At 42.0% G+C, this 124214-nt stretch overlaps 2 protein-coding genes, 1 long non-coding RNA gene and 1 pseudogene across 5 annotated transcripts; 1 reads left to right on the top strand and 3 right to left on the bottom strand.

The window, feature by feature from the left end:
• Positions 1-25825: 25825 nt before the first annotated feature.
• Positions 25826-34448, bottom strand: LOC128627742 (uncharacterized). The gene is made up of 3 exons (XR_008392042.1): positions 34297-34448; positions 31073-31125; positions 25826-26125 (listed from the first exon to the last, which is right to left on the bottom strand). It is a non-coding gene; the product is annotated as an uncharacterized LOC128627742 (long non-coding RNA).
• A 3-nt stretch (positions 34449-34451) lies between these two features.
• Positions 34452-96906, top strand: APMAP (adipocyte plasma membrane associated protein). Of its 3 annotated transcripts, XM_053667216.1 has the most exons (9): positions 34454-34621; positions 62412-62528; positions 67186-67301; positions 78397-78489; positions 80319-80435; positions 81545-81719; positions 82304-82438; positions 82894-83086; positions 91793-96906. In XM_053667216.1, exons 1-9 carry the CDS (start codon positions 34530-34532, stop codon positions 92000-92002), a joined length of 1248 nt encoding a protein of 415 aa, XP_053523191.1. In that variant the 5' UTR covers positions 34454-34529; the 3' UTR covers positions 92003-96906. The 3 variants fall into 3 exon arrangements, with proteins under 3 accessions (XP_053523202.1, XP_053523193.1, XP_053523191.1); XM_053667218.1 differs by lacking the exon at positions 78397-78489 and having other exon boundaries at positions 34453-34621; XM_053667227.1 differs by lacking the exons at positions 78397-78489; positions 80319-80435 and having other exon boundaries at positions 34452-34621.
• On the bottom strand, positions 61051-62402 carry LOC119065076 (nuclear transport factor 2-like; annotated as a pseudogene).
• A 4282-nt stretch (positions 96907-101188) lies between the features above and the next one.
• Positions 101189-115799, bottom strand: CST7 (cystatin F). The gene is made up of 4 exons (XM_037167003.2): positions 115679-115799; positions 106040-106212; positions 104080-104196; positions 101189-101427 (listed from the first exon to the last, which is right to left on the bottom strand). Exons 1-4 carry the CDS (start codon positions 115749-115751, stop codon positions 101350-101352), a joined length of 441 nt encoding a protein of 146 aa, XP_037022898.2. The 5' UTR covers positions 115752-115799; the 3' UTR covers positions 101189-101349.
• Positions 115800-124214: the final 8415 nt, after the last annotated feature.

The raw sequence follows: 124214 nt of genomic DNA, 5'->3' as shown, positions 1-124214 counted from the left end.
ATGGCATGAAATTATATTCATAATAATCATAAGTCTCCAAGGCAAATTAAATTCATAATCAGAGAAGCAGTAGGCAGTGCCTTTTCAGAATACTTCCCCCCCTTTTTTTTAGAATACTTCCCTTTTAAAGTGGCTAAAAACAAAAGTTGTCATGCTCAAAGGGAAAATTCAGCCTTCAATGTGAGTCATTCCCAAAAGGAAATACAGTCAAATGTTGGTTGGCAAACATCTCCCATCTTGAATAATTCAGTTCTCCACCAAGCTGTTCATGGAAGACAATGTCTTGGTTGTCAAAGAAAACTTTGATGCTCAACCCAACAACCCTTTCATGCTGATACCTGTATAATCAATCACTCGAATGATTCAGTTTTTGAACAAATTGCTTCTTGAACAGCCTTGCGGAGCAAATTCTGAAAGTTTGAGAACCCAGGTTCCATTGTATGTCCCTATTAAATAGGAAAATAGAAAAAAGGAAATCATGGCTAACATTCATGATTTGTACATTTATCTAGAAGTAAATCAAGGTAATTCTAGCACACACTCATCCTTGGTTCTCTGACAGCAGTTGAATTTATGGTGAAGAAAATACAATGAACTTGAAACAGGGCCTCACAGGTTAAACTAATGAGTTTGAGTTAAGCCCTGCCAGAACTATGTCTGTGATTCAGAAGAACCCAAACTCATTGGTAAGAAACATTTCCTCAGTTTGACAGAGGAGTGGAGATTTGGCTGTGCAATCACCATGAGTTGTGCTAGTCCTTGCAGAGCTGACTTACACCCATTATCCTCCTGACACCCAACTTTGGGACTGATGGTAGAAATGCTTACATTACTGAGTGCCACATGCAAGGAGGCTTTAAGCAGGTTCATGATTTCATCCTCACCCTGCCTTTCGGGTAGCTCAGTTGGTTAAGTGTTGTTCTGAAATGCTAAGGTTGCAGATTGCATCCCTGGTGAGAGCACATATAAAAATTAACCAATGAATGCATAAATAAGTGGAAAAACAAATTGATGTTTCTTTTTCTCTCTTCTTTCCTCTCACTCTAAAATCAATAAATATAATTTTGAAAAAAAGGGTCACATTCTAAATCCGACAAGCTCAGTGGAGTTGTGCATAGTGGGTCTTACAAATTCAGAAACCTAAAGTAACCACATAGGATGGTCTAAAATTAAAACTTCCTAACTAAAAGTGAGTCCTGGTGAACTCCACTACAAGAAGACAAACAACCCAATTAAAAAATTGGCAAAGGACTTGAACAGACACTTCTCCAAGGAGAACATACAGAGGGCCCAGGGACATAAGAAACGATGCTCACTAGCCATCAGAGAGATGCAAATTAAAACCACAATAAGATAACACTGCACACCAGTCAGAATGACCATCACAAACAAAGCAACAAACAGTAAGTGTTGGAGAGGATGTGGAGAAAAGGAAACCTAGTACACTGTTGGTGGGAATGCAGACTGGTGCAGCTGCTGTGGAATTTCCTCAGAAAACTAAAAATGGAACTGCCTTTTGTCCCAGCAATTCCACTGCTGGGATTATATCCTAAGAACCATGAAACACCAATGCAAAAGAACCTATGCACCACAATGTTCATAGCAGCACAATTTACAATAGCCAAGTGCTGGAAGCAACCTAAGTGCCCATCAGTAAATGAATGGATCCAAAAACTATGGTACATTTACACAATGGAATTCTATGCAGCAGAAAGAAAGAAGGAGCTACTACCCTTTGCAATAGCATGGATGGAACTGGAAAGCATTATGGTGAGTGAAATAAGCCAGGCGGTGAAAGACACCATATGATTTCACCTATAAGTGGAACCTAATCAACAAAACAAGCAAGTAAAATATAACCAGAGACATTGAAATTAAGAACAAAGTTACAGTAATCAGAGAGGAGGTGGGAAGAGATAATTGGGGAAAAAGGGGGAAGGTTTTTCAGGAACATCTATAAAGGACATGTGAACAAATCCAAAGGAGGGTACGATGGAGGGTGGGAAGTGGGGATGGCTGGGGTGAGGGGGAGTAATGGGGGAAAAATAGAGACGACTATGCTTGAACAACAATTTATTTTAAACTTAAAAAATAAATTTTTAAAAAAGCAAGTCATGGTGAGTAGTCATATTCTATGCAGGTATCTTCCCTGGCAAAGGTCAATCTTTACCTTAACTGAGCCCATCTATTATCTTTTTGCATGTATAACACACCTTTGGACTGTCAGGGTAATTTCCTTTTTCAGACCCCTCAGGGCACAATCTCCCACCACAGCGGGGAGACCACAGAGCCTCTTATTGTTACTGTTATGTTAATTGTTAACTGTTAACTATGTATACCTACCTCTGTAAAAATATTGTCTATTCCTTATCCTTTTTATCCAGTCACAGCAATTTCTCCACTTTGCTTTCTTCCACCTCCCTAATCCATCACTAGTGGATTTTATGTAACCTCTTATACCTCCTCCTTTGACTGTAATGTATAAAATAATGTGCAAAACTGGCATTTTCTGAAGCATTTTCTCAATCTAGATTTTGCTTCTTGGCATTTGTCATCAATTTGGCTGAAATAAACAGTTAAAAATTCTTATGTAAGTTTGGTTCAAATAAACTCATAAAATTTTTTCAGTGATAGCAGATATATCTTTGTACCCACATTTAGAAGATGTGGGAAAAGTAGCGGAGCAACTGTTTGGATAGAGTTTGTCCAATGCCACTCTTGACCCCCATGCTCAAACCAAAGGTGTTGTCTCCTCCTGGGAGAGCTTTGAGGAATTGCACAGCATTTTATTTTTTGTTTATTAATTCATTTTGTTAAGGCACTTTACTGTTGACTTCTGAGTAGCTCTGTGAATTGGTCTCCTCAATAGGGAGGAAGAAGCCTAAATCCAGGCAAAGAGGAAGCCTTCCTGGAGACAGTAATTTTTGGAGGGAGGGTGTGTTAACAGGTATGGAATGAGGTTCAGGACAGGCTGTGGGCTGAGAAGCCCCAAAACAAGGAAGTCCCCATTAACCTGGCTTCGGGGAGGGAGAAGGAGAGGATAGACTTTATTACTTTGCACATTGATAACAGCTGGCTGACTTTATCGTCATGCTAAATAGTTTGTCTGCTCTGAGCCAGGGAGATGGGCATGGCCTTAACCTATGATGTAGCTAGGAAGTGGTTCCCCAGTTATAGCACCTGTGAGAGAAGTAGGAAAGCACTTACCTTATGTCATGGGGCCAAGCCTGCCTAGACTAACAATGGCAGCTGAGAAAGGCAGAAGATATGTCAAGGATGGCAGAGGTTGCTGATTGTTGGAGGAGTCAGAAATGGGGTTATGGAGGAGGAGGGTGAGGATTTAAATTTTAAACTCAAGCGTGGCAGCCATGCAGGGCCTCTCTTGACCATGGGGCTTGGAAGTACCCTTAGCCCCACAATTTAGAAAGAAGGAGAGTTTCTACCATGTAGAATGTAGTTTATAGTGAGGGAGGAAGCCATGCAGCCTGAGGAGCTGCAAAGGTCTACCTTGCAAGATGCTGTCCTGCTACACCTAGATTTTTACCTGGATTATTAAAACTTGTGTTTTTCCTAAGTTTCACTGTGATTCAGAGAAACATGGCACATGCTTTTCTGGACTATTAAATGGAGGCTGACGACATGTATCCCAGATCCTGAAGGAGGAGAGCTGCTGAGTGAGAATGGCGGCTTTGATTCAGAGAGACTTGGAGAACTGTTTGCACTACTGGCTTAAGGACATGGAAAACTTTCCAGGCTTTTGGCTAGTAGCCTTGTGGGGAGCATGGGAAGGGCTAGGTCTTACGGGAAAGGAGAGCTCTGAGCAGAGGTGCTCTGATGCCCCACCCCTGACCAAGGTTGGAATGTTGTAAACAAAGATTCGCACCATCCAGCATTAATTGTTGGGTCTTTCACCAAGGCACTATGTGGATGGTCCCAGGTAGGCTTGCTTACAATTTTAGTGAGCTCTGTAACAGGATAAGGGGTGGTAATGCCAATGTGAATTCTAATGACCTTTGATCTGATTTATATAAATCTTTCCTTCATCATTGGGAATTTTGCTGCGTAACAAAATTAAACCAAGTAAATATATCATATATCATTTCTGCTGTTAATACCAATTGCATTTGGTTTTTGTAGTATTATATTTTGTTGCCTCATTTCATTTGTCCTGTAAGTCTTCTTGGATCTGTGACTTGATAACGGGTCAGAACAGGGTGTAGGCTGAGAAGCCCCAAACCCCACCACAAGTCTGACTTGGGGGCTGGGAAAAGCAGCAGCACAGGGATTGAGAATTATTTTGCATATCAGTAACAGCAGGCTAGCTTCAAAGTCTGCCTGGGCCAGGGAGATGGGTATGACTTTGACTTAATATAGTTCCTCCACCCATTTACAATGCCTATGTAAGATCTTGGAGGTGGTACCACACCATAGGGCCATGTCTGCCTTGACTAATTATGGCACCCAAGAAAGACAGACAATATGGGAGTGCTAGCAGGTGTAGCCAATTGTGGGAGAAGAATCCAGGCTGGGGTTTAAACAAAAAGTCAGGCTGCCATGTGCAATGGGGACAGTGCGGGGCAATGTGGGACAATTGTGGGACCACATGGGTCGATAGTGGGTGAAAGGACTCTTGCCCAGCAGCCATGAGGAGGTGGCACATGGTTTTGGATTATGAACTGGAGATTGCAGCAACACAGCTGATAGTGCTAGGAATTGAGGGAGATCTGCCCAGCTGAACACAGATTACTGGGAAGAACCAGAAGAAGTGAGCTACACACTTCTTTTTACTTCTGGAGGTGGTACTTCTGACTGGCATGCTCTGAGACTAGCCTGACTTGGAAAAGGGGGAGGGGAGGACTGTGTATTTGTGGGTATATCTTTGTTTCCAAAGAGAGTGAGATTTAACAGCAGAATTCTGCCATTATTCTAAACCTATATAACTTTTAATTAAATAGTTTCTTTTCTTTTTACCAAACTCTGGCATTGAGAGCCTCAGTTCTTAATACGTCAGTGAGCATAAAAAACCTAGAGTAACAAAAGACCCCACAGGGGTAGGGGGGTGTTTTCTGTAACAATAATGCCAATTTGAGTTTTAATGACCTTCGATCTGACTTATATAAGTTTTTCTTTCATCATTGGGAATTTTGCTGCATAACAGAATTAAAACAAGTAATTATATATCATTTCTGGGTTTGTTAATACAAGTTGCATTTAGTTTTTGTAGTATTATTTTTGTTGCCTCATTTTATTTGTCCTGCCTGGGCTCTGTGAGGCTTCTTGGATTTATGACTTGATGTTTATCCCAATCAATTTTGAAAATATGTCAATTACTGTATCTTTAAATGCATTTTTTTTTTGCCTCTAGTCAACATAAGAAACTTTCAGACCTGTAGAAAACTCTTTTAGTTTATTTGAGCTAAACTGATGATTTTCAGGAAACAAAATGTCAATGAATTGAGTAAATTCTCCAGAAAAGTGGCAGTTCTCTACCCTACTTTATACATTACAATCAAAATAGAGGATGTAAGTGGGTTACATGAAATCCATTGGTAATAGATCATGGAGGTGGGAGAAAGCAAAGTGGAAAAACCTCTGGTATTGGATAAGGTGTAATATAATAGACACATACCTCTTTTACATAGCTGGGTACAGGATAGTTAAGAGTCAACAATTAACATAATAACAATAACAATGAGGGGATTGTGCTTTGAGGAGTTCAGGGAAAAGGAAAGTACTATCATATTCCAGAGGTATGTTACCATAGCGGCAAAAAGAGAATTAGACAGGCTTAATAAAGATAAAGATTGAGGGATGCTAGGAAGATGGCGAAGGAGTAGGACAAAGCGGATTCCAGCTCCCATACTCGTGGGTGAAAGTCCTGGCAAATCTATAGAGAAACAGCACAATAAACCATTGGTTACCCAGCATTTATGAAATTAAAAGACCAGAGACTGTGACTGACGCTGAAACACCAGACAGTGGAAGAGTCAGCTATGGGAGCTGGGACACATGTGGCCCCTGTGCCACCACCATAGCAATGGGCCTGGGAGCCAGATACTCCAAGCCCCTGTGACAGGCCTGGGCGCCAGAGGAGTCAGCTACGGGAGCAGGACATTCTTGGCCCTTGTGCTGCTGCCATAGCAATGGGACTGGATGCCAGGGAGTCAGGTATGGGAGCCGGGACACTCGAGGCCCCTGTGCTGCTCCCATAGTGACGGGCCTGGGCTTGGGGGTCAGCTACGGGAGCTGGGACACTAGCAGCCCCTGTGCCACTGCCGTAGCAATGGGCCTGGGTGCCAGAGGAGTCGGCTGCAGGAGCCAGGACACTCAGCAGTGGTAAGCGACCAGTGTGGGGACCAGCGTGAGGACCAGCCTGAGAGTAGGGGGAGACGGAGAACGTCAAGATACCTGAAGGAGTCTGTATCACTGAAATTCACAGGTATTATAACACAGAAGTTCACACCATAAACCCAGGGAGTCAGAACAGATCAATTTTAGAAGCTGAGACTAACAAAAAGAGTTTCAAACAATGGGACAGCAAAGAAACAATCCCCAAATCAAAGAAAAAGCAGAAGCTTCAGAAAAAAAATGTTAGATGAAATAGAGGCTAATCAACTATCAGATATTGAATTAAAAGCACTGGTTATTACAAAGTTCAAACAGCTCACAATGAGCTATCAGAAACTACAGGGGAACTATAATGATCGCTCTGCAAACTACATTAACATGAAAAGCAAAATAGAAAATATCAGCAAGGGACAAGAGGAAATGAAGAATACAATTTCTGAATTGAAGAACACAGTAGAAGGTTTCAAAACTAGAATAGTGAGGCAGAGGATCAGATTAGCAAGTTGGAGGACAAAGTGGAAACCATCTCAGAGAAAGAGCAAGAAAATGAAAAGAGGCTCAGAAAGCATGAAGAGGGATTTAGAGAAATGCAAGACAATATGAAACATAATAATATCCAAATAATAGGAATATCAGTAGGAGAAGAAGAACAAGGGATAGAAAATCAATTTGAAAGAGTAATGATGAAAATTTCCCTAATTTGATGAGAGAAAGTCACACAAATACAGGAATCACAAAGAGTCCCAATCAAGAGAAACCCAAGGAGGCCCATTTCAAGAAACATCATCATTAAAATAGCAAATTTCCAAGACAAAGAGAATCTTAAAGGCAGCAAAGGAGAAAAAAGAAGCAACATACATGGGAGCCTCAATAAGGTTAGCTACTGACTTCTCAATGGAAACACTCCAAGAAAGAAGAGAATGGCAAGAAATATTCCAAGTAATGAGAACCAGAGGCCTACAACCAAGGCTACTTTACCCAGCAAGGCTCTCAATCAAGATAGATGGCCAAATAAAGAGCTTCCAAGACAAAAGAAGCCTAAAAGAATACACCTCCACCAAACCAGCTCTACAAGGAATACTAAAAGGACTGCTTTAATGATAGGAAGGAAAAGAGGGAGACAGAGAAGAACACAGGTACAAAAATGGCAATGAATAAGTACCTATCAATAATAATCTTAAATGTAAATGCATTAAATGCTCCAATCAAAACACACAGAATAGCTGAATGGATAAGAAAGCATGACCCACACATATGCTGCCTACAAGAGACCCACCTCAGGACAAAAGGCCATCACAGACTAAAAGTGAAAGGCTGGAAACAAGTTTTCCAAGCAAATGGACAAGAAAAAAAAAGCTGGGGTAGCAATTCTCTTATCGGACAAAATAGACTTCAAAAAAAGGGCCATAAAGAGAGATCCAGAAGGTCACTTCATAATACTCAAGGGAAGAATCCACCAAGAAGACATTAACATCGTAAATATATATGCATAAAACATAGGGGCACCCAAATATATCCAGAAAATCTTAGAGGAATTCAAGAAAGATATTGACAGCAACACAATTAGAGTAGGGGATTTTAACACCCCACTATCAAAAATGGACAGATCTTCCAAACAAAATATCAACAATGATATTGCAGCATTAAACAACACCCTAGAGAAAATGGACTTAACTGATATATATAGAGCCCTTCATCCCAAAGAAGCTAAATACACATTCTTTTCAAATGCACATGGAACATTTTCAAAGATAGTCCACATGATAGGACACAAAACAAGCCTCAAAAAATTCAAGAAAATTGAAATCATACTAAGCATCTTCTCTGACCATAAGGGACTGAAATTGGAAACCAACCCCAAAGGAAAAAAGCCAAAGTCATGGAGACTGAATGGTATGCTATGAAACAACAAATGGGTCAAGAATGTAATTAGGGAAGAAATCAAAACGTTTCTGGAAACAAATGAAAATGATCTCACAACAACCCAAAACTTATGGGACACAGTGAAGGCAGTCCTGAGAGGGAAGTTTATAGCAATACAGGCCTACCTAAAGAAGATAGAAACATTTCAAACAAACATCCTAACCCTATGCCTGCAAGAACTCGAGGAACAACAACAAAGACAGCCCAGAGCAAGCAGAAGGAAGGAAATAACCAAGATCAGAGCAGAATTAAATGGCATAGAAACTAAAACCACGATTCTAATGATCAATGAATCCAGGAGTTGGTTCTTTGAGAAGATAAACAAAATAGACAAGCCTTAAGTAGGCTCATGAAGAAAAGAAGAGAGAGGACTCAAATAAACACAATCAGAAATGAAAGAGGAGAGATTACAACTGATACCACAGAAATAGAAGGGATTGTAAGAAATTACTGTGAAGAACTGTATTCTAAGAAATTGGAAAACCAAGGGGAAATGGACACATTTCTAGAAAAATACAATGTTCCAAAACTCAATGAAAAAGAAGCAGAAAATCTAAACACACCAATAACAGCAAAAGAAATTGAAGCAGTAATCAAAAAACTCCCATCACACAAAAGCCCTGGAACACATGGTTTTACAGGAGAAGTCTACAAAACATTTAAAGAAGAGCTAACCCCTATTCTCCGCAGACTATTCCAAAAAATCCAGAAGGATGGAAAACTCCCAAATTCTTTTTATGAAGCCAGCATCATCCTAGTTCCAAAACCAGATAGAGACACAACAAAGAAAGACAACTTCAGTTGTCTTCAACTTCAATATCGCTGAGGAACATAGCCGCTAAAATCCTCAACAAAATATTGGCAAATCGCATCCAACAATATATCAAAAAGATCATACACCATGACCACGTGGGATTCATCCCAGGGATGCAAGGATGGTTCAATATTCGCAAATCAGTAAATGTAATACATCACATAAACAAAAGCAAAGACAAAAACCACATGATCATATCAATAGATGCGGAAAAAGCTTTTGATAAGGTACAACACCCATTTATGATAAAAACACTCAGCAAAGTGAGAATAGAGGGAGATTTCCTCAATATAATAAAGGCCATATATGAGAGACCTACAGCCAACATCTTACTCAATGGGCAAAATCTAAAAGCTTTTCCATTAAGATGAGGAACAAGATACGGATATCCACTTTCACCACTTGTATTCAATGTAGTATTGGAAGTTTTAGCCATAGCGATCAGGCAAGAAAAGGAAATAAAAGGCATCCAAATCAGAAGGGAGGAAGCAAAACTGTCACTGTTTGCAGATGACATGACAGTGTACATGGAAAATCCTATAGACTCTACCCAAAAACTGCTCAAACTAATTAATGATTGGCAAAACAACTGGTTCCAAAGTCAGTATCCAGACATCAAAGGCATTTTTGTATACCAACAGTGAATCAGCAGAAGCAGAAATCAAGAAAAAAATCTTATTCGATATAGCAAAAACAAAAATAAAATATCTGGGAATAAACCTAAGTAAGGACGTAAAAGACCTGTATGTAGAAAACCACACAGCCCTGAAGAAAGAAATCAAGGAAGACACAAACAAATGGAAACATATACCTTGTTCATGGATTGGAAGAATTAACATCATCAAAATGTCCATAACACCCAAAGCAATATACAGATTCAATGCAATACCTATTAAAGTACCAATGCCATATTTCACAGACATAGAACAAACACTTCAAAAATTTATATGGAAGTATAAATGTGTTTAAATAGCAGCTGCTCTTTTGAGAAAGAAGAACAAAGTAGGAGGGATCACAATACCTGACATCAACCTGTATTACAAGGCCAGTGTAATCAAAACAGCCTGGTACTGGCATAAAAATAGGCACATAGACTGACCAATGGAACAGAATGGAGAGCCCAGAAATCAACCCAACTCTCTACAGTCAAGTAATATTCGACAAAGGGGACAGTAACATAAAATGGAGTAAAAATAGCCTGTTCAACAAATGGTGTTGGGAGAACTGGACAACTACGTGCAAAAAAATGAAACTTGGGCACCAACTTATACTATACACCAAAATAAATTCAAGGTGGATAAAAGACTAAATATAAGCTGTGACACCATTAAAGTCCTAGAGGAGAACATCGGCAAGAAATCTGAGATATTTTATGCAGCAACATTTTTACTGATATGTCCCCTAGAGCAAGGAATATACAGGAAAGAATAAACAAATGGGATCTCATCGAAATAAAAACCTTCTGCATGGCTATAGAAAACAGTATTAAATTAAAAAGACAACCAACTGTATGGGAAATCATATTTGCCAATGATACCTCAGACAAAGTTTTAATCTCCAAAATATACAAAGAACTTACACGACTCGACTCTAAGAAGACATCTAACCCAATTAAAAAATGGGAAAAGGACTTGAACAGACACTTCTCCAAGGAGGACATACAGAACATTCAGAGACACATGAAGAGATGCTCAATATCGTTAGCTATCAGAGAGATGCAAATTAAAACCACAATGAGATACCCCTTTACACCAGTCAGGATGGCTATCATAAACAAAGCAAAAAATAGCAAATGTTGGATAGGTTGTGGGGAAAAGGGGACCTTAGTTCACTGTTGGTGGGATTGCAGACTGGTACAACCATTATGGAAAACAGTGTGGAATTTTCTCAGAAAAATAAAAATCGACCTGCCTTTTGACCCAGCAATTCCACTGCTGGGATTATATCCTAAGAATCCTAAAACATCAATTTCAAAGAACCTATGCACCACAATGTTCATAGCAGCACAATTTACAATAGCCAAGAGTTGGAAGCAACCTAGGTGCCCATCAGTAAATGAATGGATCAAAAAATTGTGGTACATATACACAATGGAATTCTATGCAGCAGAGAGAAAGAAGGAGGTACTACCCTTTGCAACAACATGGATGGAACTGGAAAGCATTATGCTGAGTGAAATAGGCCAGATGTTGAAAGACAAATGCCATATGATCTCACCATTAACAGGAAGCTAAACAACAAAACAAACAAGCATGCAGAATAAAAACAAAGACACTGAAATAGAGAACAAGGGGATAGTGACCAGAGGGGAGAAGGAAGGGAAGTTAAGGGGAAAAAGGGGGAGGGATTTGGAGGAACAAATAGGAAGGACACAGGGATGAGAACTAAGGGGGTGGAAATGGGAGGGAGGTGGGGAGCAAGGGGCGGGGGAGGCTGGGATGGGAAAAATAGACAAAAACTGTACTTGAAAAATAACTAAATAAAATTAGTTATATATATAAAAAAACACTGGTGATCAGGATCCTCACAGAACTGGTTGATTTTAGTCACAAATTAGAGGAACATATGAAGGCTAAACTAATTGAAATGAATGGAAATACACAGGAAACCAATAGTAATGGAAAGGAAACTGGGACTCAAATGAAAGGAGTGGACCAGAAGGAAGAAAAAAAATGACCAAACAGAAAAGGATTAAGAAGCAAGAATTCAAAAAAATGAGGTGAGGCTTAGGAACCTCTAGGACATGTTTAAACACTCCAACATCCGAATTATAGGGGTGCCAGAAGGGGGAAAGGAACAGCCACCAGTGGAAAACTTATTTGAACAAATAATAAAGGAGAACTTCCCCAATCTGGCAAAAGAAATAGACGTCCAGGAAATCCAGGCAGCTCAGAGAGTCCCAAAGAAGTTGGACCTGAGAAGGAACACATCAAGGCACATCATCATTACATTAGCCAAGATTAAAATGAAGGATAGAATCCTAGAAGCAGCAAGAGATAAGGGGACAGTCACCTACAAAGGAGTTCCCATCAGACTGTCAGCTGATTTCTCAAAAGAGACCTTACAGGCAAGAAGGGGCTGGAAAGAGGTATTTCAAGTCATGAAATCCAAAGACCTACAACCAAGATTGCTCTATCCAGCAAAACTTTCATTTAGAATGGAAGGACAGATAAAGTGCTTCTCAGATAAGACCAAATTCAAGGAGTTCATCATCACCAAGCCCTTATTATATGAAATGTTAAAGGGACTTACCTAAGAAAAAGAAGATAAAAAGTATGAACAGTGAAAGTGTAGCAAACTCACAGTTATGAACAACCACACCTAAAACAAAAGCAAACTAAGACAACAGCTAGATCAGGAGCAGAACCATAGAAATGAAGATCACATGGAGGTTTAGCAAGAGGGGAGTGGGAGAAGGAGAAGTGGGGAAAAGGTACAGAAAATAAGTAGTATGGATGGTAGGTTGAAAATAGATAGGGGGGAGGGCAAGAATAGTATGGGAAATATAGAATCTAAAGAACTTGAGACACGTGGTCATAAACTAATGGGGGGGAATGGTGGGGGAGGGGGTGTGCAGGGTGGAGGGGAATGGAGGGGGAATAGAAAAACTGTAATGGCATAATTAATAAAATATATTAAAAAAACAAATAAAGTTTGATTTGGCTAAAAAAAAAAGTCAGGTGAATGGGAGGCAATTAGATCCTATAGGTCCTTGTTAAAAAATATTCTGCATCAGGAAGCTAAACAACAAAACAAACAAGCAAGCAGAATAAAAACAAAGACACTGATATAGAGAATAAGGGTACAGTGACCAGAGGGGAGAAGGAAGGGAATTTAAGGGGAAAAAAGGGTAGGAATTTGGAGGAACAAATAGGAAAAACACAGGGATGAGAACTAAGTGGGGTGGAAATGGGAGGGAGGTGGTGAGCCCGAGGTGGGGGAGGCTGGGCTGGGAGAAATAGACAAAATACTGTACTTGAAATAAAACTAAATAAAATTAAAAAAATATTCTGTATCATTCTAATTTTTGAGCTATCATGATCCAAGTTTTTTTTTTTTGCTGCTTATTTTAAGTTTTGTTCTTCTTCATCTAGTATAACATTTATATACTAGAATCATGAGTAACAGTATTAAACCAGTAACACCAATAAGAAATCGAAAATGTCTAATACTGGACACAGAAGAGTCTGAGGGGAACAAGTATCTCAGCCAGCCAAAAACACTTTGCATTTATTATCAGGTTTTCCTCCATCTACTGTCACTTGTATCTTATGATTTGTTTGGCCAGATGAATTAAGACTATCTACTATTTTATTATCCAGAAGCTCTAATTTTTCCTCTGGCCAGTTAGTTGCCATGGAAATAATTTCATGGGGAGGATTAGGTTTAATTTCTCAATACATTGGGTTTTCAGTATCAAAATTATCATCGGTTTTATTAGCCTCAGGCAAAGTTATTTTGCTTATAATTTTAGTATTACACCATATTCCAATAATATTTAATGTAAACTTGGTGTTATTACAATAAAAATCACATAGTATAACAGAAGCACTTTCTAACCCTTCCAAACAAAAATGCCCCTTTTTCATATATCATAAAATTATTTCTTAGGGTAGATACAATAGGTCAGTAATGAGTGAATTCAGTATTCCATAGATTGTGGGCATAATCATTCATCTTTTCAATTTATACAATCAAATAGTGAGAAGTGTTCCCATAGTTTAGTATTTTAAAATATGGCCCATCTACTTCCCATTGGCAGTATTCTAGTGTTATTGAGGATGGTTCTTATGCCAGCCAGTTGAACTACTGAAAATGTAAGTTTAGGATCTTACTGAGGTGACTGGGCTTTGAAGACAAATGTCATCAATTACATTCTCCATCCAAAATTTTCCAAAATCCAGGGGAACCTTATGAGTACCATAAATGTCTGGCCTGGGCTTCTGCACCCTTTATAGTTGGCTATTGTTTCATAGCTATTTCAAATTCCATTTGGATTAGTATCGACAATAGGTCCTGTTGAGTTAGGGTACAGGTATGTTTTCATTGTTGAGTTTGTGCGTGAGTTTTCATAGTCTGTCAAGTCTGTTCTATCCATTGAGCTAAGGCTTTATTGTTTTTCCATGCTGCTTGCCACCCGTTTTGTTCTTTTCAAAACAGTATTTTTCCATATGACCTATTTTAGATGAAGAGTCTTTTTCTAATAAATGACATTCTTCATTAACTGAAAGTTCAGCTTGTCCCAAAATATTAGGAATGTTGTTGCTATAGCTAGGGAGAAGTTGGGGTATACTGAATGGACCCCAAAATGTTGAGTTTCCCTTGCCATAGTTAAATGGGTAGAGGTAATCCCAAAATGAAGTAGAGTTTGAGTATTCCATAGGGCTTCCAACAAGCATCCAGAGCACAAGGAAGGTGTGGTAGTTACAGACATATCTACCCACCAAGTAATCCCAATAATTTTTGAAATGGGAACCCTTTGATTTTTTTTCTTGTTTCACAGACATCCAGCCATAAGAGCATGATTGGTGAGTCCAAGGATAAGATATGTTATTACAGATAGGGCAGGTCACTGCAAGCCTTTTCCTATCATATCCAGGTATTTTTCTTTTCATCATCCATTCCTACAAAGTCATCTAGATTTTATATATATAATTCTACTAGGGGAATTATCGGGGAGGTGTTCTTGGAGGTATTTGTGTAAGATGGGTCCTTTATAATAGAAATATCCAGAAAAAAATGTACTAAATCTTGTATTGATAATAGGAGAAGACCAATATGTAACCTGAAAAGCACTAGCATCATTATCATAACTGATAATTAGATTATCATTGTTTAGTAGGTGGGAATGACTAGTAAATTCCCAAGTTAAATGTTTCATTTTCATTGGGAAATCATAAAGCGGACAATAACAATATAAAAATCATTTTATGTGCATTCAATCAATAATGATTGGGTGATATAAGAACAAGGTTTGAATCAAGATTTGCTTCAGATTTCCAGGCAAGATGGAGGAGTAGGTAGACATACTGTGCTTCCTCACATAACCAAAAGATGTACAACAACAAATTGAAAAATAAAAACAACCATAACTGATATAAAATTAAACTATATGGAAGTCTGACAACCAAGGAGTTAAAGAGAAATATTCATCCAGACTGGTAGCAGGAGCAGAGATGGGCAGCCGTGGAAGATAGGACTTGCAGCAAGGCAGTGGCTGGGGGACTGGAGTGGGCAAGGTGGTGGCTGGCAGACCTGGTGAGGTGGTGGCTTATGGTTGGCATTCCTACATTTGCATGCAGATAAATCGTGAGGAACAAGTAGGTAGCGAGATAGAACATGAAACCTAGGGTTCCAGTTTGGGGTAATAAAGCCTCAAGGCCTCTGACTGAAAATACCTGTGGGGTTGAGGCAGCAGTGGAGGAAACTCCCAGCCTCACAGGAGAGTTCGTTGGAGAGATCCACAGGGTCCTGTAATGTACACAAACCAACCCACCTGGGAATCAGCACCATGAGGGCCCAATTTGATTGTGGGTAGCAGGGGAAGTGCTGAAAACCAGTAGAGAGTGAAGCAAGTGGCACTATTCCCTCTCAGACTCCTCCCCCACATACAGCATCACAGCTCAGTGACACGGATTGCCCCACCCTGGTGAATATCTAAGGTTCCGCCCCTTACTACGTAACAGCCCCTCAGAGACAAAAAAAAAACCCAAAAAGGCCCAAATGAAAGAATAGATCAAAGCTCCAGAAAAAATACAACTAAGCACTGAAGAGATGCAACCTACCAGATGCACATTTCAAAACACTGGTAATCAGGATGCTCACAGAATTGGTTGAGTATGGTTGCAAAATAGAGGGAAAAGTAAAGGCTATGAAAAGTGAAACAAGGGGAACTGACACTGAACGGAAGGAAACTGGGACTCAAATCAATGGTTTGGAACAGGAGGAAGAAATAAACATTCAACCAGAACAGAATGAAGAAACAACAATTAAAAAAAATGAGGAGAGGCTTAGGAACTTCCAGGACATCTTTGAACATTCCAACACCCAACTTATGGGGGTGCTAGAAGGAGAAGAGGAAAAGCAACAAGTGGAAAAGTTATTTGAAAAAATAATAAAGAAGAACTTCCCCAATCTGGCAAAAGAAACAGACTTTCAGGAAGTCCAGGAAGCTCAGAGAGTCCCAAAGAAGTTGGACCTAAGGAGGAACACACAAAGGCACATAATAATTAAAATGCTGAAGGTTAAAGATAAAGAGAGAATCTTAAAAGCAGCAAGAGAAAAGGAGTGAGTTAACTACAAAGGAGTTCCCATAAGCCTATCAGCTGATTTCTCAAAAGAAACCTTGCAGTCAAGAAGGGGCTGGAAAGAAGTATTCAAAGGCATGAAAGGCAAGGACCTACATCCAAGATTACTCTATGCAGCAAAACTATCATTTAGAATGGAAGGGCAAATAAAGTGCTTCCCAGATAAGGTCAGGTTAAAGGAGTTCATTAACATGGAGCCCTTATTATATGAAATGTTAAAGAGACTTAGAAAAAAAGATAAAAAAATATGAACAGTAAAATGATAACAAACTCACAGCTATTAACAACTGAACCTAAGAAAAAATAAAAACATAAACCAACTAAGTAAACAACTAGAAATGGAATAGAATCACAGACATGGAGATCACATGGAGGGTTATCAGCAGGAGAGAGAGGGGGAAAATGTACAGAGAATAAGTAGTGTAAATTATAGGTAGAAAATAGGCAGGGGAGGCTAAGAATAGTGTAGAAAATGTAGAAGCCACAGAACTTGTATGTACAATGCATGGGCATGAACTAAAGTGGGGGAAGGCAGGTAGGAAGGGGTGTGCAGGGTAGAGGGGAATAAGGGGGGGGCAAAACTGGACAGCTGTAATAGCATAATCAATAAAATATATTTTAAAAATTCTGCTTCTCATATTTAGGTGCTCCTATGTTGGGTGCCTAAATGTTTACTAGGGTTATATACTCTTGTTGAATTGTTTCTTTTTTCATTGTGTAGTGTTCTTCTTTGTCTTTTACTATAGCCTTGGTTTTAAAGTCTATTTTATTGGATATACTGTATTTGGCCATGTATAATGCACACTCATGTTTTTGACCCAAACTTTCAGGAAAATATTTTGCATTTTAATTTTTAAATTTAGTTATTTATTTATATTTAGAAACAAAAATATTATTGTATTCCAGGGTATTATTTTGCTTATGGATATCATTATTGCTTTCTAGAATTACACTATTAATGTATAAGCATAAATAAAAGAATTAAAAACATTTATATAGGTACAAAATTAGTACTACCCATGTATAATGCATGTACTTATTTTACTCTGAAAATTTTGGTCAAAAATTTGGGCTATTTGGACATAGCCTGAGTCACCATGTCCTGTGGGAGAAGTACTTCCTGGCTCTAATCCACTTAGGCCTAAAAACCTGTGATGGAGGAGGCAGTGCAGCCCCTTGCCTGGCTAGAGCGGGATCCAGGGTGATCAGGCATAAGAAAGAGTTCCTAAAAGTCCTGTGAAGCCTGCTTTGCTGAGTGCTTTTATTCATATGATAAGGGTCTGAGCAGGAAATGAGTATGTCTCCCAAAGTTTCTGCAACCCCCTAACCTGACAGACACTGAGACTAAGCCCCCAGACTTCTTTGAAATATTATCTATTGTTTGATCCTTGCTACCTATATTCCTGTGTATTACAAGCCATTAAAAGCCATTGAGGAAGGGGCTCTAGGCCTTTCTCTTCTGAGAGATTGGCCACCTCCCCTCCCCAAGAAGAATGTCTTGGCAGTGTTATTTTCATCCGTGGCAGACGAGGGGACTTGCTGGCAAAGTTGACCCCACAATTGGAGCTGTAAGTTTATAATTTTGGCAGCTTTATTTTTTTCTCTCTTTTGAATAGTTTTAGTTAGTTAATCAGCCAGAATAGCCAGCTCAACAACATATATGGTCTGCCAGTTTATGTAGTTTGATTAAAGTTACAAGGTCTTCATCTAATCCTTGCAAAAATGCCAAATTTAGTAAGGAATAATTCTAATGATCCTTAAGACTATCTGGAGACAGACCTGATTATTGTTTGAAAGTTTTTTCAAAACATTCAAAGAAATCAAGTACTGATTCATCAGGCTTTCTTGCTGGTTCTTGGTCCAGTCCATTTTCTAGGGTAAAATCTCAGGTGTGGTTTGGTAAAGCTGGGGAGTAAATTTTCTGCATTTTCCCCAGTCTGTATCACTGTTTTTAAAAATCCCCTACAGGAATATGCCAGCAAACCTTATTCAGTCAGTCTGTTGCCTTGCTCTCAGAAACCAGCAGGTATATTAATTGAAATAGATCAGAATAGCCAGGGTCATATGTTCTAACAGTTAAATCAAATTTCTTTGCAAATCCATCAGGGTCCTAGAAAGGATCAGGGAAATCTTTAGTTAGATTTCTTAATTCTGTTCTAGTCCAAGGAACATATACAATCACTGGTTTCCCTCTGAGACAAGCTTTTCTCTGAAAGGAACTACTAGAATTCCTGGATTATCTTTCTCTGAATTTCTATCTTCATTTTTCCCTAGGTTAATAGGGAATGGTAGTGGAGAAGATATAGAAGGATAAGGAAGAAGGAAAGGAGAGAACATGCCTTCACAAAGAAGCTCAGAGAGCAAAAGTTATAGTGGAGGAGCTGTAGAACAAGGGAGGAATGGGGTCTTAGCATTTAATGACTTCCAAGCCTTCTTTAATTCAGAGACTGTCTCTACAACTTTTTTATTAACTTCATGTAGGGAATATATTTGATCTGAGCATCTCCTAGAAGCTTCTAATTTCCAATAAGAACTGGAAAAGCTACTGCCCATTTCAGAGTACTTAGGAAGTTGTGAAGCGTGAGTGGAGACCAGCCATTCATTAAAAAAGCTGTTCAGATCAGCCTACAAGTTAGGTGGGGGAAGTCTCTGGGGATCTCCAAGGCAGGTCAAGCAGTGTTAGCCAGGTCGATGGAATCTTAGACACAGCACCAGTCTGCTGGATCTGTGGGGGAAGGGCACAGAAAAGGGACAGTGGGTTCTGCTCACAATGATGACAGACACCTCAGCTTCCCCATGCATGCCACTGGTACCCCTCAAATCACTACCATGGTGCTGGAGCCCAGAGGGAGTGAGTCTGATTAGGTGAGTCTGTGTATGGGTTCTTTAAAAGGAACTGCTTAGGGCTCCAGAACTTTCTTCTCCCGACTCAATCCCTGCTAGTTTTTGCAGCCAGAAGTTGTGGGAACTTATCTCCATGGCACTAGAATCCTGAGCTGGGGGCTTGGTGTGGGGCTGGGACTCCTCACTCCCAAGATATCCCTCCCAAATTTCTATCCACCACATATGGATGTGGGACCAGCCTGTTTTGTGTCTGTATCCCTCCTACCAGTCTGGATGGATATGGTTTCTTTAATTCCATATCCATAGTTGTCAGACTTTCATTCAACTCAATTTCTGTTGGTGTTGGTTGAGTGATGATTGTTCTATATTTTAGTTGTAATTTTGTTATACTTGTGCAAAGAGGCAAGCCATATCTGCCTACACCACCATCTTGACAAGAAATTCTAAGCCACATATTTTGATTCAACACAATCTCTCTCTCTCTCTCTCTCTCACACACACACACACACACACACACAAAGATCAAGCATTATACAATGTTTGAAGTGTGCACTGAGCATTGGAAACAATTGATAAATTCCAATATATGGGTTAAAACACCCACGGTACCACTGCTCAATGTCCCCACAGAGACACCTGTTATTCCTGAGAGATTCCTATTTGAACTTGATTCTGAATCTTTGAAAGTTCCCCCCTGGAGCATTGAAATTTCTAAAATATTTATTTCTGTAGAAATGTATGTATACAAATAAAATAATTATTATTCTGCCCTGGCTGGTGTGGTTCAGTGGATGGAGTTCTGACATATGAGCCAAAAGGTTGCTGGCTTGATTCCCAGTCAAGGCACATGCCTGGGTTACTGGCCAGGTCCCTGATTGGGGGTATGCAAGAGGCAACTGATGGATGTCTTTGATGAATGCATGATGGATGTTTCTCTCACATATTGATGTTTCTCTTCCTCTTTTCCTGCCTTCTCCTCTCTTTAAAAAGTAAGTAAAAAAATCTTAAAAGTTATTATTCTGTTTGGCAAAGCTTCCCAAGTAATTTTGAGCATATTAAATAGGCCTAATTACTTCACAAACTTCTTATGTGATAACAGAACAAATCTTTGAGGTATTCCAGGGGCCCATTGGAATAATTCAAAGTCACTTCTCAGTTTTTAAATTTAAACTTTGAAAAGGTTGTCATTTTTAACCAAAATATTGTAACATAAACTTTTTATAAAACAACACATTTTGGGGAAGTGATAGGCCAAAAAAGGCATTAATTAAACTTAAAACCAGGTTTAATATCAAATATTTTGTCCAGAACATAAGATCCTGTTTAATTTATATAAGTATTTATATAAGTATTATATATAATATCTTTAGGCCAATAAAATACTACAACCTACTTATGTCATCCAGAGGCAGAAAATGCACCAGATGTAATACACAAAGACATATCACATAAAGCCTACATACGTGAAAACAGAACACATAAAGACCATACACATAATTTGAATTACTAATTTTTGTAGAGAAAGCATAAGAATTTCTTATTTGCTTTTGACAACTTTAAGACAACTGGAAAAGGGATGGGAGGTCCTAAATACCAAGCAAGAAGACCTGTTGAGACTCTCAATAAATGCTTTAATGGACTATTAATGAGTGGTAGACATAAAGTCTTGGCTCCAATTCAAGGAACTGAGCAGCAAGAAAAAGCCTGGGCAGGGCTACTTGACTGCCAGAACCATACTAGGTCAGAAACCTGGTAATAGAAGATATATGCTCCAGATTGAGAACTGGGAATTAGTCCACACCAGCAGAGAACTAGAAAGAGATAGATTTGTTTACCCATTTGAAAGAGCCACACTGGCAGAGAAAAAGAAAGCATGTTTGTGAGTGAAAACCCATTTGATCCATGGATGCGTTTACCTCATGCCCTGAGGGTGGCCCTACCAATGAATAAAGCACCAAAGAGGAAGGAATGGGTCCCTTCAGACGTCAGGGGTGATTGGTTCTTGACTTACTGGACCCAGGTGTCACCTGTGGACAGTTGTGTAGGGTGACTACATGATCAGAGGGCAGTCTTACCTTCTATCTTAGCATTGACAAAGTACATCTTGAAGGATTTATTCCACGGCTGACAGGTAGGTTAACCCACAATGATTAGGGGAAAAGTGTAATAAAAACAACTCTAGGTACCATCAGAATCATCAAAGAAGGTTACCAGAGGGAAATTAGGTGGAAAAGAAGTACTAGAGCCTGAGCTTTCTTTTTTCACAAATTAAAAAATTTCACAACCTTTGCAAACCTTTTTGCAATTTTAACACTTTTATATCCCTTTAGAAATAACCATCTTTAGGATATCAATTTTTAATCCCTGTCCTTCAAAATTGCATTTCCATTCCTTATGACTTTTATTACTAAAACCATACAAATTTTTCCAACTTCATATGAATTTTTAAATTTTAGAAATTTTAGTTTCCAATAATGGCTAAAAAGTAAGCAACCAGCATATCCTAGATTAACTTTCACTAGCATATTTAATGACCTTTAGAAACAGGTTCTTCTCCTGGCCAACCCACTCTTACTTTCAAGAAATACACCTCTGGGACTTCTGGCCAAGATGGAAGCATAGGTAGACACAGTGTGCCTCCTTGCACAACCAAAAGAAGGACAACAACAACTTGAAAACAAAAAAGAATCAGAACTGACAGAAAATCAAACTGTATGGAAGTCTGACAACCAAGGAATTAAAGAAGAAATATCATCCAGACTGTTAGGAGAGGTGGAGATGGGCAGCTGGGTGGAGATGGGCTGCTGGGTGGAGAGGACTCACAGGAAGGTGGCAGCTACAGGACCAGAGAAGGCAAGATGGCGGCTGGCTAACCCAGTGAGGTGGCAACTGGTGGAGTGAGTGGTCCCACATTCATGTGCGGATAAAGTGGGAGGAACAACTGGGGAGCAAGACAGAATGAGCAACCCAGGGCTCCAGTACAGGAAAATAAAGCCTCAAACCTCTGAGTGAAAACACTGGTGGGGGTTGAGGAAGCAGCAGAAGAAACTCCCAGCCTCACAAGAGAGTTGGTTGAAGAGATCCACAGGGTCCTAGAATGTACACAAACCCATCCACACAGGAATCAGCACCAGAAGGGCCCAATTTGCTTGTGGGTAGCAGGGAAAGTGACTGTAATTTAGCAGAGAGCAGAGCAAGTGGCACTCTTGTCTCTCGGACCCCTCCCCCACTTACAGCATCACAACACAGCTGGTGAAAATATAAGGCTCCACCTCTTACTATGTAACAGCCCCTCAGAGACCAAAAAAAAAAAAAATGACCAAGAGAAAGAACAGATAAAAGCTCCAGAAAAAAATACAACTAAGCAAGGAAGAGATAGTCAACCTATCAGATGCACAGTTCAAAACACTGGTAATCAGAATACTTACAGAATTGGTTAGGTATGGTCACAAATTAGGGAAAAATGAATTGAAGGCTATGCTAAATGAAATAAAGGAAAATGTACAGGGAACCAATAGTAATAGGAAGGAAACTGGGACTCAAATCAATGATTTGGACCAGAAGGATGAAAGAACATTCAACCAGAAAAGAATAAAGAAACAAGAATTTTAAAAAAATAAGGAGAGGCTTAGGAACTTCCAGGACATCTTTAAATGTTCCAACATCCAAATCATAGGGGTGCCAGAAGGAGAAGAGGCAGAACAACAAATGGAAAACTTATCTGAACAAATAATGAAGAAGAACATCCCCAGTCTGGCAAAGGAAATAGCTAGGAAGTCCAGGAAGCTCAGAGAGTCCCAAAGAAGTTGAACCCAAGGAGGAACACACCAAGGCACATCATAATTATATTAGATAAGATTAAAGATAAGGAGGGAATCCTAAAAGCAGCAAGAGAAAAGGAGACAGTTACCTACAAAGGAGTTCCCATAAGCCTATCAACTGATTTCTTAAAAGAAACCTTTTAGGCAAAAAGGGGCTGGAAAGAAGTATTCCAAGTCATGAAACGCAGGGACCTACAACCAAGAGTACTCTATCCAGCAAAGCTATCATTTAAAATGGAAGGCCAGATAAGGTGTTTCCCAGATAAGGTGAAGTCAAAGAAATTCATCATTACCCAGCCTTTATTATGTGAAATGTTAAAGGGTCTTAGAAACAAAAGATTAAAAATATGAACAGTAAAATGACAAGGAACTCATAGCTATTAACAACCAAACCTAAAAATAAAAACAAAAATAAACTAGGCAAATAACTCAAACAGGAACAGATTCACAGAAACGGAGATCACCTGGAAGGTTATCAGCAGGGAGGGGGGAATGGGGGAAAAGGTACAGAGAATAAGTAGCATAAATGTTAGGTAGAATATAGATGAGGAAGTTAAGAATAGTATAGGAAATGTAGAAGCCAAAGAACTTATATGTATGACCCATGGACATGAACTAAAGTGGTGGGATGCAGGTGGGAGGAGGTGTGCAGGGTGGAAGGGAATGAAAGGGGGGAAATGGGACAACTGTAATAGCATAATCAATAAAATATACTAATAAAATATCTTGAAATTAAAAATAAAATATACATAAGAAAGAGAAAAAAGGTGAGTATTTTCCCATTTTATCCAGTAACTGGTTTATTTAGTCCTAAATACATTCTGGAGAAACATATTTGGGCAACATTGTTTTCAAGAAATTCTCACCTTATTACAGGACAAACTCCATTCTTCTTGCTAATGCAGTAAAGAATTACAGATCAGCAATCCTATTACCATGCAGGCAAAATGTATTAATACTAAATTCTAATGGGAAAACAAAAGCAAGGGTTGTAAGAAGTGTGGGTTCAAAGAACAAGGTTACCAGAGGCTGGGTGACCAGAGAGAAGTGGCTAGAGGCCAGGTGGCCAGGGGTCCCTGTGTGGCAAAAAAAGCCAAGAGAGCGAGTCCTTTTTTCTAAGGATTTATACAGTTGGCAGGTTGTGGGGGAAGGAGTCACATAATTGAAAGGTAAAGATGATGCCAGCTTTCCTGCCTCTGCACAGACATTACTACCAAAGGTAGATATATATGGAGGTCTGTTAGTCCGAATCCCTATCTTGCTCCACACTCCATTTGTTCATTTTGCATACATGATAGAAGGCAGGCAATTAACCAAATTTGTCTTATGGGCTTTTTCTTTGGGCACTATGGAATTCCTTCCAGGCCTTGGGATGAATATATAGTCTTAAGGTTTTCTTTTTTTCTAGTTAGTGGAGATGATGAACACAGACTTTCAAGGGCTCTCCCCTTATGCACTATCATAGTTTTATTTATATTGTTCAGAATGTGTGGCAATCTTATTGAACCAGGCTCAGGACTGCTGAGTTAGGTGGTGAGACATGTCTTCCTTTACTTCCAGCGTCCTGTATTAAGTTCTTTCTTGGATTGTAATGGTGAGGACACTACCTTTATATCCCCTCTGGATGCTCATTCCTAGCTGCTACGTAACAATCCTACCAAGTAAATCAGGACAGATTTGATTGGTAGAAATATATATTGCCCCATAACATTTCCTAGTTGGAAGGGTACAGGTTCGGATTTAAAAACTGACCGGATCATTAGCTCTACCATTTGTATAGAAGCTCACTCTGATGGAGTCGATTGCCAGAGATAAATGGGAGATTAAGTAAGGTGAAAGGATTAAGAAGTACAAGTTGGCAGTCCCCAAACAGTCGAAAGTATGCCATATGAGAGGATGGGATATTCAAACTCGTTTGTAAATTTAGCCAAAAAACTGCTAAGTCTGACCTCAATTTGAGGGAGGTCTGACATTGAAGAGGGAGCCCAGACCCAAATACCTTTTGATCCAGCAACCTCATGTAAAGGGAGTTAGGTCACAGGTTTAGGGGGTTCCTGGAATGGTCAGGAGAACCCGAATCTGAAGGACAGGTGGATAGGTCCATGGAGGACAAGGCCTAGGGGTGGAAAAGTGGCTTGAGTTAAAAAATGGCCACTCTTTTCTCTGCATTGAGAGGCAGTCCCCACCCCCACCACCTCCCCAGGATTTAGTAGCTCCCAGGTCTTTCAGAGAATTCAGAATGCTTTACAGTCTAAATTTTACTGGAAGGGGGGTGGAGTGAGATTTTCTCCCTCTTTGTATCCTTTTGTTTACTTGAGTGGGCAAAGTGGAACCAAACCTAATTCCAAAAGGGAGTTTAATACATGATTGGGGTTAGGCAGGTAAGAAATAGCATCACCCCCTGCTGGGTAATATTGATTAAAAGAGCTTGGCCTTAAGAGATTAGAGTGCTGCTCAGCTGGAAAACAAATACAGCAATTAATTTGTAGGAAGACAGGAATGGGGGTAGAAGGAACAGTAAAGTGAGGCAAATTTGAATGAAGAGGCATAGGTAGGAGAAAAGGGCTTAGAATCTGTGTTCTGGGTGTTGGAATTCTCTTTTTGGAGCACAGTGGCTCAGATACCACCTTGACTGTTTGCAGTTCTCCTGGGGCACAAAGGTGGAATTGTGTGGTTTCCAGGAGTTACGGTGGGTCATAGAGAAACGGGAAAAGACACCAGAGTTTGGGCTGCCTGTCACTACCAAACCAAATAAGCAAAGACAGCGATTGAATCTTTATGAGAACTTTATTTAGATGGTTGCCGATCTGAGAAGATGGCGGGTTTGTACCCTAATAGACCGTCTTAAATTACATTTTAAAATGGTCGTTTTTATAAGGAGAACAAAGTGTAGGTTTGGAATTCAGGGAAACGTTAGTTGGATTAAAAAAACAACTTCAGTGTTCTTGTCCTGAGTGGTGGTCTTAAGCTGTGCCCCAGGCGGTGGTCTTTAGCTGTGTCTTGGGCTGTAGTGGTCTCACCCTGGAGTACAATGGCTCAGATATCATCCTGAATTGCTTGCAGTCCTCCTGAGGAACAAAGGTGGAACTTCTTATGGTCTCCTGGAGTCAGGGTGGGTCATACCTTCATTCCCTGGAACAATAGCTTTTACATGCATTGACTACTAAGTTTATTAGTTATTAAACTAAAATTTTTCCAAGTCTTAAATCCCCTATCAATAGTTTCAGTTCCCGAAACTAAGAAAGGTGGCATGAGCAAGAAGCTAGGAAAATTCCTGGGCAAGTGCAATGGAAAAACTGAGACAAGAAAATTAAACAAACAGTGTGAGCAATTTACAGCCAGCTAGTGAATTTCTAGACCTTATCTCCCCAACCAAGCATAATTTGAAACCAGAAAAGCCAATGTTTATGCTGCCTGTCACCTACCAGACCCAACAAGCAGAGACAGGGATTGAATCTTTATGGGCCCTTTATTCAGAAGACTGGTGATCTGAGAAGATGGTGGGTTTGTACCCTAAAAGACCATCTTAAATTACATTTTAAAATGGCCCATTTTATAATAAGAACAAGTAAAAGTAAGGGGTTTAGAACTCAGGGAAAAGTTACTTGGATTTAAAAAAACTGCAGCATTCTCCCCCTAGGTTGTGGTCGTTAGCTACGTCCTGAGCGGTGGTGGTCTCACTCTGGAGTACAATGGCTCAGATACCATCTTGATTGCTTGCTGTCTTCCTGAGGGACTAAGGTGGAACTGCTTATGGCCTCCTGGAGTCAAAGTGGGTTATATCTTCAGTTCCTGAAACAATAGCTTTTTACATACATTGTTTACTAAGCTTACTAGCTATTACCTGAAACTAAAAACTTCCCAACATTTGAGTCCCCTATCAAATTGAGAGTAAATGTTTTATACCTCCTCTCCCTAACCTGAGAATACATAACTTCCCAGGCCATAAACCTCAGGCCTTTGGAAAGAGAGGAAGAGAAATTCTGAAAAGGGAGCCAGCTTGGGAAGAAGCTGCAGACTTCCCTTTCAACTACCTCTCCCAAGAGAAACAGCATGTTTGTGCTCCTGCTAGGAATTTCCCCCTTCCAATATTTCCCCCTTCCTATATTCCCCCTATATAAACTTGCTTCTCAAAGCTCAAGATAAGGTGGATGTTAGGGTTTTTACCCACCATCTTCTTAGATTTCTAGCCTCTGCTATTAATAGAAGTCTAAGTATAATTCAGTCCTTGTCTCTGCTTTTTGGCTGAGCCATGACAGGCAGCATGAGTCCAGGTACCCAGGCACCCTCTGGTTTCACTACTGCCAAATCACAGCTCCTCAGGGTCCCAGTCCAGAGAAGGATTTTATCATGGTCTTGCCTAAAGTTCCCCTAACTCATTTCAGCCCAGAGCTGCCTCCCAGATGTTTCCTGTTGGCAGACAGTTCTTCAGGTTGGTGGTAGAGGTGATTCTCCCAGTCTCTAACCCTAGGGACACTGGACTCAAGTCCTATCCCTCCTGGGGATATATAACTGGAATGCTATATATACTTCCCTATTTCCTCTTCAAGCAGCTCAACTTTGGCTTTTAAAAGTACCTGGGGGCATTTAAAGCTGTGATGCCTGAGTCATATTCCAAATCAATTACATGGGAATTTCTCGGATGGGACCCAGGCATCAGCGTAGTTTAAAGCTTCCCAGATGATTATAATGTACAAAGTTGAGAACCACTATCATAAAGTTCAGCATTGGGGGTAACATAATTCATGATGATCAGTTGACGTATTTGCCAGTGTTGCATAACATACATTCATTGTTACTTTTATGTAATGCCTGAGTCTAGTCACTGCCACTGTGAAGGTCACAATACTCCTGTTATTATGTCTACCACTGGGATGGTCTTCCTGGAACATTTGACTTAAGAGAAAGCAAACTGGAAAAGCAACCACATGAACCAGCAACGGTAGGAAGAAGTGCTCATCTGCTTAGTGCTGTCTCTAAGGAGGTGAAGAGCCAGAGGGGAAGAATCCTACACTAAATAAACCTAGAAGTAGGAAATGAAAGAAAGTGGGATGTTAGCTATCCTAGTATATAGTATTAACAAACCAGTAAGTACTAAGTTCAGAAAACTGTTGGAATAGTCAGTCTGCCAATTTCTCTTGCAACCCAGTTGGTTTAAGAGCCACCAACTGGGAAACCCTGAGTTGTCTAGTCTCCCTGCTCCTACAGATCCAAATTTCCGCTAAGTAGCCTTCTGAACAGACACAACTAGGGCCAATTCCTTTCCTGAAGAATACCACCTCACTCAACCACACATATCTTTATTTCTGAGAGTCAAGGAAACCTTTAATGGTCACAGGTATGCATATGTTTGTTCAAAAAGGCAGAGCAAAAATAGGCCAAAGGGAAATGATTTGTTGCTTCAAGAAATAGTTTCTGGCTGTAATGAAACATACGATTAGTGAGTGACTTGTGCCAACCACAAAATGTCAGTTTGAGTCCCAAGGGAACAAGAGATAGGTTGTTGGGAACTGCTCTGCCTGGTTTTAGGAGTTGTAACTGCCCCCCATGGCTAAGGCTGAATGAGCGACCTCCGGAATTCGAGCCACAAGGAGACAAAGCTTGTCTCTGCTTCCTCCCCTGCCCCCCACGCATGGTTGGTTAGTCAATGATGGGTACAACTCCTCAGAGGCTGGGGGAAACCTAAGCCAGACCCGATCACTTGGGAGGCCTTCATGGAAGGACTCAGGGAGCTGCAACAAAGAGGGGGTGATGGACCCTTGCCCCCCCCCCCCGGGGCTATTTTGATATAGCCTGAGTCACCATGTCCTGTGGGAGAAGTGCTTCCTGGATCTAATCCACTTAAGCCTGAAAACCTGTGATGGGGAAGGTAGTGCAGCCCCTTGCCTGGCCAGAGTGGGATCCAGGGTGATCAAGCATAAGAAAGAGTTCCTAAGTCCTGTGAAGCTTGCTTTGCTAAGAGTGCTTTCATTCATATGATAAGGGTCTGAGCAGGAAATGAGTGTCTCCCAAAGTCTTTGCAACCCTCTTCCTGACAGACACTGACTCAGATTAAGTCCTCAGATTTTTTTGGAATGGTATCTGTTTGATCCTTGCCACCTGACATTGATCAATGAGCTTTACCTGTATTCCTGTGTATTACAACCTAATAAAAGCCATTGAGGAAGGAGCTCTTGGTCTTTCTCCTCTGAGAGATTGACCACCTCTCCTCCCCAAGCAGATCATGTCTTGGTAGTTTCATTTTCATCCATGGCAGATGGGGGAACTTGTGAGCAAAGTTGCCCCCACAATTGGTTAAGTTCACTTTTCAAGGGAGATAACAATAATGAACATCATACCCATGCAGACATTAAGTGCTGAATGTCTTTCCTACTGAGCGCCTTTTCCTATCGAGTCTCTGTTGACCTTAAGACTATTCCTCTTCAGGGGTATTGAGGACTTTTTCTCTCAATATTTATAATCCTTACCTCTACTCCTGCCTGCTTTTCATTGGGGCTAACATCATTTCATGTGACAGTTCTGTCCTACTGATGCCGACAGTATCTAGTCTGCTGTCCCAGTGCCCATTGAATGCTTAGTGGGCCATGAGATTCTGTCCTCCAACACAGATAATCAACCAGGCATGGGCACCTCACTGAAGTTGGGAACCTCAGATTCTCAGTACAGGAATCAGGACTTTGGACAAAGAAACTGAAGTAGAATACTTGAAATGGGCAGTTGTGGAGAGCTATGCTTGAGGCGATAATTTTATGCCACAGGCATGCTCAACCTGAAAATGTTGGCATATCCAAAAGAAAGTGTTCAGGTACAAGCATCCATTGTTAGCTGACAATGGCCTGGATGCACATGGGACTGTTTTCCTTGTGCAACAAAAAGCCCAGGTGTAGGTGGTTGTTGGCAGTTGGTCAGCAGCTCAATAGTCCCACCAAGGACCTTGGATTTTCTGTGCTCAGCATGTCCTTTAGAACTCAAGTGTCTCCTGCAGTCATGCATAACTGCTGCCATTCTAAGCATAACTTGGAGTTCAGGGCAGGAGAAGAAAGGGCAGGGATAACACCATCTGTCCTTTTCATTAGAAAAGCATGAACTTTTGGACACTTAAAAAGAATTCCTAGATTTCTGATTTTATCTCACAGCCAGAACATTGCTTGTGACCACCTTAGCTTCAAGAGCTGGAAAAGTGACAATGTATCTTTTCTAGCTCAAGAGTGGAGGGTGACAAAAGAGAAAAAGGCCAACCAAACAACAGGGCTTACACAGAATTATGGAGGGGATGCAGAAACAGCACACTATGAGGTGCCAGCAGGTGGAGAAGAACTTTGCTTCTGTTTCTCTAGGTCTTTGTTCCAGTGTCTGTGAGGACTGGTTGTACTTTCTGCACTAAGTTCTATAAGATATCTTCATATCCTTTCTATAGATCCCTTCCACATCTTCAACTTGTTCATGGATTTCTCTTTCTGGCAACTGAGTAATCCCTAAAATCCTTTTTTTACTGTGAACTAACTAGTCTACATCCTCTAACTTTGTACTCTCCATGGTCCTCCTTAGCTGAAACCAGAGCTTCCCATCAGACCACAAACACTTATAAAACCCTAGGCTAACCAGGCCAATGTTCCTCCTGCTCTCCCTAATCTGAATGAAGGCAGGAAAGGCTTGGCCCTTTTCTGATTTTTGCTTCTTTCAGACAAGTCTTCCTTGATTATGCAAAACTTGGTCTACACTGATCATCATTCTCTTGTTGACCAATCCCTGGGTATGCTACACTTTCCTCTTGTTTCTTGTCATTTATCATCCCCTCAACTAGTCCATGATAATCTTACTAATTCAAGGCCTGGTTTACAGGTAACTTCCTGTAAGAAGCCTTCTCTGGCCACTTTCAATTAATGGGACTTGTTCCTTCTGGTCTGCAAGGTACTCTGTAGTTCTTCAGTGGCATTACTTTATATTGGTTGTTATGCTTCTTATTTCCCCTCTCAGACTGAAATATTCCTGCACATTGACTCATATTATTTTACCTTTGTTTTGTTACAGTACTTGGCTAAGCACTTGGAAGGCTTTCAGGAGATATCTGTAGAAGAAATAGAAACAAAATGGGGTTGGGAAAAAGCAATGGACTGAAAAAAGGTGTGTTTCTAGTTTTAGCTGTGAGGCACACTTTTGGTTGCATGCCCAGCATCATTGCTTCTAAGCTGGTAGAACCCTGAGTTTATTGAGATAAATGTCCTCCATGTGGGCCAGTGTTTCAGTGAAAGTGGGCCTCATCCCCAGTTTTAGGGTGTGGCAGGTGGGGGTGCAGCACAGGTTCTGGTTGGTTTAACCTAGTGGTTCTCAACAGGGCTATTTTGGCCCCCAGGGGACACACTTGTCCGCATTATTGATTATCATTACTACGTGGGATGCTATTAGAACCTAGAGGGTGGAGGTCAGTGATACTGCACAGGAAAGCTTCTCCCCTGCAGACCCCCATCAGAAAACTATCTGGCCCCAAATGTCAACAGTGTTGAGGTTGAGAAACCTGGTCTAAATAATTGCAGGGGTTCCACCCTACTGCCAATAATTGGGGGGCAGTTAGGCTAGAGGGTGGGGTGAGGGGACTGAGAACTGAAGCCACAATGAACAAAATGGACCTCATCATGACTCACAAACAGAAAAATGATACTAAACTGTGCCTAAGGATTAGTGATCTCAGCTCAAACCATTTAAGGCATTTAGCTCATTCAGACCACATGTTCTAAGATAAAGACCACTGACTCCTTCCAGAGATTCTCCTAGTTTACAAATCTTGACCTATCCCTGCCAAGATGATCTGTGACTAACTCCAGCCCCCAAATCCCAAGAGGACCCTTCCATAACTCCACTGCTTTGAGGAGCCTCACAGGACCTCTGGTGCATTCCTTTGTTGTAGGAAGTTTAATAAAACTAATTTGTTATTTTTTATTGAGGAATAATTGATATACAACATTGTATTAGTTTTAGTTGTATAATACAATGGTTTGATATTTGTATATATTGTGGACGGATCACAAATTTAGTTAACATCTGTCACCACACATTGTTACAGACTGTTCTTTTGTCATGAGGACTAAGATCTATTCTCTTAGCAACTTTCAAATATGCAGTACAGTATTATTAACCAGTCACTATATTGTCTACTAACATTATCACTATATTTTTTACAAATATATTCCTGGTTGCTTTTTGTTGGAGAGCTTTAACAGTGGGCATAGAATATAAATAATTTTAATGTGGTGTGCTATGTCCTATATATAATTCAGTCATGTTCAAAGTGCCTTAGAAACAAATATTCTGTGGAAGGAATTAAGGGAATAATGATTTTCAGTAATGATACTTGAAGTAGGTCTTGAATAATGAAATATTTTTGGCCAAGTGGAGCTGAAGGGAAGCATTATCACAGGGAGAACAGATAATATGAATAAAGGCAAGGAGACACAGGATTAGAAGTAGCAGCAATCCTGAGTGTTTGAAACATGGGAGTCAGGGAAGGAAGGATAATCCAGACAGGCAAGAAGGGCCAAGATCATGTAGTACTGTCAAAAGCCTCCCTGATATATTGGTTTTGTTCAACAGGGAATGAAGTGTTGCCAGTTATAACTTGGGATCCCTGAAGACCTGGATTTATAGAACTTTTCACTTCCCTCTTGTTGGTTCTTTTTCATCTCTTCTTATGATACAGTTGTGTGGGATTCTAGTGCCATCTAGCACTAAAAAAGAGGAGGGCACATTTCCATCAGGAAAGCCTTCGAGTGCAGTGAGTGAATTAATTCTTACTATTTAATTTCAAATAGGCCTTTTCTAGAGATGATACATAGTAACAGGACTTGGTTTCCTTTGCCTGGGAATCCTACTCCCTGCTCCCTTCACCAAAATCCTATTCATTTTTTCAGCTCTCAGCTGTAAAATTCTCTCATGTTATTCCTTTATTAGACTTAAAATTTTACATTTATTATGGTGAGCTGATTAAAGTTGTCTCTCTCCTTAAATTTCCATAACTGGGCAAGTTTGTGGTTTGCTTACCATCATTTTCCAGCACTTACAAATTACACCTGGTTCACTAAATTAAAGGACAATTTGATGATTATTTCATGTTTTCTTAGACCTTACTTACTGTTATTTATACCCTGTGTTTATTACTTGGGTAACCTTTTGATATGTCAAACTAATTTTTAAAAAATATCCATGGCTGAAAGTCTTTTTGTAAGTAAGGTTTTATTGAGACAAAGATGCTAGGCAGTATGGCTAGGCAGAACAGACAGCCTGTCTGTGGTACAGAGTTTTGCAAGTATTTTAATATATTAAGTAGGGGGAAAGGAGAAGTAAAATGTCTGAAAGAATTTACATAAGCTATGGGCAAAGCAGTAGGCAAGGTGGAAGGGGTCCAGCTTTGGGACAGTTGCCAAGTTGGAGTATAAAGAAATGTCTGCTACTGTAGACTGGTTGGGGGCAGCAGTCGGAACAACCCTGTGCAAACAGGTGGGACTCCTGAAGTTATATGGTGCTTGGCTAAAATAACCTATGGAAATAGCCACCTGGAAATCAATCCTAAATTCCAACAGGCAAAACAGGAATGTAGTAAGTGTTTTGTTAAGTGGTAAGCAGACATAAGACTGTCTCTTTCACTCTCCTGCTGTAATTTAATTTAGAATTGTTTTCTTAGCACTTTTTGTAAACTTTATCAAACATCTGTTGTAACCATCACAAAAGACTTAACACACAAATTCTGGCCTTAACCAAAGAGACATTTTCTAGCCTGTTTTCCTCTTAACTGGACCTGTTCAAAGTATAATTTTCAGGCAGGCATTGTTGCTCTACTGAATCTCTAAGAGTATAATCTCATATTTTTAAAAGATTTATTTATTATTAGAGAGAGGGGAAGAGAGGGAGAAAGAGGGAGAGAAACATTAGTGCGTGGTTGCCTCTCACACGCCCCCAACTGGGAACCAGGCCGCAATCCATGCATGTGTCCTGACTGGGAATCCAACAGGCAACCCTTCAGTTCGGTTGGCAGGCTGGCACTCAATCCACTGAGCCACACCAGCCAAGGCACATAAATGTTTTTTACGCTGCCTGTAAGAACGCGTCTTTTGTGATTCTAATAAACAGCACCATCCTCTTTACCAACACAAACCAAGCACAAGCGAGGTGCAAAACAATAATTGTTGTCGTTGCCATTACAAGTGAAATGAAATGAAAGCAGGCAACGCAGGCCAAAGGCACTCACCCACTCTGTGCCGGTTCCAAGACCTGCGACCAGCCTTCAGGAACCCGCGGGAAGCCGACCGCCAGGCCCAAGGACTAACGCCCAGCAGCCTGCCCACCCCGCTGCCGGAAGGGGCGTGAGAAATCACGTCATTTCTGCGCGTGGGCGGGCGGAGAGGGGGCGGTGTGCAGCCCTTCTCGGTGTCGCGTTGCTGTTTTGGTATTTGCTGGGCGGGAAGCACTAGTAGTCGCAGAATGAGCGAGGCGGACGGGCTACGGCAGCGCCGGCCCCTGCGGCCGCAAGTCGTCTCTGATGACTGGCAGATCCCGGAGACCAAGGACTGCAGGTAGGCCCGGCCTCCAGACTTTGTTCTTGAGCGGCGGGGCCGACCGCCGATCACGATGATGGAACTTACAGCAGCCCCGTACTTGCGGTGCCCACGCGCGGCAAGAAGCGCGGCACGATTTAATACCCTTGGCAAAACTCATTTTACAGGAAACAAACAGGCTCTGATCAAACTGATGGCACCTGCCAGATGCTGGAGGCTATGCGCACACTCTGCGCCCTATTGCGGCATTATTCCCGGTTGCAGCTCTGGAGGCCTCCTCGCGCCGCACCTGCCCCTGCTTCTAGAGCAGTGGTTTCCTCGCTTTCCCTTTCCTTAAACGCTGTCCACAGTGTTGGCCTATCATTTCCCTGGGGGAAAGCCGTCTAGCCACTGCCCTACGTCTTCCGGGTTCTGCGCTCTCACTGAAGGGAGGTCTGAAAAGATGGTTCAGGGAGCGCCTGTATATCCAGCGAAGAGCTGGTTTCTGCACCTGGTCCCCTGTTTCTGAGCAGGATCAGTCCTCACTGCGGTTTTCCGGAAACAGTAGCGAACAGAGAAGTGACTTTGTTAGGCAATTTTTCGTGGAATTCAGTCTTACGGATTTTTCCTAATACGGACCGAGAAGCAGAGGAAACTGTAGTTGATGCCTGATGAAAGAAATGTCAGGTTTTTGGCCTTTGCTTCTGCCAGCCTTCCAGAATTTAAGTATGCTGATTTGTTAGATAAAGACTGAAGCATGGTCCTTAAACATTTATTTTAATGTAAAATACTTCTGTTTTGAATTTTTCGTCCTGAGTCTGAATACTTGGGAAGAACCAAGTGGCCCTATATAGAATAAGCTCAAAGTTGTGGAATTGATTAACTTATAAGTTGATAGGAATAGAAATATTTATCGGTGTGCCAAGAGATATGGTAGATACTGAATGAGGGACAGTTTTTGCCAGGACAGACTGAATTTTTAATTTATTCACCTAGAATAATAAGAGGAACACTTTTGAAGGAGAGAGATAACAGAAAGGAGTGTTTCGGTCTAGAAAGGTGATTCGCAGAGAAGACTTTCTGATAATAGCTGACTCCTGGGCTCAGTGGGAGGGTGGGTAATATGATACAGTCCTTACTATAGGGGTGACCAACCATCCTATTTCCCCTGGACTCAGAAACCTCCAAGGATGCAGGACTTTCAGTGCTAATCTTGGCAGACCAGGACAAATTGGTCACCCTATTGATTGTGGATATTGATTGTGAAGTCATCCTCTGATGATGACTGAGGAACCTTTTAGAATGGTCATGCAAGAACTAGCAGTGCTTTACTATAGAAACCATAAAGACAAGGCATGGCATGTACACTTTTACATAATAAATTAAAGTGCAGCTGGCCCTGAGATCTCTATGAAGTGCAGTGTTGAAAACCAAGGCATATAGCTCCTGTGGGCACTTACTGGATAGGCCCAAGTCTCACCTGGGCTCCTCTGACACTCCTGGCCCTGCTGCAGAGGGGCAGAGTTAATTAAATTGTTTTTTCAGTTTCCCTGAGGAGATTTCTGACTTAATGGCAGGGTAAATTAGATGTTCCAAAGTTATCTGCTACTGGTCTTTTCCAGTGTACCTTGTACATTGTGTTCATCTAAGATACTTTTTTTTCAGGTTTATTTTATTTAAAAATATATATGTTATTGGTTATGTTATTACAGTTGTCCCAATTTTACCCCCTTTGCCTTCTACATGGTACTCCCCATTCCCTCTGGCAGTAACCCCTGTCCCTTTAGTTCATGTCCATGGGTCAGGCATGTAAGTTCTTTGGCCATTCCATTTCCTGTATACTGTTCTTAACATCCCCTGGTCTATTCTGTACCTACAAAATTGTAATTCTTTTTTTTTTTTTTAACATAACCATGGATTTTATTTTATTTTTTTCCACATTTTTAAAAAATTTATTTAGTTATTTTCGAGTACAGTTTTCTTTTGTCAATTTCTCCCATCCCAGCCCCCCCCTCCGCCCCGTCTCCCCACCTCCCTCCCATTCCCCCCCACAGTCCTCATCCCTGTGTCCTTCCTATTTGTTCCTCCAAATCCCTCCCCCTTTTTCCCCTTAACTTCCCTTCCTTCTCCCCTCTGGTCACTATCCTCTTGTTCTCTATTTCAGTGTCTTTGTTTTTATTCTGCATGCTTGTTTGTTTTGTTGTTTAGCTTCCTGTTAATGGTGAGATCATATGGCATTTGTCTTTCAACATCTGGCCTATTTCACTCAGCATAATGCTTTCCAGTTCCATCCATGTTGTCACAAAGTAGCTCCTTCTTTCTCGCTGCTGCATAGAATTCCATTGTGTATATGTACCACAATTTTTTGATCCATTCATTTACTGATGGGCACCTAGGTTGCTTCCATCTCTTGGCTATTGTAAATTGTGCTGCCATGAACATTGTGGTGCATAGGTTCTTTGATATTGATGTTTTAGGATTCTTCGGACATAATCCTAGCAGTGGAATTGCTGGGTCAAAAGGCAGGTCGATTTTTATTTTTCTGAGAAAATTCCATACTGTTTTCCATAATGGTTGTACCAGTCTGCAATCCCACCAACAGTGAACTAAGGACCCCTTTTCCCCACAACCTATCCAAAATTTGTTGTTTGTTGCTTTGCTTATGATAGCCATCCTGACTGGTGTAAAGTGGTATCTCATTGTGGTTTTAATTTGCATCTCTCTGATAGCTAACGATATTGAGTACCTCTTCATGTGTCTCTGGATATTCTGTATGTCCTCTTTGGAGAAGTGTCTGTTCAGGTCCTTTTCCCATTTTTGGTCCTTTTCCCATTTTTTAATTGGGTTCGACGTCTTCCTAGAGTGGAGTCGTGTAAGTTCTTTGTATATTTTGGAGATTAAACCTTTGTCTGAGGTATCATTGGCAAATATGTTTTCCCATACAGTTGGTTGTCTTTTTAATTTAATACTGTTTTCTTTGGCCATGCAGAAGCTTTTTATTTCGATGAGATCCCATTTGTTTATTCTTTCCTGTATATTCCTTGCTCTAGGGGACATATCGGTAAAAATGTTGCTGTGTGGAATATCTGAGATTTTCTTGCCGATGTTCTCCTCTAGGACTTCATGGTGTCACGGCTTATATTTAAATCTTTTATCCACCTTGAATTTATTTTGGTGTATGGTGTAAGTTGGTGCTCAAGTTTCATTTTTTTACACTTAGCTGTCCAGTTCTCCCAACACCATTTGTTGAAGAGGCTATCTTTCCTCCATTTGATGTTACTGTCCCCTTTGTCGAATATTAGTTGACTGTAGAGAGTTGGGTTGATTTCTGGGCTCTCCATTCTGTTCCATTGGTCAGTCTATGTGCCTATTTTTATGCCAGTACCAGGCTGTTTTGATTACACTGGCCTTGTAATACAGTTTGATGTCAGGTATTGTGATCCCTCCTACTTTGTTCTTCTTTCTCAAAAGAGCAGTTGCTATTCGTCGTTTATGGCTCCATATAAATTTTTGAAGTGTTTGTTCTATGTCTGTGAAATATGCCATCGGTACTTTAATAGGTATTGCATTGAATGTGTATATTGCTTTGAGTAGTATGGACATTTTGATGATGTTAATTCTTTCAATCCATGAACAAGGTATATGTTTCCATTTGTTTGTGTCTTCCTTGATTTCTTTCTTCAGTGCTGTGTAGTTTTCTGCACACAGGTCTTTTACCTCCTTGGTTAGGTTTATTCCCAGATATTTTATTTTTCTTTTTGCTATATCAAATGGAATTTTTTCCTTGATTTCTGCTTCTGCTGATTCACTGTTGGTATACAAAAATGCCTTTGATTTCTGGATATTGACTTTGTAACCAGCTGTTTTGCCAAACTCATTAATTAGTTTGAGCAGTTTTTGGGTAGAGTCTATAGGATTTTCCATGTACACTATCATGTCATCTGCAAACAGTGACAGTTTTGTTTTCTCCTTTCCTATTTGGATGCCTTTTATTTCCTTTTCCTGCCTGATCGCTGTGGCGAAAACTTCTAATACTATATTGAATAGAAGTGATCAAAGTGGACATCCTTGTCTTGTTGCTGATCTTAGTGGAAAAGCTTTTAGTTTTTGCCCATTGAGTATGATATTGGCTGTAGGTCTCTCATATATGGCCTTTATTATATTGAGGAATGCTCCCTCTATTCCCACTTTGCTGAGTGTTTTTATCATAAATGGGTGCTGGACCTTATCAAAAGCTTTTTCCGTGTCTATTGATATGATCATGTGGTTTTTGTCTTTGCTTTTGTTTATGTGATGAATTACATTTACTGATTTGCGAATCTTGAACCATCCTTGCATCCCTGGGATGAATCCCACTTGGTCATGGTGTATAATCTCTTGGATATATTGTTGGATGCGATTTGCCAATATTTTGTTGAGGATTTTAGCATCTATGTTCATCAGTGATATTGGCCTGAAGTTTTCTTTCTTTGTTGTATCTCTATCTGGTTTTGGAATTAGGATGATGCTGGCTTCATAAAAGGAGTTTGGGAGTTTTCCATCCTTTTGGACTTTTTGGAATAGTCTGTGAAGAATGGGGGTTAGCTCTTCTTTAAATGCTTTGTAGAATTCTCTTGTGAACCCATCTGGTCCAGGGCTTTTGTGTAATGGGAGTTGTTTTTTTTTTTTTTCTTTCCATATATAATATGTATATATTTTTAATTTTCCCCCCAGTTTTCTTTGTCTTCCTTCATTAGGCAACACATTCCCTCTAAATTTCATTTTCAACTCTCCAGTCATGTAGTGAATTTTTCAATCTCCATGTAATCATTAGGTTGCTTCTAATGTCTTTTTCTCACTATTGGGTACTTGTCAAAGTTCTTTTTTTTTTTTAAATTTTATTTAGTTATTTTTCAAGTACAGTTTTTTGACTATTTTTCCCATCCCAGCCTCCCCTGCCCCTTGCTCCCCACCTCCCTCCCATTCCCCCCCCTTAGTTCTCGTCCCTGTGTCCTTCCTATTTGTTCCTCCAAATCCCTCCCCCCTTTTTCCCCTTAACTTCCCTTCCTTCTCCCCCTCTGGTCACTATCCCCTTGTTCTCTATTTCAGTGTCTTTGTTTTTTGGGTTTTTTTTTTCTGCTTACTTGTTTGTTTTGTTGTTTAGCTTCCTGTTAAAGGTGAGATCATATGGTATTTGTCTTTCAGCACCTGGCCTATTTCACTCAGCATAATGCTTTCCAGTTCCATCCATGTTGTTGCAAAGGGTAGTAGCTCCTTCTTTCTCTCTGCAGCATAGAATTCCATTGTGTATATGTACCACAATTTTTGGATCCATTCATTTACTGATGGGCACCTAGGTTGCTTCCAACTCTTGGCTATTGTAAATTGTGCTGCTATGAACATTGTGGTGCATAGGTTCTTTGATATTGATGTTTTAGGGTTCTTAGGATATAATCCTAGCAGTGGAATTGCTGGGTCAAAAGGCAGGTCGATTTTTATTTTTCTGAAAAAAATCCATACTGTTTTCCATAATGGTTGTACCAGTCTGCACTCCCACCAACAGTGAACTAAGGACCCCGTTTCCCCACAACCCCTCCAACATTTGTTGTTTGTTGCTTTGTTTATGATAGCCATCCTGACTGGTGTAAAGTGGTATCTCATTGTGGTTTTAATTTGCATCTCTCTGATAGCTAATGATATTGAGCATCTCTTCATGTGTCTCTGAATGTTCTGTATGTCCTCCTTGGAGAAGTGTTTGTTCAAGTCCTTTTCCCATTTTCTAATTGGGTTGGGTGTCTTCTTAGAGTGGAGTCGTGTAAGTTCTTTGTATATTTTAGAGATTAAACCTTTGTCTGAGGTATCATTGGCAAATATGTTTTCCCATACAGTTGGTTGTCTTGCTAATTTAATACTGTTTTCTTTAGCCATGCAGAAGCTTTTTATTTTGATGAGATCCCATTTGTTTATTCTTTCCTTTACATTCCTTGCTCTAGGGGACATATCAGTAAAGAAGTTGCTGCGTGAAATATCTGAGATTTTCTTGCCAATGTTCTCCTCTAGGACTTTAATGGTGTTACGACTTACATTTAAGTCTTTTATCCACCTTGAATTTATTTTGGTGTATGGTGTAAGTCTGTGCTCAAGTTTCATTTTTTTGCATGTAGCTGTCCAGTTCTCCCAACACCATTTGTTGAAGAGGCTATCTTTACTCCATTTGATGTTACTGCCCCCTTTGTCGAATATTAATTGACTGTAGAGAGTTGGGTTGATTTCTGGGCTCTCTGTTCTGTTCCATTGGTCTATGTGCCTGTTTTTATGCCAGTACCAGGCTGTTTTGATTACAGTGGCCTTGTAATACAGTTTGATATCAGGTATTGTGATCCCCCTACTTTGTTCTTCTTTCTCAAAAGAGCAGCTGCTATTCGAGCTCGTTTATGGTTCCATATACATTTTCGAAGTGTTTGTTCTATGTCTGTGAAATATGCCATTTGTACTTTAATAGGTATTGCATTGAATCTGTATATTGCTTTGGGTAGTATGGACATTTTGATAATGTTAATTCTTCCAATCCATGAACAAGGTATATGTTTCCATTTGTTTGTGTCTTCCTTGATTTCGTTCTTCAGGGCTGTGTAGTTTTCTGCATACAGGTTTTTTACCTCCTTGGTTAGGTTTATTCCCAGATATTTTATTTTTCTTTTTGCTATATCAAATGGGATTTTTCTCTTTATTTCTGCTTCTGCTGATTCACTGTTGGTATACAAAAATGCCTTTGATTTCTGGATATTGACTTTGTAACCAGCTGTTTTGCCAAACTCATCAATTAGTTTGAGGAGTTTTTGGGTAGAGTCTATAGGATTTTCCATGTACACTATCATGTCATCTGCAAACAGTGACAGTTTTGTTTCCTCCTTTCCTATTTGGATGCCTTTTATTTCCTTTTCTTGCCTGATCGCTGTGGCTAAAACTTCCAATACTATATTGAATAGAAGTGGTGAAAGTGGACAACCTTGTCTTGTTCCTGATCTTAGTGGAAAAGCTTTTAGTTTTTTCCCATTGAGTATGATATTGGCTGTAGGTCTCTCATATATGGCCTTTATTATTTTGAGAAATGCTCCTTGTATTCCCACTTTGCTGAGTGTTTTTATCATAAATGGGTGTTGTACCTTATCGAAAGCTTTTTCTGCATCTATTGATATGATCATGTGGTTTTTGTCTTTGCTTTTGTTTATATGATGTATTACATTTACTGATTTGCGAATATTGAACCATCCTTGCATTCCTGGGATGAATCCTACTTGATCATGGTGTATGATCTTTTTGATATGTTGTTGGATGCGATTTGCCAATATTTTGTTGAGGATTTTAGCATCTATGTTCATCAGCGATATTGGCCTGAAGTTTTCTTTCTTTGTTGTATCTCTATCTGGTTTTGGAATTAGGATGATGCTGGCTTCATAAAAGGAGTTTGGGAGTTTTCCATCCTTTTGGACTTTTTGGAATAGTCTGTGAAGAATGGGGGTTAGCTCTTCTTTAAATGCTTTGTAGAATTCTCTTGTGAACCCATCTGGTCCAGGGCTTTTGTGTAATGGGAGTTTTTTGATTACTGCTTCAATTTCTTTTGCTGTTATTGGTCTATTCAGGTGTTCTACTTCTTTTTCATTGAGTTTTGGGAGATTATATTTTTCTAGAAATGTGTCCATTTCCCCTAGGTTCTCAAATTTCTTGGCATACAGTTCTGCATAGTAATTTCTTACAGTCCTTTCCATTTCTGTGGTGTCAGTTGTAATCTCTCCTCTTTCATTTCTGATTGTGTTTATTTGTGTCCGTTCCCTTCTTTTCTTGATGAGCCTACTTAAAAGCTTGTCTATTTTGTTTATCTTCTCAAAGAACCAACTCCTGGATTCATTAATCCTTAGGATTGTGCTTTTCGTCTCTATGTCATTTAGTTCTGCTCTAATCTTGGTTATTTCCTTCCTTCTACTTGCTTTGGGCTGTTTTTGTTGTTGTTCCTCGAGTTGTTGCAGGCGTAGAGTAAGGTTGTTTGTTTGAAATGTTTCTGTCTTCTTTAGGTAGGCCTGTATTGCTATAAACTTCCCTCTCAGGACTGCCTTCGCTGTGTCCCATAAGTTTTGGGTTGTTGTGAGATCGTTTTCATTTGTTTCCAGAAACTTTTTGATTTCTTCCCTAATTTCATTCTTGACCCATTTGTTGTTTAATAGCATACCATTCAGTCTCCATGATTTTGGGTGCTTTGGGTTTTTTCCTCTAGGGTTAGTTTCCAATTTCAGTTCCTTGTGGTCAGAGAAAATGCTTGGTATGATTTCAGTTTTCTTGACTTTGTTGAGGCTCATTTTGTGACCTATCATGTGGTCGATTTTTGAAAATGTTCCATGTGCATTTGAAAAGAATGTGTATTTAGCTTCTTTGGGATGAAGGGCTCTATATATATCAGTTATGTCCATTTCATCTAGGGTGTTGTTTAATGACACAATATCTTTATTTATATTTTGTTTGGAAGATCTGTCCATTTTTGATAGTGGAGTGTTAAAATCCCCTACTATAATTGTGTTGCTGTCAATATTATTCTTGAAGTCCTCTAAGATTTTCTTGATATATTTTGGTGCTCCTATGTTGGGTGCATATATATTTATGATGTGAATGTCTTCTTGGTAGATTCTTCCCTTGAGTATTATGAAGTGACCTTCTGGGTCTCTCTTTATGGTCCTCTTTTTGAAGTCTATTTTGTCTGATATGAGAATTGCTACCCCAGCTTTTTTTTCTTGTCCATTTCCTTGGTAAATTTGTTTCCAGCCTTTCACTTTTAGTCTGTGATGGTCCTTTGTCCTGAGGTGGGTCTCTTGTAGGCAATATATGTGAGGGTCATGCTTTCTTATCCATTCAGCTATTCTGTGTCTTTTGATTGGACCATTTAATCCATTTATGTTTAAAGTTATTATTCATAGGTACTTATTCATTGCCATTTTTGTACCTGTGTTCTTCTCTGTCTCTCACTTTTCCTTCCTTTTCTTAAAGTAGTCCTTTTAGTATTTCTTGTAGGACTGGTTTGGTGGAGACATATTCTTTTAGACTTCTTTTGTCTTGGAAGCTCTTTATTTGGCCTTCTATCTTGATTGATAGCCTTGCTGGGTAAAGTAGCCTTGGTTGTAAGCCCCTGGTTCTCATTACTTGGAATATGTCTTGCCATTCTCTTCTTGCTTGGAGTGTTTCCATTGAGAAGTCAGTAGCTAGCCTTATTGGGGCTCCCTTGTATGTTACTTCTTTTTTCTCCCTTGCTGCCTTTAAGAATCTCTGTTTGTCTTGGAATTTTGCCATTTTGATGATGATGTGTCTTGAAGTGGGCCTCCTTGGGTTCCTCTTGATTGGGACTCTCTGTGATTCCTGGATTTGTGTGACTTTTTTTGTCATCAAATTAGGAAAATTTTCTCTCATTACTCGTTCAAATATGTTTTCTATTCCTTGTTCTTCTTCTTCTCCTTCTGGTATCCCTATTATTCAGATATTATTATGTTTCATATTGTCTTTTATTTCTCTTCATCCCTCTTCATTCTTTCTAAGTTTCTTTTCATTTTCCTGCTCTTTCTGTGAGATGCTTTCTACTTTGTCCTCCAGCTCACTAATCCTATCCTCCGCCTCTTCTATCCTACTTTTGAAACTATCTACTGTGTTCTTCAATTCAGAGATTGTATTCTTCATTTCCTCTTGTCCCTTGCTGATAGTTTCTATTTCCTTTTTCATGTTGGTATAGTTTGTGGTGAGGTCATTGTAGCTCCCCTGTAGTTTTTGGTAGCTCATTGAAGCTCTTTGAACTTCGTGACTACCAGTGCTTTGAATTCATTATCTGTTAGTTGATTAGCTTCTATTTCATCTAACATTCTTTTTGAAGCCTCTGCTTTTTCTTTTATTTGGGGATTGTTTCTTTGTCTTCCCATTGTTTGTGCGACTCTTCTTGTTGGCCTCAGCTTCTAAAATTGATCTGTTCTGACTCCCTGGGTTTATGCTGTGAACTTCTGTGGTATACTGCCTGTGAATTTCAGTGGTGCAGGCTCCTTCAGGTATCTTGATGTTCTCCGTTTCCACCTACTCCTTTTATTGTGTATGTGTAATCACTTGTAGGAGGAGACAAAATGGTTTATGACAGCAGAAGAGTTTTTTATGATATTTACAGTCACAGCTGGTAGAGAGGAGATAGGTGATCTTTAGACTGTATATTGTATTAACCGTATTCTTCAGCCCAACTTGACACTTTTATGAGATGATGGACAAAAGATAAGCCTCTTGTTGGGGAGGGAAGTCTTGTTAGTTGTAAGTAGAAAGCAGTGAGGTTTTAGATGGTCAGATTTTGAGGTAAGGTGAGTATAAGGAACGGTGAATAGGCGTGGTGTGTGAGTAAATAGAGGTAACCACTACAGTGATAGAGTTCAGGGACCTGTACAATGGTTAAGATCCGGGAAATGTGTTGTGAACTATTTACTGTTGCATAGATCAGCTATTATTTACACTAATATTAGAGCAGCACTCGTATAACAATCTCTATGTGATCTGTCTGAGTAGGGGGTATAGTGCTTTAGGTAGTGTGCTAAAGGAAAACAAGTGGCGTGTAGTTTAGAGGGTTAGCAAAGCACTGTGGAGGAAAGGACAGGGGGAGCCTGTCTAATAATACAATATACCTACTCGAGACTAAGAAGCCTATACAGAAAAAGGAGGAATACAGAGATACTATTAAAATATAAAAGAGGAGAAAATAATGAAAAAATGCATCTCCTTGTGGCTTCGCTGCTATAGGAAGGTGAAGTTTGTTTCTCTGTCTCTACTGTTGAGATGCCCCCTCTTCGGGTCCTATTCTGGTCCTTTCACAGTTCCTAGTTGTTGGTGTCTCTTGCGGGTAAAAGGAAACGAAGCAACATACAATCAAATGAAAAGGCAGGAGAGGGGAGGTGAAAGCAATGAGTTTAAGAGGAAAGGGAGAAGGACTAAAACAGGGAAAAAGAAAGGAGAGGAACAAAGTATAGAAAGATAAAGCAGTGATAAAATTTAAAAAATATATAAGGTTACTAAACTAATGCACAAAAAAGTTACTAAAAAAAGGAAAAAAACATAAAAAATTTAAAAAACCCAAAACACAAACAAGTAAACAGCAAAAAAACAAATAAACAATAACAACAACAACAATAACAGAGAAACCTTTCCCTTGTTGGTTTCAAACTGTCCAGACTGGTTTTTCTAGTTGTAGCAGGATCTCCCTGTGTGCTGGGATGCCTGCGCAAGTGTGTGCACCAGCCAGTCTACCAGATTGGGGTGTGGGCGCCTGCGCACTTGCCGGGCACACTCCCGGGGCAGTCAGGGACTGCGCAACCTGCACTTCCAGGTCCGGGTTGGCCGGATGCACTTCCCAATCCTAATGGCGTCAGCCTAGAGTTATCTGCATGCCCCCCCCCCAGCCCCGGCTCAAAGATCTCTGTGCCAGTGCGCGCTAGAGTCGGGCTATGCGAGCGAGCAAGAAACCGCCAGGGAGCGTCTTTGTTCTGCGGCACCTCTCCGAACTCTCTGCACCCGCGGGCTCATTCTTCTGGGACTGGTGTAACCGGCAGCGGGCTTCCCTGTCCCCTGGTGGTGGCTCAGAGGCCTCCGCTTCCACCAGACCTTCTGGGACCCAGAGTAACCGGCAGGGCACTTCCCATTCGTGTGGCTAGTCCCCAAATGCCTCCACTTTCCCCCTGGCTCGCTGCAAGGCCGGATAGGAAGCAAGCCAATCTGCCCTGGCAGGAGAACACCTCAGTCCACTTTCAATAAAAAAAACAAAACAAAACTCTCCGGACAGCCTGTCTCTCATTCCCACTCAGTCCCCAGCCAAACCCGCGAGGCTAATGTGTCTCTGGATTCTCCCAGGCTTGCAATCACAGAGTCTGCAGTTGAACCAGGCCCTGTGTCTTTGTACCCCTCCCCAAAAATGGGAGCCGGCAAGCAGACAGGTCTCTGCCCAGTGTTGTCCAGTTTTGCTTATACGGGAAGCAGGGGAGCTGCTGGCCCACGCTGGTGGCCACTGGAGCTGCTGGGTGCCCAAGATCCTGTGGTAGACCTCTCTGGTGTTGGTCTCAGACCGATGGTTCTGGACCCTGGCCGTAGATGCAGCACCGGGGCCACTTGGCCTGGGGCGCCAGCCCCGCTGCTGCTTTGTCTTTACTCTGGTCCCCAAAGCCCCACTGACCTGCCGCTTTCTGATGTTTCAGCGTCCAACAGAGTCTCTGTTCTTTTAATTTCACAAATGCTGGATAACTGATGGATTAGTGCGCTGCTTTTCTATAGATCTGCCAGGATTTTCACCCACGAGTGCGGGAGCTAGAATCCGCTCCCTCTTACTCTGACGCCATCTACAAAATTGTAATTTTTAATCCCTGCACCTTTCCCCCATTCTTCCCGTTCCCCCTCTCAGCTAGTAACCCTCCAAATAGTTTCCGTATCTATGATTCTGTTTCTGTTCTGCTTGTTTGCTTAATTTGCTTTTTAGATTCAGTTGTTGATAGTTGTGAATTTATTGTCATTTTAATGTTAATAGTTTTGATCTTCCTTTTCTTAAATAAGTCCCTTTAAGATTTTATATAATAATGACTTGGTGGTGATGTACTCCTTCAGATTAACCTTGTTTAGGAAACACTTTATCTGTCCTTCCATTCTTTTTTTTTAATAATATATTTTATTGATTATGCCATTACAGTTGTCCCATATCCCCCCTTCCTTCCCTTCCACCCTGTGTCCCGCTTCCACCCACATTCCCCCACTTTAGTTCGTGTCCATGTGTCATAAGTTCTTTAGCGTCTGGTTTTCTCATAATACTCTTGCCCGCCCCTGTCTATTTTCTCCCCATCGTCTATGCTACTTATTCGCTGTACCTTCTGCCTCCCTTCTCCTCCTCCCACTCCCCTGTTGCTAACCCTGTACGTGATCTCCTTTTCCGTAGCTCAACTCCTGTTCTAGCTGTCCACTTAGTTTGATTTTGTTTTAGGTGTGGTTGTTAATAACTGTGAGTTTGCTATCCTTTCACTGTTCATATTTTTTCTTCTTTTTTTTAGATAAGTCCCTTTAACATTTCATACAGTAAGGGCTTGGTGATGATGAACTCCTTGAACTTGACCTTATCTGAGAAGCACTTTATCTGCCCTTCCATTCTAAATGAAACCTTGGCTGGATAGAACAATCTTGGATGGAGGTCCTTGCATTTCATGACTTGGAATACTTCTTTCTAGCCCCTTCTTGCCTGTAAGGTCTCTTTTGAGAAATCAGCTGATAGTCTGATGGGGACTCCTTTGTAGGCGACTGTCCCCTTATCTCTTGCTGCTTCTAGAATTCTCCCCTTCATTTTAATCTTGGCTAATGTAATGATGATGTGCCTTGGTATGTTTCTCCTTGGGTCCACCTTCTTTGGGACTCTGAGCTTCTGAATTTCCTGGAAGTCTATTTCCTTTGCCAGATTGGGGAAGTTCTCCTTTATTATTTGTTCAACTAAGTTTTCCACTAGTTGTTCTTCCTCTTCTCCTTCTGGTAAACACACAATTCGGATGTTGGAATGTTTAAAGATGTCCCGGAGGTTCCTAAGTCTCCTAATTTTCTTTGAATTCTTGTTTCTTTATTCTTTTCTGTTTGGTTATTTCTTTCTTCCTTCTGGTCCACTCCATTGATTTTAGTCCCAGTTTTCTTTCCATCACTATTGGTTCCCTGTGCATTTTCCTCCATTTTACTTAGTGCAGCCTTCATTTTTTCATCTAATTTGTGACCAAAATCAATCAGTTCTGTGGGCATCCTGATCACCAGTGTTTTGAACTGTGCATCTGATAGGTTGGCTATCACTTGGTTGCTTAAAAGTATTGGCTCTGGGGCTTTGATTTCCTCGTTTGAGCCCCCCCCCCTTTTTTAAATTTGGTCTGGTCATGCCTGTTATTTATTGAGGGGTGGAGCCTTAGATGTTCATCAGGGTGGGGTAACCCAGTCACTAGGTTGTGATGCTGTATGTCAGGGTGGGGTCAGAGTGGGAACAATGGCGCTTGTTCTGCTCTGTCTTGTATTTCAGCCCCTTCCACTGCTTCCTGCAAGCAAATTGTGCCCTTTTGGTGCTGGTTCCCGGGTGGGTGGGCTTGTGTAGGTTCTAGGACCCCGTGGGTCTCTTTGACAAACTCTCCTGTGAGGCTGGGAGTCTCTCCAGGCACCTCAGCCCCCACAAATGTTTTCAATCGGTGCTTTTAGGCTGTATTTCCCAGAGCTGGGGCTGTGGGTTGTGCAGTCTGTCTCGCTGCCCGTTTTTGCCTGGTTTATCCGTGTGGGAATGTGTGACTGTCGTCAGTCAGCAGCCTTGCGTGACCCACTGGGTCTGCTCGTTTCCTCCCCATGCCCAGGGTCTGCTAGCCCCACACGGCCTGCACTCCTGGGTCTGCCAGCCTCCACTTTTTCCTGCTGAGACCCCTCTCTACCTTCTGGCTGCCGACTCTGCCCCTCTTACCAGTCTGGATGAATGGTTGTCGGACTTCTGTACAGTTAAATTATCTGTCTGTTCTGGTTGTGTTTTTTTTTTCCAAATCTTTGTTATCCTAATTTTGGATGTGTGAGGAGGTACAGTGTTTCCACTTATGCCTCCATCTTGGCCGGAAGTCCTGCCCTTTTGTTCCAGATAGAGTAATCTAGGTTGTAGGTCCTTGCTTTTCATCACTTTGAAAACTTTTTGCCAGTCCCTTCTAGCATGCAAAATTTCTTTTGAGAAATTAGCTGACAGTTTTATGGGAACTCCTTTGTAGGTAACCATCTGCTTTTCTCTTGCTGCTTTTAAGATTCTTTATCTTTAACCTTTGGCAATTTATTTATTTATTTTGAAGATTTTATTTGTTTATTTTTAGAGAGAGAGGAAGGGCTTGAGAAGGAGAAAAATGTCAATCTGTAGTTGCCTCTTGCTCACCCCCTGCCAGGGACCTGGTCTGCAACCCAGGCATGTGTCCTGACTGGGAATTGAACTGGTGACCCCTCAGTTTGCAGGCTGGCACTCAGTCTACTGAGCCACACCAGCCAGGCCTAAACTTTGTCATTTTAATTATGATGTGTCTTGGTGTAGTCTGCTTTGTGTCCATCTTGTGTGGGACTCTGTACTTCTAGGATTTGTATGTCTATCTCCTTTGCCAAATTAGGCAGGTTTTCTTTTATTATTTTTTCAAGTAAGTTTTCAGCCCTGGCTGGTATGTCTCAGTGGATTGAGTGCTGGCCTGCAAACCAAAGGGTAGCTGGTTCAATTCCCAGTCAAGGCACATGCCTGGGTTGTGGGCCAGGTCCCCAGTAGGGGGCATGTGAGAGGCAACCACACACTAATGTTTATCTCCCTCTTTCTCCCTCCCTTCCCCTCTGTAAAAATAAATAAATAAAATATTTAAAAAGAAAGTTTTCATTTCTTGCTGTTTCTCTTCCCCTTCTGTCACCCCTATGATTTGAATGTTGGTATGTTTGAAGTCATTCCAGAGGCTCCTTAGCCTGTCTTTGTGTTTTTGGATTATGTTTTCTTGCTGTTCTGATTGGAATTTTTTTCTTCCTTATCTTCCAAATTATTGATTTGATTTTCGGCTTCATCCACTCTACTGTTGTTTCCCCGTAAATTGTTCTTTATTTGAGTTAGTGAATCAGTTGTTTCTGACTGATTTTCTTTTTTATGCTGTTCAGGTCCTCACCAGTGTTTTCAACTCTGCATCTGACAGATTGCTTATCTCCATTTTGTTCACTTCTTTTTTTGGAGTTTTGTACTGTTCTTTTGGACCATATTTCTTTGTCTGCTAATTTTGGAGGCTTCCCTGTATTTGTTTCTATGTATTAGGTAGAACTGTTTTACTCCGTGTCTTAGTAACATGACCTATTGTAGAAAATTGCACTGATAAATTGGGTGCAGTAGAGCAGGGGTGTCAAACTCATTTTCACTGGGGGCCACATCAGCCTCATGGTTGCCTTCAAAAGGCCAAAATAATTTTAGGACTGTATAAATGTAACTACTCCTTAACTATTAAGGAGTCGAAATTACATTTGGCCCTTTGAAAAGCTGTTTAATGCCCACAAATAACTGTTTAGGACTGAAAACTGAATGCATTGAGAATTTAACAGCTGCTCTTTGAATAGGTTTTCTAAAGGATTTTAGATTAATTAAAAATTTCTACTAGGTCAATTTTATTTTTTCCTTTTTAAGACTGAAGAGTAAGGGAGGAAGTGTGGAGAAACAGATGGGGCTGCCATAAATTCATCAAGTCACGAGGATTTAGGAATCTGAAATTTTCTTTTCAGCCCTTCTGCTGCCTTGGTGTGTATTTTCAAATGGCTCTTTTCATTTCTTAGTTATTCTCAATGCTAAAATGAAGACATCTATAAGATGTCTAGGAGCCCCACTATAAAGGAATGTAAAAAATGAACGAATTTAAGGTGCAGTCACTTAAAAAGGTGAACTTTGTTGCTGTTTGACTTTTTCAGTTTCCAGAGATCACTTGACACCTGCAGTTCTTGTCCTCTATGGATTTGGGGCTTACAGGTTTCCCACGAAAAAGTCACAGGTTTTTAATCTCACAGGGTCTGTTTGTCAGGACTTTAATCCATGACTGAAGACTGTGGTGCTCTGTGTACAGGAGTTTGAGAACGCCCTTCTAGTGAAAGTAAAGGATTGTGTAGATTGTGGTTGAGCCAACAGTAATTACATGACTGTGATTTTTCCCTTGCCTTTAGAGACTGTGGGAAATTTCAGGGTGCAGATGTCCTAAAGAGGTGAGCATCACCTGGAGCTGTTCAGGAGATTCGGGCAAACAAGTTGATTTCCCAGACTGCACCTGGGAAGGAAGTCGTTAGCTTTCCTGAATGTGTAAGCACAGATTGGGAAGGGGATTGTGATGGGCTTTGTCAGAGAAAATGGATAGGGATAAATGGAGTATCCTTTATTTAAGTTACCATAATGCAGTTATGCAGAGAAAAGGGACACACAGGGAAGAAAGGCAGAATTGAGTTTGCAGGAACTACAATGAGATGGGCCTGTCAAAAAGTTAATGAACCTGCTGATAAAATAAGTGTGCTTAGAGCATGGGTACAGAAACCACTGCAAGAAACTATGCACCACACAGTCAGGGATTCAATTGCTCCAGGGAGCTGCAAGTCCTGGAACCTACCATTTACTGAGAGCTCTTTGTGTTCCAGGCTGTGGTCTTAGCATCAGTCACATTGGTTCTTATATTGGTTGATGTGGTGCTGTCTACAGCAAGTGTGGGACTGGGGAGAGCAGAGTGAGTGCATGTCTAAAGAGTGGTAACCCTTGTGAGGCTGTCCTGAAACTTTGGGTTTCATAGGGTCAGAGCTATTCCTTTTTCCAGAGAAGCTGAAAACCAGATTTTTCTTTGAAATCCCTTATTTTTCAGCTTGGGCAACTAAAACCATGTTGTAGAGTGATAGTTTATGGTTTAGACTAGACCTTTGCCTTGAGTTGTGGGCATCACATTTTATGGGAGACTTTGGCAAACTCTGAAACAACCAGAAAAGAGAATGTTCTGCAAACCCCACCATTTGAGAAGCTCCCGTAGGACTGGGGACACTGCCTGGAGACCATAGAACTGAGGGCGTTGTGACTTCAGGCATCAGATCTAGGGAGGGCTGTCTAGGAGGGCAAGGGTTTGGTGTTCCTAAGGGAAGAACTGTGACCAATCAGTGCAAGCAGGGGGAAAGTGTGTTTCTCAGAACATGTTGCATTATGTCATCTGGGCAGACAAGGTCCCTGAGTCAGAGTTAGGGAAATACTCTATGTATATTCTGGCCTTTTGGACATTGACCGTGTGCACTGGCAGGCACTTTCCTGGTCTTCAGAGCTGTGTGGGATATGCCCCTGGCAATGGGCCTGACAGGTCTAGTAGCTTCCCCACATTCACTCTGCCTCATACTACCTGTATTGGTCATTGTGCCTCTGTGATCAAGTCTTAAAGCATGTAACCTTCACTTATATGCCAAGTGCTTGTTGAGACTGGCTGTGTTTCCTTTGCCTTCATTGCTTTGCCCCAGATATTTGATTTCTTTTGGCTTCATTGAATTTCTCTATTCTGAGGTCATCTGCTTTGACCTCTGTGTGTGGCCAGCTCTCCCCATCACTCTACCCCCAATCCTACTGTATCATTCTTCATTGTACTTGTTACTGTCTGGCATTTGCTTATTTATACTAGAATACACAGAGGAGGTCAGGAGGCTGTATTTTATTTATGGCTGTACTCTCAGGGCTTTATATACTACCTGGCACACGTATATAGGTCATTATTAAATGATTATATATTAAGGAATATTAAGTAGTCTAAGTCTGCTCTCTGATGTCATGGCCACTAGCTATATGCAGCTATTTAAGTTTAAATTAATTAAAAATGTTAATTAACTAAAATTAAAAATTCAGTTCCTCATTTGTGTTAGGAAGTTTGAGGTTTTGAGGTTAAGGGATCAAGGAAAAAGATATGACTGTGAGGTGGCAATCATAGCACACAAGCTTTATTAGGTGACACTGACAGGTTTGCGTGTGAAGGACAACAGGGGTGCCTCAGTCCTGAGGGGAGGAGGGCAAGAGAACTCCAGAAGAGAGGGGGAACAGAGAGAGGGATCACTGGTCAAGGTGAGTCTCTGGGTCAGAGAGCTCCAAGGGCAGCACTGGCTGGGCAAGGCCTTTTTATCAGTGGGCAACAGCTGTCAGGTGAATTTTCACAGAATATGGAAAGCAGGCAGACACTAAATGGCTGAAAATTAGTTTGTTTGGGCTAATTTTAAAAATAATTAGATTTGTATAAATTGGAGTTTGGCACTGGTGGGCCTTTCGAGCTATTGGTTCTCACAACTTGCTGCGAGGAAATAAACAACCCAGGGGCCTGATACACATGTATTATGCAAATGGTCTTTGGGTCATTTGTATAATACATTAGCCCCATATCAAGTGCTCTGTAGTCACACATGGCTAGTGGCTGCTGTATTTCTATCATTACAGAAAGCTCCATCAGACAGCACGGCTCAAGGAGTTAAGGCAATATTTCTAAAACATGACCGTAGAACTTTCCCATAGAGGCTAGCTGATGATCAGTGACTTGGGTGTTGATAGACTTCTTTCACTGGGGAGGTAGTTAAATAAGGTTGGTGGTGTCCAGTTGCACATCAGAAATAACTGGAAAGCATGAAAGAAAAAAAAAGGCTTCCAGGCCAATGCTGGACTTACCCAATTAGGATCTCTGGGCCTTGTTTAAAGCTGCACCAATCAAAGACTATGCTTTCAGGGATCATTTCTGTAGTTTGTTCAAGCTGCCCCAATCATATGGTATGTGCAGTCCAGGGGCCAGCCAGTCTTGGGAGCATGGGACTAGCTGACCTCTACATTTTTCAGTTTTTTATACTTTTATTGTAAGACATCATTAGCTAGATCTCTGGCAAGGGTGGGCCATGTGGGACACAGGTGATTGTCCCAGACCTCTAGTTGCCTTTCTAGCTGTAAGCACTATGGTTTTCGGTCCTGGAATAACTTTTTTTTGGGGGGGATAAGTGAGCCATTTACCATTGTGTGAAGGAACAACCAGATATTCAAGCAGGATGTCACAAACTAAATCAGATTACTAAATTTAGATTTAAAAGATTTAAGCTACACTGTGGTAAAGGAGAGTTAACTACAGGATATAGGAGTTTGAGACAAATGAGGAGATTTTGTTTTATGTGGAATCATGTTAGGCAAGGAAAAATCAAGGTAAAGTCCCATTTTGGCCAGAATGTCACCATTTTGTTAATGACAGTTCTATGGTGACAGATTGCACAATGTGGCATCTCCCATGGAACTGCTTCTCTACTGGGGTGGGGAGGGGTGATTACCTCAGCCTACCAGAATGCTCATGTGGTCAGCGTTCACCTCGGAGAGCCACATGTCTTCACCATTCTCTGTCTTTGGGATTCTGTTTTTAAAAGAACCATACAACCGAGTCTTCACTGTCATTTTTACTTAGAGTTATTTCCATTGTGTTGAAAGACTTTAGGACACTTAAAGAAAATCTTGAGTTATAGATTGTCCCAGCCTCTGGAGTAGTAGTTTGCATAGTTGAGTCATTGACTTTGTTTTTTTTCTTTATTTTTGAAACCATTTGAAATATAATTTACATACCATAAAATTCACCCGTTTAAATTGTTCAATTCAGTGGTGTTTAGTATAGTCACACCACATTCTAAGTTTAGAACATTTTTTTCATTGTCTTGTACCTTTTTTTATTGATTATGCCATTACATTTGTTCTATTTCCCCTCCACCCTGCACACCCCTCCCCCACCACTCCCCCCACCTTTAGTTCATGAACATGTGTCTCAAGTTCTTTAGATTCTGTATTTCCCCTACTATTCTTACCCTCCCCTATCTATTTTCTATCTACTGTCTATGCTACTTATTTTCTGTACCTTCTCCCCACTTCTCCTTCTCCCACTCCCCTGTTGCTAACCCTCCTTGAGATCTTCATTTCTATGTTTCCACTCCTGATCTAGCTGTCCTTTTAGTTTGCTTTTGTTTTAGGTGTAGTTGTTAATAACTGTGAGTTTGTTGTCCTTTCACTGTTCATGTGTTTTAACTTCTTTTTCTTAGGTAAGTCCCTTTAGCATTTCATATAATAAGGGCTTGGTGATGATGAACTCCTTGAATTTGATCTTATCTGAGAAGCACTTTATCTGTCCTTCCATTCCAAATGAAAGCTTTGCTGGATAGAGCAATCTTGGTTGTAGGTCTTTGGTTTTCATGACTTGGAATACCTCTTTCCAGCCCCTTCTTGCCTGTAAGGTCTCTTTTGAGAAATCAGCTGACAGTCTCATGGGAACTCCTTTGTAGGTGACAGTCCCTTTATCTCTTGCTGCTTCTAGGATTCTCTCCTTCATTTTAATCTTGGCTAATGTAATGATGACGTGCCTTGGTGTGTTTCTTCTTGGGTCCAACTTCTTTGGGATTCTCTTAGCTTCCTGGATTTTCTGGAAGTCTATTTTTTTTTTTGACAGATTGGGGAAGTTCTCCTTTATTATTTGTTTAAATAAGGTTTCCACTTGTGACTGTTCCTCTTCCCCTTCTGGTACCCCTTCTGGTATAATTTGAATGTTGGAACGTTTAAAGATGTCTTGGAGGTTCATAAGCCTCTCATTTTTTTGAATTCTTGTTTCTTCATTCTTTCCTGTTTGGTCATTTTTTCCTTCCTTCTGGTCTACTCCCTTGATTTGAGTTCCAGTTTCCTTTCCATTACTATTGGTTTCCTGTGCATTACCATTCATTTCAATTAGTTTATCCTTCCTATGTTCCTCTAATTTGTGACTAAAATCAACCAGTTCTGTGAAGATCCTGATCACCAGTGTTTTGAACTGTGCATCTGAAAGTTTGGCTATTTCTTCATCGCTTAGATTTATTGGCTCTGGGGCTGTGAGTTGTTCTTGAGCCATGTTTTGATTTGTTTGTGCCTGTTACATGTGAGGAGCTGAGCCTTAGTTGTTTACCAGGGTGGGGCCACCCAGGTCATTGGTTTGTGATGCTTTATGTGGGGGTGGGGGGTCAGAGAGGGAGCAATGGCTGTCCTCTCTGCTTGCCCAGTCCATCCTACCGCTCACTCCCGCCTGTTTATCTGAGCGGAGATGTGCGAGCCCACCGCCCTGCACTGTGCGGTCTCAATGCTTGCCTCTTCACTGGTTTATCTGCACGCAAATGCTCGACCAACTTCAGACAGCCAGCCGTGCCTCTTCCCTGTGTCCGCTCTTAGCTAGCCCGCACCTGGGATCTGCGCCTTCGGCTGTCTGAGCATGACCCCGGTCGGAGATCTTTTTGGCCAACCCACTCCACTGCTGGCTTTGCCCCTCTTACCAGTTTAGCTGAGCATTTTGTTGTTTTCAGACTCCGTATTGTCAATTTTCTGTGTGGTTTGGTTGCATTTATTGTTGTTAAAACTTTGTTGTTTTTAGATTTGGTTGTGCGAGGATGCAAGGTGTTCCCACCTATGCCTACATCTTGGTGGAAGTCTTTAAGTTTAGAACATTTTAATCACTGCTGACTTTAAAAATATTTAGGTGAAATTTACATAACATAAAATTACCTTTCTTAGAGTGTACAGTTCAGTGCTATTTAGTGCTGGGCAATCACCAGCCCTCTAGTTATAAAACTTTTTCATCACCCCATAAAAATATCTTATATCCATTAAGTAATTATTCTGCATTTCCCTCTCCCACCAGAATGTCTATCAGAAAATGAGTGGATAAAAAAATCATGGTATAGACCTGGCTGGTGTGACTTAGTGGATTGAGCACTCGACTGTGAAGCAGAGGGTCACTGGTTTGATTCCCAGTCAGGGCACATGCCTGGGTTGTGGGCCAGGTTCCCCAGTTCAGGGAGCGTGAGAAGCAACCACACATTGATATTTCTCCCTCTCTTTGTCCCTTCCTTCCCCTCTGTCTGAAAATAAATAAATAAATAATCTTTAAAAAAAATCATGGGATATACTTACAATAGAATATTATTGAGCCATAAAAAGGACTGAAGTCCTGATATACACGGTCTGTCTGGAAAAAGTCTAGTCATTGTTAATAAATATAATGAGAATGGTTTGCACGGCATTGATGTAACCTGATGTAACCTGGCAGCCAAGGAGAGTGGACTGGAATGCACATCAGTAAACAATGACCACTTCACTGTACTAATCAGTGGGGGTGGTAGATTCTTGAGCTAGCATGTGTACTATGTTGCCGTCACATGTAAAATGACTGAGGGAGTAGAGCGATGAAACTGCATCAAATTTTGCATTAAGTTTGAACATTCTTCCAAAGAAACTATCCAGATGATTCAGAAGGCCAAAGCTATGGACAACCGGTGACTGGCAGCCTCATCACGACAATGTACCTGCTCATGCATCACATCTCTTGTAGAGTTTTTGGCAAAATATCAAGTCGCCCAGGTGACTCAGCTCCCCTACAGCCCAGATTTGGTGCCCCACAACTTCTGGCTTTTCCCAAAATTAAAGTCACCTTAAAAGGTGAGATTTCAGACCCTTGGTAAGATTGAGGAAAATATGACCGCACAGCTGATAGCAATTGGGAGAACTGTGTGAGGTCCCAATGCCTACTTTGAAGGGGACTAAGGTGTCATTGTCCTATGTACATTGTTTCTTATATTTTCTTCAATGAATGTTTCTTTTTCATATTACATACTTGGATACCTTCTGGATAGATTTTGTATGCTGCATCTTGGGTGAACCTTGAAACATTATAGGTGAAAGAAGCCAGTTACAAAAGGTCACATATTGTATGATCCCATTTGATCCCATAATATGAAATGTCCAGAATTGGCAAATCACCATTTACTTTTGCAGAGAGTGTTTCAGAACTCAGAGTCAGCTTTGAGGGCTCTAGGTCTGGGTATCCTTTGCCTTGTCCTCGGCAGGCAGCGTTGCTAATGGTGACCATGGGCTTAAAATCAGACCTGGCACTCAGCTGTATTCTTCCAGTTCTGGCAGTAGGCTATGGGCAAGCCACTCATGCTTTCTCTGTTCACTTCCCTTGTTTGTAAAGCACCAAGATACACATTTCTGCCTAGTTACCAATGTAAAGCACATTGCATGGCATGTTCTTTTTTCTTTTCTTTAAAATTATTTATTTATATGACAGAGAGAGAGAGAGAGAGACAGACAGACAGAAACACTCACTTGTTTCATTTATTGAAACACATTCATTGGTTGATCCTTACATGTGCCCTGACCAGGGATTGGACACAGAGTCATGGCTTACTGGGATGACACTCTAACCAACTGAGTACCTGGCCAGGGCACATGCCATGTTCTTATTGTGACTGTTTTTATTATTACTCTTGTCATGGCCCTCACTCTTTTCCTGCTGAGGATGTTTCAGGTTACATTAGCTTGCTGTTGTGAGAGTTCACAGCTGATCTGTGCTTTTTCTTGTCAGCATCAGTCAGTCACCTTAGAAAAAGGTTATGTGGCTCAGGTTTGGAGAAAGGGCTGCAAGGGAGGAGTTATCCTGATTTTTTTCTTACCTGGCCGATAGTCCTCTTTCAAGACCTTCACTTCTTTTAGTCTTTCCCCACTGGATGTGTGGGACTGAATCATCTCCTTTTCCAGCTAGCAAAAGGGTTAAAACTTGGCATTTTGCCTGGCTGGGGGTGAGTTCTGCACCCTATATGAGGGAAGAGAAGGAACTTAGGAACAAAATTTGTTTCTCCTTTTATTAGAAGGAAAATAGACACAGATTAGGATTCTCATTAGCAAAGAGGAAATGTCAAAGGAAAGAAGGACTAGTCAGCATTGTCTCTTATGCGGTCCTGCTTGGAAAATAATTAAGGAAAATAATTTCTGCCATGATATAACAAGAATCTGTTTCTCTCTTGTTTCCACTAACTTAACACTGACATCCTTTGGAGCCACCGCCAGCAGCACCTCTAGTGTCCATATATCCGCTAATAGTCTGTTACTGACAATTTAAGTATTCTCTAAGATGATATATGTTTCTCTGCCCTGCTACTCACTTCTTTCTGAGCCCTTATTAGCAGAGTCATTATCCATGTTTCTACTAAAAGTCTGTTTAAGGAAATCTAGACCTTTTCTAACCTGTTCCTCAGAGTTTTTCTACCAACAGTGTGATTCCAAAGCTACGTTCACATTTTACATATTTGTTACAGCAGCGTCCCACTTCCAGGTAATAAAATTAGCTTAATGAGAAATATATATTAGTTTTCTATGGCTCTTGTGACAAATGACCACACACTTAGTTTCCTGAACAACATATTGATTATCTTACAGTTTTGGAGGTCACAAGTCCTGACAGGTCATCTTGCTAAAAGCAAGGTGTTGCAGGGCCATATTTATGGAGATTCTAAGGAAGAACCTATTTTCTGCCCACTCATATTGTTGGCAGAATTCACACACTCTTTTTTAAAGATGATATTTATTTATTTTTTAGAGAGGGAAAGGGAGGGAGAAAGAGAGGGAAGCACCAATGTGTGGTTGTGCACCCCCTACTGGAAACCTGGCCTACAACCTTCTGCATGTGCCCTGACTGGGAATCAAACCTGTGACCCTTTGGTTTGCAGGCTGGCACTCAACCACTGAGCCATACCAGCCAGGGCAGAATTCACACACTCTTCAGTTGTGCTATCCCATATGTCTGCAGTATGACGTGCTATGAAATCTTCTGTCTCTCTTTGTTTTTTATTTTTCTTATCCCTATAAAAACAGAATGACTTACTTTTTTTTCTGTGTTATTCATTTAATAAAATCATGCATGTTCAGAATTGGGCAGGACTTAGGGTTCCCTCTCCCACACCCCATTGCACAGGGGGGAACCTGTGGGCTTTGGGCAAAGAAACTCACCTGAAGTGGTTTGGCTGGTTTTGGGAAGTTAGGACTGGCATTGAGGTCCCCACATTTCTATCTGGATCTGGTTCATGTAGAAGAAGATTATCCTGTCAAAATCAAGCAAAACAGTGCCCTTAAATTATTTGTTTTTTTAAGGGTGAGCATTGAAAAAAAATTTTTTAGCTCACTTTTTCTTTGATAGAAAAAGATTATTGCACTGGCTGGTATGGTTCAGTTTGTTGGAGCATCGTCCCAGAAACAGAAGGGCTGTGGGTTCAATTCCCGGTCAGGGCACATACCTAGGTTGTGGGTTTAGTCAGATCAGGGCGTGTATGAGAGGCAGCTGATCGATGTTGCACTTTCTAATCAATGTTTCTCTCCCTCCCATTCCCTCTCTCTAAAATCAATAAGCATGTCCTTGTGTGAGGATAAACAAAAAGAAAAAGATTCTCTGTCTTAGGAGCTCATGATTCCATTTACTTTAATTTTTTTAACTGTTAGGATAATTTTTGTTGTTTTATTGTATCATGAGGCATTGAAACATCTGAACAAATCAATATCTGGGTGGTGAGGCAGCTGCTTTCTCCTTCACTTCCTTGGGTTACTAGAGCAACTTGCCAGTAGATTAAAAAAAAGAAGACATGGCTGGTGTAGCTCAGTGGATTGAGCATTGGCCTGTGAACCAAAAGGTTGCTGGTTCAATTACTAGTCAGGGCACATGCCTGTGTTTGGGGCCAGGTCCCCAGTAGGGGGCATGCAAGAGACAACTGCACACTGCTATTTCCCTCTCTTTCTCCCTCTTTTTTCCCTTTTTCTAAAAAATAAATAAATAAAATCTTTAGGGGGAAAAATACTACCTTTTGCATTACTTAAGTCTTTCCAAGGCATGAGCTGGCACAACACAACCTTCTCCTGTCAGATGTAACTAGTCTTATGTCCAAACATCATGTACAATACCTAGCTAGCAGCAGCATACTGTGCCCACTTCCACCATGGCTCTGCTCATTTGTGTATGATATTTGGAGCATCTGGAGGAATGTGGATACTATCAGGAAGAGGAGGGAGGAGGAAACAGCATGAGTGCTTGGTTGGGAGGAGGTCAGCTGAAGTTGTGCAGGGCAAGCCTGAAATGTCATTGGTGCAAACCCAAGCATTGTTGAAGTTCTTTAATACGAACATGTGGTGTAACCCCATGATGGGATCTTCGTCAGTCTTAAGCTGGTCCACAGCCATACTGATGATGCAGCTATCTAGTGTGGGCTGATGGTCCTGTGCCTTGGGGCTGTGCTGGATTTTCTGGAATGGAAACCTAGACAACTTCTCCACAAGAGCAGCTTTCCCCTGGAATTGCTTTCCTTCTCATGCAAGGCATGATGCATCAATGTAAATTGCACCTAGTTGGATTCTGTCGTTATCAAGTAACTTGCAGTAATGTTGAAAGAAGCTGGATCCAGTTGGCTCCCTGATTGGCTTGTCTCCAATTCTGGGGAGTCACTGGGCCTGGTTGAGACCTGAGGGTCTGAGACAATGGTGGCAGCAGAGGCAGAAACCCAGTGTGGTCTGCCACTTTAAGTTAATCTTGATATCAAGTGTTAGTAAATTTGAATGCACTTAATATAAGCAAATATTGATCCTGTAAAGTTTATTTAGTAGCAAGAGGTTAAATGTGTTCACTTTTTTTTTTAACCAGGTAACAATGTAGGTGAGGATCATTTGAGATCATTTTAGTCACTGTTGGTCATTTGTCCCAAAACTTAATTCATAATTCCTAAGGCAGATTTCAGATCTTCCCAGGGCTTTAGTATTAATGACTTAGAATTGTAATTTTATAGATTCTTTCTAAATAACTGTCAATATCTGTCAGACTCTTCTAGGTCGAAGAGCTGGGGTTACCTTTTGAGATCTTAAAGGTGTGATCTACAAATGCTTGGGGAATTAGGTGCACAGGAAGTTGTTCTTCTTCCTCTGCCTCATGAATTTGTCTCTGTCTCTTTTATTCACAGAACCTGAGAATCTAGGAACATACTGTTCTGAGTGTTGCTGCTTTGAATTCATATACCAGAAAATAGTAGCTTTTGAGAAACACCTGTCTTCTCTGTGCATGAGTGTGTCTTCCTTCCCTTATTGTAATTCTTTAATCCCATTACTTTTTGTGTTCATCAGTGCTTTGAGTGTTCTTTCTTTGAAACTCTACTAAGGATTTAAGGTACAGACTATTGTACTATCTGGAAAATAACTGATAAGAGTGCCCTATACAGCTGGAAGATTAAAGAACAAAAGCATGTTTGCCAGTGCTAGCAAACAGTGCTAAAGTTTAATCACAAGCCACAGAAGTTGATGGTGTCATTGTGGAGACTCGGGGTGAGAAGCCTGTTTCTGCTGAAAGGGCTTTGAAACCAGTCAAGTTGTCACTGTCTGAGCCTCTGTTGATTACCTTTGTGTATATTTCATTTCTGACAGCTCCTTTAGTGGCAGAGTTTTCCGAGTGACCTTTTTGATGCTGGCTGTTTCCCTCACCATTCCACTTCTTGGAGCCATGATGCTGCTGGATTCTCCCATAGATCCACAGCCTCTCAGGTAAGCTGCCCCAGCAATTCTTGGGAGGGATTGCTCAGCAAAGTATAATAGGCCGGGATGATTTCTTGACTAACTAAACCAATCTTATTTGAAAGGTAAATTATGAGAAATAAAGATTTGATTTTTTGTCTCTATTTTATATTGAATTAGATGTTCCACAGAATATATGCATGGTGTTGCCCATGTTACTGTTTCAAAAACAAAACTATATAAATCAAAAACAAAAATCAGAAGAATCTCAAATAAGAGAAGCTTAAGTATTAGACACAGTTAAGCTGAATTAGTAAGTGGCAAAAGCATACACAAATTGAGGTTACTTTGTTTAAATTTTATAAGTAACTGATTTAAAAAAACTTGTAATTAATATTCTTTTTTTCTAAGTTACCTTTCTTCATTGGTGATTTGTGAATAATGCACTCTGTTATAACTTGATAAATAGTGTACATTTAGGGAGTCCCATGAAATGTATTCATATTCTTAGTTATATTAATACTGAGCCAGACTCTTATTGCTGTGATTTATGACATTGATGTTTATGTGGTACAAGAAGGTCATGCAGTCTGGTTCAATAAGTTCCTGTTTTTCATTGCAACTGCCCAGAGTGGTGAGCAGTCTGAAGTTTATTTTAAGTGAATTAGTCCATGTAAGGTTTAAAAACTTCAGAAAGAACCATGTCTTATTTTGAAGTAAATAGAACATATGCAACTCTATAATGTGTTGTTGTTTTATATCTGACTGATATCTACCTGCAGGACATATCAGTTGTTCTGACCTTAGATTGACATACATAGAAAAGAGTCAACTTTTTGTTGTTGGATTGGGAATTAGTTAAGGTACATGGTGTTGTTAAAACAATTAGCTTGCATAAGATTGAATTAGATTGACAATGGATTGAGGCCTGGGTACTTTAGAGTGATATGCATATTTGCTCTGTAATTCCTGGTATGCCAATATTTCCTTGCAAGGACACCCTAGATGTTCTCTCTGAGAGGGTTCTGGGATACACATAAGGGAGGGACCTCTTCTTGCTAACCCCCTCTCAACAAGTGGAAGGATGTGGCTCAGCCCAACCCAAATAGAAACGAACCTGGACTTTTCTATTCATTTGTCAAGGTGAGAAAATGAACTGTGTCCACAGCTGGGGATTAAAGTCTGGACTAGGGAGGTAGCCTTGGGAAAGAGGAGGAAAGTAGAGAGAGCAGGTAAAGATGGAGTTCCAGAGTTGGAGTGGGAGGGATGGAGCTTAAGTGACTAAAGATCTTTGATCTCAGTAAAGGTGAATTTATGTGTGGAAAGAGTGGTGAAGAGATTCAGAGGAAAGGTGGGTGTGTACTCATGACCAGAAACTGAAAGGAAACATGGTCTAGTAAGAATTTTAAGTTGTGCATGAGAGTTCTGCTGGGCAGTAGATGAGCCTGATAAAGAAGGAAAGGTGCAGAAAACTAGTGAAATCAGTGTAGCTGATAGGATCTTTCCTACAGGCTCAGATTTACAGAATGACTTGCTCAAAAATTGGAAGCATGAACCTCAGTGCAGATGAAAAGCAGAGTGGCAAAGAGTGTAAGAACAGAAATTAATTGAGGTTTGGGAAAAATGCTAGTGACAACAACAAAAGAAGCCTTCTCGAAAACTCTCTTCAGAGCAAAAAGAGCAAGGAAGGAGGAGACCCACGGTTTGGGGCAAGGGATGCAGTGTTGATGAGGTCAGAAAAGCAGAGCTTCTGGTTTATGCTCTACCTCAGTCATGTCCCAGCCAAGGGAGGTGCCATATACAATCAGGTGAGCTGGCAGATGGGAGGTCAGCAACGGCAGTGCCTTGGGGAGTCTACCTCCAGGGTGCTAATGACCTCTATTTGAGCTTAGACCATGCTTAGAAATCTCTGAGAAATCAGAGAACAGTTAGACCAGGGACAAGGAGGGGTGGAATACTTCCAGAGCCAGTTATGCATTGGTTTCAGTTCTAGGGAATAAAGTCACCTAGAAGGCTGCAGGGCTTTGCCAAAAACCTGACATACAAAGCCACTTTCTTTTCCATTTTGGAAGATTGGAGGACTGTTATTTATATAAAGAACATATGTGGCATCCTGATTTCTGGAGGATATTGACCAGAGTGTTTCAGCATCCATTTGACTTGTGGAGTTAGTGGAAATTAATGTGAATTATCAGGAGTTAATTAGTTAACAGAAGATCACTGGCCATAACCAGAGTCTATGTGGCCTGGCTTGCTGTGAGTGCTAATTTGGGCTGCCTGGGGCCACTTTTCCTTGGTACTTCTTCTGCCCAGGTGCAGGAATGGGAGTTCTTTCTTGCCTGTCCTTTGCATTTTCTGTTTTCTTCTTGTCTTCCTGCTTAGGCTCATTGTGGGCAGGGATAGTATGTCATATACCGATTAGTTTGATTTTGCAAATATTTCCTGAGGACTTCCTGTGTCTAGAGAATTAGGTAAGGTCCAAGGACTAGGTGAGAGGAGCTGGTATCAGGTGTACCCTCCTCTATTTTGGAGCTTTTTTTGAAAGATTTTATTCACTTATTTTATTTTATTTTTTTAAATTTTTATTTATTTATTTTTAGAGGGGAAGGAGAAAGGGAGAGAAACATCAATGTATGGTTGCCTCTAGTGCATCCCCTGCAGGGAACTGGCCTGCAGGGAACCTGCCTGCAACCCAGGCATGTGCCCTGACTGGGAATCGAACCGCGATCCTCTGGTTCACAGGCCCGTGCTCAATCCACTGAGCTACACCAGCCAGGGCTATTCACTTATTTTAGAGAGTAGAAAAGGAAGGGGGAAAGAGAGGGAGAGAAACATCTATATGCAAGAGATACATGGATTGGTTGGTTGCCTTTCACACACCCCCAACTGGGGACCTGGCTATCAACCCAGGCATGTGCCCTGACTGAGAATCAAACCAGTGACCTCTTGGTTACAGGTTGGCACTCAGTTCACTGAGCCACACCAGCCAGGGCTATCCTTGGGCTTTATGTGTTTATGTTGTTCAGTCTTCACATATACCTTTGGGAAGTATGACCTTTCCAAGGTCAGAATCTGAAAGCAGATTTGTACAACTCCATAGCTCAGGCTTTTCCACCAAAAATACAGATTACAGCCCTGTTTTTCCTTTGGAAATAAAATTCCTAGTTAAATGAAGTGTTTTTTTCAGCAAGTTGAAAATCATAATGATGGGGGAGAGGGGCAATTTAATTTGAAGGAAGTTGTGTCATGTTCTGCATAGTGCCCACTCAGAGGGGGTGGCAAGGGTGAAGTGTTTTGCCAGCAAGGCAGAAAGCTTTTTCCTGCATCCTCAACCACTTCCTCCATCCGCCTTGTGTCTCCCACTCTGGTGATCTGGCTAGGAAACTGCTTTGCTGGAGGGCAGGGTGGGGAGGGAATTGGGAGATTCCCATCCCCAGTCTTCCTACCTTCCCACTCCTTCTATAGTGTTCATTAGGAACCTTCTATATGCCAGGTGGTTGGAATACAGCAGTGAAAAACAGAACAAATCCCTGATCTCATCTGCTCTAGTGGGGATAGGCAGACAGTAAACACAACAGAAGTAAGAAGCTGAAATGGACTCTGAACCCAATAGCATTGTGGGGGAGGGGGGGTGTTGACTATTAAATTGAATGGTCAGAGCAGGTCTCACTGAGAAGGTGAGGGTGAAGGGAACAGCCAGTATGAAGGACTTAAGATGGAAGACGCCTAGTGCAGTCAAGAACCAGCAGGCAATGGCTGGTGTGGAGGAGTAGAGTGAAGTACTGAGAGAGGAGAGAGAATTGACAGGCCATATGGTGTAGGGCTAAGAGCCACAGCAAGGACTTAGGCTTTAGGTAAGATGGGGTCATTACAAGGCTTTGAACAGATGAATGCTGTGATCTGACTATAGTGATCACATGGGCTACTGGGTTGAGAATAGACTATTGAGGACAGAGAAGAAGTAAGGGAGAGAAGACAGTTGCCTGGTACAGGGTCGTAGCAGAGGACATAGGGCAAAAGGGTTCAGTGATGTCTGTCTTTTAGAGGTGGCATCAGCATGATTTGCTGATGGATTGGGAGAAAGAATATATTTGCATGTGGAGGGAAAGATCTGAGGAGAGAGAAGAGTTCCTGGAGCCCAGTCTGAGTGAAGGAATGGAGGCAGGGCCCAGTGGAAGCTGTCTTTAGAGAGAAGCCAGATGGGTCCTGAGGGTGCACCTATGCTGGACGATAGGGCAGTGGCACCAGTTCCCTGTACACTTGTCTCATTTCTTCTGTCTTCTCCATGAAGCAAGGCTGTCAGCTATGAAATGTCCACATGGCTCCTTTCCATCTCCATTGGACTTTAATGGGAGGGCAACCACTGGGAGTATAAATGCCAGGGTGTGTGAATCACGGGATGTGAGGATTTACCCTGCTGCAAGGCATTGGACTTGTGATAAACAGTTCAGGTGGGTGGAGGCCCTGGAGTGCTCTCAGATGGCAGGTGATTGCAAATTTTTCAAATTTTGCAATGACCTGCCGTTTGAGGGACAGCTTTTTCTTAACTTTTATATTTTTGGCAGATAAGGATATTATTGGAATGAAACCTTTTTATCGATGGAATTATGCATGTCGTAGGTCCTCAGTGAACACTTTCTTCATGTGTTTTCTATAGACAAATTTCTATAATTGCATTATTTTACAGCTTCAAAGAACCCCCTTGCTTGCTTGGTGTTCTGCAACCAAATACGAAGTTACGACAGGTGGAAAGGCTATTCGAAAATCAACTTATTGGGCCAGAGTCCATAGCAATTATTGGGGGTAAGTAAACCCCTGGAACTTCAGTCTGTCTGGGATAACTTTGAGTCTGTCTGTTGCTTGGAGCGGGGGATTCTATAGGAACAGCCACTGGCACCCTGCTCCTGGTTTGGGGAGCCCTCACCATCTTTAGCTGCAGACGTTGTGTGATGTGCATGTATTTGTTGAGCAGACATCCTGAGGGAGCTTCTTGGCTCTTTGAGTTATGAGACATTTCAGTATGGGGTGATTTTGAGTTCTCTTCTGTGGAGCACTTTATTTGGCTCAAATTGTTGGACCCATTAAAAAGAAATGAAAAAATGCAGACATTGATGTTTAGTTCATTTATTAAAGTTATATAGGTATTTCTTGACAGGACATTGTTTCTTAGCTGAGTTTGTGTAGATTTCATTTTTGAAAAGAATATAAATGATTCTTAATATTTCTACTTTTTTTTTTCCTTCAGAATTGTCCAAACCTAACAGCTAGAATTGGGCGTAGTGCTAATACTAGAGTCTCTAGCAGCCTGAAACAATGTACTTTCTATTAGAATGAGAATTAAGCTTTGGAATGACAAGATAAAATTAAAGTTGCTGTACTTAATATGGTATGAGGATTTCTGAGTAGCTTAACTGGGCATTCTGCTTCTAATTCTAAAGTACTGCATGTTTTCTGTAAAGTAGTTTTGGACAGTGCGTTGGGGGTACTCCTTTGTTTTGTTTTGAAGACAGACCAGGGCCACTGCCCCTGTGATATTGAACATTTGTCTTTTCCTGGACCTCTTGTTCTATACAGGACCCAAACACTGGTAGATTTCTGCAATGGTTTGTTTGGCTGGCAAAGTCAGAATTGTTTGAAGAGGGATAGGTACTTCATGATACAACTTCATATTTCCACTAAAAGACATTGACATTTAATATTAATACACTTTTTCAAAATTTTTTTTTGGTGAAAAAAATCAAATTTTGGAAGTCAAAACTGGAACTTGGAGGAGTTAAAGTGGTTTTTTAAAAACTTTCAAAGGGAAGGCTATTCTTATCTTTTTCTTTTCTGCCTGGTTGAACGTCTCATTGTACTCTTATCACCAGATCAAAGAACTGGTTATCTGCCTGGTGACATTTCTGGTTAGGTACAAGGAGTGGCAGAGGGAGGGACAGGGGGTGGGGGGATCTGTCTAGTTAGTCTCCTGCAGATGTGAACCCTAAGGAGGATTTTGGCCATTCAAATAGGTGTGTAGTGGTACATCATTGTTTTAATTTGTAGTTCCCTAATGACATAGATGTTGAGCATCTTTTCATATGCTTATTAACCACCTGTTTAAGTCTTCTGGCAATTTAAAAAATTGAGTTATTTTCTTTTTTTTTAATTAATTTTTAATTGATTATGCTGTTACAGTTGTTCTATTCCCCCCTTCTTTCCCCTCCACTCTACCCCCCCGACCCCACCATTACCCCCCTTTAGTTTATGACCATGTGTCTCAAGTTTTTTAGATTCTATATTTCCCATACTATTCTTGCCCCCCCATCTATTTTCTATCTACCATCTATGCTACTTATTTTCTGTACCTTCTCCCCACTTCTCCTTCTCCCACTCCCCTGTTGCTAACCCTCCTTGAGATCTTCATTTCTATGTTTCCACTCCTGATCTAGCTGTCCTCTTAGTCTGCTTTTGTTTTAGGTGTGGTTGTTAATAACTGTGAGTTTGTTGTCCTTTCACCATTCATGTTTTTTTAACTTCTTTTTCTTAGATAAGTCCCTTTAGCATTTCATATAATAAGGGCTTGGTGATGATGAACTCCTTGAATTTGATCTTATCTGAGAAGCACTTTATCTGTCCTTCCATTCTAAATGAAAGTTTTGCTGGATAGAGCAATCTTGGTTGTAGGTCTTTGGATTTCATGACTTGGAATACCTCTTTCCAGCCCCTTCTTGCCTGTAAGGTCTCTTTTGAGAAATCTGCTGACAGTCTGATGGGGACTCCTTTGTAGGTGACTGTCCCCTTATCTCTTGCTGCTTCTAGGATTCTCTCCTTCATTTGAATCTTGGCTAATGTAATGATGATGTGCCTTAGTGTGTTCCTTTTTGGGTGCAACTTCTTTGGTACTCTCTGAGCTTCCTGGATTTCCTGGAAGTCTATTTCCTTTGTCAGATTGGGGAAATTCTCCTTTATTATTTGTTCAAATAAGTTTTCCACTGGTGGCTGTTCCTTTCCCCCTTCTGGTACCCCTATAATTCGGATGTTGGAGCGTTTAAAGATGTCCTGGAGGTTCCTAAGACTCTCCTCATTTTTTTGAATTTTTGCTTCTTCACTCTTTTCTATTTGGCCATTATTTGCTTTCTTCTGGTCCACTCCATTGATTTGAGTCCCAGTTTCCTTTTCATTGCTATTGGTTTCCTGTGCAATTCCATTCATTTCAATTAGTTTCGCCTTCATATGTTTGTCTAATTTGTGGCTATAATCAACCAGTTCTGTGAGGATCCTGATCACCAGTGTTTTGAACTGTGCATCTGAGAGTTTTGCTATTTCTTCATTGCTTAGATTTATAGGCTCTGGGGCTTTGAGATCTTCTTGAGCCATTTTTGGTCTGTTTGCGCCCGTTAAGTATGAGGAGCGGAGCCTTGGACTCCCAGGTCGCTGGGTTGTGACTCTGTATGTGGAGGAGGGGTCAGAGCGGGGAAATGGTGGCCCCCTCTGCTGTTTCTTGCAGCTGGGTGAAGAGCAGAGCCTTAAGTTGTTCACCGGGGCAGGGCCACTTAGGTCTCTGGATTATGACACTGTATGTGGAGGCAGGGTTAGAGCGGGGAAATGGCGGTGCCCTCCGTCGCAGCTTGCCGCTGGGGCTGCTGGCTCTTGTCCAAGCGCCCACTTCCTGGCTTGTCTATCCACACACGAATGCGCGACCACAGTCAACCCGCAGCCCTGCTCCCTCACTGTTTCCCCGCGATTGCTTGCTGAATTGCCCACCAGGTCCAACCCTGCGCCTGGATTCTACGCACCTGACTCTGTCTGATTGAGTTTTCCTGTGCTACCCCGCCCTGCCAGCTGCTGGTTTTGCCTCTCTTTCCAGTCAGGGTGAAGAATTTGTTGTTATCAGACTTCCGAAAAGTTCAATTTTCTGTTTTCTGGCTGTGTTTTCTGTTGCTAATATTTAGTTGTCTCTAAACTTGGTTGTGTGAGGAAGCATGGTATCTCCACCTATGCCTCCATCTTGGTGGAATTCCGAGTTATTTTCTTATTATTGAGTTTTAAGATCTCTTTGGATATTATGGATAACAGTCCTTTAACAGATATGTTTTCTTCCAGTCTGTGGTTTGTCATGTCATTCTTAGTAGTGCCTTTATAGAACAGAAGTTTGAAATTTTTTAAAAAAGATTTCACTTATTTATTTTCAGAGAGGGGGAAGGGAGGGATTAAAAGAGGGAGAAAAACATCGATGTGCAAGAGACACGTTGATTGCTTGCCTTTCGAATGCCCACAACCAGAGACCCAGGCATGTGCCCTCAGTAGGAATTGAACCTATGACCTTTTGGTTCTCCAGCAGGCACTCAATCTGTTGAGCTACACCAGCCAGGGCAGATGTTTTTAATTTTAATGAAGTCCAGCTTATCAGTCCTTTCTTTCATGGATTGTCTTTATTATTATATCTAAAACATTATCTCCACACCCAAGGCCAACTAGTTAACATTGATACTATCTTCTAGGACTTCTGCAGTTCTGCATTTTACATTTAAGTCTATTTTGAGTTAGTTTTTGTTAAGGTTGTAAGGTCTTTAGGTCTGTGTCTAGATTTTTTGTGTGTGTGCATGTGGATGTCCAGTTTTTACAGCACAATTTGTAGAAAATACTTCCTTTGCTCTATTGTACAGACTGCCTTTGCTCCTTTGTCAAAGATGAGGTGACTATATTTATGTGGCTCTGTTTCTGGACTCTATTCTGTTCCACTGATCTGTTTAACTTTTCTTTTGCCATTATCATGCTGTCTTAATTACTGCAGGTTTATAGTAAGTCTCAAGTCAAATAGTGACAGTGCTCTGATGTTCTTTCATATTGTTTTGGTTATTCTGGATCTTTTGCTTTTCCATATTTAAACTTTATAATCAGTTGGTGGATATCTATGAAATAACTTGCTGGATTTTGATTGGGATTCCTTTAAATATTGTAAATCAAGTTAGGAAGAACTGACATCTTGACAATATTGACTCTTTGTTTTGTGTCTATAACCATGGGATATCTCTCCATTTATGTAGTTTTTTAAATCTTTCGTTATAGTTTTATAGTTTTTCTCATGTACAGATTTGTTTTTAGATCTCAATTATGTCATTCCTTTGGATGCTAATGTAAATGGTGTTCTGTTTTTAATTTCAAATTTTACTTGTTCATTGCTGGTATATAGGAAAGCAATTGACTTGAATATTATCCTTGTATCCTGTAACCTTATTAGTTGCAGGAGGTTTTGTTGTTGATTCTTTTGGATTTTTTTCTTAGATAATTATATTATCTGTGAAGAAAAACAATTTTAGTTCTATCTTCTCAATTAGTACAGACTTTATTTTCTTTTCTTGTTTTACTGAATGAGTTAAGTCTTCTAGTACAGTATTATAAATGAGTAGTGAGAGGGGACATTCTTCTGTTGTTCCTGATCTCGGTGAGAAAGCTTATAGTTTGTTACCATTAAGTATGATGTTAGCTGTACATTTTTCTTTTTTTTAAATAGATGTTTTTTATCAAGTTGAGGAGTTTCCTTCTATTTCTAATTTGCTGAAAGTTTTATCATGAATGGCTGCTGAATTTTGTCAAATGCTTTTTCTGCATCTGTTGCTGTAATCATGTGATTTTTCTTTAGCCTGTTGATGTTATGGATTACTTAATTGATTTTCAAATGCTGAAGTCGCCTTGCACACCCTGGATAAATCCCAGTTGGTTGGATGTATAATTTTTTTTACATATTGTTGGATTAGATTTACTGTAGGGGACCGGTTTGTCTTGGCAAATGTGACTCAACTCTGTATGGAAAACCTACAGATGCGAAGTGGTGGACAGGAGCCAGACCTTCAAACCGAGTTTTCCCCTGGGAATCAGTCCTAGAAAATACTTACAGACTGTTATGACTGGCTCTTGCTAAAACTCCCTCACCCTGGTCTAAAGCAACAAATGTATATTGTTTATCTTCAAGGTAACTTCCAAAGCCTGTGTGAGCTCTCCCAAGGGCAGAGCTAATGAGCTCATTGCTATCCCCCTCTGCATGTTATTTTTATTTTGTGGATTGTACCCAAAATGTAGACAATAATGTTCTATGTGATAGATCTTTCTTTGATGTAAGACCCAAGGAAAACAATAAAATCCTGTCTAGGTAAGGGTCGGGGCACTCCCCTATTGAGAGAGTGGCCGAGACACCCATAGGCGCTCTCCCCTTGAGAGAGTAGTCATGCCTGTTCCCTTTTTCCGCACAGGATTATTGTCACCTGTGCATTGATTCTCATCATCAACCACAACAGGCAGACTCTGATGGACAGGGTCTGCAACAATTTACTATATTTTGTTGAGGATTTTTGTAGTTTTGTTCATGAGAGATATTGGTCCATATCTCTCATGACTTTGGTTTGGGTATTAGGGCAGTGCTGGCTTCATAGAATGAATTAGGAAGTATTCCCTCTGTTCTGTTTTCTGGAGCAGATTGTAGAGAATTAATATAATTTCTTCCATAAATGTTTGTTAGTATTCACCAGTGAACCCATTTTAGCCTATTGTTTTATGTTATGGAGGTTATAAATTATTGACATGTTTCTTCAATAGATATAGGCTTATTCAAATAGTCTTAGTTCTTGTGTGAGTTTTGGCAGATTGTGTCTTTCAGGGAATTGGTTCATTTTCATCTAGATGATGAAATTTGTGGGTAGAGGCTTGTTCATAATACTCCTTTATTTATTTATTTATTTATTTATTTATTTATTTTTATTGATTATGCCATTACAGTTGTTCTATTCCCCCCTTCATTCCCCTTGACCCTACCCCCCCATCCCCACCATTACCCCCCTTTAGTTTATGACCATGTGTCTCAAGTTCTTTAGATTCTGTATTTCCCATACTATTCTGGCCCCCCCATCTATTTTCTATCTACCATCTATGCTACTTATTTTCTGTACCTTCTCCCCCCTTCTCCTCTTCCCACTCCCCTGTTGCTAACCCTCCTTGAGATCTTCATTTCTATGTTTCCACTCCTGATCTAGCTCTCCTTTTAGTTTGCTTTTGTTTTAGGTGTGGTTGTTAATAACTGTGAGTTTGCTGTCCTTTCACTGTTCATATTTTTTAACTTCTTTTTCTTAGATAAGTCCCTTTAGCATTTCATATAATAAGGGCTTGGTGATGATGAACTCCTTGAATTTGATCTTATCTGAGAAGCACTTTATCTATCCTTCCATTCTAAATGAAAGTTTTGCTGGATAGAGCAATCTTGGTTGTAGGTCTTTGGATTTCATGACTTGGAATACCTCTTTCCAGCCCCTTCTTGCCTGTAAGGTCTCTTTTGAGAAATCTGCTGATAGTCTGATGGGAACTCCTTTGTAGGTGACTGTCCCCTTAGCTCTTGCTGCTTCTAGGATTCTCTCCTTCATTTGAATCTTGGCTAATGTAATGATGATGTGCCTTAGTGTGTTTCTTCTTGGGTGCAACTTCTTTGGTACTCTCTGAGCTTCCTGGATTTCCTGGAAGTCTATTTCCTTTGCCAGATTGGGGAAGTTCTCCTTTATTATTTGTTCAAATAAGTTTTCCACTGGTGGCTGTTCCTTTCCCCCTTCTGGTACCCCTATAATTCGGATGTTGGAGCGTTTAAAGATGTCCTGGAGGTTCCTAAGACTCTCCTCATTTTTTTAAATTTTTGCTTCTTCACTCTTCTATTTGGCCATTATTTGCTTTCTTCTGGTCCACTCCATTGATTTGAGTCCCAGTTTCCTTTTCATTGCTATTGATTTCCTGTGTATTTCCATTCATTTCAATTAGTTTCGCCTTCATATGTATATCTAATTTGTGGCTATAATCAACCAGTTCTGTGAGGATCTTGATCACCAGTGTTTTAAACTGTGCATCTGAGAGTTTTGCTATTTCTTCATTGCTTAGATTTATAGGCTCTGGGGCTTTGAGATCTTCTTGAGCCATTTTTGTTGTGTTCAGGCCCGTTAAGTACGAGGAGGGGAGCCTTGGACTCCCAGGTCGCTGGGTTGTGACTCTGTATATGGGGGCGTGGTCAGAGTGGGGTAATGGTGGCCCCCTCTGCTGTTTCTACTGCTGGGTTAGGAGCAGAGCCTCAGGTGGTTCACCAGGGCAGGGCCACTTAGGTTTCTGGGTTATGATGTTGTATGTGGAGGCAGGGTCAGAGTGTGGAAATGGCTGTGCCCTCTGTTGCCACTCGCCACTGGGGCCTGCTGAGTCCCGTCCAATCGCCCACTCCCCTGTTTGTCTATCCACGCACGGATGGGAGACCACAGTCAACCCGCAGCCCTGCTCCCTTGCTGTTTCCCCGCGGTCGCTTGCTGAGCTGCCCACCAGGTCCAACTCTGCACCTGGATTCTGCACGCCTGAGTTCGTCTGATGGAGTTTTCCTGTGCAACCCCGCTCCTCCAGCTGCTGGTTTTGCCCCTCTTACTGGTCAGGCTGAAGAATTTGTTGTTATCAGACTTCCGAAAAGTTCAATTTTCTGTTTTCTGGCTGTGTTTTCTGTTGCTAATATTTAGTTGTCTCTAAACTTGGTTGTGTGAGGAAGCACGGCGCCTCCACCTATTTTTCCATCTTGGCGGAAGTTCCTCCTTTATTATTTTTTAATACCCATGGAGTCTATATGATGTTCCTTCTTTCATTTCTGAGATTGGTAATTTGCATTTGCTCTTTTTTTCCTTAGTTTGACTAGAAGATTATCAATATTATTGGTCTTTTCAAGGAAGTAGTTGTTTTTTTGTTGACTTTTGCCTGTTGATTTTCTGTTTCGTTGATACTCTAATTTTTATTATTTCTTTCTTCTGCTTGTCTTGGATTTAATTTTCTCTTTTTTTCTAGTTTTCTAAGGTGGAAGCTTAGATGGTGGAAGCTATAATAATAGCTTTATTATATTTTATTTTCGTTTTTTAAAGATTTTATTTGTTTCTTAGAGGGAAGGAAGGGAGAGAGGGAGAGAAACATTGATGTGCCAGAGAAACATCAATTGGTTGCCTCTCACATGGGCCTGACTGGGGTCCTGGCCCACAACGAAGGCACGTACCCTGACCCAGGATAACACTGGTGACCTTTGGTTTACAGGCCAGTGCTCATTGCATTGCGCCACACCAGCCAGAGGTAGGTAGTTGGTTTTAGATTTCTCTTTTAATGTATGCATTTGGTGCTAAAAATTTCTCTCGAAGCACTGCTTTTGCTGTATTCCACAGATTTTGATAAATTGTTTTTATATTTTCATTTTGTTCAATTTTTAAAAGATTTCTCTTGAGATTTTTTCTTTGATCCATGTGTTATGTAGAAGTATATATTATTTAACCTCCAAGTATAACGTGATTCTTCCAGCTTTCTTTCTGTTTGTTCCTAGTTTAATTCCATTGTGTTCTGAGAACAGGCATTATATAATTTCTAGCTTTTTCAAATGTGTTAAGGTCAAAAGGCAGATCCATTTTTAGTTTTCTGAAGAAATTCCATACTGTTCTCCATAATGGTTGTACCAGTCTGTAGACAGTACAACCCACCAACAGTGCCCTAGGTTCCCTTTTCTCCACAACCTCTCCAACACTTGTTGTTTTTTGCTTTGTTTATGATGACCATTCTGACCCATGTGAAGTGGTATCTCATTGTGGTTTCAATTTGCATCTTTCTGATAGCCAGTGAAACTGAGCATCTTTTCATGTCTCTGGACCTTCTGTATGTCCTCCTCAGCAGTGTCTATTCAAGTCCTTTGCCCATTTTTTAATTGGGTTGCCTGTCTTGTTAGAGTGGAGTTGTATGAGTTCTTTATATATTTTGGAGATTAAACCCCCTTCTGAGGTATCATTGGCAAATATGTTTTCCCATATGGTTGGTTCTCTTTTTAATACTGTTTTCTTTTAGCTGTTTTTGACCCAGCAATTCCACTGCTAGGATTATATCCTAAGAACCCTGAAACACTAATCCAAAAAGACCTATGTATCCCAAAGTTCATAGCAGCACAATTTTTAATAGCCAAGTGCTGGAAGCAACCTAGGTGCCCATCAGTAAATGAATGGGTCAAAAAACTATGGTACATTTATACAATGGAATTCTAAGTAACAGAAAGAGAAAGATGGAACTCCTACCCTTTGCCACAGCATGGATGCAACTGGAAAGCATTATGCTAAGCGAAATAGGCCAGGCCATGAAAGACAGGCGCCATATGATCTCACCTTTAACAGGAATGCAATGAACAAAATAAACAAACAAACAAAATATAACCAAAGATACAAATTGAGAACAGGTTGACAGTGACCAGAGGGAGAGGGGAGGGAATTTCAGGGCAAAGGGGGAAGGGTTTGCAGAACAAGTATAAAGGACATAAGGACAGAAACAAGGAGGGGGTGGAAATGGGAGGGAGGTGGGGCGGGCTTGGGGGGTGGGTTGGGATGAGGGTAAAAGGCAGAAAACTGTCCTTGACCAACAATTAAAATAAAATTAAATTTAAAAAAATGTGTTAAGGTGTGCTTTATTGCACAGAATGTGTTCTAATTAGGTGAATGTGCCATAGGAGCTTGATAGGAGTGTATCCATCACCAGTTGGATTACCTAGTTGATAGATATCAATTATATTCAGTTGATTGATGGTGCTGTTTAGCTGAACTGTGTATTTTGCTGAGGTCTCCAACACTAATGGTGGATTGATTTATATATTTCTACACTCTGCTATTAGGCATGTACACATTAAGAATGTCTTCATGCAAAGTGACCCTTTATCATTATGTAATTTTGGGTTTTATTTCCCTGAAAACTTCCCTTGCTCTGAAGTTGTTTGTCTGAAATTAATATAGGTAGTTTAGCTTTCTTTTGTTAAGTGTTGACATAATATTTGTCCAGTTCTCTATTGTTAATGTATATGTAAAGTGAGGTTCTTATAGACAACATATAGTAAGTTCTTTTCTTTTTTTAATCTACTCTCACTTCTAAGTCTGTCTTTTAATTGGTCTATTGAGGCCATTAATGTTTAAAGTAAGAATTAAAGGGGTTGGGTTAGCAGCTACTATATTTGTTACTGTTTTCTTTCATTACCCTTGTTTTTTTATTCCTAATTTTGTCTTCTACTGTCTACCCTTTGTAGTTTTTATGGTTTCATTCTCTGTCCTTTCTTAGTGTATCAGTTACTTTTATAAAGCTTTTTCTGTGGTTGCCCTAGAATTTATAATGTACATTTAAAAAATATGTAATATGCCTTTGGCCTGATGGCTCAGTTGCTTGGAACACTGTCCAGGTAACTAAGATGGGGGTTCGATCCTGGTCTGGCTGCATAAGATCCTTTGTCTGGGCGTGTACAGGAGGCAGCCAGTTGATGGTTCTCTCTTGCATTGATATTTATCTCTCTTTCTTCCTCTGTCACTGAAAAAGAAATGAGAAAATGTTCTCGGGTGAGGATTTAAAAGTATATATATATATAATGTTTCATGAATTTGCCTGTCATCCTCCTGTCTGGCCATGATAATTTCTATTTTTAAAAAATTTTAGTATATGTGCTGCTGAAGTGAGTACCAAGTGTGCTTTGATTTTATCCTGAGGGACTTTCTAGCAGTCCTTTCCTTTTAGTTGGATATGATACGAGACAGACATGATCACTCATCCCTGAGTGCCAACCCTGAGAGAGTAGAAAATCCTCATGTTTTTTTCACCAACTGGTGTCTGCTGCTCCCTTGCTCTGGTGTCAGGTTTAAACTCACAGGCAGGTGCCTCAGGACCCCACAATTTTACTGTTGCATGTTTTAAGGACTTTTGGTTCCTAGACATCACTTCTCCTTTATCTTTAGAACTGCCATTTCTTCTCTGGAGATGAAAAACACCAATAAGCCAGCTCTGTTGTAGAAGAAGTTACTGTGATCACAGTTCTTAGGCTAACCAAGTAACACTTTTATTCTTTTTTAATTTTTTTAAACAGATGTGATGTTTTCTGGTACAGCAGATGGCCGGGTTATAAAATTTGAAAATGGTGAAGTAGATACCATCGCCCAGTTTGGGTCAGGTCCATGCAGTAAGTCAGTTCCAGTCCCCCTCTTGTATGTCTCTTCCAATCATTCAGGAAGGTGCCAAATGGTCCTGTTTAAGTCTGGTTCACCCTTGGAGAAAAAGAGCCCTGACCACCTGGCAGATAGCCTAACTTGGGTGTTATCACATGCTCTTTATTTGCCAGTGGTCCTTGGACCTTATGGTGCCTGGTTGTCATCTTTCATGTCAGTTTTACAGCAAGGCACTGGACATGGCACATGCTGGTTACTTCTCAGCCCTACCACTGGCCATTCTGAGAGGCCTGTGCTCACTTTTGAGGTAACTTGAAGATTAATAGGTGTTATCTGAGTGCTGCTAGAGCAAAGCAGTTGGCTTTGTCATTACTTGGATACTTAAATGTGATTCCTGCTTTAGCTTCTCAGAAATTTCAGCAGTGTCATTCAAAGTAAAAATACATTGAAGTCACTTCAATTTTAGAAAACTAGAGTAGAATAATCTTATTATTCAAACACTGGTAGTCCTGACTTCATATTAGTTATCACTTTTTAATAGCTAGAATGTTTTTATAAAAACGATGCATTTTCATTGTGAAATGCAAACAACGCAAAGGTACAAAGAAGAAAGAAAAAATCACTTCTGATTTTTTTCAGATGTAACTGTTATTGACATTTTAATGAATAACTTTTCAGATATCTTTCTGTTCATGGATACTTATAGCCATCCATGGTTATGAGGGATGAAATCATACTTTACATTTGGTTCTTTACCCTGCCTTTTTCCAGTCTATATTTTGGCTCTAAATACCTCTAGTAAGCACTTCCGAGGTAAGTGCCCCTACTTCTGCCATAAGCTCCTCCTCTGTAGTAAGCACTCTAGTAAACACCCTACAGTGGGTATTCTTTAGTAAGTACTTACAGTAAGCACCTCACAATAAGCGCTCCACAGAAAGACAAATACCATATGATCTTGCCTTTAACAGGAAGTTAAACAACAAAACAAACAAGCGAGCAGAAAAAAAAACCAAAAAAACAAAAACACTGAAATAGAGAACAAGGGGATAGTGACCAGAGGGAAGGAAGGGAAGTTAAGGGGAAAAATGGGGAGGGATTTGGAGGAACAAATAGGAAGGACACAGGGACGAGAACTAAGGGGGGTGGAAATGGGAGAGAGGTGGGGAGCAAGGGGCGGGGGAGGCTGGGATGGGAAAAATAGACAAAAAACTGTACTTGAAAAATAACTAAATAAAATTTAAAAAAAAATAAATCTCATACTAACTCCTAACAAAAAAAAATAAAAGAAGAATAAGAAAGAAAAAAAAAAAACAATAAGCGCTCCACAGTGGGCATTGTGCAGTAAGCACCCTGCAGTAAATACGCATTGCCACAGGTTTTAAAAGAGTGTAGGTAGTAGAGCAAGAGAGTTAAACTAAGGAATAAAGTAGTAACTCTCCCTTTATACCAGGTGGAGAGAAAGCCATCATGCTCCTACATAGGGAGGCCATTGGGATCAACCTCCCAACTCCTGAGGTTCTGTGGGTATTCTTGCGTTGAAACCTGGTTCCTAGTGATATACCCGAGTTAACCGTTCAAGTCTCAGGGTGCTGATGTGAACATGATTCTTTGGTACCAGTTGCTGTGCTTATATCCAGATCTGGATTCTCAGGCGGTACCTCTGGACATGCTGGACAGTTGTCCTAAATTCTAGTGCACTAGAATACTGGGGGTGGGTCTGTCCGCAATGTCATGGTCTTTTTTGTTCTCTACAGCACTATGAGTAGTTAGGAAGGGATAGATGAGATGGGGGCACAGACAGAATCAAGACCAGCCACCAAATTATGTCCATTTGTTTCTCTAGAAACCCGAGATGATGAACCTGCCTGTGGGAGACCTCTGGGCATCCGGGCAGGGCCCAATGGGACCCTCTTTGTGGCCGATGCCTATAAGGGACTATTTGAAGTAAATCCCTGGAAACGTATGTGACAATATTTTGTTTCCTTCTGTGATGATATCAAATTTTTAAAACAATATGTACATAAGTGGATTTAATAGTCTACTGGAAACACTAATATTTTCTTACTTATTGATTAGTACTAAAAGCATTACCTTACAAATATCAGCTGATATAAATACCACATAAATTCCCACTCATGTTCATTTAGTTAGTGTCCTAATTTCCTCTGGTGTTTGTGTTTTGGCTACAGGTCTCAATAGGACTTATTTTGAGGGTGTTAGACCTTCTCCTTCCATCTTTATTTTTCTATGTCTTTATGTTTTATCTTGCTGTTTTTCTGCCTGTCAGATTTTCCTTAACCTTACCCTTTGTCTCTGCCTTCATTTTCTTTCTCTAGCTCCTCCTCTCATTCCTCTCCCTTGACTGGTCAGGATGTCATCTTGAGTAGCAGTGTAACATTTGCTGTATGTGCTTTAGCAGGGGATGGTGCTATTATGGAGGGCTTTGAATCACGGGTGGTTCATGGTACCCTGGGTTCAGGCACTACAGACTGACTGCATGGGTCTGCTGTGCCATTGGCTGGCTTTGTGACTATGTAAGTTATTTGTCCTCTTTGTGCTCACTTTCCTCATTTATGAATAGGGGTAGTGTAGTTGCTTGCCATGTGGGATTGTTGTGAGAGTTTAAGTGCTATACATGAAAAGAGCTTAGCACTTAATAAATGTTTTACTCTTTAAAAAATGTACTACCTTTCTTATTTCTTTATTTAAAAGCAAATGAATAGAACATTTTATATTTCTCTCAAACAAATAGAAAATTGGCTTTTACCTAAGACTTTTAATAGATTTTTAGTCAGTCTTGATAAGAAAAAAATTCCTAATCCTTTGAGAAAGGGTTTTTGCTTTAATGTAGTCTAAAAAAAATTCATCTTGTAGTAGATGAAAGGAAGAAAAATAAGAAGGAATAAGTTCTGACATGTGGCATGGAGAAGCTCATTTTAGTTTTTCTTTTTAAGTCAGGCTAATAAAAATTTTGAAATAATTGAGGTACAAGTTCTTAGAATGAAAGCAAGTCTCCTTCTCCCTCCTTTCTTTGCTTTCTTCCTTTCTTTTTCTTCATTGCTACTTCAGGTGAAGTGAAACTGTTGCTGTCCTCTGACACACCCATTGAGGGGCGGAAAATGTCCTTTGTGAATGATCTTACAATAACTCAGAATGGGAGGAAAATTTATTTTACGGATTCCAGCAGCAAGTGGCAAAGACGAGATTATCTACTTCTGGTTATGGAAGGAACAGATGATGGGCGGTGAGTATGTATTCTATATCTTCTGTTCAGTAAGATCATTAGTTGGGCAAGGTGAATTTAGCAGAGGTATAAATTCTGGAAATCTTAGGAGTATTTCTGAGCATGATGTTTCAACATTTCAGATAGGACCCTAATGGCTTCTGGAAATGGGCGATAGATGCAACAAAACCAAGCAAGTTGGTCTTAATTTTCTCTTTGATGAGAAGAAATAAAAATAGGCCAGTCCATGTGCATGTGTGGTCTATGCAGTTTGGGAAAGGCCTAGAAGCAGGTCTAGGTTTTAGGTCACTCTAAAGGAGGACTGGAGCCATGGTGGCCTCCTTGGTGCTGAGGCAGCTCCCAGGTCAATGAGAGACCTGACTGGGGGATGTCTTGAGGAAGATGCCTGGGGTTGCTGTGGGTGGGGAAGGGCCCCCAGAGACAAACCTTGAGCCATATTTGAGCAGGGGACCACCAGTGGTCTTCATTCTAGTGTAAGGTTGAGTTCCCTTTCTCAGGTCCCTGCCCAGAGGGGAGCAAGGCTCCCAGTCAGCAGGAAAGTCATGTACTCTCCCTGTGTGACCCTTTGCTGTTGGCATCCACAGCCTGCTAGAGTATGATACAGAGACCAAGGAAGTAAAGGTTTTACTGGACCAGTTGCGGTTCCCTAATGGAGTGCAGCTTTCTCCTGCAGAGGACTTTATCCTGGTGGCGGAGACGACCATGGCAAGGATAAGAAGGTGTGTGTAGTATCTGCTAGGCTATCATTGATCACCAGAGCTCCTTGTGCCCAGGATGGTCATGGAGGTGTTGACGGACAGAATCTGAGAATCAGCAGGGCACCTTCTCCTTTGTGTAAAAATGATAAATGACAAATAAGTGCATTTTTATCCTCCCATTTCTCAGACTACTTGAGTGTCAGAGTCTGCAGACTTTTAATTTAATTCTGACAGTGCATCCAAGGTTCCTTTCCCTATCAGTGGGTCTTGGCCCACTGGTTTTTCCTGAAACTGTCTAGCTGGACCGAGGGTTCATGAGTACTTCTTTCAGTAGGTATTCTTTGTTTATAATAGACATGTTTATAGTTATTTCCATAAACTTATTGGAACCAAGACTAATTTGGTGCTTGGCTAAAATGTTTTCTTAAATTAGGGAGGCTGCTGCTCATACCTACCTGCTTGGGTGAATTTTTCAGATTCTACGTGTCTGGCCTGATGAAGGGAGGGGCTGACCTGTTCGTAGAGAACCTGCCTGGATTCCCAGACAACATCCGGCCCAGCAGTTCTGGAGGGTACTGGGTCTGCATGGCAACCATTCGCTCCAACCCTGGGTTTTCAATGTTGGATTTCTTATCCAGGAGACCTAGTATTAAAAGAATGATGTTTAAGGTAACTGAAAACTATAATTCCAAAAACCAAAACTATAATTAGAAGATATATCCAATTATGATTTTTTTATTGATACCTCTGAAAATTCTAATTCTGCTTAAATATTTAGTACATTTAGTGACTGATGTGGACCCCGGCACGTGGGGTCTGCGACATTGTAGATGAGACACGAGGCAAATTCACATGGACTACCAAGTCCTGTAGAGGAAAAGGGATGGCATGGCCACTGTCTCAAGAGGAGAGCATCCCAACCCTTGCGTTGACAGGCTTTTATTGCTTTTTTGGGCATATTACATGATGGCCCTCATTTACTATGCACAGGTTCACTTTAGGTGGTTACCTTTTACAGAAAACAAAGGAGAGGATGTTGCTAATTACTTCAAAGAAAAGGATGTTGCAGACCAAGGGCAAAAGTGGTTGAACCAGTTATACTCCATACCGAGGAGGTTTAGCACAGACTATAGGAAGTTATAGTAAGCACTTTCTGCCTCAATTCAGGGTGAGGGAGTTTTAGCAAAAGCAAGTCTCAAAGAGACCTAGGTACAATGCAGGCCTGATTCCCCATGGGAGAACCTATTCATGGGTATGAGTCCTGTGCATCGGACCTTGCTTTTCACTGGGAGCTAGGCCCACGCTATGCCGAATGGTATCCTGTAATGATTTCTTTAATACACCTTTTATTTTTCAGCTTGACATGTAAACTTAACAAGTTTGGAGTCTGATTTTAACAAGACTCCAAACTTAACAAGTTACAAACATGTTTGGAGTCTGATTTTTTTTTAGGTCTGGGTGTTTTTAGCAGCACTCTTACTATCATGACCTTTTGGGGCCTATATCCTGTCAACCTTGCTCTTGCTCTGAGACGGCTTTTTTCAGACCTTCTCCCCTGTCCTCCAAACTCTGCAACCTGGCCCTTCTCCTTCCTGCTAGCAGACAACACTGCTTCTCCTCAAAGGGTTATCAGATGACTCTTCTTGTGGCCATACATGTAAACCCACTCACCTTTGGACCTCGTTCTTCTTGGTCAGGGAGGCTTTGTTCCCTCCTACCTTCTTGGTTGGTCACCCACCTCTATAGGATGTTGCACACCGAATTCTTTTCCATTAAAAAAAAATTATCCACCCTCACCAGTAGCCCTTCAACATAGCCTTTAAGTGACCCTTTCAACATAGCCTTTCAATGTTTGTCATTCTACCCTTTTTTCCAGTGATGTCCATGAAATGCCCCAATGGAACTTAACATGTTTTACCATGGGACCAAGTAATTTGCTGATACTGACAAGTGCTTTCTTAAGAAAGCAATCTTATTTTCTGAAAATCTTCATCATATAGACTGAATAGTATTTGAAATTGCTCTTGAATATTTTAATAGATAATAAAATATTTGTAACTTAAAGTCCTGAAAGGTGCCAGGCTGCTTACTGAGCCCATGTGGTGCCAGGACCTGTGTCTAGGCCCTGGAAAGGGGCTGCATACACTTGTTTAGTCAGGCTGGCCCATGGCTTTCAGTGTTGTTTGAGTTTAATGGGTTATTGTAAAAAATCATAATCTGTTCAGAAACAACACATTCCTCTTCTTTGTCTTGTTGGCTTCAGAGCCAGAATCTGTCCCCATTGGAACTTAGGAGGAGGCAGAATGGTAGAATGGGCAAGAAAAGGGGTTTCGAGGAAGACTACATCAACTGTGGTACCATGGGCAGGTGTCATGGTCTCTCTGCCTCAATTTCTCCATCAGTGAATTGGGAATTCAATAGGTGATGAAAAAATGTAATGAGAATATGTACAATGTGCACTTTGTGGAGTGTAGTAAGTGTTCAGTTCCTGTGCCTGTCATCAGTTTTCCTACAGCAAGGATGTAATCTCTTAGTGGTGGGTGTTTGTTTCTTTCCCTTGATAGAAAGTGTGCTTCTTCCAAGTGGGTATTGATTATGCTATTGCAGTTGTCCCAGCTTTTCCCCTTCCACCCAATACCCCCCACTTCCTCAGGCATTCCTCACTGCATTGTGAATGTCCATATGTCATGTGTATAAGTTCTTTGGCTACTCCATTTTTTATACTGTACTTTACATCCCCATCATTGTTCTGTAACTACCTATTTGTACTTCTTAATTCTCTCAACACTTCACCTATTCCCCCATACTCCCCTTCCACCTGGCAACCATCAAAACACTCTCAGTATCCATGAGTCTGTCTCTTTTTTTCTTGTTTGCTTAGTTTATTTTTTAGATTCAACTGTTGATAGATACATATTTATTGCCATTTTATTGGTCATAGTTTTGATCTTTAATAAGTCCCTTTAACATTTTATGTAAGAATGCTTTGGTGATGATGAACTCCTTTAGTTTTTTCTCATCTGGGAAGCTTTTTGTCTGCCCTTCAATTCTAAATGATATCTTTTCTGGGTGGAGCAATCTTGGCTGCAGGTCCCCACTTTTCATGACTTTGAGTGTTTCTTGCAATCCCTTCTAGCCTGGAAAGTTTGTTTTGAGAATAAGCTGACAGTCTTATGGGAACTACTCTGTAAGTAACTAACTGCTTTTCTCTTGCTGCTTCTAAGTTTCTTTCTTTATCTTTAACCTTTGACATTTTAATTATGATATGTCTTGGAGTGGGGCTTCTTTGCATCCATTTGTTGGGGACTCTGTGCTTCCTACAATTGTATGACTATTTCCTTCACCAAATTAGGGGAGTTTTCTTTCATTATTTTTATCAAATAGATTTCCAGTTTCTTGCTTTCTCTTTTCCTTCTAGCACCCCTATGATGCATGTTGGAACACTTTGAAGTTGTTCCAGCGGCTGCTTACACTATCCTCGTTTTGTTGGATTCTTTGTTCTTCTTGTTGTTCTGGTTGGTTGTTTCTTTCTTACTTATGTTCCAAATCATTGATTTGATTCTTGGCTTCATTAGCGAATCCTTCATTTCTGACGGGATCATTTTTATGGTGTCAAGGTCCTCAGTAAGTTCCTTGAGCATCCTTATAACCAGTGTTTTCAACTCTGCATCTGATAGATTGCTTTTCTCCCCTTTGTTTAGTTCTTTTTCTGGAGTTTTGTTCTGTTCTTTTGTTTGGGCCATGTTTCTTTGTCTCCTAATTTTGGCGGCCTCCCTGTGCTTGTTTCCATGTATTAGGTAGAGCTGCTATGACTTCCTGTCTTTGTAGCATGGCCTGAAGCAGTAGGTGTCCTGGTAGGGTCCAATGGGACAGCATCTCCTGTCACTCAAGCAAGGTCCTCGAGGTGTGCTTTTCATGTGGGCTGATTACACCCTTCTTTTGTAGTTGAGCCTTGATTGCTGTTGGCAGGTCAATGGGAAGGATTTACCCAAGTCAGTCAGCTGCAAGAATCCGCTGTAACCACTGACCACCAACCTCCACCCTTGTGCAGGATCAGCTATGCAGGTTCAGGGTGGTAGTGCTCCATTGTGTTCTATAGTTGTCCACTGGATGTGCAAGCCCTGGGGTTTCACAGGCGGTATGGGCCAAGCTGGCACCCCTCCCACCCTCCGTCTTTTGCTTGGGCCCACCCTACCTGGACTATAAAGCAGTCTGAGATGGCTGGTACTTGTGCTGGGCTTGGAGATTTCCAGTTGAAGCTAATCTGTGAATTTAGGCTGGCTGCTACTAGTGTGGGCCTAGGGCCACTTAGTAAGAGGCATGGAGATCTGGGGGCTCACTGAGGTCAGCTGTTGCTTCTTTGCAATGATTTAGGAAGTTGTGAAGCATGAATCAAGACCAGCCATCCATATGGAAAAGTCTCTGTTTGTTAACAGCTTGGAGTCTCAGGATCTCTAGGGCAGGGCAAACAGTTATAGCCAGATTGATGGAGTCTCAGATATAGCACCTGCATGCTGGCTTGGTGGCTCTATGGAGGGAGGGTTCAGAAAAGGGACAATAGTCTCTTCCTGCCTTTCTTTCTGGGGGAAAGCTGTATCCAAGCTTTCCCTTGATGTCAGGCACCTCAGTTCTTCCCTGTATGCCACTGGTACCTTTTAAGCTGCAACCCTGGTTCTGGAGCTCAGAGGGAGTAAGTCTTAGTAAGTCCATGTGTGGGTTCTTAATTTAAGAGGAACTACTTAGGACTCCAGAACTTTCCCCCAGTGACTCAGTCCCTGTTGGTTTTTGCAGCCAGACATTATGGGGACTTATCTTCCTGGCACTGGAACTCTGGTGTGGGGTTCCTGGTTTGGGGCTAGGACTTCTTGCTCCTGAGATATCCCTCCCAATTTTTTATCCAACACATGTGGATTTGGGACCAGCCTGTTGCATGTGTGTGCCCTATTACCAGTCTGAATGGATGTGGTTTCTTTAATTTCATAGTTGTCAGGCTTCCATTCAACTTGAGTTCTGATGGTTCTGTGTGGTGATTGTTATATAATTTAGTTTTAATTTTAATATGGTTGTACAAGGAGGGTAGCCATGTTTACCTGTGCTGCCATCTTGACTGGAGGCCCCACAGCAGGTATTATTTTCTGGTTAGTTCACTGAGAACAGTGTGTGGCACACAGTAGGCACTGAGAAGTTATTATTGAATACATGAGTGATTAGAGAGCTGAGACCATAAATATGAGGCAGAAATGGAGTGGCAGGATGTGTTTCTGGTGAAATGTGATCAAAATCATCAAGGATTTTTTTGTTTTTAAGTTTTGAGACAATATCAGACTTAGAAAATTAACTAGAAGGGTACAAAAAAGCTTTCACCAACTGTTTGCCAGTAAGTTGACCTGATGCCCCATTCTCCTCAGATATTTCCAGGATCACAGGACTTGTAGGAGGTTAGATTTTATTCAAAATGTAATCAAAGTCACTGAGGGTGTTTTTTTTTAAGTTTTGAGACAATATCTGACTTAGAAAAGTAACAAGAAGGCTACAAAATTTTTTTTCACCAACTGTTTACAAGTAAGTTGTTGACCTGATGCCCCATTATCCTCAGATACATTAGTTTATTTCCTACAACAAGAACATTCTCCCTTATGACCACCTGTCCAAACAGGAAATTTACATGTGATTGTCCAACACATCCAATTCAGGTTGTTCCACTTGCCGCAATGATGTCCTTTAGTTCTTCAGTCCAGGATCAGGTGTGGCCTGTAGTCAATACACCTCTTTATTCTCCTTCATTTTGGAACAGTTCCTTGGTTTTAACCTGTTGGTAGATTACAAGTCAGTTATGTTTCATGGTGCCTTTCCATTTGAGTTGTCAGGTATTTATCATACTTAGATTCAAGTTATGCATCTCTAGCAGGGAGACCACAGAAGTGAAGTTGGGTTTTCAGTATGTTTTGTCAGGAGGGAAGTGATGTAACCTTGTCCCGTGCTGGTAGTGGCAACATTTATCATCTGATTCAATGGCAAATGCCAGGTTTCTCCTGTAAAGTCATTCTTTTTCCATTTGTAATTAGTGGGTACTTTGTGGGGAGGTACTTTATAACTGGGTAAATATCAGTATGATCTCATGGTTGCTTATTATACTTAATGGGTTGTATAATCTGTTACTATTATTTATTTTTTAAGATTTTATTTATTTTTAGAGAGGGGAAGGGAAGGAGAAAGGGAGAGAAACATCGGTGTGTGGTTGCCTCTTGTGTGCCCAATACTGGGGTCTCGCGCACAACCCAGGCATGTGTCCTGACTGGGAATCAAACCCACAGCCCTTTGGTTTGCAGTCTGGTGCTCAATCCACTAAGCCACACCAGCTAGGGTTCATTATTTATTTTGATTGCTCAGTTGTCCAGCTTTGTCCAGTGGGAACCCCTTCAGTGTGGCTTCTTGACCTTGGACATGCAACTACCATTCTTGGAATCATCCATTTGCCCAAGGAATCCTGGTTCTTTTTAGAAGAAATCTAGGCTAAGGGTACACATTGATTTTTGGGCTCATTGCTCCCAGGACCCTTCAGCGAACAAAGCAGAGAATGTATGCATGTGTAGACATATATACACACACACACACACACACACACACACATATACACATACACACACACTATGCACTATATATATAGTGTATGTGTATATATATATATATGTACATATATAGTGTATAAACATGTTTACCAACATTTTCATCTGTTTATTTAAATTGAAAACCATAAGTAATGCTGGTATCTTTATTTTTAGTCCAATACCACAGGACTTATTCTAGTTTTCTCCCTTTCTATATTTGTACTTCCTTTCTCTAATAGCGAGAAACCTGGATCTCATTATCCTTCATACCTACTTGATCAATTCCCCAAATATCACCAATCTGTAGCCATTGTCACATGACCCCTGCTAGGGCTCTAGCACCAACCTTCCTCTTCCTGACCATGAGAGGCAGCCAGGCTTTCTTCTGAAGGGCTCTGATATCTTCATGACTATCTCCCAGATAAACACCTTCATTATCCTGCCTGTACTCTTATAGCCTGTGTCAGGCCACCCCACTACGGGAAAACTGTCTCAGCCTGCTTGAGCTCTGACACCGTACTCTGTGTTACTGCCCTCTCCCTTCCTTTGGCATGGCCACTCCCTTGCCCTATTCAGACTGACTCCCTGGTCTACGTACATCATCCCTGCTCAGACCCACAAGCTGCTACTTTACTGAATTATTTGAGAGGGAGTAATGTACTACAAATAATGTTTTTAAAAGATAACTGAAGGTGCTGTGTGGAGAACAGCCTGTAGTAGGGCTCCGCTGGGTTTGGGAGCCTGTGTGGAGATGGTTAGAGTAGCTAGGAGAGGTAGTGGGGAGAGTTTAGGGAAGGTGTGGTACATGCATAGAAGATGACAAGACACCTTGATGCTGGGCTTGTGGGGTTTGAGAGAGGGATTAAATGTGAGGGCTGACTTTCTGGTGTCAGCAGCTGGTGTCAGGAGCCCCATCTCCTGAGCTGAGGAGTCTGTTGAGTTTGAATAGCTGTTAGAAAGTACAGGTGGAGATTGGTCCTGGGTAGTGAGGAATTTAGCACTGGGCACCAGAAAATAAAGGTAGAAGTTTGAGAACTTTCTAGAAAAGTGACTAGTTAAATTAATGGGAAGGTATGAGATCTCTTTAGGGATAAGATGGAGAGAGTGGAAAGGGGAGGAGTAATGGCTGAAGGGAGGTGGCATTCCATGGGTCCTGGAAAGTTTTATGGAATATTTTGAGCTGTAATGCATCTTTGATTGGTTGCTATAGTACCTTCTAGAACACAGTCTCCTTGTATGTCTGAACATTTCCAGTGACTAGGAAACATTATTCATTGGACATTTGTATTGTGTAGCTGTTTTTCCTTATATTAGAAGGTAGTCCTGGGTGGTGTAGCTCAGTGGATTGAGTGTTGGCCTGCAAACCAAAGGGTCACTGGTTTGATTCCCAGTCAGGGCACATGCCTGGGTTGTGGACCAGGTCCCCAGTAGGGGATACACAAGAGGCAACCGCACATGATGTTTCTTTTCCTCTCTCTTTCTTTCCCTTCCCCTCTCTCTGAAAATAAATAAATAAAAAATTTAAAAGAGAAATAAAAAGTTAAAAAAAAAGAAGGTAGACATCTGCCTGTTAATTTTCATTTGTTCATTGTGTGTAGTGGTGTCCTTCATCATTTCCTATGGGTATCCTTCTGTTCTGCCAGATACTACATGTTACCATCTGTTTTTCTTTGCCTAAAACCCTTCAATAGCCCTGTGGGCCTCTTGGCCCAGCTGAGCCAGGGGCTAGGCTTCTAGAAGGTGCCTACTCAGCATAGAAGTGTTTGATCTCGGCACTGGCTGCAAGGAGAGCCTAGAACCATTGTCATGTTTCATAGGGCAGGGACATGTTCATTTGACCTGCTGAGGTTCTTTTACATGAACCATCATTTGCATGATGCACAGCCAAAATATCTTAAATACGATCAGAGGGCTTGGCATTTATTCTGGTGGGGCTTTGCTGGTTTTAACCTGGCATTTTGGGGTTGATGTCACTCTAGACCTTGGCCTCATGTCATGTCTTCCTTGGATGTGATTTGTGCTTCTCTGTGTTCAACCAGGTCATCCAGAGAGGTACCTATGTGGCAAGTTTGGTGGGTATCACATAAGAACTGTCAGACAGCCTCTGTCGTTGTGCTTGGTTAGCCTTGCCTCTTGTATGTAAGTGACAGGAGGCGCCTTTGCTTGATCTACATAGGAGGTGGGACTTAGACCTGCTGTGGGACAGGCCCTGTGCTAGGAATAGGGAGCTGGTTTATCCCTAGCTCTGCCCTATATGGCTTCCCTTTCACTAGAGGAGCTGAGCCCTTTCCAAATGGTGAGGGGCTGTGGGGTGTTTTAAAAATTAAATTCAGTTGAGTAAATTTTAAAGAGCTTAATGGCTTTATTCAATGATTCATGCACCAGGCAGGATCCAGTCTCAGAGACAGAAAGGAGCTCCAAGGAATTGTACAAAATGAGGGACTTTGACAGGCAGAAGGGAGCAGGAACAAATATGTCATACTAAGTAAAAATCAGGTTGGTAATTGCAAGAGCACTTTCCTTTAGAGGACAGCAGGGGTCTACTAGACAGAGTACCTAACTAGTGCTAATGGGGGATTCTGATTGACTGGCTCAAGATTTCATTTGTGGGAGAGCCTAAACTATAAGTTTACTCTTGGTTTGGAGATGTGGAGCTTACTGTCAGCTATTTCATTATGGGCCTGTTGTCTTGTTTTTAAAAGGTTGGACCTACTTACAGTCTCTTAGTCAGAAGATAAACTCTTTTCCCATTGTGCTTCCCTTCCAGCTGTTTAGTCAGGAGATGGTGATGAAGTTTCTGCCATGGTATAGCCTCGTCCTAGAACTCAGCGACAGTGGGGCCTTCTGGAGAAGCCTGCATGATCCGGATGGGCAAGCGGCCATCTACGTCAGTGAAGTGCATGAACATGATGGGCACCTATACCTGGGCTCCTTCAAGGCCCCCTTTCTTGGCAGACTCAGCCTTCAGTCTGTCTAGCTGTCCTGATTGCTGCCGTGATCATGGCTCTGCCAGGAGTCACCACACTGGGCACCACACCTGATTTAGTACACCATGGCCACAGCCCTTTTCACCTGTGGTACTGGTCCTTGGAAGTGTGGTGTGACCCTGTAGACATATGGGCCCCTGTACGACAGCCCTCACCTGGGCTTGACTTCTCATGTAAAGAGAGGCATAACATCTGCCATTGGAAGATAAGTTCATGTAAAGCTATTTTCTCTTAAAAAATCCTAAGTATAGTAAATTTTCTGGGACTTAAGGGACATCATGTACTTTGAGCAAGCCTTAGGCTTTGGTGGATAGAGCAGTAGATGAGTTGTCTCTGGATCTTGTTTTAGCTACTGACTCTGTCCTGTCAGCCTCAATGTCTTTATTATAAAACAGGGTAATGCCTATCTTACAGGGAGAAGCACAGGAAGGGCAAGGGTTGCTCAGAGCAAAAGTGCATGGAGGCCAATGGGTGGAGCTATGCCAGCACTGATGTTAGCTCTGCATTCTCCAGAGTTGTGTGGGACTTGGGATTTCCTTGATCCCTGGGATTTCCTTTCCATTGCTCCCACCCTCCATCCTACTCTGGCTCCTAACAGGGTTTTTGTTAAAACTCCCGAGTCCCATCAATTATATAAAGGTAAGGAAGGACCTGAGTAAGTGCATAGGAAAAGCATATTGATTTCAACAGCTCCAACAGGACTTACTAGGTTTTTCTCTGAACAACCTACCACCCAAATTGAAAGACCCAGCAGCTGGGTGAATTGAGGGCAGTCCTGTTTACACACGTTGTTCCTCACCTCTAGATCCACAGATGTGAATAGTACACGTGTTAATGTCATATTCACTTGACTGTTACAAGCCTGAAAGTTGCTGTATGTCTACATGCTGGCCGTAATTTTGTTAGGGAGACCCATGAAATGATGATAATTAAACTTTTATGTGAATTAGTCTTTTTTGATGATGTTGCCAAGGAGTTTCCTCTCTACTTTAAATGTAATTATTTTAACAGTGACAGAAATTTGATTCCATCCATTGTTGATATGGGAATTGTTTTGGCTAGGACCTTATTTCAGGGACAGGCAGTTCATCCGATTTGCTTAGGACCTCTCATGAGGTAGCAGCCAGGCTCAGCCTCTTCCATTGCTGCCTCCCAGAATAAATTCATTCTTGAACAAGTTGATATTGTACCGCTTTCTTGTTTTCTAACCTACAAAATAGGTCTGTTTCTATTCTGTCCTGAAAACAGGTTGTGCCTCTAGGATAGTTACATTTTTTTCAAGATTCATTTTTAAAGATTTTATTTATTTATTTTTAGATAGAGGGGAAGGGAGGGAGACGGAAAGAAATGTGGGTGTGAGAGAAAAACCTCATTCAGTTATATCTTGTATGTGCCCCAACCAGGGGCCAACCCGCAACCTAGGCATGTGCCCTAGACTGGGAATCGAACCAGCAGCCTTTTGCTCTGCAGAATGATGCCCAGTCCACTGATCTATACCAGTCAGGGCTCACTGGGATAGTTTATAAAGAATTTGACAAAAACAATATTTTACTTTGTTTTTTAAACTTTATTGTTCAAGTAGAGCTATCTGCATTTCCCCCCCACTATTCTCCACCCATATCTATTGATATGATCATGTGATTTTTGTCTTTCCTTTTGTTCATGTGATGTATTTCATTTATTGATTTGCAAATATTGTACCATCCTTGCATCCCTGGGATGCATCCCACTTGGTCATGGTGTATGATCTTTTTAATATATATATATTTTTAATTTTTATTATATTGATTATGCCATTACAGTTTTTCTATTCCCCCCTCCCCCCTCTACCCTGCACCCCCCACAATTTCCCCCCTTTAGTTCATGTCCATGTATCTCAAGTTCTTTAGATTCTATATTTCCCATACTATTCTTGCCCTCTCCCTATCTATTTTCTACCTACCATGTATGCTACTTATTTTCTGTACCTTCTCCTTCTCCCACTCCCCTGTTGCTAACCTTCCATGAGATCTTCATTTCTATGTTTCCACTCCTGATCTAGCTCTCCTTTTAGTTTGCTTTTGTTTTAGATGTGGTCGTTAATAACTGTGAGTTTGCTGTCCTTTCACTGTTCATCTTTTTTAACTTCTTTTTCTTAGGTAAGTCCCTTTAACATTTCATATAATAAGGGCTTGGTGATGATGAACTCCTTGAATTTGATCTTATCTGAGAAGCACTTTATCTTTCCTTCCATTCTAAATGAAAGTTTTGCTGGATAGAGCAATCTTGGTTGTAGGTCTTTGGATTTCATGACTTGGAATATCTCTTTCCAGCCCCTTCTTGCCTGTAAGGTCTTTTTTGAGAAATCTGCTGACAGTCGGATGGGAACTCCTTTGTAGGTGACTGTCCCCTTATCTCTTGCTGCTTCTAGGATTCTCTCCTTCATTTGAATCTTGGCTAATGTAATGATGATGTGCCTTGGTGTGTTTCTTCTTGGGTGCAACTTCTTTGGGACTCTCTGAGCTTCCTGGATTTCCTGGAAGTCTATTTCCTTTGCCACATTGGGGAAATTCTCTTTTATTATTTGTTCAAATAAGTTTTCCACTGGTGGCTGTTCCTTTACCCTTTCTGGTACCCCTATAATTTGGATGTTGGAGCATTTGATGATGTCCTGGAGGTTCCTAAGTCTCTCCTCATTTTTTTGAATTTTTGTTTCTCCATATTTTCCTGTTCGGTCATTTTTTCCTTCCTTCTGGTTCACTCCCTTGATTTGAGACCCAGTTTCCTTTTTATCACTATTGGTTTCCTATGCAGTTCCCTTCATTTCAATTAGTTTAGCCTTCATATGTTCCTCTAATTTGTGACTAAAATCAACCAGTTCTGTGAGCATCCTGATGACCAGTGTTTTGAACTGTGCATCTGAAAGTTTGGCTATTTCTTCATCACTTAGAGTTATGGGCTCTGGAGCTTTGAGATGATCTTGAGTCATTTTTGGTCTGTTCGAGCCCGTTAAGTATGAGGAGTGGAGCCTTAGGGGTGGGGTGGGGGCACCAGGGCGAGGTCGCTGGGTTGTGACGCTATATGTGGGGGCAGAGTGAGAGCGGGGAAATGGCGGTCCTCTCTGCTGCTGCCTGCCGCTGGGTCACGCTGGGGCCCGCTTGGTCCTATCTCACTGCACACTCCCTCGCTGGTCTATCTGCGAAGTATTGCGGCACCATAGTCAATGCACCGCCCTGCATCCTGGCCAGATCTGTGGGTTGCTCACTGGGTCGGCCCTTTGCAACCCCACACCTGGGATCGACACCTGAGACCATCTGACCCAGTTTTCTTGTGCAACTCCGCTCCGCCAGCTGCTGGTTTCGCCCCTCTTACCAGTCAGGCTGAAGCATTCATTGTTATCAGACTTCCGAAAAGTTCAATTTTCTGTGTTCTGGCTGTGTTTTCAGTTACTAATGTTTTGTTGTCTCTAAACTTGGTTGTGTGAGAAAGCACGGCATCTCCACCTATGCCTCCTCCATCTTGGCGGAAGTCCAATCTTTTTAATATATTGCTGCATGAAGTTTGCCAGTATTTTGTTGAAGATTTTAGCATCTATGCTCATGAGTTATATTGGCCTAAGTTTTCTTTCTTTCTTGTGTCTTTATCTGGTTTTGGGATTAGAATGATGCTGGTTTCATAAAAAGAGCTTGGGAGTCTTCCACCTCGAATTTTGTGGAATAATTTGTGAAGGATAGGAGTTAGCTCTTCCTTAAATGCTTTGTAAAATTCTGTGGAACCATGTGGTCCAGGGCTTTTGGGTGTTGGGAGGTTTTCGATTACTGCTTCAATTTTGTCACCTGTTAATTGGTCTCTTCAGGCTTTCTGCTTCTTTTTTGCTGAGTTTTGGAAAATTATATTTTTCTAGAAATTTGTCCAATTCATCTAGGTTTTCAAATTTCTTGGCATACAGTTCTTAGTAGTAATTCTTACAATCTTGTGTATTTCTGTGGTGTCAGTTGTAATATCTCCTCTTTCATTTCTGATTGTGTTTATTTGGATCCTCTCTTTTCTTTGTGAGCCTACTTAATGGCTTGTTGATTTTGTTTATCTTTTCAAAAAACCAACTCCTGGATTCATTGATCCTTACAATTTTGCTTTTAGTTTCTATGTAATTTAATTCCGCTCTGATCTTAGTTATTTCCTTCCTTCTACTTGTTCTGGGCTGTCTTTGTTGTTGTTCCTCGAGTTTTTGTAGGTGTGGGGTTAGGTTGTTTGTTTGAAATGTTTCTATCTTTTTTAGATAGGCCTGTATTGCTATGAACTTCCCTCTCAGGACTGCCTTGGGTGTGTCCCATAAGTTTTGGGTTGTTGTGAGTTCATTTTCATTTGTTTCCAGAAACTTTTTTATTTCTTCCTTAATTTCATCTTGACCCATTTGTTGTTTAATACCATGCCATTCAATCTCCATGATTTTGGGTGTTTCAGGTTTTTTCATTTGGTGTTGGTTTCCAATTTCAGTCCCTTGTGGTCAGAGAAAATGCTTAGTATGATTTCAATTTTCTTGAATTTGTTGAGGCTCTTTTTGCGTCCTGTCACGTGGTCTGTCTTTGAAAATGTTCCATGTGCATTTGAAAAGAATGTGTATTTAACTTTTTGGGGGATGAAGGGCTCTCTCTCTATATATATCAGTTATGTCCATTTGATTAGGACATTGTTCAGTGTTGCAATATCTTTGTTGATATTTTGTTTGGAAGTTTTATTTATTTTTTACAGTGGAGTGTTAAAATCCCCTAGTATAATTGTGTTGCTGTCAATATCTTTCTTGAAGTCCTCCAAGATTTTCTTTATATATTTGGATGCTCTTTTGTTGGATGAATGTACATTCACAATGTGTATGTCTTCTTGATGGATTCTTCAATTAAAATTTTTTAAAATAGGTAATGATTCTAAAATTCAAAGAGTATTGAGAACTGTGGCAAAATTTGAACCTTTGTGTCTTGTCCCACTATCTTGCTTTCAGCCCCTGCTTTTTTTTTTTAATCTGCAGCCCCTGGCCCTGAACCCCTTGTGCTGGTCAGCCCCATTTTGGGAGAAGGTAGCCTGGAAGCTAGTTGTGAGCTCATCTTGTGTCGCCTTAGTCAGGCTGGCTTTATGTTTAGCAATAGTGAAATAGTCTAGTTGATGCATCCCATATTGTCTCAGATAAATCACCTCGTATTATTTATGTAACTTTATAGGAAAGAAAATAGGGTAATGATTATTAAATATTTTAATAGGTAATGTTTCCCATATATTACACATATAAGAATACTAGGATAAAAACCCCATGATTCTGCCGAAAAAAATCAATTTAAATGTGCTGGTCCTAAATAAGTCAACTCCTTGACCGAGAAGGTAGGGCTTTGCGTTTAGTGCTGAAGTTTTATCATTACAAAGAAGCTGACAAGTTGCTTTTATCAGTTTTCAGCAGAGAAGTCTTTATTTGACTCAGATGTTCATTTTCTATCCCAAAGTATCATTTTCTGCATTTTGTTTGTTAGTTTTCCATGGTCACATGTAAAATACAGCCTTACTAGGTTTAAATATATGGTAGGCTTTTATGGTAAATATAAAATAGATTTGCTGTAATGTGAATTACTAACATGGTTTTAAAATTAACTCAAGTTGTTTGTTTACTCTGGGTTTCTTTATTATCTGTTATAAAAACTCCATGAAGATTCAGTTATTGCTTGCCCTGGCTGGTGTGGGTTAGTGGATTGAGCCCTGGGCTGTGAACGAAAGGGTCACTGGCTTGATTTCCAGTAAGAGTACATGCCTGGGTTGCAGGCCAGACCCCCACTATGGGGTGCTCAAGAGGCAACCACACATTGATGTTTCTCTCCCTCTCTTTCTCCCTTCCTTTTCTTCTCTAAAAATAAATAAAATCTTTAGAAAAATTATTCATTTATTGCTTTTTATGGGATAGAGGTCCCACTTTGATATTTTTATCATCAGTATACACTTGCAGAATGGTCTACAGTTTTGAAAGTGTTTTCATATACTCTGACGTTTTAATGATGCAAAGAGATAGAGAATGAGGTAGGGTGGTGTTCTAGGATGCCCAACTCTGGTGTGCCCTGGGCATCATTGTGGTTTAAAGTTTCACAGGTGGTCTCCATAGGTAGTGGTGAGGCATTCCTTGCTGTCTGGGCCCATCTGCAACCTTAAGAGGGCCTCAGCTGTATGAATGTCTGCAGCCAAGGGCAGGAGAGAGTCTCCATGCAATCAGTAAGGAGGTGTGGAGGCTCACAGCTTAAAACAGTTAGAACAGGACTATCTGTTAGAATTTTGATGGTTTTGTTGGTTTGTTCAAGTTTGAGAAAGTGTTCCTTCTTTTTGGTCACAGTTATGTTCTTAGAATCATGGATATATTACATTTTCTTCATGGCAATAACATTAGATGATGGCATAGCTTTCCCTCTGAGTCAGAGTAAAGCTGATGAGTTAAAAAAAAAACAGGTAGAATTTGGTTGGCAGTGCAGGACTTGAGTTCATCACTTGTTGACATCTAACACCTGCAGTAAGGTATCCTGTCTCCTCATGGGTGTTTGGTTTCATCTGTTGGAACACACTGCAGGGCTCTGGCAGTTCCTTCTCAGGTGGAGCTTTGGTGTGCTGAGTCTAGAGAAAACAATTTCTTATAGCAATCAGAGTTATGATGATGAAAAAAGTGGTTGATCTGAGACAGTTACTACATACATTGCCTGTGGGGCTTGCTCCACAGAAAGTTGGAGTAAAATATCTACAATGGTTTGGTTGGTGTACATATCTCTGCAGCAGTCAAAGGTATGCCAGCTGCTGGCTTCTGGATTTTAGGGTAGCTTCATACTGGCTCACCACCCAGCCCCTTTCCTTCTGGTGTTACCATGGCAGGTTTAAGAGTTGTTTGAAGACAAGCATTTACTTCTGTGAGGTACATACACTACATAAAACAGATTGGGATTGGGGATGATAGAACTATGGAAGCATTATAAAATAGAGCCTTTTCTACCTGGAATTCAGGCCCTGAGGCCCTCATGGAGGGAAGGTTTGCAGAAGCCTGAGGTTGGGGGCAACCAGTCAACTAGCTTCTTTGGTGGCTGATTTGCCATAGTTCTAAGACTTCTCTTTGTTAACTGTATAGGAGGCAGTAAATACCTGGCCCCAAGTGATGTTTTTAAAATTGTGGGTATAGGTTAGAGTTCAGACCTGAGAGTTTTGAGATCGGGATTTGAAGTTTCCTCCTCCCTTCTCCTGGCTGGACAGAGGACATGCAGGACTGGGTGGGAGGGGGTTCATATGCGGCCCCAAGCAGGTGTTCTATGAGGCTGTTCTCTCCCATAGCTGCATGTGTGTGGGAGACACCATCCCATGATGTCCTTCGGAGTCTCAGATGGAATGAGACTACCAAAATATGATCTGCTTGGGGAGAAAAGGCTGGTTAATCTCTCAGTGGAGAAGAGCCCCAATGTCTCTTCTCTTGAGGCATTTATTGGGATTGGTATGTGCAGGGGTATACAATATGCATGCAAAACTCATCAATCAATGCCCAAAGGCTGTAGTTAATAGAAAACAGATATTCCCTATAGATAACAATTGAGGAAACACAGAGATCTTCCTCAGGTCAGAGTCTGCTAGACAGAAAGACACCAGATGGCCACAAAGTTGGGAGGGCAAGACCATCCTCTGTTTTGAACCTAAATATCTGGTATACATTAACCCAGAGACATTCTTAGCAGGAAATAATTTTTCCTCTCTTCAGAGGAAATAATGCATTCTTTAGGCCTGATTACCTATGGGAACTTCTGTGCCCATATTGGGTCTTGTCTGCCTCTTGTGTTTCCTGGTTTTCCAGGGAGACTTACTGGCCCCTTTCAGGGCCTGTTTTTCACAGGGCTGCAGTCCCCAATACCAGGCCAGGTGGTTCTCCACAGATATACATTTTCATTTCTGACATTGCATGTAAAGCCAGTGGAGGTGGGAGCTATCTGGAGGTCTAAGTAATTTTTAGGATAGACTTGGCCTTGATGAACTCTGGCCTGTATTTAAATGTAAATGAAAACTGACTAGGAGCTCAGAAACTGGGATCCTCTCTTCATTTGCTGCTGTATCTTGCATAAATTATGAAAGACCCCTTGAACCGTGTCCTGAAGCCTGTCTTGCTTACACTCCTGGTGTTGGTGTTCCTGCTGTCTTATTAATGTGTCAACAGCTCAGTGAACTCATTAATCTTTATGAAAGGGTTGCCTTCAGATGCCTTCAGAATTGTAAGATAAATTAAATGTCCTGTGGCATAGTTGCCACCACTGTCCTTGAATTAAATGACCAGAAGGAGGTAAGTCAAAACACCAAAAATATGTGGGGATTTGGAGTTATAGTTTTACTGTCATCACTGAAGGAAGCTGAGGGTCATTCATTTTAGTTATTGACATTGATCAAGTTTATGACAGTGTGCTAAATTGCCATACAAATTTAATGCAAATTTTATCTTTCCTGTGAATTATTAGGTCCATATTTTCTAAAGTCAAACAATATATTTTGTACTAATCCATAGTTGGCAGAGGGTCTGGAGAGGAAGAATTCCAAAGTGAGGTGCCCCTGCATTTGCATCAGGCTTACTGGTGCAACTCCTGGGCTCTGCTGTATGGTCTAGCCTTAACACAGCTTCCAGTGCAAGCACAAGGCCAGTCTTTTACAAAGATGTTGGGTGTTCTCCTTCCCCTTTGCCCCAAGTGCAGTATGTCTACCCTTGACCTTGTCTTCCCTCTCCTGGGTGGGTATGTATGGAGTATGCTCCTCTTGGATGGGGCTGTATGTGGAGTATGGTACTCCCACTCTTTGGTGGGTCTCTATGGGTTGTTATCTCAGTGCTTTATCCTACCTCACTTGTCCAAGTACAGCTGTGCATAGGCTGAGCCTCAAAGGCAATGGAGAGAATTTAATGGATGCTCCCAGTCAGAAGAAAGCACAGCTGGAGGGTGAAAGCTGTCTGTGGGTTGCCATCTATCCTGCCAGTTCATGATATGGACACAGGCTGGCCTGTATCTGGCTGCTTTGGTCTCTAGTACATTGTAGCCATCAGCTAATGGCTGGGGTGCTTTATGGAGTTAGTTTGCTCAGAGCACTGAGGGGGGCTCCTGAATGCTCACCTCCTGAGTCTCCCTTTAACAGGTAAAAACAACAGCCATTGCTCTGAGAAGGTCAGTTCTTTATTCACATTTATTTATAACTTTTATCATCCTTGAAAGGTCAAGATGCTCTGTAGCAGATTTAGTGCTACAGAGCATCTACAGTTATAGAACTGAACAAAAGGATAGATAGATCTCTGGGCTTTCATCCGAGACCTGGGACCATGAAATAATCAGGGCCACTGGTAATTGGGTGGGAGGGGATCCCTCGGGGATTGAGAACCCGAAACATTCCCATTGGAGGATTCAGTCTAGAAGAGAATATCAAGTATTTAATTTAACTGTAGTACAGTCATTCTTCCATCCCAGCTACTCTGTAATGAACCCACAGATACTTCTATTCTGCTTGCCGGAATATACTATTTCAAGAGTGACAGTAGCTGTAGTATTGTGGAGAGGTGGAAATCAGTGCCAATTGAGAATGGGCACCTTGAACTTCTGGAGGCAGGGGATGACCCAAACTTCAGAGTAACAACAGAGAGTCTGGAACAAAGAAGGATACCCTAAGAATTGTGCTACCTGTCACAAAAGCCTCCCTCCCTAAAGAGGCTGCCCACTCCACAGTTTCCTGTGCTGCTGCCTGTGGGCTGTATCTGTGTGTTTTGCACACATGTGTGTGCATGCATGTGAGCATTTTCCTTATTGAGAAATGTTATCCTTGCCCTGAGATTTTATTTTAAAAAATTTAGAGACTTCCAGTCAAGATGGAGGCTTAGGTAGATAACACTTTGCCTCCTTGCACCACCAAAAGAAGGACAACATCAAGTTTAAAGACAAAACAGTAAGAACTGACAGAAAGTTGAACTGTATGGAAGTCTGACAATGAAGAAGTAAAAGAAGAAAAATTCATCCAGACCAGTAGGAGAGGCAGAGATGGACAGCAATGACAGAGAGGACTCGAGGCAAGGCAGCAGCTGGAAGACCAGGGGGGTGGTCCCACATTTGCACACAGATAAACCAGAGGAACAACTGGGTAGTGAGACAGACCATGCAACCCAGGGCTCCAGTGTGGAGAAATGTACCCTCAAAACCTCTGACATAAAAAATCTATGGGGCTTGAGGTGGCAGGAGAAACTCCTAGCCTCACAGGAAAGTTCACTGGAGAGACCCACAGGGTCCTAGAATGTACACAAAACCACTCACTTGGGAATCAGCACCAGAAGGGCCCCATTTGCTTGTGGTTAATGGAGGCAGTGACTGAAATCTGGCATAGCTGAACAAGTGGCATTTTGTTCCTTCTTGGATCCCTCCCCCACATACAATGCTACAGTGCAGTGACCTGGGTTGCCCTTCTGTGAGGAATACCTAATAAGGCTCCACCCATTACTGCATCACAGGCATGCCCAGACCAAAAAAAAAAAAAAGGCCCAATAAAAGAACAGATCAAAGTTTCAGAAAAAAATACAACTAAGTGATAAAGAGATAGTCAACCTATCCAGATGCAGAGTTCAAAACACTGGTAATCAGGATGTTTACAGGATTGGCTAAGTCACAAAGTAGAGGAAAAAGTGGACTGAAAAGTGAAATAAAGGGAAATGTACAGGGAACCAGCAGTGACAGGAAGGAAACCGGGGCTCAAATCAATGATTTGGACCAGAAGGAAGAAATAAACATTCAACCACAATAGAATGAAAAAACAAGAATTCAAAAAAGAGAGAGACTTAGGAACTTCAGGACAACTTTAAATGTTCCAACATCCAAATCATAGGGGTGCCAGAAGGAGAAGAGGAAGAACAAGAAATTGAAAATTTATTTGACAAAATAATGAAGAACTTCCCCAATCTGGCAAAGGAAATAGACTTCCAGGAAGCTCAGAGAGTCCCAAAGAAGTTGGACCCAAGGAGGAAAACACCAAGACACATCATAATTACATTACCCAAGATGAAAGATGATGAGAGAATCTTAAAAGCAGCAAGAGAAAAGGAGACAGTTGCCTACAAAGAAGTCCCCATTAGACTTTCAGCTGATTTCTCAAACGAAACCTTGTAGGTGAGAAGGGGCTGGAAAGAAGTAATCCAGGTCATGAAAGGGAAGGACATACATCCAAGATTACTACATCCAGCAAAGCTATCATTTAGAATGGAAGGGCAGATAAAGTGCTTCTCAGATAAGGTCAAGTTAAAGGAGTTCACATCACTGAGCCCTTATCATATGAAATGTTAAAGGGACTTATCTAAAAAGAAGAATAAGATAAAAAATATGAACATGATAATGAACTCACAACTATCAACAACCAAACCTAAAAAGAAGAAAAACGAACTAAGCAAACAATTACGACAGGAACAGAATCACAGAAATGGAGATCACATGGAGGGTTATCAGCTGGGAAAGGGAGGGAGTAGTGAGGGGAAAGTTACAGGGAATAAGAACCATAAATGGTAGGTATAAAATAGACAGGGAGGTTAAGAATAGTATTGGAAATGTAGAAGCCAAAGAACTTATATGTGGGACCCATGGACGTGAACTAAGGTGGGGGGAAATGCCTGTGGGAGCAGGTGTGTGGGGTGGAGGGGACTATAAGGGGAGGAAATGTGACAACTGTAATAGCATAAGCAAAAAATATACTTAAAAAATGTTAAACCTATAGAAACATTGAAAGAATAATTTAAGGATTTATACTTTTTGCCTGTATTTATGAATTATTACTTTGCCACATTTGCTTTCTACTGTGTATATATACATTGTCCCTGAACATAGATGTGCATCTTAGGGTGAAGCTGGGGGGGAGTGCCCCCTCCATGTCTGTTGGGTAGTGTCAGATACTGGGAAAACTGACTTCAGCTATGATATCTGGAACCATGGCTCCAAAGATGGGATGAAGGACTTTTTCTCAAAGCCCTGGACAGTGGGTGGGGCTAGGGAAACAGTGAAGGGTCTGAGGAGGTGAGACCCCTTTGTTTTACCAGCTTTAAGGTGTGGTTGGTCTGGAAGTCACAGTCATCCAGAGTGGGGTGCTTGGTCTTCTTGCAAGTAGTTCTGCCAGTTTCCATATCCAGCATGTATTTCAGGCCTTTCACTGTCTAAAGAGAGCAGAGGGCAGGGCCTGGTTTGGCTCAGCAGGGATGGCACCTACTCCCACAGCAGAAGGTGGCTTGAAGATAGGTGGTGAAGATGTCCTGATGGGACTTGTCTATGTCCTGGAAAGGGGGTGAGTGGTAGATAGGGAATGTGGAACTTATTTGAACTTCAGTGGGAAGAAAGTCTGTAACTGGATCCCAGAACCCTTCCTCTTCTCTCCTTTGTTCACTCATTTTCTCATTCCTGCTCAGGGACTTAGCTCTTGGTCCTGGGGGCAAAATGCACACTCTGTGTCCTGTCTTAGGACATCTCCTTTCTTCCCAGGACTTTCCATCAGGCATTATGAGGGTGACAGACTAGGGTTGCCCTGGGGCTCCCCTGGCTCCAGGGCAAAGATGAAGTCCTGAACTGCTACCCCATACCCTGCTCATGCCTTAAGCACTCACTGTTGCCTGCCCTCTGTGGCCTTTATGTGGCATGAGTGCAAGCAAGGGTATCTGCTGGCTCCCCTCACCATTCCTGGGCATTTTATTTTTCAGTTTCAAAATAACCCATCTTCACTCGGATGTGGCAACAATTTGGTTCATTCCCTCATTTGTGATCTCAGAGGGTTTGGAGAAAATGTCCGCAATTTTCAGTCTCAGCCCTACCAAGTACCAAGTGAAATAAAAGTCCTCAACGTCACTGAGGGATAATGCACTTCTCTCTCCAAAGGCACTTGGCACAGGGCTTATTGTACTTGTGTTCCTGCTGGAGGCCACAGCCTCACCCGGTCCCTGGGGGCTGGGTCCTTGTAGTGATGACACTTGAGCTGTTCCCGTGGAGAACCTTGTAACAGCCATCCCCATACCATAGTGCTTTCTACATGACACATTTCTAATCATAAAAATACACTGCTCTCAAAAGGTTTGCAAAAGCCAAAAAGTAAAGAACATTATAAAAATCACCTGTAATTCTATGACCCAAAGGTAACCAACCATTAATAGTGTGTAAAATCTTTCAGCATCTTTCCTCCTTCCCTCGACACCACACCTACATGAAAGTGTAGATTTTGTCCAAAGCCCGTTTCCCACATTTGGGAACTTCTTTTTAAATGGCTGTACAGTATCCCCAATTTTAGTGGCAGAGACTACAAGGCAGCCACCTCCTAATTGTGCCTTGTCACCATTCTGTATCCCATATCCCAGGCTGACCCTGTGTTCTTTGAGACACAGATGAGTAAGACCTGGCTCTGCCCTGTAGGGTCATTTCTAAGAGGGAAAGTACTGAGCCATCTGTGTGACAATTTCACAGGGTATGACATTGAGGCAAGACGAGGAGGAGGGGTTTGCGTGTGGGAAGGGGGTGCATCTTGGTCAAATCTCTGATGTGAGAGAACAAGTCCCAGGAATTGAATTTCATAAGGTCTTTTGGGGCTGTGGCTCTGGTGAAAGGGTGAATAAGGCAAGGGTGGGGCCCTAGGCAGGCTCTGCAATAGTCCCCTCCAAGGGGTCAGCATCTTCATCAGTTTAGTTCCCATTGCCTAGCTGCTGGTTTCTCCCCACCCCCAGCCTTCAACATGCCTATCTCTGGTCCCAGTTCTACCTCTACCTTCTGTGTTACCCCTGGCAGCTCTACCCAGGAGAACTTGGTTTCAGTAAGAGATGGCTCCAGGATCTTGTGCCAAACTCCGATAACACTGGTTTGGCCTGCTTTGGGACTAACTGTGATTGTTACTGTCAGTCTCTGGGTCTGGTCTGTGTTTTTCATGGTCAAGGCACTAGACAGGTGGGCCTCCAGTAGAATAGGAGACTACAGCCTGGCCTTATGGCCCTGAGATGCTGGGCTCCAGAACCCAGACCTCACCTGGACCAGAGCTCTGCTGACATGGGACTTCTTGAACAAGAAGATGTCATTTGTGTAGTTGTTGAACCTTTCAACACTGTGTCTGGCTGCTTTGAGGACTCCTGGGTCATTGATCTTGATTGTTTTGGGAAATCCTGGCTTCAGATCTGAGGTAAAGGTCTGGGAACAAAAATCTGAAAGAAATATAACCAGACAAAAACATTGCTGTTAGTAGAGTAGGTTCCAGTGTCACGCCTCATACCTTAGTGTTTAGTGCTCTTCTCTGCCCCCTTCTCAGGACCTTAGCCTGTCTAGTTCCTCGCTCATCTGCCCTCCTCTCACCAGTCCGTCCTCCCCTCATCTATCCACCCTCCACTCTCCTGTCCACCCTCTCTAGCCCATCGAGCCTTCACCCCACAGTGCAATTCTTTTGCATCCCCTGGTTGCCTGTACTTAAAGCTGTGGACCAGGCAAGGTGGGTGGTACAATGATGGATAAGATGCAGTTCCTGTCCTTCCCACACCCTCCTTCAGAACGCAGGGGATTTCCAATGTGTGTTAAAGAAAATCTGAACATATCTAAAGGTGGAAGAGACTCTGGACATGATGCAGCCTCAGGGTTTTAGGAGAAGTTGCTCCAGTTGGTATTCAATGACAATGTCTGGCCCTGATCCCTCAGCTGGTCCCCAACAAGTGGATCATGAGGAAGTGTCCAAAGTCTGATCCTGCCTTCTCACTTATAAGGAGGCTGCTGCTATCCTCTGCCTCAGGGACACTTGTTAGAACTTACACAGCTTCCAGGCCACACTCCCAGGGGACCCCATTCCCCAGGCAGGTCCATAGCAACTGGTACTCTTCACATCATGATGCTTTCATGCTGCTTTCTTCTGCACTGTTTTGAGGACAGGGCCAGACCTGAGTTACTTTACCCCACATAGCTCCTCTATGGAATTGGCATGTGGTAGCAGGAGGCCTGGATTTCTTCCACCCTTCCATGCTCTTCCTGTCCTGAGGAGGCCCATATTTGGATAAAAGATGGGAGAAGCAACATGAGAGTTTTCCCCTACCATCACATACTTCTGCCTCTGACAGCTAGGCAGAACCAAGGACCTGGTACCCCTTCTCTGCTCTCCACATCCCCCTCTCCTGGTTTCCACAGCAGCAGAGTCCAGGTGGACCAAAAGCCCCTCTCTAAAAGGACAATCTGACTTCACTATTTTGTTTAGCTCCTCCATGGGATGAGCCCTCCTCATCCTGAAGGTGCAGGGGACACACAAGCTTGTGTTTGCTGGAGCTCATGTTCCACAAATAAATAGGCAGGGGTTTGTTTGTAGGGATGTAGGGTCTGGCTGTACCATCTGCACAGATTCAAATGGAGGGCCTGAGAGCCAGCTGTGGGCCATGGGCAGAGGTGTCTCAGGGCTCAGGGGACCAAGTGGCTGAAACGAGGAGGGCACAAGGAGAAATGCTGAGAGGCAAGGCTGGCTTGATGTGATTGTGCTTAGGTTAAGAACATTGGATTTTATTATGAAGAAAATAGAAATGTAAAAAACCCACAAGCTGTGTGAATTGTGATAAGTAGAAATGTCCTTTTCTGTGTTGTGGGCTCATGGGTGAATTTGTCAATTTTACTACAATGGTTATATACTACTTATGTATCAAAATAACAAAAACTTAAAAATATGGGGGGGATCTAAATAAATTGGGGGATCAGGAGAGTGGGAAGAGAGTTTTTAGGTCTGTGAACTGCTTCTCTTTACTAAGACTTTCCCCCAGATTTTCCTGAGATGTTAGCATGCCAGACATGACCCAGAGCTGAGCTGTCCCACAAAGCTGGCACTAACCCAGTCAATGATTTTATTCCATTAACTAAATGAAATGAAATGAAATGTAAAGTTCAGATTTTGGTGGCACAGTTGATATCAAATGCTCTGCATAGTAGCCACAGGTGGCAGTGACTACCATCTGGGCTGGTGCAGACAGGGACTATATTTTTGCCGAGGTAGTAGGTATAGGAATGCAGCAGAGGTGCCCAAGCAATAGGAAGTAGAAATGTGGTGTGAGGGCAGCAGCAGTGCTAACCAGACAAGCTTCCAGTTTAGAGATTCCTGCTGCTCTGTGCTCCCTCCTCTCTCCACACAGACATGTCTTGCTGAGATTGGAGACAACCAGGTGTATTTGGGTTATAGACATGGTCTGTCTGAGAATATAATACTGGGCTTTTGGGGGAGTCAAAGTACCAGGTGATGCCCTGGTAGTAAAAAAATAAAAACTTAGGGAGGAAAACATAAGAATGTATTCAGCAGAGCTTGGGAATTTTAATAGAGAAGCATTATTCTAAGGGAGTACCCCATTCATGAGGACTGACAGAAGAGGGCTGAGAGAAGTACCTTTTACCTTGTATTGGGGGTGGGATTAGATATGGCCAGTGGGTTGGCAAGGCTAGGAGAAATGTAAACCTGAACCACTTGAAGATTTGTGCCTGGCAGAATGGTACCCTTTGGAGCTGTATGCTAGCTATGGCCTGCCTGTAAGGCTGTGCCAAAGAGTCCAGGGAATGAGCCCTTGTTGGGGGAAAGGAGCATTATTACTGGGCACAGGGTCTCTGAAACAGACTGTCCATATGGTCCTGGGCTAGAGTTGGTAAAGCATTTTGGAATATAACCCATGGGACTAGCATGGGTTACACTGGTAAGAAGAGGGGGCCGGAAGCTCAGCTCAGTGGGGAGGTCTTGCCTAGGGTGTCAGTGATCTCATCAACTTAAAATAAGAGGTCCAAGAGGAGGCTGTTTCCACTGCCAACTTAGGATTTAGGCAGTGAAACCTGAGTGCTTGAGTAGATGGCATGCACCTGAGACACCCACTGAGAAGTAGGATGGCTGGGCATCTGTGTAGCTGGCTCCGTGCAGCCCACCTACAGTCTCCTCTCCCCTGTGGGTGCTGCAGTGGAAGGAGGCTGAGAGTAAGTTCCATTACCCTGAGGGGTGTCCCACTGTCTCTGGAAGACCCACACTGCCTGACCAAGTGGTCTCTGCCTGGCCAGTGGAGCTTCCCCAGCTGGTTCCTTGGGGCCAAACACAAATGTCAAGACTAAGTTCATGATTCCTCTTCAGGGCTCCCTATGCTTTAGCAGCCCAAAGGACATGGCCTTTCCCAACAGAGGACTATTGCCATCTGTAGATCCAAGGTTTTCCCAGAGCTTTGTCCCCTACAGATGTCCTCTAGATTATCCTTTGCAATAATTCAGCCTTTAAATGACATCCTCACAGAAGCTGGGCTTGAACCTTCAGTTGTGTCTGAAGCAATGAAAACTGCTTCAGTCCCTTAAATGACAGGAGCAGTTTGAGCAGGTTGAGCAGGTTGATCAGGTTGTGTTAGGTCCTGAAACCTTTATTTCCCTGTCTCTCCACTTGGCTTTGACTCAGGTGGTGATGGAGATCTTCTTATGCCCTTGCATGCTGATGTTAACATGGCTGGGAGGACTATTCCTGGGGTACCTGTGCTTACTGACCATAGGGAAATTGGTGTGGATTTCAGTTGTAATCAAAAACTGTTTTGGAAAACAGTTTGGTTTCTACTCATCACTGAAGTCTACACAGCAGAGAAAGAAAGAAGTCCCTTTCTTTCAAATTTTCCATTATTACATGTTCTCCCATTCCTTACTATGGATTAATATATTCATTGCTTTTGCAAAATTACATTTGTTGCTTTTTCTGATTATAAGCTTGCTTATTTGGGGTAGGAAATTTGAAAAATACAGAACAGTTTAACAAAAATATTAGAAATCATTCTCAATATCTCTAGGTTAGCCACTGTTATCTGTTTTTTAAATAAAATGGCTTATATTTAATTTTGTTTGAGTTTAGCAGAATTAAAGCAATGAAGTGAAGTCAGGTGAAGCTGAACCTCAGATGAATGTGATGTTACTTACTAAATGATTTTGGTCAAGTTACAAAAAAGTTATGAAATACTTTGAAATTGCTTTATTTTCATTTAACATGTTTCCAAAAGTGTTGGTTTCAAGTCAGCACAGAGGTCCAAACAAACAGCACAGAGGTCCAAACAGACAGCACAGAGGTCCAAACTTCCCTTCAGGGAAGAAAAACAGGTGTTGACAACATGGCGAGGTCCCTGGGCCCTAACACAGGAGTCAGTCCCTCCTTGTCTACTGTCCTCTGGAGTGGAGTTTGTAGTTTGCGCAGGGAAGCTGAAGTCTGGGGGAGCAGAAGAAGCCTGCTTTGCAATCACTTCTCACACCTCTGCAGGGGTGGTGTTTGCATCTCCATCTTACAAGTGAGGAAACGGGCCTCAGAGGAGAGCAAGGTAGGTTTAAATCTAGATTTGATTAATTCTAAAGACCATGCTCTTCTTTTTGTCATTCAAGAAGTATTTTTTGGCGGCTGCTATGGACAATGCAAAGATGACTCTGATACTAGGGAGTCTACAGTACAAGAAGGAAGGCAGCATGCAGACCTGGGCTGGGCAGGTTCTAGGAGGGTGACTAACCAATAAAGAGAGTGCTGAGGGGAGCGAGCTGAGGGCAAGGAGACCAGTGAGAAAGTGGTAGTGGGAAATGGCCTAGGTAAGGAGGAGAGAGAGCTGAGTGTGAAGGCAAAACTGACAGCACTCAGTGTGGGAATAGGACTGTGATGGCCTGGGAGACATGCACTGAAAGGACAATTGGGGGAGGAGCAGGTTGGTACGAAGAAACAAAACATTCTTCTGCAAAGGACCAATGCTGGACTGGAGACAAACTGTGCACAGTTGGAAAGAAGTGAACTTTTTCCAAATGAGGGACGACTCCCCCATTGCCTCTACACCTCCCAGAACAGCACAGAGAATAAATACATCAAGGCCCAAGGTTTGGACATGCAGTGTTGTACTAGGCCCTGGGGACCCGAGCCACGCACAGCCTCGTCTACAGTCACATGGGAAGGGAGGTCGAAAGCACCCAGAAAGGAGAGAAGATGAGGGAATTTGCTTCACACTATGGCTCTGCCAGACCAGTCCAGGAGCAGGACACTCCAGAAAGTACTCCCTACTCCTCACAGAAAATAAATTGCTCTTTGATTGGTCTTGAAAATAATGATTCTAATGACAGGAGATCCAGGGGTGGGGAGGTGCCGCTGAGGGAGAGGCATCCCCACCCTAGCAGGATCTCTCTCCCGTAGGGTTTGGAGACATGGAGAGGACATCAGGATGACCAAGAAACTGGTCTGGCCACTGAGCAGATTATGCTGTGCTTGTGACCCAGGTGCCACCCTCAGGGCACACAGTATAATAGGAGGGACAAGCACAATGTGCAGATACAAAATGCTAAAGTACTTGGAAGAGGACAGTTGTGTTCCAGCCCTTAGGGCGTCAGCATGTAGCCAGCTGCCTTAGCCAGGTGGCTTTAGTTGGTTGAGTGTTGTCCAGTGCCCCAGAAGATGGCAAGTTTGATCACTGGTCAAGGCACATACCTAAGTTGCAGGTTCAAACCAGAGGCAACTAACTGATCAATGTTTTCCTCCCTCTCTCCCCTCCCCTTCTTCTCTTGTCTAAAAATCAATAAATACATTCTTGGATGAGGACTAAGAAAAAAAGATGCAGCCAGCTTTTCGCCTCTGGGTATGGACTCCTGCCTGGAGCAGTGCAGATAATGTTCTCAGAACAGGCCCTGGAGAGTTGGCACTGAGACCCAACATGTGGGTAGGAACCAGCCACATAGTGTGGAGATACAGACCTTCCCTACATGCCTGTGAACAGCTCAGCCTTGCTGCAGAAACTGAGACAACTAAGGGTGCCCCTCAGGCTCCGGGCTGTGCAAGGCCTGCACCAGTGGACCCCTGGGCCATCCTCTCTGTACAGTCACCCTAGTCCTCTCCAACCTTCCATGTATCAAAGATAACCAGAGGTCTTCTCTCTGTGGTTATCAGAATGGGAAGCAAAGCTAAATTCAAGGAAACACTCTTATTTTTTTCACTTAAAAATGTGATTTTTCTATACAAATCACAAATGGTTCCTACTCCAGCATCCTTGTTCCTGTTGCATCCCCACACCCACTTCAGAACTGTGACACTCAACCTGGATTTACTTTTAGTGTGCCAGGCTCTGCAGGCCACCCCCATGAGTACTGCCTTTGTGAGCCGAGCACTTCATTTACAGGCCTGCTGGTGTATGTTGAACAACTAAGAGTTTCAATCAAATCTGCAGGTGAACAGGTGATACCACAGCTTGGGGACACTATCAATAACCAGAATGTTAGTTGTAGCAACAGTTAACTGTTTCGAGGCAGATTAAAGAGGGTATAATCTGTCCTTGAGTTACCATGAATATATAGGCAAATGTCCATAAGAGGCATGGGACAAGGACTTCCTGACAAAGACCAGCTGGTAAAATAATCCAGTAATGAATATTTTTGGTAAACAACGCTTAATTTGCTTTTCTGAAAAACTAAGACAAACTAGATTATGTCCAGTACAGGGCACTAGAACCTGGGACACCGGCCACGTATCCACATCCTGAAGTCATATTGAAGTCCAGACCCTTTTAAGAGAGCTCCTATCCCCTTGGGCCTGTTTTCTCTGTACTGTCCTGCAAAGGGAGTTCTTGGGAAGCTGGGGTTCCCCACCACCCTCTTCTTTCAGGAGTGTTCTAGGTGTGGCTTGGGAGATAGTGGGAATGCCAGTATGTAAGACCACACCTGAGAAGAGAACCCCTGAATACTCAGGAGTCAAATACTTGCAGTCCATGCTGGTGTCCTCTCTGTGTGACCTGGGGTGGTTTCTTTCAGGTGGCTGCTCAGGCTTAGCCTTCCAGCATCATGGAGCCCTTTTTGGGCTCCTCTGATGGCTTTGTGTAATGAATAGATTTAATTCTTTTGAGAGTACATGTGTTCCTCTTACATAAATAGGATGTTGATTAATCCTGGCCTTAACTCACTGGGACATGCCCAGAGTTTGAGTCCCAGCTCTGCTTCTCACTGGTTGTGTAACATTTAGCAAGCTGCTTAACCTCTCTGAAGCTCTTATGTCTTCATCTATTAAATGGGGATGATGATGGCACCAACCTCACAGGGTAGTGGTGAGAATATACAAGATGTTACAGATAAAGATGTTATCAACAAATGGTATGCAGTAGTGTAAATATAATCGAGTATTAGATCAAATATGCAATATGGCTACAGTGGGGGTCCCTGAGAGCAAATTGATGTCCTCTATTGGAAAAAAAAACCTTCAAGCTGCAGACAGAGAGTAGGCCCAAACACAGCCTGCAGCAGTTCCCAGGGCCCTTTCCCTGGATGTGGGGGCATTGTGGTATCTTCTTTACTGCAGGTGGTCTTTGGGTGTGATAGGTGCTCCCAGCTCTTGGTACTGGTAACTGAGGACTAATGTGACCTTGCATATGGAAGGAGTGATGGCTGCTGGACCCCTGCCCAGCTGGCCCTGAAATGAGAAGATGGACTGACTGTTGCCAGCTTTGCTGGGGGATAGGGTGGCAGGGAACAGAGTGTGCTGTGGTGGTCCAGTAGAGTTTCCTGGGAGAGCTAACAGGTTGAGAAAGAAGGGCTTTGCATTTTCCCTAAATTCTGCAGGGCTGGGGTTGGGGAAGAGCTACTGGGGGCTCTGTATTTAGGTTAGTGCAGTTTAGTGCTTAGGCATAGGGAGAAGCCAGATGCCTAGACGGTGCCACCTTATAGGTCCCTGTCAACCCCTCCTCACCACCACAGAAAGGCTCTGGAATTTGTTCACTGAAGGTGACGGGGAGGTAGTGGGAGTCACGGGGCTAGGGAGAGGGTAGATGGAGGAGACAACTAAGCCTGGGGCTGAGTTCCCATTGCTGTTGCACACCAGAGAGAGGGGCCTTTAAGCTCCTCATTTGGAGGCCTTCATCTGTCAAATGAGGAAAGCACCTGAAAGGATTGAAACTGGGGTAGGATGGGGTGGGGTGGTATGACATGGGGGCTGCCAAGATTGAACAGACTCAGGAGCAGGGCTAGAGTGGGCAACTGCAAGCACCCAAACTCAGTGAGAGTGCCATCTATGTCCACCACAGTCAAACCTCTCCAGGGCCTAAGAGGGATGGGTTAATTTACCCAGATCATGAGTCATGAGGCTGATGCTAGGGAGGCTCCAGGCTCCACAGCTGCTAGGCTCAGGGAGTCTGCATGTCTTAAGGCCCTCTGTATGTGAGTGTGGACTCTGGACCCTTCATCTGGGGCTTGGTGGCAGACAGCAGGTCTAACAAGGAATGGCCCAGGCTGGTGAAGAATGGCTTTGGCAGGGAAAGGCAGGAGCAGCTGTGAACAGGGGAGTGTATTGGAGAGGGCTCTGTTCAGTATGAAATACCAGTAGAGGGTCAGTAATCCTTCTGGTGAAAGGGCACTAATAGTTGGGTAAGGATTCCCCATGCGATCCTGGTATTGTCCCTGCTTTGCTAGGGTAGGAAGCTGAGGCAAGCAGAAATATAAATAATTAAATCTCAGTACAGTTGAGAAGGCAGGTGTCACATCCTCAGAATCCCTTTCACTAAGGTCTGAGAACCTCATTTCTTCCCCTGGCTTGTTCCCTCCTAGGGGTACTAGTGGGGCACAGTAAGACACTGGCATCCAATCAGGACAGGACATGCTGGGAAGAGGGGGTGTGTGTTCAGAGCTTCACTGTGTGAGCTAAGAACAAAGCAGCAGGAGAGGGCTGAGGTAGAGTATCCTGTCCTCATAGTCTGAGTGCAGCACCCACCTGAGATTGTCCAGAGACCTGAGACAATGTTACCATGATGATGCGACCCCTCCACAGACTAAGAGGCTCTAGGGCTGTCCTCTGGTCATTGGTCCTGGCTGAACACCCCTGTGGCTAGGCTCCAACCCCTTTCCAAAGAGAGAGAAGGGCAGAAACCAGCCACTGCATAGGCACTGCTCCTGCTCCCTGGGAAGTGGCTGTGGGATTTGGGCAGGTCATGTCAGCCCTCTGGCACTGCTTCCTCATTGGTTATAGTAGGTGGGAAAGGGGCCCTCTAGGTCTTCACCAGCATCCATGGCCTATGATTCTGGTGCTGGAAAGGCATCTCCAGCCCCACAAGTGTGTGTGTGGGCAGGTGGGGGTGGTGGTGGTGTAGGAGGAGTCTGGGGGCAGGTGCTCACTGGCAGTGTGACTTGAGAAAGTCAACTATCCTAACTGTGCCTCAGTTTCTAGACACAAAAGCTATGTCTCCCTTCCTCCCCCTCCATCCAGCCTGGCAGGAAGCATGACAATGTCTGATCAACAGGGTCCCTAATGCCAAGTCACAGAACAGCATCCAGCAGGCAGAAGTGACCAGCCCTAAGATAGAAACTGCTTTACCACACCCATTCCTGTGCTCCATCCCCCCTTTGTGAGGAAGGTCCTCAGGCCACTGTGGTGATCCCAGAGCAGCAGCAGGGAACAGAAGTACCTTCCCTGGATTGCAAGCAGCACTCAGACTCCTGAAGCCCTGGAAGGCAGCAGCCACCAGCACTGAGGGCCTTGGTGCCCTGCCACTGCATGGTCTGCTGGGATTGCCCAACCAGGACTGTTTTTCATAGATGACGCCCTCCCCCCATCCCTCACCCCCACCCCGCCCCAGAATGAGAGGAGGAGCTCATAGCATGCCGGCCCCCTCTGGCAATCTTGGGATGGTGCAGAAGGGAGGGAGACCCTCTTACTTGGGGACAGGTCCACCGTAGTGCTCAAGATGAGGCTGCAGAAGGCAAGCAATGCCCAGGCTGGCTGCTGCATGGCTGCCTGGAAGGCAGTGCTGGTTGTTCGCTGCTGGGAAGCTAGGAAGCATGGTTGTGGATGGTGGGGCGGGGCCCTGCAAACTGTCCAGGCCTGGGTGGGTGGGCGTGGCTGCCTGCTTTGTTACAGGGCCGGAGGTGGTGGTGGTGGTTTCTTGCAAAATCATTTTGACCAGAAGCTCTTCAACTTCACATGTACAGGCAACACAGTCAACCACTTCCTTTATTCAAGTTTCCAAACTGCAGTTCTTTGCAAGGAGGGGAGGAGGAAGAGAATAAATGAAACATGTGAACAAAACCACTGTAACCTTCTACCCTCAAAACACATGGAAGAGATGTTGCATTAAAAAAAAAAAAACTAGTGAGGATTTTTAGAAGCCAAATCACTTTGATTTCCTCCCCCAAACCATACTTTTCAGGTCCAAGACTCCAGTTTTTTGAGGTTTTGAGTGGGCCCCTGCAGGAGACTCTCTGCCTGCTGGTGTGAGTGGACATCACCCCTACCTAGAAGTGAGCAGGAAACAGGGTGCAGAGTGCAGTTTCAGTGGGTGAACATGGTCAGGGCACATGCTGCCTCTAGTGATCTCTGCATTTGGAATCAGTAAAAGAGCAATGTTTGCTGATTGATGGATCATGGCCCATCTTTGGCTCAAAGCTGGTGAAGGAGAAGAAAGAACACACGTGTTTGAGCCACCAACAGAATGCCTGTTTATGTGACAGCTCAGCTATTAGAAGTGAGGCTCTAAAGCCAAATGGCCCAACTTTGTTTAAATCCAGCTCTAACTGTTACCTGGGTGACCTTAGATGTGGGACAGCCTCTATGCTTCAATTTCCCCCTGATAGGGTTGTGGTGAGAATTTGGGGACTTTCTTAATGTAAATGCTCAGGGCCTGGATAAAGCAAACTGAATGGGCAGTTCATGAGCAACACAGGAAACTGAGTCTCACTACTCCCAGTGCATGAACTGTACCCCCTGTGGTGGTTGGATAGCATGCTCTCTGAATCAGGACCTGCATGTTAACACCACCCAAGGAAGATCTTCTATATGGATACTACCAGGTTTTACTGGATTCTAGGCAGGGGATCTGGGTTTGTGTGACTTGGACAAGCCATATACCCTCTTGGAGTACCCTATACTGCTCCAGGTTCCTGGCTTCCATGAGGACTGTTATCAGCAAAGCACATTTAGCACAGTGTGTGGTAGATGGTAGCATTGATAAACCATGGCTACTGTGACAGCCAGCACATTCTGCTGGGCCTGTTCTGCCAGTTCTGCATACTCACCCTCTGGCTATCAGAGGCTGTGGCATGAGGACTCCAGGGTGATTTCTCCTTGCCAGGCTCTGGACCCTGATTATATGTGCCATGTCTGGGATTCATCCCTGGTAGGGGTCTGGGATGGAAGAGGGGCAAGTGCAACAGCACTGGTGTCTGCCCAACTCAGGTGGCAGGTTATTTTTAGTACTGTGGATTCTTTTCACTTTCAGAAGCATTGGACAAGGTTCAGCATGGTTTTGGGGACTTTATCCAGTCACTGTATCTTCTTCAGTCTTTGGTCCTTTAATCTGTGAATGTGGGTGACAGTCATCCATATCCCCGCCCCACAGCTCTCAAGCTTGTGGGGCAAAAGTACAGGGATGTCCTTAACAAGTCACAAAGTACCTTTTCAGGAAAGAGCTAATGTTGCCTCAGTATTGTTACAGTGTTCTCCAGGAAAAGTGTGTGTGCATGTGTGTGCATATGCATGAATGGTATCATATATATAGATGTGTGTGTGTGTCTGTGTCTGTTTGTGTCTTTGTGTATATGCTTATGTATCCAGTCTATTTTTGTTTCAGTCTGTATATGGTTTGAATGTGAATGTGTGTGTTTTTCTGAGTGTGTGTGTGCTTATGTGCATATATCTGTGTATTTGTATATGTATGTTGTAATGATTAATTTTATGTGTCACCTCAACTCGGCTGCTCAGATATTTTGTTAAACATGATTTCTGAGTGTGCTTGTGAGCATATTTCTGGAGGAAATTAACATTTACTTGGTACACTAAGTAAAGCAGATTGCCTCTCCAGTGTAGGTGGGATTCATCCAGTCAGTTGAAGACCTAAGTAGAATAACGAGCTGAGTAAGAAAGAATCCTCTCTTCCTGACTGTCTTCAAGCCAGGACATCAGTCTTTGCTTTCAGACTCAGACTTAGATTGGAACTTACACCATTGGATCCTGCTTCTCAGACCTTTGGATTCAAGCTGGAAGTATACCACTGGCTTTCCTGGGTCTGGACTTCTTAGCCTGCATTGTCAGAGCCAATTCCTTATAGTAAATCTCTTTATACACACACACACACACACACACACACACACACACACACACACACACTGTCTCTGTATTTTCTATTGGTTCTGTTTCTCTGGAGAGCACTGACTGATATGTTTGTGCACACATGTGTTTGTGCCTATGTGGGTGTCTATGTGTAAGCATATATTGTTTGTGTATCTATGTCTCTTTGCTTGCATATCTGTATGTTCATGTGTCTGTGTGTTCCTGTGAGTTACAAGTTTTATGCATGTGTGCATGCGAACACATGTGTACACATGTGCAGGTATGTGTGTATGTGCACATGTGTGATCGTGTGTATGTGTGCTATGTGCACTATTTCTGTTCTATACAAGGCATTCCTAAAGTGCTGCAGGGTGATGGGCTCCATACTGAGTCTCATTCATTCATTCATCACTCATCTCTCCTTTATCATCTTGCTACTTGTAGTGTAGTCCCTGGAACAGTGGACTTGATGGATATGCAGATTCTCAAGCCCCAATAGACCTTATAAATCAGACTCTCTGTGACTGCAGCCCAGGAATCTGTTTTCATAAACTCTTTAGGAGAATTTTTGCCCTCTAAGGTTTGGGAAGCACTGATTGAACCCATTTTATTGCTCCTCCTGTTCTCCTTTCTTGAGGATGTGCATAATGTACTTCTGTCCTTCATGCTGTGTCCACTGCTGGACTTGGTCAGTTGTCATCTCACCATGTGAAGAACATGGCTTTGTCCACTAATTGGTCATAAAGTAGGTCTCCTCCATGAGATTCCTAATCCCCAAGGTTGTGAATGGATGCTGGAGGAACACAGGGTGGATTGGGGAAACCTGGCTAGATGAAGTCAAAGTGTGTGCATGATCCTCTGCACTGGAACTGGTCATACCCCCAGATCCATCCCTCTATTGGTTGTAAAAACATAGAGTCTGGTTTTGCCAGAACCTCCAGAGCCAGGACTTCTAAGATGCAGCACACATAGCTGGGAAGCCTCTTATCGCTGGCTCTGTGAGCAGAAAGTGCTGTCTCCCTAATTTGAGGTGTTAACAAAATTATTGACCTTAGTGGTGACAGGGTGGTTTGGTCCCCTCTTCCCAGGGTGGATCTCCTAAAAGCTCTTCTGTACCTTCTCTTGGGGTGAAAAGGAGGCAGGTGCAGTTTATGTGACAGGGACCCTAGCTATTCAGTTTCCTGGACTCTCCTCTGACACTTATCCTACCTGCCATTCCATTTTGTTGCAGCTCATGATGTGTGGAGGCAACTTTCCTCACAAGTCCCCCTGTGTGCCACAGATGAGAGTAAACATGACTGAGGCATGATCTGCTTGGGAAGGAGAGGTGGCCAGTTTCCCAGAGGAAAAAGGCCTTGAGCAGTGGCCAGTTTCTCAGGGGAAAAAGGCCTTGAGCAGTGGTCAGTTTCTCAGGGGAAAAAGGCTTTGAGCAGAGGCCAGTTTCTCAGGGGAAATAGGCGCTGAACTCTCTCCTCTAGGGGCTTTTATTGGGTTGTGATACACAGGAATGCAGGGTGGCAAGGATCAAACAGTAGATAACATTTCAAAGAAATCTGAGGGCTTAGTCTTAGTCAGAGTCTGTCAGGAACAGAGTTTTAGGGTTTCCTGCTCGAACCCTTAACATATGAATGAAAGCACCCTTAGCAGAACAGATTTCACAGGTTTATCAGCAGGTGTTTTTGATGCCATATTTTCCCCCAGGACATGCTCTAGCAAGGCAGGGAGCTGCACCTTTCCCCAACAGGTATTCAGGCTTAAGGGGATTAGAGCCAGGAAGCGCTTCTTCCAGGGGACATAGAACTTGGGCTTTGTCAAAGCCAGGGGGCAAGAGTCCATTGCTCTTTGTTGCAGTCCCCCGAGTCTTTCCATGATGGCCTCCCAAGTGGTAGTGTCTGGCCTAGGTTGCCCCTCCTCTGAGGTGTCTTGCCTGTCAAGGACTTCCAACCATGCTTTGGGGATAGGGAGGAAACTGAGGCAGCATTTGCTACCAGAGACAAGCTTTGTCTCCTGGGGCTCACATTCCATAGGTCACTGACTCATCCTTAGCCACAGAGGGTCGAGTTACAATTCCTAAAACCAGGCAGAGCGTCCACAACAATAATACATAGCTGGAGGCCACACAGTTGATTCAAACACATTAAATTTTACTACAGAGGGCACATCTAGGCACAGACAGCATTGCTGTGTGAACTTCTCGGCAGACCCTGTTCTCAGGGTACTTGACTTGTTGCCTCTATCATGGATCTCTTTTTCTAATTTGAAAGGAAAATTCAATGAACTGTATCCAGCTATTGTGTGGGTTATATACTGCTGCATAAAAAATGACCACAAATTTAGCAGCTTAAAACAGAACAGGTCTATTAACTCACAATAATTGTGGGTCGGGATTGGGGCACAGCCGAGCTGGGTTCTCTGCTTCAGGCTTCACCACACTGAAATCTAAGTGTCACCAGAGCTGCATTCTCATTTGAGGGCTGAACCAGGGATGATCCCCTCTCAAGTTCAAGTGCTTCTGGGCAGCTGTCTGTTCCTAGCTCTGTAGGCCTTCCCAGTGTGGCCCTGTGCTTCCTTAAAGCCAGCAAGATAGAGAGAGTATCCTAAAAAAATGGGTTACAATCTTATGAAGGTTATCATGTAGGTGACCCCCTGTCATCTTGGCTAAGCCATTGTTTAGAAGCAAGTCACAGGTCCTGCCCTCAGTGAAGGGGACAGTGCCACAGACCTGCATACAAGGGGACAGACATTATGGGGGCCACCTTAACATATGGCTGCCTTACTTACTAAGTAAAGTTCAGAACAAACACTCATTAACTCTCTCCACTGAAGATCCCTACAAAAAATGACCAATGATCCCTGGCTGGTGTGGCTTGGTGGATTGAGCACCAATCTGAGAGCCAAGGGGTTGCCAGTTCAATTCCCAGTCAGGACACATGCCTGGGTTGTGGGCCAGGCGCCCAGCGGGAGGCACATGAGAGGCTGTCACACCTTGGTGTTTCTCTCCCTCTCCTCTTCCTTACTCTTTCTAAAAATAAATAAATAAAATCTTTAAAAAAAAGACCAATGAGGTAACCATGAGCACATTTAAATGTAATTTTTCACTAGAAGGAGCCAAGGCTATTTTGGGAAATGTTGGTTCCAGGCCAGGGCAGAAAATGGTACAAGGTGAGCCAGGAATATATATCTGGTCTTCCCAGAGAGCAAGGAAGCCATTGGAAATTTCTGAGGTCATGTCAAAAGAACATGTGCACTGTTCTTGACAAATAACAAGTGTTGGTGAGGATGATGTGAAAAGGGAATCCCCATGCATGGTTGGTGGGATTGCAGACTGGTGTAACCACAATGGAAAATATTATGAACTTCCCTCAAAAAATTAAAAGTGGATCTGCCTTATTAATACAGAGAGGTCTGATTAAGATAACTTAGATCAATGGGGAGAAGCAGGGAGGGGCCATAGGAGGAGTTTGCTGAAGCAATTGTGGGTAGCCTAGGATTGGCTAAGAAGCTGAATGCACCCTGAGGCAATGGAAATAAAAAGAGAGCTCTGGTTGAGAGAACTCTTTGGCTCCTGAGCTGGCATTCTTTCTCTGGTTCTCACTCTAGCTCTGGCTTTGGCTCTGGCTCTGGCTCTGGCTCTGAGGCTCAATCTCAGGCTCTTCTTCCTCGAGGGTGCCTGAATGATCATGCTGCACTGCCTGAATTTCCCAATTGTTGGTAGTTTGTATGGGAAGTAACTCCAGGCACAGCCTAGGGTCAGACTGGCCTGGCAGAGAGTGGCAGGTTTATTCTTTGAGTGTTCTAGAGGGAACAGGCTCTGAGGCAGAAGCCTGCCATTCTCTCAAAACTGTGTATTTTTTGCATATTATGTTGTTTTGAAATTGTAAACTAACTCTATAGAAACAAGAGAACTAAAAACTGACAGGGAAAAGATAGGAAAACAGAGGTGTTAGAGTTTAGCTTTATTTGGGAGGCTGAAGTGATTCTAGCTGTGGCTTGATAGGCTTAAGTAACTACTTTTGAATAAAGACTTTTTCCTTTAGCACCACTTTTGCCTCTGGAATTTTTGCCGAGAGGGCTGTGGTGGGCAGCAGAACCCCAAGTGTTGTTTGGTAACATTATGACCCAGTGATTTTATTTTTGGGTATATATCTGAAGAAACACTATATGTATTCAGAAAATATATGCATATCAAGTACACCTCAGTCATCTCAAAACTGTAGTTAAAAACTTACATTATATAAGGAAATAGCAGAAGAGAATGACTAATGTTAGACCATCCAACCAACCAACCAACCAAAACAAACAACAAAAAACAACCCTTGAAATACTGCAACAGTGCCATCACAGTGTTACTCGCAATAGCCAAAATATGGAAGCAACCAAGCGGCCATCAATAGATGAGTGGATGAAAAAAATACTGTAGTACATTTACACCAGTGGTTCCCAACCTTTTTTGGCATCTGGGACCAATTTTGTGGAAGATAATTTTTCTATGGTATAGGGTAAGTGGAGACAGTCTGGCTTCCTCACTCATGTGTCAGGGTAGCTGAGGAAAGCAGTGTTCCCATAGGAGGAGCCTGATAACTAGTGTTCTCATAGCCTTGAAACTGGGTCCGATAAGCTGTTCCCATAACATAAAGTGAACTCACATGCACAGAACTATGTTATGTAAGGTTTTGGCAGTTTTCTGGCTCTGTTTCCCTCTAGTACTGAAATAGTTAGGTACTCCCTGCTGGGGATGATGATGATGAGACACACACAAGGGGATGACAGGTGCCATAATGGGTGCCACGCTGGGGAGCAGGAGCCACAACATGAGACATGCAGATAGACATGCAGCTTGCAGTGTGCATGGCTTGCCCACCCATGAATAAAGGCATGCCAGACTTCCCCATGGCTCTGTGAATATTTTTTTGTCTGCATGTATATCATGAACCTGCCTGGCTTTGAAGGGTGGCAACGCACATGGCCAGTGGTGGGGAGGTAGGTGGGGGGAGGTGGGAGACAGGGGCAGTACTTAGGCAGAGACAGGAGGAGGAGCTCAAGCTTCACTCGCTCATCCACCACTCACCTACCTCCTAGTGTGTGTCCCAGTACCTAACAGGCCATGGACTGGTACCAGTCTGAGGCTCAGGGCTTGGGGGCACATGATTTACACAATGGAATACTACTTGGCAATAAAAAGGAACAAAATCTTAGTATTTGTGACAGTGTGGATGAACCTAGAGGGTGAAAAAGAATTTGGGGAGTCAACCTGAAGAGGCTTCCACCAGCTCAAGGTGACAAATTAGCATCAATAAGAATAATAACACTAGGGGCTTGCAACATACCAAATATTTGTAAGTAGTGAGTTTATAGTGATGTAACTCACTATAGTGAGTTTATAGTGAGTTTACAATGACTATAATGATGATATTCCCTCCTCAGCCTCTGAGGGCAGTGGAGATGGTGGGACCCCTTTTCCCAGTTACTGTTCCCTGCTCCACAACCCAGCTGTAGAAAGTTCCCTTCCCACCTCTACAAAGCTCCAGGAAGGAAAGCCAGAGCAATGCCATGGCAACTGCAACTCTCCCTGACTTGCACAACGTCATGTCCCTGAGAAGCCATAGGTATTACAGTTTCCCGATACTAGCTGTTCCTTGTCTGTTACCAAAAGGAGAAAGAAGGAAGGAAGGAAGGAAGGAAGGAAGGAAGGAAGGAAGGAAGGAAGGAAGGAAGGAAGGAAGGAAGGAAGGAAGGAAGGAAGGAAGGAAGGAAGGAAGAGAAAGAAAAGAGGTGTTCACCTTTTAGACTTCTTATGGGGTTTAAGAGAGGTGATGTGGAAAAGAGTGTTATGAGCTAGGAGAAAGCCCATAGTGCCCAATGACAGTAAGTTGTTTTGTCTCTATCCTCATAGCTGGAGTAGTGTTTCCCAAACTATCAGATATCAGGTTTGCACCAGCAAGCTTCCTTGCTCAAATATGCACAGGGTATGTGGGACTTCTCAAAGCCTTCAGAAAGCAGGTATAGTGTTCAGACTCCCAGATTTATTAGTATAGGAGACTGTTCTGAGTTGTGTGGGCCCAGCTCCCACTCAGAAAGGCCAGTCTATAAAGCGAGGTCCGGTATACAAGACCCATGCCCATGGATGGGTTCTGTGGGGAATCAGGC

The sequence above is a fragment of the Artibeus jamaicensis genome, unplaced genomic scaffold (genome assembly GCF_021234435.1).
Source record: "Artibeus jamaicensis isolate MK-2021 breed Jamaican fruit bat unplaced genomic scaffold, CSHL_Jam_final contig_135, whole genome shotgun sequence".
Lineage (NCBI taxonomy): Eukaryota > Metazoa > Chordata > Mammalia > Chiroptera > Phyllostomidae > Artibeus > Artibeus jamaicensis.
Note: the sequence above shows the minus strand (reverse complement) of the source record. Positions and strands in the feature narration are given on the sequence as shown.

What these genes read in the sequence shown, in the direction of transcription:
- APMAP (XM_053667216.1), top strand. Translation starts at nt 34,530, where the DNA reads ATGAGCGAGGCGGACGGGCTACGGCAGCGCCGGCCCCTGCGGCCGCAA. An exon ending in CCGGAGACCAAGGACTGCAG is followed by an intron (nt 34,622 to 62,411) that starts GTAGGCCCGGCC and finishes CATTTCTGACAG; the next exon opens with CTCCTTTAGTGGCAGAGTTT. An exon ending in GTTTGGGTCAGGTCCATGCA is followed by an intron (nt 78,490 to 80,318) that starts GTAAGTCAGTTC and finishes TTGTTTCTCTAG; the next exon opens with AAACCCGAGATGATGAACCT.
- CST7 (XM_037167003.2), bottom strand. Translation starts at nt 115,751, where the DNA reads ATGCAGCAGCCAGCCTGGGCATTGCTTGCCTTCTGCAGCCTCATCTTG. An exon ending in TCAGCAGAGCTCTGGTCCAG is followed by an intron (nt 104,197 to 106,039) that starts GTGAGGTCTGGG and finishes TGCTCTCTTTAG; the next exon opens with ACAGTGAAAGGCCTGAAATA. An exon ending in CCAACCACACCTTAAAGCTG is followed by an intron (nt 101,428 to 104,079) that starts GTAAAACAAAGG and finishes ATTCTCTTCTAG; the next exon opens with ACTGAATCCTCCAATGGGAA.